At 55.5% G+C, this 139,722-nt stretch overlaps 4 protein-coding genes across 5 annotated transcripts; 2 read left to right on the plus strand and 2 right to left on the minus strand.

Moving 5' to 3' along the window:
* Positions 1-3,117: 3,117 nt before the first annotated feature.
* Positions 3,118-116,584, plus strand: RGS20 (regulator of G protein signaling 20). 2 transcript variants are annotated; one of them, XM_056109771.1, is made up of 6 exons: positions 3,118-3,258; positions 34,338-34,486; positions 42,002-42,088; positions 43,195-43,429; positions 47,483-47,679; positions 116,572-116,584. In XM_056109771.1, exons 1-5 carry the CDS (start codon positions 3,199-3,201, stop codon positions 47,669-47,671), a joined length of 720 nt encoding a protein of 239 aa, XP_055965746.1. In that variant the 5' UTR covers positions 3,118-3,198; the 3' UTR covers positions 47,672-47,679; positions 116,572-116,584. The 2 variants fall into 2 exon arrangements, with proteins under 2 accessions (XP_055965746.1, XP_055965755.1); XM_056109780.1 differs by lacking the exon at positions 42,002-42,088.
* Positions 54,618-80,543, minus strand: TCEA1 (transcription elongation factor A1). The gene is made up of 10 exons (XM_056109761.1): positions 80,415-80,543; positions 71,863-71,925; positions 70,628-70,733; positions 69,781-69,868; positions 65,334-65,479; positions 64,370-64,426; positions 63,400-63,554; positions 60,418-60,564; positions 59,291-59,362; positions 54,618-56,148 (listed from the first exon to the last, which is right to left on the minus strand). Exons 1-10 carry the CDS (start codon positions 80,475-80,477, stop codon positions 56,140-56,142), a joined length of 906 nt encoding a protein of 301 aa, XP_055965736.1. The 5' UTR covers positions 80,478-80,543; the 3' UTR covers positions 54,618-56,139.
* LYPLA1 (lysophospholipase 1) lies at positions 93,893-116,337 on the minus strand. The gene is made up of 9 exons (XM_056109792.1): positions 116,183-116,337; positions 115,971-116,002; positions 109,068-109,133; positions 105,824-105,871; positions 103,263-103,333; positions 101,474-101,547; positions 99,479-99,580; positions 97,638-97,814; positions 93,893-95,827 (listed from the first exon to the last, which is right to left on the minus strand). Exons 1-9 carry the CDS (start codon positions 116,249-116,251, stop codon positions 95,774-95,776), a joined length of 693 nt encoding a protein of 230 aa, XP_055965767.1. The 5' UTR covers positions 116,252-116,337; the 3' UTR covers positions 93,893-95,773.
* Positions 116,585-128,320: 11,736 nt separating the features above from the next.
* On the plus strand, positions 128,321-135,483 carry MRPL15 (mitochondrial ribosomal protein L15). The gene is made up of 5 exons (XM_056110159.1): positions 128,321-128,497; positions 130,034-130,188; positions 131,183-131,348; positions 133,949-134,072; positions 135,118-135,483. Exons 1-5 carry the CDS (start codon positions 128,390-128,392, stop codon positions 135,453-135,455), a joined length of 891 nt encoding a protein of 296 aa, XP_055966134.1. The 5' UTR covers positions 128,321-128,389; the 3' UTR covers positions 135,456-135,483.
* The last annotated feature ends 4,239 nt before the right edge of the window (positions 135,484-139,722 follow it).

Below are 139,722 nucleotides of genomic sequence, written 5' to 3' on the forward strand. Positions count from 1 at the left end.
ACCGAAAGAACAAAGAAAAAAAGTAAGTGGCATTGTCATCTCGTTCAGCCTCCACAGAAAGCAAGTCAGAGATTTCTCCAAAAAGACTAGAACTCCCACATGGCCCCACAAGACCACTCCCTGTCATATAACCCCTCCCTCAAAAAACACATGAATTCCAAAGGATCTGTGTACACCTATGATCGCTGGGACACTGAGTACAGCAGGCAAGATGCGGACAGCACCCAAATGTCCAGCGCCAGATGAATGGATCAAGAATTTGCAGTCTAGGGGCTGGAGAGGTAGCACAGCGGGTAGGGCGTTTGCCTTGCATCCGGCCGACCCAGGTTCGATTCCCAGCATCCCCTCTGGTCCCCCGAGCACCGCCAGGAGTAATTCCTGAGTGCAGAGCCAGGAGTAATCCCTGTGCATCGCGGGGTGTGACCCAAAAAGAAAAAAGAATTTGCAGTCTATACCCACAGCGGACAAGAGAATGAAATCCTGCCAGTTGCTGCCGCACGCATGGAGCCAGAGGGTCTGCCGCTGTGATGTGATTCGGATCACAGAGCGAAAGAATTCGAGGAAGAGGGAGGGTCCGTGGGCCCACCGGGGTCTCTGTGTGTAGAAGGACGTCTCTCAGTGGGGGTGTTGTTGGAACAACGTGTGCACAAAGGCAGCGCTAACCGTATCATCGAGTTCCTCGATAGAAACGGGAAAAAATAAGGAACTTTCCCCAGGCTGGTGCTCAATAATAATCATCGTTGCTGTTATGGTTTGACTTCCAAGTTAGCCACCAAACCGTCCTCAGAAGCAGGTGGAAGGCGGACAGGCCTGCAGTACTGAGAACTCCATAAAGAACATGTGAGCCTTGAGGGGTCTCAGCCCAGCTGCGGGCACCCACCCCACTGGCTCCCAGCCGTGCCAATCTACTTGGCCCGGGGTCTCCCTCCCACGCACTGCCTGAAGTGCGATGCCTCATGCCTGCCACCACCCAGCTCAGGCCTAGACTCCTGGCCCCAGAGGAACCAGGGGTCCACGTAGAGCTTCTGCGCCTCTGCATTTGGGGAGGTGGGGAAGGGCAGATGAATGAAGGGGGTGAGAGGAAGAAGAGAAGCACTAGACGCAGGAGTGAGTGAGGGAACGTAACACCCCGAGTCTAGAAAGCTTGGAGATGTGAACACAGACACCGCCCTCACATTGAAGGCACAGCTGCCTTCACGCCATGGTGCCAATGTAGTAAAAAGGGCTGGGACTCACGCTGGTGTTTCTACACAGCCCCTGGGTGCCGGAGAAGCTGCTGATGCAAGGGCCGCCCTATGAACGGGATTCACGCGGGCTTCTGTGCACACAGACGCCTGGCTCCCTCACACCCGAGAGTCCTGCTCTGGGGCCCGGGAGACGCTGAAGCAGCTAAGGTTCTTATCTTACCAGCGGTCCCTGGTTCCACCCCGAGCACTGCATATGGTTTCCTGAGTACCACCAGGAGTGACCCAAAGGCACGGAGCCAGGAGTGTTCCATGCACACCAAGTCAGGAGTGACCCAAGGGCACAGAACCAGGAGTGACGCATGGCACCGAGCCAGTCCATGGGCACCGAGTCAGGAGTGACCCATGGCACAAAGCCAGGTGTGATGCATGGCAGGAAGCCAGGAGTGAGTCCTGAACACTGTCAGGAGAGATCCCTGAGCACAACTAGGTGCCCCCTCCCACACACACACCCCCACATCAGAGCGCTGTGACGCGTGACACCGCGCACGTTTCTTGGTTCGCAGCCCAAGCCGAGAATAACGCCAGGGGGGTTTCTGTCTCTCCCTCCCGCACCCCTTGACCAGCCACGGCCTGCAGACTCGCCCGCGACCCCCACGCGGCTCGGCCTCCTCTCCGCCGCCCTCTCCGGCCTGGCGCGACTCGGCGCACGCCTTCTCCACGGATGCCCCGCCTCGAACCCGAACCCGGCCCCGCAGTGGCGCCCCGACGTCGCGCTCCGGCCGCCCGCCCCGCGGCCGCCCCGCCGCCTGCTGCTCCTGCTGGGGGCGACCCTGGCGCTCCCCGGACGACCCCCGGGGACACCCGTGGCCCGGGAAGACGACGACGACGACGACGACGACGCCGCGGGCGCACGCACCGTGAGTAGGGTGGACTCTGTCCCCTCGGGCGGGCCCCCTCCACTCGGCCCCTCGGAATCCCGGGGAGCCCTTGGGTGCGCCTCCGCGGGAAGGTCGGGGTCAGCTGGTCCGCGCCCCCCGGGGCCACGAACCCCGCCCCGGACCCTCCTAACTGCCTCCCCCGCACCCGCGCACATCCACGGCTGGGCCTCAGGGGGCGGGCTGGGCTGGGGGTCGTCGCGACAGTGCAGGAGATCGGGTGAGGGTGGGAGTCTTCGTGGCAGTCCAAGGAACCAGGGTGGGGTGGGGTCGTCGCTACAGCGCTTCTGGAGGCGTCTCTCGGCGCCGCGCCCCTGGAGAACGCGCCCCCTCCGCAGCTCGCACGACCCCGGCCGGTGGGCCTCGCGGGAGGAGACCACGTGCCGGCCTCCCGCGGGGGGTGGGCCCGCGGCTCCGGGCAGGGGGTCCCGCGTGGGGCGCGCTCGGCACTCGGGGACCCCCTGGGAGGCCGAGGACCCTCGGGGCGTGTGTGCGTGTGCGATCTTGTGCGCGCGTGTGTGGGCCCGTGTGTGCGTGTGCGCGCGCGTGTGTGCGGGTGTGCGCGTGTGTGCCGTGTGTGTGTCCGCGCATGTGCGCTCGCGTGCGTGTGTGGCGTGTGTGTGCGCGCGCGTGTGGCATGTGCAAGGGTGTGCGCGGGTGTGTGGCGCGTGTGTGCGTGTGCGCGCGTGTGCGCAGCGGGGCCAGGCCGAGCCCCCGCTCGGCGCGCACCCCGCACCCGCACCCGCAGCCGCACCCCGCGGGCGCGCACCCCGCGCACGTCCGCCCGCCCCTTCATTCACAAAGTCCCAGCACGCAGCCCCGCTCGCCGCCGCCCGCGCCGCGACCCCCCGCCCCGCGCGCGGACCCCGAGACCCCCGCAGACCCCGGGGCGCGCGGAGGCGAGGCCGCGGGCGGGCCGGGAGTGCGGGACGGGCGGAGGCCGGGGGCGGGGCGGGGCGGGGAGCAGGAGGAGGAGGAGGAGGGAGGAGGGAGGAGGGAGGAGGGAGGAGACGGGGCGCCGGCGGCCGAGTGGGGTTCACCCTGGGAACTGCGAGAGCCGGCGGCGCCCGGGACGCATGCGCACCGCCGGGGGAGCCCCGCGGGCCGGAGCTGCGCCCCCCGCGCCGCGCGCCACCGTGAGTACCCGCGCCCCTCGCGCCCCCCGCGCCCCCCGCGCCGCGCGCCACCCTGGGTGCCCCCGCGCCCCGCCCGCGCCCAGAGCGCCCCGCGCCCCCGGACCCGCACCTCCGCGCCCCGCGCAGCCCCCGCCGCGCGCCCCGTGGGTACCCCGCGCCCCCCTGCCGGCCCGCGGCGGTGCCGGCGGCCCCCGAGGCGTGGGAGCGGGCGGGGGGCGCAGCCCGCGTGCCGTCTGGGGGCGTCGGGCCCGCTGTCCCCCGCGGTGGGGGCGCCGGAGCCTGGAGGGTGGGGAGGGCGCGCGCGGGGGCGGCGGGGCCGGGGCGGGCTGCGGCGCGGGGGGCGTCGCGGAGAGCCGGCGGGGCGCAGGGGAGGTCGCGGCGGCCCCCCGGGGCTCGCCCTCCCCGACCGCGGCCGCCCCCGCCCCGGCCCGATCTCCCGTCCACTCCGCGCCCGGCACGGCCCCGGCCCACCCTCGGACTCTGCCCCGCTGGTCTCGGTCCTCCGCGGCGCGCCCTGAGGTCTGGGCGGGGGGTCCCACGGGCTGGGTGCGGAGTCTGGAGGGCTGGGTGGGGGCTCTCGCGGGTTGAGTGGGGGGTCCCAAGGGTTGGGTGTGCGGTCCTAAGGACTGGGTGGGGGTCCCGGACCGGAGCACCCCAGGCTTCCTTCCCGCACGTGGGCTGGAGCCCGTCCACGCTCGCCTTGCTCGCAGCCCCCAGCCCCGCCAGGAGTGACCCGCCCCCAGCGTGGCCCAGACTTAAAGCAACAAAAAAGACATCGGTCTTAAAACGCCTTTTTCTTTTCTTTTTTTGGCTGAAACCCATTTTTCTCCTGGACCTCAGTTTACCTGACCTTCTGTTCACTGTCTCTTCCGCATTGCTTTTTTTTTTTCTTTTTGGGGGCCTGCTCCTGGCTCTGCACTCAGTTTTATTCCAGCCGTGCTCGAGGGACCATGTAGGATGCTGGGAATCGAACCCGGGTTGGCCACATGCAAGGCAAACGCCCTACTGGCTGTGCTATGGCTCCAGCCCCTGTGTTGCTTTTTTTTGAAACACAAGAGACAATGTTCTTCTTACAATAATTTCATCATTTTGTACTATGTATCATTTTACAATAATTAACCTTCTTTCTCCCCCCCTCCCCCCAATCTAATTTTCGATTCAAATCCCACACGAGCTGGGAGACCTTAGGGAAGTTGCTTCACCTCTCCATGCCTTAATTCTCTCGTCTGTAAAATGGGCAGCATTAACCAGTGCATACCTCACAGGGTCGCTTCCAGCATTTATTCAGGTAACACAGGAGACCGGAAAACAAAGATACTCCTATTCACCAGCAGGCGAGAATGTGGCCCAGTACTCCACAGTATTGCTCCTCTGTGAGGTTTTGGGTTGGTTATGGGGCCCACCACCCGGGGACCACCCAGGAACCCCCACCCTCAGCGAGCATCTCGCCCTGAGGGATGTCCCCACACCCAACAGCTATGAGTCCAGGACACATACAGTTTTATTCTGACTTTTTGTTTTTTTATTTGGGGGCCCCTTCCCACAGTGCCCAGAGACTCTGCCAGCTTGACATTGGGGGTGCGCTGAGGTCTGGGGGTATGGCGGGTGCCCTGGATTCACTCCAGCCCTTGGAGGGTCCCTGAGTCCCGAAAGGTCGCCCCAAGACGTATCTAATAATCAGTGTCATGCGTCGCTGCCTCCTGTGGATTCTCACTACGGATAAGCCTCAAATCGCACTTTAACGATCATCCCTAACCTTCAAAATATTTCAGAGCGTGCGTATGCCTGGGAGAGGTGGTTATAGAGAAATTTCACTGTCTGCATGAAACTATTTCAGCGTCCATTTTAAGAGAATCCCACCTTGTGAGATAGGGATGCCCGCTTTCCTGAGATGGTTGGAAAATCCTAGCCAAAATACCCTCGTCACCAGGAATAGAGAAGAAGCGAGTCGGGGTCCTGGTGGCGCCGTCTTCCTTCCGGCCCCTCTCACTCAGCTCCGGGGTTGCGTGGGTTCTGACGGACTCTGCACCCCCTTTGCACATCATGCTGGTGCTTCCTCATCACGGATCCCGATGTTTGGACAGAGACCAGGGCATATTCTGCCAGGGAATGTAGATGTGTGTGACCAGGGAGGCTGATGGGCTTGGGACGGCCGTCGTACCCAGCCTCATCGTTTTTTTTTTTTTCTCTTTTCTTTTTGGGTCACACTCGGCGATGCTCAGGGGTTCCTCCTGGCTCTGCACTCAGGAATCACTCCTGGCAGTGCTCCGGGGAACAAATGGGATGCCGGGGATTGAACCTGGGTCCACCGGGTGCCAGGCAAATGCCCTACCCGCTGTGCTATCACTCCACCCACCCACGCACCCCCCAGCCTCATCTTGACCTGGCAGAAGGCATGAGCACATGACTCATCTAAAGGTGAGGGGAGGTTGAGACCCAGTGAAGGGACAGACCACGTTCAAAGTCAGGCCCTTCCCCGCCCAGAGGGGCCGCACATACTCCTGCCAGCGCACCCAGACTCTCCGAGACAGACACTGCCTCCCCATGGCATCCAAAAGACAGAAACCAGTAAAGCAGTCGTCCTCCCACACAGGGGCTTCGGAGATGGATGTGAACCAGGACCGGGAATGAGAGGAGGGCTCGAAACACTTGGTCATCAAAAGATACACACACACTGTCACACTGTCCTCCCGTTGTTCATCGATTTGCTCGAGCGGGCCCAGTAACGTCTCCATTGGAGACTTTGTTGTTACTGTGTTTGGCATATCGAATACGCCACGGGGAGCTTGCCAGGCTCTGCCGTGCGGGCGAGATACTCTCGGTAGCTTGCCGGGCTCTCCGAGAGGGGCGGAGGAATCGAACCCGGCTCGGCCGGACTGGCTGTGTGCAAGGCAAATGCCCTACTGATCAAAAAAATACACGGAAAGGAAATTTCTGAGTCCAAACTTATGTCTGGAGACAAGGAGAGGAGGGGAGAGTCGGAGGGAGGGGTGGGAAGAGAGGGGGCCTCGGATGACCAAAGTCCACTGCACGGGGGAGCTGGTGCGCAGAGCTGAGCTTCCCTGGGGTGGGCGCCCTGAGAAGCCCCTGGTCTCTGGTGGAGGCAGCGGGTGCCGGTGGTGGATGAATTTCCAGCCGGGAGGAGGGTCTGCCCGTGGGCCGCCCGCGTGGAGCTGGGCCTTTGCTCACCTGGAACTGTGCTTGTGGCCTGATGCAGGGTGGAGGGGAGGCCGCCGCCCCCGCTGCGAGAAGACCCCCCAGTGTTCAGCCAGCAAACTAGGGCGCCCGGGATGAACTTTTTTCACATTCCTAAAATCCCTTCCCTGCAGGCTGTTTGGTTTGGTTCAGTTTGGCGCAGAGGCCACAGCCCACAGTGCTCGGGGATGACTCCTGGCTCTGTGCTCAAGGGGGAGTCAGCCCTGGCGGTGCTTGGGGGACCCTCTGGGGTGTGCCTGACCCACCACCTGCCTCTCTGGGATGCAGCTTGGTTGGTGACTCTCACGCGGCTCTTCCCTGCGCCTTGTTTCTGCCCTGGTGGCTGAACAGAGCTTTCTAGACCCCCTGCGCCGGGGGTCCCCTGGCACAGAAAGTTGCGGCCGTCAGGTGAGAAGCTGCTCTGCAGAGACTTCCTCGGGGCCCGGCCCTGTGGGTCGCTCATGGGAAGAATCGTGTTTGCATGCGCTAGAAAGTTCTCTACCATGCTCAAGCCAGACTCACATCTCTGGGAACTGTGTTCTTACAAGAGCAGGGCACACTCCCAGCCGGGCGGGCAGCCCGAGTGTGCAAATCAGGTGTCCGGTCAGGTTCCCACATTCCCCCGAGAACCACAGGCTGGTGGGAACGGCTTCTCAGAGCACGGTGACTCATGCCGAGAGCCTCATTCAGAAGCACCCAGTGTCACCGAGGGCCGCTCGGGTGCACTGAGTCAGAGACGAGCCTGGAGTGCGGTAAGCGTGAGTCACCGAGCGCGTCCTGGGTGTTACCTGGAGCGGCGCTTGGCTGAGTCAGTTCCCAGCACAGCTGAATGGGCGCTCGCCGTGGCCGTTCATGAGAAGGCTGAACGTGCCTGACGAGGGCTGGAGCTAATCCCGCGTGATCGGGAGTTCGTGGAACAGATCGCTTCTGCTCTGATCTAGCTGATTATTTTCTAGCCAGATGAATGGGGGAATCTTTGGGTTTAAAACATGAGTAATAGGCTGTTGTTGCCCAGCAGGGAGGTTTAACTCAGACTTTCCCAGTGACGGAGCCGGAGAGATAGTACAACAGGAGCGGTGCTTGGCGGGCACACGGCTGACCCGAGTTCAGCCCCCCAGCCCACCCCACCAGAAGTGCTGCCTGAGCACAGGGCCCCCAGCCAGCCCCGAGCACAGCCGGGGAGGTCCAGGAAGGATGTCCAGTGTCTGTTCAGGCTGGTAGACCTTTCTGAGGAACGCAGACTTGATCCTCATGACGCATTCTTTGCCTTTTTTTTGGTTTGTTTTTGGATCACACCTGGCAATGCACAGGGTTCCTCCTGGCCCTGCATTCAGGAGTGACTCCTGGCGGTGCTCAGGGGACCCTATGGGATGCTGGGAATCGAACCTGGGTCGGCCACGTGCAAGGCCAACGCCCTCCCCGATGTATTGTCGCTCCAGCCCTCGTGACGCATTCCTTGGACCCCCCACTCTGAACTCTCTCCGAGGGCACGTCGGGTTAGGGTTTTAGACAGGCTCCCTGTGAGCGCTGGGGTTTGTATATTCTGTTCTTCCACGGGGCACTGCAGCCAGAGAAAGCTGTCACGGTCGCACTTTTCTCCCCAGCTAAAGTGAGGAGGATTTGTGCCAAAGAGCCAGCCTGGGCGTACGAGGCTGTCTCACGGCTCACGCCGCCCTTCCCGGGCTCTCTAGCGGCAATGCTTCTGCAGGGGCCAGTGGGAAGCGATGTTCCGCCCTTCTCCTCACCGGGCGAGTGACTTTCCCACTCAGGGAAGGATGAAGTTTAAAGGACCGTTTGTTTTCTCAATCTGTGTGCTGGTCTTATGGACAATGCTAAGAAGTTTTGTATCTTTGGGACCAAGATTAGACAATTTTTCCTCATTTTGTTTTGTTTGGGGGCTGCCCCCGGTGGTACTTAGTAGGGGTCACTCCTAGCTCTGTGCTCAGGGAGTATTCCTGGTGGGCTTGGGGAACCATATGGAATGCCAGGGATTGAACCCAGGTCGGCTGCATGCAAGGCAGATCCGTGGCCCCTAGACCGTTTTTCGTCATACACACTTAACTGATGGCCCCAGAAGCCAAATGTATGAATTCGACGATATATTTTTACTGTGCTTCTACAAACGGGCATTTTTGGGGGATAACTGATATAACAATGCAAATATCTCTTGCTCTTAAGGGATGGGCTGAAGCGATAGCACAGCGGGTAGGGCGTTTGCCTTGCACGAGGCTGACCCGGGTCGACCCGAGTTCGACTCCTCCGCCCCTCTCGGAGAGCCCAGCAAGCTACCGAGAATATCTCGCCCGCACAGCAGAGCCTGGCAAGCTCCCCGTGACGTATTCGATATGCCAGACACAGTAACAACAAAGTCTCCAATGGAGACGTTACTGGGCCCGCTCGAGCAAATCGATGAACAATGGGAGGACAGTGCTACAGACAGTGCTTAAGGGATATGTACGTCTTTTTTACTTAATAGAGACTATACATTAAGAGTTCAGTTCTTCCTGAATTAATTTAATTCTCAGGCTATCTGGACATCTTAGTACGTTAACGACTTTATTTTGTTTGTTTTTGGAAGGCCATGCCCAGCGGTGCTCAGGGCTTCCTCCTGGCTCTGTGCTCAGGGATCCCTCCTGGTGGGTCTCGGGGGACCCGGTGTGGAGCTGTCATTCGGACCCCTCGCCTCACGGCTTTGACGGTCACTGGTGGCCGTGGCCTGTGCGGTGTTCCTTCCTGAGGCCGCCCCACAGTCCACTCGTCTCTTCCACTGTGGACACACGTGAAGTAGTTTTCAGCGTGGGCTAATGGTGCGTGTGCCAATGGCAACATTCTTAGCATCTTCCTCGCTGACCATCTGCCCTTCTCCCGTGGACACCCAGGAGTGAGACTGTCTGTCGGCTAAGAGATCCAGCATACGTTAGCTTCATGAGATAGTGTCAGTTTTTCTTCTCATTTCCGTTTTGGGGTTGTTTTTTTTTCTTTTTGGCCACACCCAGCAGTGCTCGGGCCTTACTCCTGGCTCCGCACTCAGGAATTACTCCTGGCAGGACTTGGGGTGGAGGGGTGGAACATACGGGAGGCCGGGGATCAAACCCTGGTGGGCTGCATGGAGGAAAAACACCCTCCCTGCCGTACTATTGCTCCCGCCCCAGTATTACCAGTTTTCCAAACTGCTTTCACATTCCGAAGCATTTGCATTTCTACCAACTCTCCATATGTATACACTTGTGTGTATATGTATATATTTATACAGACACACATATACAAATATATATCACATTCCATCCTCATTGGGCTGGAGCGATAGCACAGCGGGTAGGGCGTTCGCCTTACACGCGGCCAACATGGCCGACCCAAGTTCGATTCCTCCGCCCCTCTCGGAGAGCCCGGCAAGCTACCGAGAGTATTCGATATGCCAGACACAGTAACAACAAAGTCTCCAATGGAGACGTTACTGGGCCCGCTCGAGCAAATCGACGATCAACGGGAGGGCCTTTACCTTTACCTTTACCTCCATCCTCATTAGTATTTAAAATGTTCCCCCTGCTTAATTTTAGTGATTTTAATCACTGTGTAGTTCATCATTTTGGCTTCAATTTTATTTCCTGAGGACTAATGATGTTGAGTAGGTTTGGGGGTTTTCTTGTGGGGGGTTGTCATCTTTTGGGGGGCTCTGGGGGAATTGGGCCCCAGCCGGTGGCGTCAGGGACCACAAGTGACCAAACCAGGGTTGGCAGCATCAAGGCAAACACCTTTCCCCCTGGCCCAGGGCTCCTGCCCCATTTATTTATTTATTTATTTTGCCATTCTTTATCTCCCATTGTAAATCCCCTCTCCAAGTCTTCAACGTGTTTTTCCATGTGTTTTGCGGTCTTTATCCTTCCTGGTGTTTAAGAGTTCTTTGTATATTCTGGACACAAAGTATTGTCACAAATGGTTGTGTGTGTGTGTGTGTGAGAGAGAGAGAGAGAGAGAGAGAGAGACTTTGATCTGCACCCCGCATCACGGGTAGCTTGCCAGGCTCTGCCATGCGGGCGTGATACCCGTGATACTCTTGGTAGCTTGCCGGGCTCTCCGAGAGGGGCAGAGGAATCGAACTCGGGTCGGCCCGGGTTAGCCTCGTGCAAGGCAAATGCCCTGTCCGCTGTGCTATTGTTCTAGCCCATTCCTCTTCACTCTGATTCCATTCCGTTGACTCCTGGCGTGTCTGTGGGGTCCTATTTCTCCGAAGGTAGCATGGTTTTCCCTGTGATTAAAATGTGTTCTCTTCCATTTTTGACTTGTCGAAGTTTGAGGGTAGCGTGCTTGGCTGTGGCTTTATCTTCCTCCGGGTTTAGGTTTTTCTGCCCCTGAATTGGCATGTTTCAATCAGCCTTTTTGAGAATCCACTCAGTGTTTCTTCAGACACTGCTTCCTGCCTGCCTACCCCCGTCTTCCTGCCGTGGGACTCACATCCACCTCCAGGCGTTTCCTCCTCCTCCTCCTCCGCTCCCCCATCCTATCCCAGCCTCCCTTCGGTCCTTTTCTGTTCTCCTCCTCTTCCTTTGGGCAGTGTCAAGAGGACGGACACTGGGATGGAGAATTGGTTGCAGATTTTGACTCGGTTTTCTGCTCTTGTGAGCCACGTGTCTTGAGTCGGTGTGAGCTGGGCTTTAGAGTAAGAGAATCGAATGGCACCTGCTGCCATTCTGCTTCTGCTGTTTATCCGTCGTCGTTCTGAGCCCCTGAACATGGACCAGTTTTGTTTCAAACACAGATTTGGAAAGAGTTCTGTTGATGTGAGCCTTCTGTTTCATACCTCTTTGCCCGTTTTACCCGGTTACTTCACACTGAGATTCAGTGACTGTTCGCGGGTAACCGTTATAGACAGGTAAACGCCAAAGAGTCGAGACTCGAATTCATCTCAGGGGCCGAGACAGAGATCTCCCAGGGCTCAGCCCGCAGAGCCCAGCCAGGCTGGAGCAGGTGAGGCGAGGCACGGGATCTGCCGGTACTCCAGAAGCGGCTGATCAGTTGCTGGAAAAAAGGACCCCAGAGACACTTGCCGTGGGCCCCCCAATGAGCCAACCTGTCTCACTGTGGCCCGCGCACAGCTGGGGAGGCAAGAGGCGTCTGCGTGGGGGGAGCCCTGGACCCCGCGTGCTGCGTGGTCTCCATTCACGTCCATTGGGGTTTCCCGGGAGGGGCTGGCCGCGTCCGGCCACCCTCTGAGCGAGTTCGCCCGTTGGCAGCAGAGCTCTGCGACGTCACCGCGGTCGTTCTCCACCTGAGACAGGAGACGTTCCACCACCACCACCACGTTCGCTCCTGCCAGCAAGAGAGGACTCACGCCCTGGCCGGGTGATGGACAAAGAGACTCAGAGCCAGGTTTAGCTTGGGACTCGGTAGCAGGGGGCCAGGGAAGGCCGTGAGAAGGGGCATGGCCTGGAGTCTGTGTTAAACAGGGACTAGTTTAGACTCGCAGGCTAGATGTCCCTGGGGGAGCTACTCACGTTAGTTTTTTTCCAAAGGGGAGGGGCCACACCCAGCGATGCCCAGGGCTTCCTCCTGGCTCTGCACTCAGGAATCACCCTTGGCGGTGCTCGGAGGACCGTATGGGATGCCGGGGATCGAACCAGAGTTGGCCGCATGCAAGGCAAGCACCTACCCGCTGTACTATGGCTTCAACCCCTCTCCCCTAGCCTTGGTGGTATGAAAGCTGTGTGTGTGTGTGTGTGTGTGTGTGTGTGTGCGTTCGTGTCTGCATTGTCTGTGTCTATTTGTGTATGTCTCTGTGTTTGTGTGTCTCTGTGTTTCTGTGTCTATGTGCCTGTGTCTCTGTGTATGTCTCTCTGTGTCTCTGTGTGTCTGTGTCTGTGTGTATGTCTCTGTGTCTATGTGTGTGTATGTCCCTGTGTGTCTGTGTCTGTGTTTCTGTGTCTCTGTGTATGTCTCTCTGTGTCTGTGTGTGTGTGTCTGTGTGTGTCTGTGTATGTGTCTGTGTGTATGTCTATGTGTGTGCCTATGTGTGTGTCTCTGTGTGTCTGTGTCTCTGTGTGTGTCTCTGTGTGTGTGTCTCTGTGTGTGTCTCTGTATATGTGTGTATGTCTCTGTGTCTGTGTCTATGTGCCAGTGTCTCTGCCTGTGTGTCTGGTCTGTGTGTATGTGTCTGTGTGTGTGTCTCTGTGTGTGTCTCTGTATGTCTGCGTCTGTGTGTGTCTCTGTGTATGTGTGTATGTATCTGTGTCTGTGTCTATGTGCCTGTGTCTCTGTATGTCTGGTCTGTGTGTGTATGTGTCTGTGTATGTTTCTCTGTGTGTGTCTCAGTGTGTCTGTGTCTCTGTGTGTCTCTGTTGGGACGGGGGCATCGTCAAGGCCCCGCCAGCAGGAGCCCATGTGACTGTTCTCACCTCCTGCTGTCCAGGAAGAGCCTGTGTGACGGGTTGGAGCATGAGTTACAGAGAAGCGCGCGGCTCGAGGCTCCCGACATCAGTCAGGCTCGCTGGGAGTGATGCAGTCCAGGCGGCACCTCTGAAAGTGGGTGGAGGTCGCAGCGTGGGCGGGCTTGGGGAAGACAGGCGGGAAGGAGGGGTGGGGACGGTGTTTCCCCCTAACACGGGAGCATCCCTGCAAGCTGGCAGGGAGGTGGCTTGGGACAGATGGTCCTGAACCAAGGCTGCTGCTTGTGGTTTCAGGGACTGCACCAAGGCGGGCCAGGCGGAGAGGAGAAAGAGGGGTTCGTCTCGCTGTGCTGCGGGAAAACCCCGGCTCGCCCGGGAGGCCTTGGCCCCGTGAGCGGGGGACTGCGGTGCTCTGGGCAGTGCCTCACACGGCCAGCTCACAGCCTTCCTCTGTGTTGATTCCGGAAGCCAGCGCATGTGGGTTCAGTCCCAGGTGTGTTCGACACACTTTTGCACAGTGTTGCCTAAGAATGGTTTGCCGGGGGCCCGGAAGGATAGTACCGCGGAGGGCGTCGGCATTGCACACGGCTAAGCCAAGTCAATCCGTGGCATCACGCCGGGTCCCCGAAGCACCGCCAGGAGCGATGCCTGAGCACCCCCCAAAACAAAACCCCAAACAGGATGACTTTCCACTTGCAGTTCACCGTGTAGACGCAGATGCGGAGGTGGGGGCCAGAGACGGTGCTTCTGTTTGAGGTCCGTGCTCACATGGGCGGGGACACTCATCTAGGAGAGAGCAGCAGCATGGCGGGTTCGGGTCCGAGAGAGGGGAGCCTGGCTGGTGGGGAACCGCTGAGCTGAGTGGGGAGGGCGTGCGGGGTGGGGGACTCGGCCCCTTTCCACGCTCATGCGCTCCCTGGGGCCGCCAGCATTCCCAGCTGTGCAGTGTGAGGTGTGGGGCCTTTATCCATCTCCCACAACTCACTTTACACGGGGTGGGGGTTTGGGGGGACATGGGAGGGCTGAGGAGACGCGTCCCTCACGCCACACCCAGACTCCGCAGAGTTCCCGTCCAGGGGCTGTGGCTGAGGGGGATGTGGTGCAAGCCTGGCCACGCGTGGGCTCGAGGCTTGGCTTTTGCAGAATTGAGCCGTGGCGGTGGAGACTGTACGACCCCAAAGGCTTCCGTGTGACTCCCTGGGGCTGCCTGGGAAGCACTGGGCCTGCTCAGCAGTGGCCACCGTGGAAGTCCGGATGATGAGGTGCCTCTTGGGGGAGGGTCTCTGTGAAAGCCCACGGGGAGGTCACGTGAAATCCAACTGACAACAGGTCGGCGTTTTAGAGCGATTGTGTGCTTGTCTCTTGGGAGGACAGTCTATCAGAAAGCTAGACCCAAAATCCAAGGAGAGACGGGCTCCCACGAGAAATACGAAGACCCACTGGAGGCTGCTTGGGGGCTGGAGTGATCGATAGCACAGTGGGGAGGGCGTTGGCCTTGCACGTGGCCGACCCGGGTTCGATTCCCAGCATCCCACGGGGTCCCCCGAGCACCGCCAGGAGTGATTCCTGAGTGCAGAGCCAGGAGGAACCGCTGTGCATCGCCGGGTGTGGCCCAAAAGGGAAAATAAGGAAGGCTGCTGCTTGTGGTTTCAGGGACTTCAGCTGAAACTCAACATTTCCATTTTAGCCGGGGAAATGCACCATTAAGAGACCCAGAAGTATCGAGGCGGGCCCAGGGGGAATTCAGGCTCGAGGCCTCCATCTGAAGAGCACAGATGCTGTGGGCTTTTAGGGATTCGAATTACTTACAGCTTCAAAGCGTTAAATAGGACGGGAGCTGGCCGTTTCTCATCACTCACAGCAGCGGCCTCATGGCAGGAGAAGAAAACCCTTAATTCATAGCAGACAGACGACCCAGTTCAGGGGACCATGTCCACTAAGGAGCTAAGAATCTTCTGCAGAGAAAAGTAGAATCCGTGAACAAAGAAATCGGAAAATTTTGCCCAGGTAGGCTTATGCAGAGAGGGCTAGTTGGTTACGGGGGAACATGTTCTTTTTGTACAATTCCCTTCTCCTTAATGCATTTGTTTGCAAGTGGACTGGCCCCTTCCAAACCCTCCTGCTCTGGGGACAGGGAAATCCTTCTGCTCTCAGATACTCCTGGGCTACAGGCCGGGGCCCTGCCTGTCCCCACCTCTGCTGTGTGAGGAGTGTCTGAGCCCCCATCAGGCTGTTCATTGGGGGGCAATGATAGGGAACTTCGTCACAAGCAGGGTTTTTGGTGGTTTGTTTCTTTTGTTTTGTTTTGGGGTCACACCTGGCAATGCTCAGGGTTGCTCCTGGCTCTGCGCTCAGAAATCACTCCTGGCGGTGCTCCTGGGACTCTACGAGATGCTGGGGACGGAAGCCGGGTGGGCTCTGTGCAAGACAAGTGCCCTACACACCTTACTATCACTTCAGACCCACAAATGGTCTTCATTAAATACATGTTTAAGCTGAATAATCCTTTGAAGAAGTGTTGTAACCTTATTTTAGAAATGTTAAAAATCTTAAAAAATAATCTTATGCACACTTAAAAATATCTATGCAGGGACTGGAGAGAATAGTTTGGTGATCCCTGCGTGCAGAGTCAGACTAAGCCCTGAGCACTGCGGGTGTAACCCCATAATAAACACACAAATACTCAATAGGGACCATTTTCGAGGATTACAATGAAAAGAGTTTAAACTATTCGTATAGATACAGATCAAAACATTGTCACCCAGATATGCCTGTTGGGATTTTTTTTCTTTTTGGATCACACCCAGCGATGCTCAGGGGTTACTCCTGGCTGTGAACTCAGGAGTTACTCCTGGTGGTGCTCAGGAGACCATCTAGGATGCTGGGATTCGAACCCGGGTCAGCCACGTGCAAGACAAATGCCCTACCCAATATATCATCTCTCCAGCCCATGTTGGGATTTTTATTCTTCCTTAGGCTCAAAAAATGTTGAATTAACAAGTGTATAAACGTGTGTGTGTGTGTGTGTGTGTGTGTGTGTGTGTGTGTGTGTACTCCTGCTTGTTGTTTTGATTTGATTGAATTTGGGTTGAGTTTGGGGGCCCACCCAGCGGTGCTTGGAGCTTAGTCCTGGAGGTCCCTGTCTGGGTTAAATCTTAGCATCAGGGGCCAGCGCTGGGCTAACCGTTCCGATCCAAGGCTGCATGTTTCTCTCCAGCCCTTCAGACAGCTTCCAAGGAGCTGAAGCAACAGTACAGTTGGGAAGTCACTTGTTTGCATGCGGCCAACCCAGATTCAATCCCCGGCATCCCACATGGTCCCCTCAGCCCACCAGGAGCGATCCCTGAGTGCAGAGCTGAGAGTCAGCCCTGAGCACTGCTAGGTGTGGCCCCAAAACTGAAAAAAGAGAAAAAGTACGTGTAACTTGTGTTGCTCCTTCCAAAGTGCTCAGCACAAGTGGATGCATGGAGTGGCGTGGGGACATCCTCAGAATCCAGCCCCACGCCCACGGCCGTGGTCACGGGGGACAGCATGGGCTTGACTTGAAAGGCGTCTGGAACGTAGATTTCACTGGCTTGACTGTGAGTGACAGTGAGAGGAGGTTTGGGGTCAGTTCCAGCTGTTTCAGGTGACTGCATAGGTCAGCAGATGGCTGCCCGCGTCCAGGGAAGCCAGCTCAGTCTGTCGTCTTTCACACCGTGCATGGGCGGGTGTTTCTGTGTTCTGGCCCGGGGCGTGCAATGACTGCCCAGAAACTCCCGTCAGCCTTGAGGAGACACTGAAGAAAGCTGGTTGAAATTCTCGGCACACCTTCGGGGCGGCTGGACACGCTGCTGAGTGATTTGAAGACCCCACAGCGGTGATTCTCACTCTGGGCCGGGGGCACCTGTGGAACCCTGGGCCCATCCACTTGGGCAGCACATGAGATGGGGCCAGGTTTGGGGAAGGAGTGAGGTCAGAGAAAGGATGGGACGTAATGCCCAAAAGGAGAGAGGGATGGAGGGATGGAGGGAAAGAGAGAGATTTGTGGAATATAAAGTAACATAATATGAGACTGACACCCAAGGACAGTAGAGACAAGGGCCAGGAGGATCGCTCCATGGTTGGCAGCCTGCCTCAGGAGCTGGGGGAGAAGGCAGCTGGGATGGAGAAGGGACCACGAAGTCAATGATGATCACGATCATGACCATCCTGTTATCCGTCGATTGCCTCGAGCAGGCCCCAGTAACGTCTCCTTCATCCTAGCCCTGAGATTATATTCAAGGCTCTTTAGGAGAATGAGACCCATCATTGTTACTGGTATTTGGCATATTGGGTACGCCAAGGGGAGTTTGCCAGACTCTGCCCTGTGGGCAGGCTACATTTGGTAACCTGCCAGGTTGTCCAAAGTAGGAATGAGATGATAAGATGTTGATAATAATAAGTCAATGATGACTGGAGGAATCGCTCAAGATGGGAGACATGTGCTGAAAGTAGATAAAGGACTGAACGTGATGGCCTCTCAGTATCTGTACTGCAAACCGTAATGCCCATGAGTAGACAGAGAGTATGGGGGAAATTGTCTGCCAGAGAGACGGGGGGAAGGGCGGAATGGGTGGAGAATGGGCACTGGTGGAGGGATGGGTGTTTGATCATTGTATGACTGAAACTCAAACATGAAAGCTTTGTAACTGCATCTCACGGTGATTCAATTAAAAAGAAAAAAAGAGAGAGAGAGAGAAGGAAAGTGCCTGCCATAGAGGCGGGCTTGGGGGTGGGATTGGCAGGAAGGAAACTGGGGACACTGGGGGTGGGGAATATGCACTGCTGAAGGGATGGGTCTGTGATTGAAACCTAATCATTAGTGACTTTGTAACTGTGTCTCCGGAGGTGATTCAACAACAACAACAAAAAAGAAACTGCTGGAGGAAGCAGGTGCTGAAGATTCTCAGGCGCCCCATCCCACGTGCTCACGGCCTGTCCGTCTCCTTAGAGACCCTCAAGGTCTCGGGGTACGGGGGCTGGGGCAAGCTCAGCCAGTCACGGGAAACACTTTCTCTAAATCTGTACTCGAAAGCACTCGGATGGCATTTAGGAAGAGTGAGTTAGAACATGCATGATTGATTAATTGCCTTAAGTCCCTACTTGCTCTTCCCAACATTTCCCAAAGGCCAATGTGGAATCTTGTTATGCATGCAGTTCTCCGCTTCAATAGAAGAGAAAGACTTTCCTATTAGCGTTTTTAAATTTTCAGAGGCTTAAGTTACAAATTTGGCAACAGCTTTGTAAACAAGAGTGAAGATTCCCATTCAGAGTCACTAATGCACAGATGGCGGCGTGCTGAAGTCATCAGTTTTCTGAAAGGTAAGCGCCCATCTGGAAGTAATTATCATTCTGAGGAATCTTTCACTAATATCAAGCTTTTCACTGACTTCCCCCTAGTAGAACGATGATCTATCTTTAAAAAAAAAATAATACCATGCGGGGTGGGGCTGGAGCGATAGCACAGCGGTAGGGTGTTTGCCTTGCACGCAGCCGACTTGGTCGACCCAGGTTCGATTCCTCTGCCCCCCTCAGAGAGCCTGGCAAGCTACCGAGAGTATCTCGCCTGCACGGCAAAGCCTGGCAAACTCCCCGTGGCGTATTCGATATGCCAGACACAGTAACAACAAGTCTCACAATGGAGACTTTACTGGGTCCGCTTGAGCAAATTGATGAACAGCGGGAGGACAGTGACAGTGACAGTGACCATGTGGGGTGAGGCTGGAGCAATAGCACAGTGGGTCGGGCATTTGCCTTCCATGGGGCCACCCCGGGTTCAATTCTCAGCATCCCATATGGTCCCCCGAGTACCACCAGGAGTGATTCCTGAGTGCAGAGCCAGGAGGAACCTGTGCATTGCCGGGTGTGACCCCCCACAAAAAATACCACGTGGGGAGGTACTTGGAACTGTGGTACATTGGGGAGGGTATTTACTGTGTCCAACCTGTTTTTAAACCCCAGCATCCTATAGGGTCCCCCCCAAACACTTCCAGGAGGGATCCCTGAGCACAGACCATGAGTAACCCCTGAGCATCCCTGGGTGTGGTCCCCAAACCAACCAAAGAGGGGCTGAAGAACTCGCATCGCAGGTGAGGTGCTGCCTCCACAGCTGACACAGTTAAGCCTGGCCACCATGTGGTTCCCCCAGCAGTGCCGGAAGTGTTCCCTGAGTGCAGAGCCAAGAGCACCCAAGGGTGTGCCCCAACCCTGCTCCCCCCACCATGAAAGCCAACAGCTTGTCACTTCTCTTCAACTTCAGACGGACTCGGGTCAGGACCCTAGGCGGCAGCCTGGCATGTCACTGTTGGCTGGGGGTCCAGCTTCTGGGGGCTGAGGGTCACAGGCGGGAGCCAGCACGGGCTGGGGGCCGCAGTCTGATGGAGGAGGCGCTGTTTGTGCCCGGAGGACGCCCTCGAGGAGCCGGGGCTGGCCCGCTGATGTTCTGAGGGGCCGAACATCCAGCGAGAGGGCCCCTCCCCACGCCCAGTCAGATTCCCATCTGATTCTGGCCATGCTGGGCACATGCTTGAGGGAGAGAGAGAACAGATGCTGGTCCCCACCCCAAGAGAACGCTCAGACCGGCTGGGGGTCCGTCAGCCTCAGCCCCAGGCCCGCAGAAGCACGCCCCCCTCCCTGTTCCGAGCTGGGTGCCCAGCACCCACATACTCAGCGCACACACCCTTCTCCTGCCCTCAGTGACGCTCAGCAGTCCCTCTGCCCAGTGGGTTTACCTGGTCACTGCTAGACCCGCGGGTGTCAGGTCCTGGCTGGAGGGAGTGTAGCCCAGCCCTGACCCCCTCAGCCCCGCAGATTGAAAAATCACTGTGTTTTTATTTATTTATTTATTTATTTATTTATTTGCTTTTTGGGTCACACCCAGTGATGCTCAGGGGTTCCTCCTGGCTCTGCACTCAGAAATTACTCCTGGCGGTGCTCGGGATGCTGGGAATCGAATCGGGGTTGGCCCCATGCAAGGCAAGTGCCCTGCCTGTCCTAACTACAATCATGGAAATTCCATTTTTAACAGTTGGAGGAAGCTCCCTAACCACTAGCACTCCAGTCCCACCAGTGCATTTTTAACCCGAAGTTTTCGGTGCTCCTCATGATACGTTTGTTGGGAACCACACCTGGCTGTGCTCTGGGCTTACTCCCAGCCCTGTGCTTAGGGATCACTCCTGGTGGTGCTCTTGGGCTCTAGTGTAGTGCCAGGGATCGAACCCGGGTCAGCCACATACAAGACACAGGCTGTCACCCCTCTATGATCTCTCCAGCCTGATTTTATATTCTTTTGGGTAGAAGTAAGACAACTGAATTGTGTGGAAATTCTTTTTTTTTTTCTGGGGTAGGGGCCCACACCCAGCGCTGCTCAGGGCTGACTCCTGGCTCTGCACTCAGGGATCAGTCCTGGCGGTGCTCAAGGACCCTCTGGGATGCCGGGGATCGAACCCAGGTTGACGCCATGCAAGGCAAGTGCCCTACCTGCCCTATCTACGATCATGGAAATTCCATTTTTAATGGTTGGAGGAAGCTCCCCACTGAAGGGCGACTTGCTTTTAGGCCGTGAACCAAATAGATTTTCCCCAGTGTCTCCAGCCGAGATAAACAGGGGCAGCTGCACTTACGCGGCCGTGCCCCGTGTCTCTCGTCATTTGGGAAAACTTCATTTCATCCCCAAGGGGCTGCTGTGCACACCTGTGAGAGTGGCCATAAACAGAACCCTGGCAGCCCCCTCCAGAGACGGGAGCAACCAGGACTCAGCCCACAGCGGCAGGGATGGGAAGGACACGCCCCTTGGGAAAAAAGCAGTTTCTTTTCTTTTTCTTTTCCTTTTTTTTTTTGTTGTTGTTCAGGGCATTCAGTGTTTTTATCGGGATGGTAAGGCTACAGTACCTTTTTATTTTATTTATTTATTTACTTATTTATTTATTGAATCACTGTGGGAAAAGTTACAAAGCTTTCAGGTTTAAGTCTCGGTCATGCAATCATCAAACACATTTCCCTTCACCAGTACTTATTTTTCACCACCAAGAACCCCAATAAACCCCCCCTCCCAATGCCTGTGAGGCAGATGAATTCTAGTTAACACTCTACCTACTTAGATTAGATTCATTGTTTTGACCAAAGATGCACCGTTATTATTTAGAGTTTACACCCCAAAATCAGACCTGCTGAAAAGGCATTATGAGATCATTTGTTTTCTACAGCTGGTCACAAGAATTAAATGGTGTCGCACGGCGGCTATTGTGGCCGCGCAATTTTGGATTTCTGGTATTTTACTTATTAAGCCTGGAAGTATTTCTGCTGAGAGTCAGATACTTATGAGATTGGTTTCTGTGCTCTGGAGCCATGGCCGTGCCGGAGAGCCACTCGTGGGGGGCAACTTGTGACCTCGGTAGGGCGGAAGGATGATCCCAGAACACCCCCCTTCCCATGAGATTTCAGTTGCCCCGTCACCACCGGCTCATACTTGGCTTTGCCAAAAGCTCCATGGCGGCTGCCATCTTGCTGTCCAGGGGGAAAAAGGTGGAAGGGAGCAACACCCTTTCCCTCCCGGGCAGGCATGGTGGCTTGGATTAAGGCATAGTCCACTCACTTTTCTGCCGCAAGCGGCCGGGATCTGCATTAAGTCCTTGTGCTTCTGGAGCCATGGCCGTGCCGGAGAGCCGCTTGTGGGGGGCAACCTGTGACCTCAGTAGGGCATGAAGCTACAGTACCTTTTTAATGGGTGGCCACTTTGAGGTGTGGATGTGACTAACGAGGCTTCCAGAAGTACAGGGAAGTGGGGCGAGGTAGCCCATCCTGACCCGAGAAAGCCTGGAGATTCAGTCACAAAACCCACATATCTGAATTTTCAGCAGATTATATCTCAGTGAGGTCCGTCCTGAGACGGTGGAGTCACGCTGAGGGTATAGCGGTGATTTTGGATTATGGGAGTAACTGGCTGCCGGGGGCTCTTTTGGGTGGACACGAGGCTCCCCTGACCCTCTGATTTATCCTGGTCTGTTCACCTTTGTGTGTGTCTGAGATTAACTGCGGGATTGGATCTCTTTCGTGATTTCTTTACGCGTCTCTGAAGCAAGGCCAATCAATGAGCTTGTGTAGCTGAGCCGGAGGTGGTTTGCCGGTGTGGCTCCCACATACGTAACGTTTGGCCGTTTCATTTCTTGGTAAACTTGGTCCTGAGTTGTTGGAGTCTGGCCAGAGGCACAGCGGCAATTTTGGGGTATCAGGAAGCCTGAAGGCACCATCTGGCTGCTGGTGCACTCGCTCTGTGGGTACCGCACCCCCAAAATAGCAGTTCCTTATCTAGCTCCTCAGCATGTGCTCGGGTGCTCGCTCGCGGGAAGTGAAGACAAGGCTCCACGAGCATCCCGTCACGGGCGGCTGCAGAAGCTTTGCTCAGTCACTCAGAAGAGAAGAACCCAGACGTCCATCGCAAGCACCTGCAGAGGCAGATGGTGCCCAACTCAGCGAGAAAGGAGGGCGCAGGGCTGGAGAGATCGGACAGCAGGTCAGGCAGTAGTTAGCTGCTGTGCTTACAGCTGGCCCCATGCAGGGGCCTCGTACCCCGCCAGGAGCCATCCCTGAGCACAGAGCCGGAGCAAGCCTGACCACCGCAGGGCACGGGAACAACAGCAAAGGCAACACAAGCCAGACCCCCAGAGGGAGGAAAGAACTGACGCGTGTTTCAGATGAAAGGACGCCAGGAACGTTATGCTGAGCAGAAGCAGCCTCAGACAATGCAGAGCTGCCCGGCTTTGCCCGAGGATGGCCAGGAGACGGCAGAACCGTGTTGGTGCAGCTGCACTCCTCAAGGAGTGCTCAGGAAGATTCCAGAATGCTTTCAGCAGTGCTCAAAAATGGGAAGACTGGACAGGCCCCATTTTTTTAATCACCAAGTTAAAAAAAAAAAAGGAGCTCTGACAAGCTCGTTGAAGAAATTTTAAAAATCAGCTTCGAGGGGCTGGAGCGATAGCACAGCGGGAAGAGCGTTTGCCTTGCATGCGGCCCGACCCGGGTTCGATTCCTAGCATCCCATCTGATCCCCTGAGCACCGCCAGGGGTAATTCCTGAGCGCAGAGCCAGGAATGACCCCTGTGCATTGCCGGGTGTGACCCAAAAAGCAATAAATAAATAAATAAAAATTTTAAAAAATCAGCTTCGAAAATATCTTGGATGGAAAGGATAGCTGGAGTAGAAATTAGAACTGAGCTGTTCGGAGAGAAATCCGATCGGGCTTGCTGTCAAAAGTCATCGGACATAATCACAGTCGCCACTGAACTGAGTGTTTAGGACTCAGGGCTTTGCGTAGCAAGTAGAGGCCCTGAAGTGAGAATGGGACCTCGTGTCTGAGGCTGGCAGACAAACAAAGCTGTCTTTCTTTGTTTTCTTTTTGGGTCACACCTGGCGATGCACTCAGGAGTCACTCCTGGCGGTGCTCAGGGGACCATATGGGATGCCGGGAGTCAAACCCGGGTCGGCCGTGTGCAAGGCAAACGCCCTCCCCGCTGTGCTATCTCTCCAGCCCCTAAAGCTGTCTTTTTATTTCAGGTTTTAATTTTGGGTGTGTGTGCGCCTGTGCACGAGTGTGTGTGCGTGTGTGTGTGTATGTGTATGCATGCATGTGCATGTGTATGCGTGCATGTGTGTGTGTTTGTGTGTTTGTGTGTGCGCCCACCCAGCCGTGTTCAAGAGACCTTGGCGGTGTGGCAACCAGTCAGGGTTAGTGCCCACACGGCCACCTGCCCGGCCAGGGCTGTGCCTCTGTGCTTTGGCCCAGGAAGGGGGTTTCCTTTTTCTTCCTTCTTGTTTGGGCCACACCTGGTGGTGCTCAGGGGTTGTGTGTAGGGCGAGTGACACCCCCCCCCCGCTGCTCCCCTCTCAGCCAAGGGGTCTGGCGGCTGCGCCCTGCTGACTGCAGCGCCAGGGGCTGACTGCCCCCTTTGCTCACGAGACAGTGCTCCAGCCCTTGAGCTCCGCCCTGCGGCACAGAGGGGTGTGTGTGTGTGTCTGTGTCTGTGTGTCTGTGTGTGTGTATGTGAGGGATGAGGCACTACAGCTCCCCTCGTAGGAGAGGATGGGACTCTCCCGGCGCCGACGGTGTTCTCTGCCCCTCCTCCCTGCAGTGCTCACGTCCCCCTGGCACCCAGACTCATGCTGACTCCTCCTGCTCATTTTCAGTTTTTTCAACTAAATGTTAGCCCCCCCCCCGACCTACGGTGCTGCCCCGAGAGGGTCCGGCCTGCGGCGTTCCCACACACACTCTCCCCAGCCCGTCCCCCCTCCCTGCCCTCCTCGCCGCCCCCCTGTAAGCTCAGTCCTTGGGCCAGTTCTCAGGTTTGTTGCTCTCTGTTGTGATTCTCTGTGTCTCTGTGCTCTCTGTTGTGATTGCCTGGCCTGTCCATCTCATTCTGGCTGAACCCCCCCCCCCCAGGCCTGTCCAGTTACTGGCAAACTGCCCGACTTCCTCTTTTCTTAAAGCAGAGTAGTGTCCACTCTGTGGGTCCTGTGGTGTTTCATTTTGTGGTTTTGTTTGCTTTTGTGTGGGTTTGGGGCCATACCCAGCTGTCTGTGCTTGAAGCTTACTGCTATCTCTGTGCCCAGAGATCTCTCCTGGCCAGGCTCAGGGGACCCTACGGGCTGGTGGGGACTGAGTCCGGGTCAGGTGTGTGCATGGCAAACACCTTCCCTGCTGTGCAATTTCTCCAGCCCCAGTTCTGCAGTTTCTTTATGTGACCGTCCGCGCTTGGCATTGGTCCTTTCCAGAGTTCGGCTGCAGTGAACTTTTAGGCTCTCCACCAGCTTCCTGACATGAAGTCGACAAGGTGTTGCCTCTTCTGCACCCTGCATTGATATCCCCCTTGCCTTTCTGGTTTGGGGATACACGGACATTGTTGTTCTCTTCACCTTGATCTTTTTTTTTTTTTTTTCGATTTTTCCTGTCAGTGCTTTAGCTTAAAACAATTAGTGGTCAAAGCCCAAGAGACGTCCGAGCCTGAAGACCAGGAAATTTGCCTTGAAACACTTGCATCTTGTCATGGGTCATTGCACTCACAGGAACTTTCTGAGTAGTTATTTCCACAGAGTGAAAAGTGGAGGCCTGGAGAGACTGCTCAGCAGGCCGGGGGGAGCACTTGGCACAAGGAAGGCCCAGGTTGGACCCCCAACTCCACATGGGACCCAAGCACAGAGGCCAGAGAGTAGCCCCTGGGCACCACTGTGACCCTAAAACAAGACCAAAAGAGTGGCAGGTGGATGGACCATAAGATACGGAAGCCAGGCTGGGAATGAGACGGGATCACTAAGTCAGTGATGGTGGGAGGGATCGCTCGGGATGGGAGATGTGTGCTGAAAGTAGAGAAAGGACCAAACGTGACTGGCCTCCCAGTATCTGTATTGCAAACTTAATGCCAAAAAGGAGAGAGAGAGTATGGGGGAAACTGTCTGCCATAGAGGCAGGGGGAGGGATGGGATTGGATCCTGGGGACACTGGTGGTGGGGATGGGTGTTCGATCACTGTATGACTGAAACTCAAACATGAAAGCTTTGTAACTATAACTCACAGTGATTTAATTAATATACATATATATATCAGTTAAGGGCTGGAGCGACAGCATAGCGGTAGGGCATTTGCCTTGCGCACAGCCAGCCCAGCTGAGCGGCGTTCGAATCCTCCACCCCTCTCAGAGAGCCTGGCAAGCTACTGAGAGTATCTCGCCCACACGGCAGAGCCTGGCAAGCTCCCCTTGACGTATTCCATATGCCAAACACAGTAACAACAAGTCTCAAAATGGAGACGTTACTGGGTCCGCTCGAGCAAATCGATGGACAACGGGAGGACAGTGCTATATCTCAGTTAACATATATATTATACGGGAGCCAGACTTGGAGGTGCTGAGGAGTGGCGCGGAGGGCGGGCGGGCCCTGGGCGAGCGCTTGCATGTGTGAGGACAGAGACAACGGGCTGCAGATCCGTTTGTCAGCGGGAACAGACTCAGAATCTGCCGAAGGAAGGGCCTGCAGCAGGCTCAGCGTGAAGCTCATTATTCCGGCACTAACATCCGCGCTGCTGTGAAGCGTGGCGTGTCGGTGTTTCAGACAACGCCAGAGCCAGGCGTGCAAACCGGAAACAGACTTTGAAGCTGGTAACGGAGAAGCCAGTGGTCAGAGTCACAGTGAGGCAAGAAAATGACACTTACGCTGGGTCTACGCAGGGTACCGAGATGCAGGAGCTCAGACTTGAGTGGAGTGCTGCAAGCCAGCGTCGAAACCAGGGAGGCAAGCGGGCCCGGGTGGGATCCCCGCATCCCCTGTGGTAAGTCCTGAGCGCAGAGTAAGCCCTTAGTGTTGCTGCGTGTGACCAAACCAAAAGTCACACTGTCACTGTCCTCCCGTTGTTCATCGATTTGCTCAAGCAGGCCCAGTAACATCTCCATTTTTGAGACTTGTTCTTACTGTGTTTGGCATACGAATACATCACGGGGAGCTTGCCAGGCTCTGCCGTGCGGGCGAGATACTCTCGGTAGCTTGCCGGGCTCTCTGAGAGGGGCGGAGGAATCGAACCTGGCTTGGCCGGGCTGGCTGCATGCAAGGCAAACGCCCTACCGCTGTGCTATCGCTCCAGCCCAAAAGCAAAATCTAGTACAAAAGCAAAATCAATAAAGCAGGTGACTATGCTGGGCTGAGGAGCCCCCTGAGGGACACTAGGCTTGGCGCCCGCAGGAACTATATTACCCAAAGCAGGGGCGGGGTCCGAGAGAGCACCAGGCAGAGGGGCCGGCCCCATGCAGCCCCCCAGCTAGAGTCCCACTCTTCCTGTCCCTGGGAGCAACCCCTCAAACCTCCCCACCAAAACAAACAAGCAAACCTGGGGGTGGAGCTCAAGTTTGTTGACGAAAAAGTCGAGACGTTACACGTGGGTTGGATTTGGGTTCGAGTCGCTTGGGTGGAAGTGCCCTTCCTATTCCCTTGTATGTGGCTTGAGTTCTGTGGGTCCTCAGAGCCCCCCCCAGGGAGACCGTCCTGTTCCTCAGAGTCCCTGGGGATGGCTTGAACCTTGGCCCTGGCTGCTGCTCGGTGCCCCTTGGCAGTGCCTGTGACTCTCTGGAATCTTCTGGAACAGGGGCACTCAGGCCTCGGGTATCAAACAGAGACATTTTCCCCTGCAGCACTGCATTTTTTCCCATTTTCCGGCACATCCTTCATTAATGACGATTTTCACAGTTTCTGAGGCTAAAGAGAAATGAACAGCTCCTACTGGAATCTAGGCGGCAAGTTTTGGGTTTATAAGGAGGCCCTGTTCTGAGCTAATGTTCCATGCCCCCCGGGGTTGTTTATCGCAGGCTGAAAGATTCTGGTCGAGATGAAGAGTCTCTCCCGACTTTGACTTGCACTTGGAGAGAATTTTCTAAATGCCATGTTCTCCTGGGAGTTGGGGGAAGCCGGGCGTGCGTGGGATTGATTGCCGCTCGGCGCGGAGCTGAGTGTTCAGTAAGCTGCCAACCTGTGTTATTCCCATTTCCCTGGCTGCTTCGGGAGGACCAGGAATTAGAGAATGAAGCAGCCGATCTGGCTGATGGGCAACCCCAAGCATCTCTCTGGGGCCCGTGGCACCCCTCCGCCTGTCCAATGCAACGCTCATGCTGAAGTTGAGAAAAACGCAGGCGTGGCTTCTTCCCACCCGTTTGATGCAAAGAGGCAGGAAGCTTGAAGCTTGGCAGCTTGCAAGAGGTCCCGGGTTCGATCTCCCACAGCACCTGGTCCCCTGAGCACTGTCAAGTGTGGTCCCAGACCAAGATTAATAAACAACAGTGCTCCTTTTTTTTCTTTTTGGGTCACACCCAGCGATGTTCAGGGGTTATTCCTGGCTCTGCACTCAGGAATTACTCCTGGAGGTGCTTGGGGGGACCTCCATATGGGATGCCAGGGATCGAACCCAGGTTGGCCACGTGCAAGGCAAACGCCCTCCCCGCTGTGCTATCACTCCGGCCCAACAGCAATGCTCTTAATAAACAGTTAATAGCCAGAAGCTAGTCTGGCTCATTACATCCTGCCTGAAAGAATTAGGTTAATGATCATTTGTGCTGATTGTGTATTTTTACAGTGTATCATTCGTTGGCACTTGTTGTGTGTGTTTTTAGGGTTAGCTGGAGCGATAGCACAGCGGGTAGGGCGTTCGCCTTATAAGCGGCCAACATGGCCGACCCGAGTTCGATTCCTCCGCCCCTCTCGGAGAGCCCGGCAAGCTACCGAGAGTATTCGATATGCCAGACACAGTAACAACAAAGTCTCCAATGGAGACGTTACTGGGCCCGCGCGAGCAAATCGACGATCAACGGGAGGGCCTTCACCTTTACCTTTACCCTTTACTATGTTAAAGTACTTATTCTCTTAACATTTAGTGACAGCCTGCAACTCCCATTCGTCAGTTCCTCCGTTAAACACGCATGCATTATTCAAAGCACCTTGTTCTGAGAATTGCAAGGTGACTCATCGGCTGTGTTTCAGTCAGTTTGAAATCTGAGGGAGAGCTTGTTGTTGTTGTTGTTTGGTCCAGGAAATGAGAAAGTCCATATTGAACTCGAGATGAGAAGAAATGATGAAAAGAGCCGAAATCAAGGGAGACATGGAAAGCTTAGTCAAGAAGGCATTTCCAGGCACCTTCCAGGCTTCTGAAAATAGTCGGGGGAAAAATCGTTCTCATGAAAATACGTGATAGATTGAAAACTCATACAGGGTAACCAAATCCATTATAACAGTCTAATAAGAGAATAGTTATCTCCCGACTCACAGAGATACTAAGTAAGGGAAGGATTACTTAACATCAAGAAATACATTTATGGGGGCTGGAGCAGTAGCACAGCGGGTAGGGTGTTTGCCTTGCATGTGGCCGACCCGGCTTCAATTCCCAGCATCCCATAGGGTCCCCTGAGCACCGCCAGGAGTGATTCCTGAGTGCAGAGCCAGTAGGAGCCCCTGTGCATTGCCAGGTATGACCCCAAAAACCAAAAATAAATACATTAAAAAAAAAAGAAAGAAATACATTTATGGGCCAGAACAATGGGACAGCAGGGAGGGCACATGCCTTGCACACAACTGACCCTGGCTCGATCCCCCACACCACGTATAATCCCCTGAGCCCCACCAGGGGTGATCCCTGCATGCAGAGCCAGGAGAGACCCCTGAGCACCGCCAGGCGTGGCCCAAAAAGCAAAAGAAAAAATTGGGGTGATGGGCCAAAGCAGTACAACGCCTGCCTTGCACACAGCTGATCAAGACCCCCACATGGTCCCCGAGTCCTGCCAGAGTCATCCCCGAGTGCAGGGCCCGGAGTGAGCCCTGAGCACTGCGGGTGTGGCCCCCAAAACAACCCAAAACGGTGGTGGCAGTTTCCGGGGGGCTACAGAACTCACGGAGCGTGGCACCTTGACCCATACTGTTTCGTGCATGTCTTGAGTCCTCAGCTGATTTTTAAAACACATGAGAAGGGGCCGGAGCCATAGCACAGCAGGGAGGGCGTTTGCCTTGCATGCAGCCAACCCGGGTTCGATTCCCAGCATCCCATGTGGTCCCCTGAGCACCGCCAGGGGTAATTCCTGAGTGCAGAGCCACGAGTAGCCCCTGTGCGTCACCAGGTGTGACCCAAAAAGCAAAAAAAAAAAAACACATGAGAATGAGAAGATTTTGGGGGACTTAGCTTAAATTTCTAAAGACTGCATGTGTGTGTGTATGTCTGCGTGTGTTTGCATGTGTGTGCGTTTGTGTGCATGTGATTGTGCACATGTGTGTGTACGTGCCTGTGTGTGCGTGTGTGTGCATGAGTGTGTGTCACTTCGATTGTGATACGTGGCAGGAGGGTCCCGCGTGTGCCTGGCCATGGTGTCCCTCCCGCAGTCGCTCATCAGGTGGTGCTGCCGGCCCCTCGCCCCGGTGCTGGCCAGTGGCTGGGCCCCTTCGTGGGGTGCTCGCTTGTGGTCCGGCCGTCATGCAGCTGGGGGCCCTGGGTCTCACACAGTGCTCACCGAGGGCCACACTCCCGGCTCGGTGCTCACACAGCTCTTCAGTTTTGTTGCTCACGGCAGGTTTCACACTTTTCGCATAGTGCCTGCACACAGCCGGCCGAGCCCTCGTGGCATTGGGGTCTGAGACCCCCACTTGCACCCATGTGGGTTGGGCCGGGCGTGGTCCCACAGCCTCGGGCTTGCAAGCCCCCGCCGGCCCTTGCCACTCTGTGCAGTCTCAGGCCTTATCGCCACATCGCTCAGTCCACGCATTGACAAAGAACCAGCTGCCCCGTGAAACGACAAGCTAACGAGGACTCGTTCCCACCAGGTCCGCATGGAAGGAGAGGGTTGCTTCACTGGGCTGCGTCCCCTCAGAAACCCCCTCAGCTCACTGTGTCTGCAGTGTACCGCTGTCCATGCTCAGGTACCGGCAAAGACGGGCCAGACACATGGCACAGCGGGGAGGGTCTGCCTGGGACACAGCTGACCTAGGGTGGATCCCCGGCATCACACGGGGTCCCCTGAGCACCGCCAGGAGTGACCCCTGAGCGCAGAGCCAGGAGCAAGCTCTGAGCACTGCCGGGTGTGCACCCCACCCCCAAAAAAGAAAACAAATAGTATTGATAGTTTTCTTCCTTTTTTTTTTTTTGGTTGTTGTTATTGTTACTAGTTTGGGGAGCCACACCTGGCAGTGCTCAAGGTTGGCTGAGCACTCCTGATTCTGTGCTCAGGGCTTACTCGTACCGGTACTGCAGGTCCAGTGGTGCCAGGAATTGATCCCAGCCTTCCAAAACACACACACACACACACACACACACACACACACACACAGCTTGCACTCAGACCACTGAGCCATCTCCTTGGCCCCCAGTGTTGCTATTTCCCAGTATTTTTTTATGTTTTGTTTGTTTGTTTTTACTTTTTTTTTTGAGTCACATGTGGTGATGCTCAGGTGTTTCTCCTGGCTCTGCACTCAGGAATCACTCCTCGAGGTGCTTGGGGGACCCTATGGGATGCTGGGGATTGAACTTGGGTCAGCCGCATGCAAGGCTAACACCCTTCCCACTGTACTGTCACTCCGGCCCCTCCAATATTTGTTGAACTTTTGCCTAATAAAATAAGACCTGGGGGAGAAAAGATGTTTGTACTGTACAAAACCACAGAATGCATAAAGACAGGTGTGGTTATTATAACCATCTGACTAGAAAGTCAACAGGAAGACTGCGGGGGGGGGGGGGGGCGGGGAGCAACAACAGGAAGCCGATAATATCCTTAATTGTCTTATACTCCAAACTAACGGTTCGGAAATCCTGCTGGGGAAGATGGTGTCATATTGACAACGGCAACAGAACAGGATGTAGAAGCTATCCGGGAATAGGGAGACTCATCCATTGGCCAGCTTCACAAATCCACAAGTAAATCTCGAAAGAGATGCATGCCAAGCTGCCGAAGTTCACAGGTTGAAAACCGAATTTAGCTGAAACCTCCAGGTGCCCTCGGGGGAGGGGAGGGAAAGCCGCCACACCTGATCTCTGCAGAGACGCCAGACTGATGATGGGAAATTGGAGGTGCCTTCGTCTTCACGCAGTGGGGGCTACAGAGATAGCACAGTGAGCAGGGCATTTGCCTTGCACGCAGCCGGCCCGGGTTCGATCCCTGGCATCCCATAGGGTCCCTCAGGAATTACTCACCAGGAGTCACCTGCACGGCAAAGCCTGGCAAGCTCCCCGTGACATATTCGATATGCCAATTACTCACCAGGAGTGATTTCTGGTGAGTGCCGAGTCAGGAGTAAGCCCCGAGCACCGCCGGGTGTGACCCCAGAAAACAAACAAAAAATAATAATAGTAAAATAAAATCCCAGCTTAGTATATTTGGACCTAGATAAACCGATCCCCAAATTTAATTTTGGGAGGGGAGGTGGAGGGGGAAAAGTCAGAGGAACCAAACCAGTTTTTCAACTCATCGGTAAGACTTGACTATCAACTAGGAAACATACATCAATCATAGTCACGAGAGAAATCCCAGCCGCGTGTAAGGCTCGTTCTAAGAGATCAGTGTCTTGTGGGAGTCGGGTCATAAGTGGGGACCTCGGTTCCAGGCTCCTGTGCGGGTTTCTTTAGGTGGCTCGGAGCTCTGGTGCGTTTACTCCGCCTGGCTTTGGCTGCAGACGCTTGACAGGACGGCATCAGACCTCGGCACGGAGGCCGCCCGTTCTCCGGGGCCTTCTTTATGACTGTGTGCTTCAGCCTTGTTTGTAGCCGTCGGGGGGAGGGCCGGTGCCTCGTTTCCAGGGACTGCAAGGCCTGGTCACTGCAGACACCAGAACAGGGCTGGATGGGGCAGTCGCCTTTGGGGGGGCTGGTGACCCCACGGAAGTTTCTGAGCGAGCAGTTGCACTCGCCCGTCTGGCTCGGCCTGGGGCCCGGGAAGTGGTCATCATCCCTCGCCCGCAGTTCCTCTCCGGCAGGCAGCCCTCGGCTGGCCGCACCCCTGCCACTGCCCCGGGACTGGCGTCCAGACACTGAAGGGATCAGATCTGTCCTTGTCCGCCACATCTGGGGGTGGTTCTCTAGGGATGAAGAGTCTGGGTTGGTCTGTTCCCGTCACTCAACCAAGTGCCTTGGGCCAGGGAATCTCCACTCATCAATTCAGTCCTATAACTTTAATTTTTTATTATTATTATTATCAGAGTGTGGGCTGGAGCAACAGCACAGCAGTAGGGCATTTGCCTTGCACACAGCGGCCCGGCCAAGCTGGGTTTGATTCCTCCGCCCCTCTCGGAGAGCCCGGCAAGCTACCGAGAGTATCTCGCCCACATGGCAAAGCCTGGCAAGCTACCCGTGATGTGTTCGATATGCCAAACACAGTAACAACAAGTCTCATGATGGAGACGTTACTGGGCCCGCGCGAGCAAATCGATGAACAACGGGAGGACCGTGCTACAGTGCTATTATCAGAGTGAAGGCAATATGATGTATGATGCAACAGCATCTGGTATGGGGCCAGAGAGGTGGAACAGCAGGTAGGGCACTGGCCTGGCACACAGCTAACCCACGTTCCATCCCGGATCCCTCCAGGGGCAATCCCTGTGCACAGAGCCAGGAGTAAGCCCAGAGCACTGCGAAGTGGGACACAGACACCAAATAGACAAAAGAAAAAGAGTTTCTGGTGATGGAGTCACCAGGATATGAAACATAGCCAGGATACGGAGACAACCCAGGCATCCAAGGACCGATGCATGGATTATGGAAATGTGGTACCTAGACGCAGTGGAATACTATGCAGCCACTAGGAGGGTGAAGCCATGCAAGTCACTGCAACTTAGACGGGACTAGAGGATCTCGGGTGGAGTGCAGTGAGCCGGAAGGAGACGCACAGGATGGTCTCTCTAGCTGTGGCATTTAGATAACAGGAGAAGGGAATCAAGGCGTGAGAGGGGGTCAACGCGACCCCCCTGGCCCCAGCAGCTAGGGAAGGAAAGGACAGAGAGGGACGGAGAGTCAGGGACAGAAGGAAGGTCACGGAGGCGGGGGAGGGTGGTGGAGGAGGATGGAACTCTGCACCCACTGAAGGCAGGAGAGCCCACCCACGAGGAACTTCTCACTGCACCTCTCTCGGGAGGCAGGGCGGGCGGGCGGGTGGTGGGGCCGGGGAGGGGGGTGACCCTGGTGTGGGACGTTGATGCAGGAACAGAGTCGGCCTGGAGCTCTTACCCTTGTGAATCACCGTGTCTTAATAGCTACTGGAAGTAAAGAAGTTTCTGGTATAGATGCGCAAAGATTTTGCTGGCAGAGTGCCGCCACCCCTGTCCGGGTCTCGTCTGGCCCGGCCTCCCTCCCCTCCCCCGCCCCGCTGACGTTCATGGTTTTGGTGCAGACCGTTGCCTCGCTTGGTGCCGTGCGCTCGAGGCCTGTCTGCTGCCAGGCGCAAGGAGTCTCTTGTGCTGTTTCCCCCAACCCGGCTCTCCGCAGTCAGGACTCCAGCACCCAGGGTCGATACCAGCTGATGGTCCAAGCCTTGATTTGCTTCTCCGGCACGCAAATGAGTGAGACCCTCCTGGGCTTGTCCTCCTGCCGTCGTCCTAGAATGACGCCGACATCGAATACCTGCTAACTGAATTTGAAGATTTTCTTTTTCTCTTTTTGGGTCACACCCAGCAGTGCTCAGGGGTCACTTCTGGCGGTTCTCGGGGGACGAGAAGGGATTCTGGGTAATAGAAATGACGAACCTGACGCTACTCCTAGTAAAGGCATGGCATGGAGATTTAATTTCCCAGCCTGGGTCTGCGCTGCCTGCAGAGAGCGAATGCCCTCCCGGCGGGCGGTGCCACGGCTCTGGGACAGAACGTGAAGACCCTCAAACAGAGTGTTTCCCGGCATCCGTCGTGGCACCTGGCAGGCGGCGGCCACTGCCTCTCCCCTCTTGGCGTCGCCTCTTGGCACTGATGTGGCAGTAACGACCCCCTGTCCTGTTGCAGCCGCCAGCGGGAGCCGAACTCGCCGAGCCCGGGAAGCGGCAGATGTCCACAGCGCCGGAGCCCGACCCCAGCCCCGGGCAGCAGGCAGTGGGCAGCCGGGGCTCCGACGCCTGCTGCTTCTGCTGGTGCTGCTGCTGCAGCTGCTCCTGGTAAGGGGGCCCTGGGCTCTGCCCCGCGCCGGGTTGGCACCCCCGCCACGCCCCCGTCTGAGTCCAGAGGTGGTTTGATGCTTCCTTGGGCCCCACGACACACACCAGCAGCGGCCAGAGACAAGGGGGAGGGAGGGACAAGAGAGGACAGCGGGCAGGGTGCTCGCCTTGCTGACCTGGCATCAGTCCCCAGCGCCCAGAGGGCCCCCGGGCCACCAGGAGTGATCCCTGAGCACAGAGGTAGGAGTAAGCCCTGGCGTCGCCGTCGCCAAGTCTAGGCCCACCCCGTCCCCCCCCCAAAAAAAAAGAATGAATGAATTTCGAGAATAGATAAAGAAAAGTGAACTCAGAAAATAATCACAGAGACAGGAGTGATAGCACAGCAAGTAGGGCATGGGCCTTGCACACAGCCAACCCGGGTTCGATCCCCAGCATCCCATAGGATCCCCGAGCACCACCAGGAGTAATTCCTGAGTGCAGAGTCAGGAGGAACCCCTGAGCATTGCCGGATATGACCCCAAAAAAAAGAAGAAAATAATCACAGAAATAGGTAAACAATATAATAGGTGAATATAATAATCTCATCGTAAAGGCATAATTCTAGAGATTCGATTTTCTGCTAAAAAATCCAAAGTGTTACTAATCTCGTGTAAATGACAGACGAATCAATGAACTGCTTACACTTTAGAAACAGATGATAAGAACATTTTTTTTTCAGATTTCTAAAATTTATTTTATTTAAAATGTATATTTTAATGATTCTGACAGATCAAAAATCATGTACATTGCATTGTCGATATAATAATAAAGTAAACATAAACAGAAATGGAATTGCACCGAACTGATAAAAGTTAAAAGCAAGGGAGAAATTGACTTATACTACCAATGTAAACAGACTTGTGAAAAATAGAAATACATATAAACCATCTATGTAAGTAGTTATATCTAAATTAAAATTTGCAGTTACCCTATAATACACCTGTAAACAAAAACACATCTGTGCATCAAAATGTACTCAATTTGAGATGCTAAATAGACTCTAAGTATAAAGTATAAGTATAAAATGAGGCCCCCATAACCATACCACCAGACTCCACACCAGGCTTTTTTCATTTGAGGTGCCCCAGAGGGGGGTGGGCAAGAGCCCTTCCCACCCCAAGCGACCCATCCCCAGCAGTCGACCTTCCCTAGCCAGCGCCGCTACACTCCAGGCCACATTCTGGATCACAAAGTGGCCTCACTACACATCATAAGATACTTCCTACCCTTTTTCATAATTACCACACCATGTTTGATGGGGTGATAAGAACATTTTTTAAAACAAAATTGGTGGCATTCATATATGGTCCAGAAGCGCGACACAGCTTTCACTTACCAGAAGACAACCAAAGGGTTCGAAAGGTTAGTCTGGGACAAAGGTGTTACCAGCAAAGAAGCAAATGGGACCGTTCCACAGTTAGCAGGAAATGAGGCGGCATCGGGGAGACCAGCTTCCCCAAAGTTTCCTGTAACTCCCTCAGTTGCTCATTTTAAAGTCTGAGCCCGGGGGCTGGAGTGATAGTAAGTGGGCAGGCCACTTCCCTTGAGTGAGACCGACTCGAGTTCCACCCCCAGCTCTCCAAATGGTCCCCAGGAATGATCCCTGCCTGAAGCACAGCCCCTAATTACGCCGGGTGTGTGTGGCCAAAAAACCAAAAAATTAATAAAAATTAAATTTGAGAACTGCAAAACTGATGATGAAAAACTGAATCCCAGGCAAGATAAGAAAACTGTTTCTTTTCTTGAACTCCAAATCCATAAAAATAGATTGACAGGCCAGAGATATAGTACAGTTGGGCAAGGCATTCACCTGGCACGTGGCCAGCCTGGTAGCCTGAGCACGACCTGGAGTGATCCCTGAGCACGGAGCGTAGAGTAAGCCCTGAGTTGAAAGATGGATGTGCCCCCCAAAAATAGCCCCAAAATGATTTGGATCTATAATTCCGCATTACATCATACATAACAAGTAATCCCTCTCCCACCCACCTGCCCCCCAAAAAAAGACAAAAGGAAAAAAAAAAGAACAATTCCAGATGGCGTAAAGGCCTACGTGTGAATAGAGAATACAAGATAAATTCTCTAGGTCTTGGCGTTGGAAAGAATCACTTTTAAAAAGAAAAGGCAAAACTCTTTAAAAAAGGAAAAGCTTTCATAAGTTTGAATACATTTGAATATAAAAATGTGTTTAACCAGAGAAATTAAAACACACATCCTCATGGAGGCTTCCTCATGAATATTCACGGCCGCTGGTTTCTGACAAGCCCAAACTGGAAATGAACATTGTGTTCATCAAGTGATAGATCAAGTGTGAAGGTTCCATGCAGTGGAGCGTTATTGGACCATGACACGGAAGAAGTATTGGGGCCAAGGCAGAGTCCAGCTTGCCTTGCATGCAGCTGACCCAGGTTCAATCCCCGGCAACCCATATGATCCGCAGAGTACTGCCAGGAGTAATTCCTGAGGGCAGAGCCAGGAGTGATTACTGAGCATCACTGGGTGTAGCCCAAAAGCCAAGAGAAAAAGAAAAGAAGGGTTGATACGACTGAGATGGACCGTGAAGGCTGCACACGTGGACACTGCCCCGCTGGCCTTGAATGTCGAGGTCAGCTAAATCCCGGCCAGCCATCAGGACAGACAGACCCGTAGCTGCCTCAGAGGTGGGAGAAAGGTGATGACTGCCAACGCATCCCACATTTCTCCCTGGAGTCATGAAGTGTCCTGAGCAGGCCCTGAGGACCCTAACTCAGACCCGGCCTCCGTGTACCCCCACCCCACAGGGGGAGCCCCGGGACCAGCACTGAGCCAGCGGCTCCTGGTGTCCTGCAGGCCTGCGCTCCCAGACGTGGACGGTCTGCGGAGACCCCCAGAAGAGTGACACCAAAGTAAGATAAGACCACGGTCCCCGTGACAGCACGGCGGCCGTCTGCTGCCAAACACCGGCTCTCCCCACGCCCTCGCTGGCGTGATGTGTGAATGAGACGCCAGTGACGCTCCTGAAGGTACCAGAAAGGACACGGAAAGACAAAGCGTCTCGGGGAAGGTGCCCGCACCGCTTCCAACAACGAGGTCAGGCCAGAAGAGACAAAGGGAGGGGAGTTGCCGGACCGTGACACCGAGTCTGGCCAGTTCCTCCGTCTCCCACGCCCGTGGGGAAGGACACGCCTCTCGCGGGATCCTGATGAACGAGAGACCTCAGGATGCTCTCGTCTCTGGAACCCACAGGAAACGCACACAGGCTACAGCATTTGATTTCCTTGATTTTCTTTTTTTTTCTCCACAAGCTTTTTTTTTTAAACTTTTTAATTGAATCACTGTGAGATAGACCCTTACAAAGCTGTTCATGAGTGGATTTCAGTCATCCCGTATTCCAACACCCATCCTTCCACCAGTGTATGTTTCCCAGTACCAGTTTGTTTGTTTTTTATATTTTTATTTTTATTAGTGAGACACCATGAGGTACAGATCCGTGATGCAGAGTAGAACAAAAACAGACCCCACTTTTCTTTCTTTTTCCTTGTTTCGTTTGAGCCCCACGCAGCTCTGCTCAGAGATTCCTCCTGGCCCTGCACCCAGGCACGGTTCCCTGCAGGTGCCCAGGGAACCTTCCAGACCAAAGCAGGTCCGCGAGCAAGGCAAGCCCCTCCCCATTGTCCCCTCACTGCGGCCCTGATAACAGTCTCCCCAAAAAGGCTGATGGCAGCGCCTTTTCTTAAATCCCTGTGTTACTCACCGTTCTGCCCCAGGGTCTCCTTGAAAATAAGCTCTTTCCTTTCTGGAGGATTGGAGAACTTCACATTAGCACTCAGAAATTTATCACACTGGATCTCACCAGGAGACCCAACTTCTTCCCAGACACGGGGAGCAGCTACTGTGACTATTGAAATTCTCTTGGTCTTAACAATAACCATAAACTGTATTTTTTTCAAAAAAGCACGGCATATGTTCTTTTTTAAGAACATGATTTCCTTAAGTATTTTCCTACTTAAAAAGAAGATACGGGGAAATAAATGTCAAAGCTGAGCACACAGGGCCCTTCTGAGTTCACAACACAATGCCCCATTTTCTTAAGAGTCTTGGTTGGCGGCATCCTTTCTTTTCTCTTGACTTCTCTCAGACCCCCTGTGTAGTAATGTTTTCTACTTGCAAAAAAGGAACCTGGAAAGTGAGACAGTCTTAATATCCCTGCAGCGAGAACACCATCCAGAGCCTCCAAAGTTTGTTTTTTTCTATTTAGTTGTGTTTTAAAGCTCCATTATTTACTGGCGCTTTTTAGCCCTGGCACAAAGAAGGCAGCAAGAGGGCCTGCATTTGTAATGGCCGGCATTCAAGGGGCACAGAGCTGCCCACGTGGGGAATCTCGCTGGAGATTCACAAAGCAAGTGTGCTGACACTAAGTTTGCTTATTTTATTTTATTTACTTATTTTTTTTTTTGCTTTTTGGGTCACACCCGGCAATGCACAGGGGTTCCTCCTGGCTCTGCGCTCAGGAATTACCCCTGGCGATGCTCGGGGGACCCTATGGGATAGTGGGAATCAAACCCGGGTCGGCCGCGTGCAAGGCAAACGCCCTACCCGCTGTGCTATGGCTCCAGCCCCTAGTTGGCTTATTTTAAATGCTGCAAACATTGCTAAGGAAGCACATAAAAAAAAAGAAGTAAACAACAGTAATAATAATAAAATGGCAAATGGAAGATGATGCAGACTCAGCGTCAACAATAAAAACCCACTTTGATGCCATGGTAACCTGCAAGGTTGGACAAGGTTGCAGGCTACCGAATGTAACCTGCCCACACGGCAGAGTCTGGCAAACTCCCCGTGGCGTACCCAATATGCCAAATACCAGTAACAATGATGGTTCTCATTCTCCTAACCCTGAAAGAGCCTTGAATATGGCACTCTTTAGAATCTCAGGGCTAGGGCAAAGGAGACGTTCCTGGGGCCTGCTCGAGGCAATCGACGAACAACAGGATGGTCGTGATCAAGACCATGATTGATCCCATGGGAAACAGAGGCAGCCGAGCTGGACAAGAGCAAGACAAGCAAGTCCACCATCTGCCATTTCACTCTGCACACGAAATATCCTGCTCATAAGTTCTTGCAAGGGAACTGCAACTTTCAATGAAAGCAAGTATGACAAAAATTATTTTCCCGTAGGTAAATCTTACCAGCTGTACCAAAGTGAAATTTTCCAACTTCACTTTGGTATAGCTGGTAAGATTTTAGGTCACCAAATTTTAAACAGATTTTAGGTCACCAAACTGTCACTAAACCTCCACTATGGAGTGACCACTGACAGCATCTTTCCCCCCTTATTCCAGCTCAGGGATGGAGGGAGGAGGGAGAGAGCATGAGAGGACAGCGGGGGGTCAAGCACTTGCCTTACATGCGGCCAAGCCCTGTCTGACCCCTGCCCCGCTACCCCCGGCACTGGGACAGTCCCCAAGCACCGCCAGGAGTGACCCCCATGCAGAGAGCCAGGAGTCAGCTCTGAGCACTGCGGGACAGTTCCACCCTTCCCTCCGGCCAAAAAAAAAAAAAAAAGGAAAAGGGAAAAACAAAACTTACATGCACAATCTATTTCGTCGCCCCAAAATATTTAACATTGAAAGTATTATCCTTCCGAATGTAAGAATGCTTACAATTGAAAAATAAGGACTAGGAGAGAGCCCTTGCACATGGCTGACCTGGGTTCGATCCCCGGCACCCCATATAGCCCACCAAACACCGCCAGGGGTAACCCCTGTGCATCACGAGGTGTGGCTTCGAATATAAATCAAATTAAATGAACTGGGTCAGAGAACTAGTACAGCAGTTAGGTGCACGCAGCCCTGGGCTAACCAGGAGTGAGATAGAACCAAGATGAGGCCTGGAGCACAGTCAGGATTTAAACGAAAAAGCAAATCAGTTGGGCTTTTTCTTTCTTTTTTTGCTTGTTTTGGTCACACCCAGCAAAGCTCAGGGGATACTCCTGGCTCTGCACTCAGGAATTGCTCCTGGCGGTGCTCGGGGGACCATATGGGATGCCAGGGATCGCACCCAGATTGGACGCATGCAAGGCAAACGCCCTACCTGCTGTGCTATCGCTCCAGCCCTGCAACTCAGTTTTTCAAGGACAAAGGATCTAACTAGATGCGCCTCCAAGGATGTACAAGTTACGAGTCCATGAAAAGATGCGTGACGTTAGCAAAATGCATGCCCAAGCCGCAGTGAGATGTCACTTCATACCTGCTTAAATGTTTAGGATTTTAAAGGAATAAAAAAACATGCTGACAAGGTTATGGAGAAACTGACCGTTGTGTCTGCAGATGTCACATGGCGTGGCTGCTTTGGAGAGCAGCTTTGGGTCTCCTCAAAACATTAAAATTTGAATGATTGGGGGCCAAAGTGATAGTACAGTGGGTAGAGCTTTTACCTCACACCGGCCGACCCAGATTTGATCCCCAGCACCCTGTATGGTCCCCTGAGCCTGCCAGGAGTGATTCTTGAGCACAGAGCCAGGAGTCAGCCCTGATCACCACCAGGTGTGGCTCAAAAAAAAACAAACCGCAAAAAGTTAAAATCATCAGTGCTCCCAGGTTAAATGAAAATAGGCAACTGCACAAAAGACATTGGGCCTCAGAGTCCACTACGCATAACAGGAACCTAAACGTTTGTCAACCGCATGAATGAAAAAAAGCTGTGATATATCCATGCAGTGGAATGTTACTCAGCCGTGTAAAGGAATCTAGTGCTGACGTGTGCTGTGACACTGCAAACCCCAAAGCCCTAGTGACAAGGGAAGGAGCCAGGCACGAAACACCAGGTTGGGTAGCTGGGAACTGCAGCTAGATTCGGGGCCGTCCAGAGCTGGGGGTGATGAATGGGGGCTGCCGACAGGGTTGGGACTTGGTTGGAAGAAATGAGGAAAACGTTCTGAAATTAAACCGCGGGGATTGCACAACCTTGTGGTGACGTGAAAGAAACCACGGGACCGGACCCCTAAAGGAAGGCAGGGCCAGGAGTGAGTCCACCCCCGCCTCCCCCCAAAAGCTGACATCATAAAAGTAATAATTTATTTCCAAATGCTTAAACTTGAAGATAGGGTACCTGGGTTAAGGGTTTGACCCCAGGCGCCCCTTGTTCCCCAAGCCCCACCAGCAGGGACCCTTGAGCACGGAGCCAGGAGTAAGACCGGAACACCCCCCAGAAGTGGCCCACCCAGAAAAGAAGGGTTCGAACTTGAGTTTCAAAAGTTAAAACGAGGGCTGGAGCAGTAGCACAGCGGGGAGGGCGCTTGCCTTGCACGCGGCCAACCCGGGTTCGATTCCCAGCATCCCATAGGGTCCCCCAAGCACTGCCAGGGGTAATTCCTGAGCACAGAGCCAGGAGTAACCCCTGTGTATTGCCGGGTGTGACCCAAAAAGGGAAAAAAAGTTAAAACGAAACCCCCAACTCACTGCAGCAGGGTCATGCGTGACCTGTGAACTGTTCCTGCAGCCTCACCGTGCGGAACCAGGCCGGGCAGCGCCCCAGGACGGCCTCACAGGAGCTCGGTGCTGAGGAACATCCGGCCTGCGAGGACAGGTGAGACCCCAGCCCTCAGCTCGGGGACAGAGAGAGACGCGCGTCAGTGGGACCAGGACCAAGCGCCCTTTCTGCCGTATCACCACTCTGACCCCAGACTTTAAAGAAACTAGACAGAGGGGCTGGAGCGATAGCATAGCGGGTAGAGCATTTGCCTTGCATGCGGGCCGACCCAGGTTTGAATCCCAGCATCCCATGTGGTCCCCTGAGCACCACCAGGAGCGATTCCTGAGTGCAGAGCCAGGAGTAACCCCTGAGCATCACCAGGTGTGACCCAAAAAGAAAAAAAAAAAACAAAGAAACTAGACAGGACAGATCGTGCAGGGATTAAGGTCTGAGTCTTGCAGTCTGATCCCTGGCACCCACTTGGTGCCCAGGCACCCACCTCTGTCCCAGCTCTGGTCTCTCCCTCTGTCTCTCTCCCTCTCTCTTCCCCTCTCATTCTCTCTCTCACGGTCTCTCTCCTGCTATCTCTGTGTCTCTCCCTCTCTTTCTCTGTCACTCTCTCCCTCTCACTTTCTCTCTGTCTCTCCCTCCCTCCCTCTCTATATCTTTCTCTTTCTGTCTCTGTCTCTCCCTCTCTCTCCCTCTCTGTTTCTGTCTCTTCCTCTCAGCCTCTGTCTCTCTCTCCCCGTCTCTCCCTCTGTCTGTCTCTCTCCCTCCGTCTCTCCCTCTCCCCCTCACTCTCGCTCTGTGCTCAGGGATGGCTCCCGGCAGGTTGGCTGGGCAGGTGCCTTCACCGCTGTCCGCCCCTCCCTTGGCTGGCAGGCTCTGCGACAGCTGCTGGCTGGGCTAGTGTTGGCCACTGGGGGTGGCTGGTTGCTCGAGTGAGCGCACCCGGCCCGGTGTGTATTTCTCAGACTCCGTGAGCACTGGGAGTCGGTGGCTCCATCCGAGTGGCAGAGGACCCCAGGGGTCACACCTTGTGTCCTCAGGGAGCTCACCCCCGCCGCCCACACGGGCCACCTGTTGCACACACGGCTCGCGCCCGCGTGTAGACAGACGGTGTCACCAGAGGCTCGGGGGCCGGGACACACTTTCCCCTGGGAAGACCCGAAGGTGGGGTCCCTGCGGGAGGGAACAGGCCGACCCGCCTCTCCCCGCAGCCCGAGCCCCACCCTGGAGGAGGTGCGCGCCTGGGGCCAGTCGTTCGAGCAGCTGATGCTCACGCCGGCCGGCCGCAATGCGTTCCGTGAGTTCCTGCGCACGGAGTTCAGCGAGGAGAACATGCTTTTCTGGATGGCCTGCGAGGAGCTGAAGCGGGAGGCCAACCGCAGCGCCATCGAGGAGAAGGCCCGCACCATCTACGAGGACTACATCTCCATCCTCTCTCCCAAAGAGGTGCGTGCGCGCGCGGAGATCGCCAACAAGTCGTGCGCTTTCCTTTCGGGGGGCGGGGGGAGTCCCCAAAACTTCCACCAGATTCCTTTTTTTTTTCCTTTTTGGGTCACACCTGGAGATGCTCGGGGGTTCCTCCTGACTCTGCACTCAGGAGTTACTCCTGGCGGTGCTCAGGGGACCCTATGGGATGCTGGGAATCGAACCCGGGTCGGCCGCGTGCAAGGCAAACGCCCTCCCCGCTGTGCTATCGCTCCAGCCCCTCCACCAGATTCTTTAGGAAATCGAGTTGTGCATTTTCCTGCTTCCACTGCTTTAGATTATTCTAGAAGTATTTCTTAGAAGAAAATCATCCTGGGGCTGGAGCGATAGCACAGCGGGGAGGGCGTTTGCCTTGCATGCAGCTGACCTGGGTTTGATCCCCAGCATCCCATATGGTCCCCTGAGCACCGCCAGGGGTAATTCCTGAGTGCAGAGCCAGGAGGAATCCCTGGGCATTGCTGGGTGTAGCCCAAAAAGGAACATAAAAGGAAAAGAAAATCATCCTCTTGTTCTGATCAAGTATTTGGGGGGAGGAAGAGGAGGAGGAGGAGGAGGAGGAGGAAGGAGGAGGAGGAGGAGGAGGAAGGAGGAGGAGGAGGAGGAGGAAGGAGGAGGAGGAGGAGGAGGAGGAAGGAGGAGGAGGAGGAGGAGGAGGAACGAGGAAGAGGAGGAGGAGGAGGAGGAGGAGGAAGGAGGAGGAGGAGGAGGAAGGAGGAGGAGGAGGAGGAGGAGGAAGGAGGAGGAGGAGAAGGAGGAAGGAGGAGGAAGGAGGAGGAGGAGGGAGGAGGAGGAGGAGGAAGGAGGAGGAGGAGGAGGAGGAAGGAGGAGGAGGAGGAGGAGGAGGAACGAGGAAGAGGAGGAGAAGGAGGAGGAGGAGGAGGAGGAAGGAGGAGGAGGAGGAGGAGGAGGAAGGAGGAGGAGGAGAAGGAGGAAGGAGGAGGAAGAAGGAGGAGGAGGAGGGAGGAGAAGGAAGGAGGAGGAGGAGGGAGGAGGAGGAGGAGGAAGGAGGAGGAGGAGGAGGAGGAAGGAGGAGGAGGAGGAGGAGGAGGAACGAGGAAGAGGAGGAGGAGGAGGAGGAGGAAGGAGGAGGAGGAGGAGGAGGAAGGAGGAGGAGGAGGAGGAGGAAGGAGGAGGAGGAGAAGGAGGAAGGAGGAGGAAGAAGGAGGAGGAGGAGGGAGGAGAAGGAAGGAGGAGGAGGAGGGAGGAGGAGGAGGAGGAAGGAGGAGGAGGAGGAGGAGGAAGGAGGAGGAGGAGGAGGAGGAGGAACAAGGAAGAGGAGGAGGAGGAGGAGGAGGAGGAAGGAGGAGGAGGAGGAGGAGGAGGAGGAGGAGGAAGGAGGAGGAGGAGAAGGAGGAAGGAGGAGGAGGAGGAGGAGGAGGAACGAGGAAGAGGAGGAGGAGGAGGAGGAGGAGGAAGGAGGAGGAGGAGGAGGAGGAAGGAGGAGGAGGAGGAGGAGGAGGAAGGAGGAGGAGGAGAAGGAGGAAGGAGGAGGAGGAGGAGGAGGAGGAACGAGGAAGAGGAGGAGGAGGAGGAGGAGGAGGTGGTTCTTTTGCTTTGGGGGCCTCATTAAAGGGTGCTCAGTTACTGGCTCTCTGCTCCAGGATGACTCCCGGCAGGGCTGGGGACGTCAGGCAGTGCTAGGCTGAAGCCAGCGCCCTCCGCCCGCCCGGGTCTGTGTCTTCTGTGACGCGCAGGTGGGTGACACTGACGGCAGAGGCGTCCAGGGGTGATTCGTTAAATTAGTATCGTGGATGTTCTTACAGGAGTGAAATCATGCAAGCCGCCCTCTCTGAGTTTTTGTTCCTACACATGTAAAAGTCAGGGTCTGGGTGGTCCCAAAACAAAGTGCCTGGTTTTTGTTTTGTCTTTGTCTTGTTTGAGGGCTGTGAAGGGCTGAAGGGCCGTGAGGGGCTGTGAGGGCTGTGAGGGGCTGTCGTATGCCTGAACTGGGGCCCGCGGGCTGCAGTCCACGCCATCCCCACAGCCTTCTGCCCCTCCTCTGTTCTCCTCGCCTGCCCCTTCTCTGGGGGGTGAGGCCTGGCCGGTGTGACGACAGGTGTCAGGGACATGGGGGCTTCTTTTTTCCACTGGTCACGCTGTGAGGCCTGGCCCTGGCCTGGAGCCTGGGCAGCGGGCGCTTGGGTGCCCCCAGACGGGATGGTGCCGTCACTGCCCTCCGCAGAGGGCAGTGCTCAGGCAGACGCTGGACACAGCGACAGGAAGTGGTGGCACTGTCTGTGGGGACCGAGGTCATTGCCCCTTCACCAGCTGGACAGCATACACGACCTGGGGCATGGGGGGTGGCACCTACCTAGCACACAGCCACCCCGGGCTCCATCCCCACATCCCACAGGGTATCCCACCTGGAGTCATCCCTGAGCACAGAGCCAGGAGCAAGCCCGGAGCACTGCCAGGTGTGACCCAAGTCACCATCCCAAACCCCGAGAAAAAATACAACTAAACTAAGAAGTGTGGCAGTCAGGGGCTCCCCTGACTGGCAGCACAGGGGGACACCGCAGAGGCAGAGCCCGGGCAGAGCTCGGCCTGGCGCGTGGCGTGTGGACAGCTCAGGAAGCCCTGGCCGTGCCCGCCACGTGGACACCAGCTCTCGGCCAGCTGTACTGCCCATTCGCAGCCAGGCTGGGTTCTGGCGTAGTTGCTGCACCCAGGTGCCCTGGTGCCCTGGGGGCCAGCAGGGCGGAACCAACCCAGACGCGGGCCTGCCCTCAGAGCCCACAGCCTGCGCTTTGCAAAGAATGAAGCCAGCCCCAGGGCAGGAGAGCCGAGTGGGCAGCATCCAGCTCCACACCTCAGGCAGGCTCGGTGCCAGGCCCAGTCACCAGACCTGGCGGCCTCGGAGGCCACAGACAAACCCGGTTGGTCCCCACAGCGGGGGGGGGGGTGGGGGGGGGGTATTTGCATTTTTTTTTTTTTTTTTTTGCTTTTTGGGCCACACCCGGCGATGCTCAGTGGGTCTGCACTCAGGAATTACCCCTTGGGCAGTGCTTGGGTATGCAGGGGATCGAACCCTGGTCAGCCGTGTGCAAGGCAAACACCCTCCTCGCTGTCCTATTGCTCCAGCCTCCTTATTTGTATTTTGTAATTTTTAAATTTGTTTTTATCTGGAACTGCTCAGGGTTGACTCCAGGCTCTGTGCTCAGTGCTCACTCCTCCTGGGGCTCAGATCTGTGGCCTGACCCCAAGTCAGCCACGTGCCAGGCAAGCGCCTCTGCATTCAGTTTTTCCATTCAAACCCTAGATGAATTTCTTCAATTTGGGATTTTTTTTTGTTTTTAGGCCACATCCAGCAGTGCTCGGGGCTGACTCCTGGCTCTGTGCTCAGGGCTCACTCCTGGTGGGGTTCAGGGGACCTTAAGTGTTGCTGGGGATCGAACCCGGGTCGGCAGTGCAAGACAAGCGTCCTCCCCACTGCCTTAGGCGCTGGCACTTTGGTTGGGGATTAAAAGCACACACAAGGGGCTGGAACAATAGCACAGTGGGGAGGGCGTTTGCCTTGCACGCGGCCCGACCCGGGTGCGATTCCCAGCATCCCATAGGGTCCCTTGAGCACCGCCAGGAGAAATTCCTGAGTGCAAAGGAGTAACCCCAGTGCATCGCCAGATGTGACCCAAAGAGCCAAAAAAAAAAAATTAAAAATTAAAAAAAATCAAAAAAATAAATAAAAAAACCCACATGGGGCCACAGAGCCAGCACAGCGGGTCGGACACTGGCCTTGCATGCGGCTGACCCGAGTTCGATCCCTGACATCCCAGAGGGTCCCGGGAGCCCCGCCAGACCTGATCCCTGAGTGCAGAGCCGGGGGTGACCCCAAACCAGAGTCAAATTGAAAACGCACATCGACTGGGGCTTGGGTTTCCAAAAAGCAGCCAGTGGCCAGGGCTGGCGAGCTCAGCAGTCCTGGCCGGCGGGCAGAAAGGCCAGCTCGGACCCCAGTACGGGGGACCGGGAGCCGCGGGCAGCAGGGGTGAGGCGGCGCCTGTCTGTCCCCTGCAGGTCAGCCTGGACTCGCGCGTCCGGGAGGTCATCAACAGGGACATGGAGGCGCCTTCCCAGCACGTCTTCGACGACGCCCAGCTGCAGATCTACACGCTGATGCACCGGGACTCGTACCCGCGCTTCATGAGCTCGGCGCTCTACCGGGACCTGCTCCAGTCTCTGGCGGACAAGGCCGTGGAGGCCTAGAGAGCACCGTGGGCGCGACTCGGCGGCGAGACGGTCAGAGACGCCAGGCCCGTGCCTCAGCGAGACGGGTCAGAGACGCCAGGTCCACGCCTCGCCGGGAGCCGCAGGGGGGGTCCCTCCCGGGGGTCCCGGCGCGTTTCTAGTGACAGATGCAAGGGGCTCGGGGGAGATACAGAGACCGAGGGGGCGGGGGCCGTGTGGCCGTCCCGGGGTGGTTTACAGAGCAGCGGTCCTCGAGGGCAGCGGCGTGTGGTCAGTTCCACACTTCCCGGGCCCCGTCCGGCTGCAGGAGCTCTGAGGGTTGCTCCGTTTCGGGTGACTTCAGCACCCGGTCGTGGTCCTCCTGGAAACAGGCAGGCACCTGGGCACTTTCGTTCTGGGCGTGTCCTGGGCCACTGCCCTTGTCTGCCGCGTGGCCTCCCCTTTCGAAACAGTCTTCCGTCCACTCCAGAGTCTGGGTGTGCAGACGCACGTGCGTGGGCACCTGCCCGTGGCCGCGGGAGCACGCCGGGCCCTTCCGTGCTCCGGTGGAATGTTTGGCAGAAGCGGGGGTACTTAGAAGTTCTTCTGTTGAGGGGCCGGAGGATCCGAAGGGTGGGCAGGATGTTTGCTCTGCCGGGGTCCAAGCCAGGTTCCATCCCCGGCACCCCGTGGGGTCTCCTAGGCTCCCCGCCCCCCACCCCCGCCCAGGAGTCAGCCTCCAGCAGCTCTGGGTTTAGCAAAAAGTCGAAAGTTCTCTTGTTGAACGCTTCCATTTTATTTTCCTAACCTACCTAAAGAATGAAATTCTGAGTCCACTTCATGTTTATACATATATATTTTTTAAAGCATGCAAAATAAGCGTATTTCCATTTTTCTTCTTGGAAAAACAAAATCATGGCATTTTCACGCTGGAGAAAAATAAGCACAAGGGTTTTATCTTTTTTTTTTTTTTAAGGAGGGTCACCTTTAACTATTTAGAAAATGCTGTGATGGAATCAAGGGAGGAACTGGTAGAAATCCATTTTAGCTCTCGGCCTAGAGTTTTTAGAGCCGCTGATTTTTGATCACAAGCAGAGAGGGGGGAGAAGATTTTGTGGCTGAGGGGTGAGAAGGTGCCCGAGGGGCCGAGTCCTGTCCCTGAGCCCTTGGAGGAGGGCAGCTGTGCCTGGGTGGTGCCGCCCACAGCAGCCCAGGCTGCAGGGGGACACGGCGGCTGGCAGGGGCCCGTCCTCTCTCCCTCACTCGGGTACAGGCGGCTGAGGACGCAGGAAACGTCCCAGCGGGGAACAAGGACGATGGCGGGACGTGCATGCGGGTAACAGCAGCCAGGACCCAGTGAGGACCCAGCTCCGAGCACCCGCAGGGACCCAGCCCCGAGCACCCGCAGGGCCGTGGCTTCTCCCTGCAGCAGGGTGGGTGGCTGGCATGACACAGGGCCAGACGGGGCCCGGGGGGAGGGAGGGAGCCCTTGAACCTGGCCGTGCGCTCCGTGGACGTGGCCCGCTCACCTGCCGCCTCCCTGGTCCGACGCCCAGGGCATGCTCAGCTCCCTGGCTCTGCAGGCAAGGCTGGCACCCCGCACCCAGGGCCGACGTGGCCTGTCTGGGCTCGTCTTCCTCTCTGAGCTTCCCTGTCGCTCCCCTGCGGGAGGGCACAGCGCCGAGGCCACAGCAACACACACAGCATCGTCGTGTGAGAACGCACACAAGGGCCAGGCCTCACACACACACACACACACACACACACACACGTAAACTACACTGAGCACCTACTCCATGCTGTTGCGACTGACAGCTCAGCGCCAAGGTCTGGGCGTCAGCTCGCCTTTTTCTGTGCTTCCTAAGTTTCCCCTTTGCCCGGTTCAACTATAATAAACTCACGACTGCCGAATGAGGGTCTGGTCTGAGCTTCCTCTGCTGCCCACTGGCAAGTCACCCTCGGGCCCACCCTGCCTTCCTCCACGACCCCCTCGCCCGCGTTTCTCCACCCCTCAGACACAATCACCAGATCCTCCTTTGGGATGCGCCTCTCCCCAAAGTGCTCACAGGCTACTCCTGGCAGTGCTCGGGGGCCAGACTCAGCCACCTGCATGCAGGCGCACACACGCTCCAACAATTGGCTGATCCCAAAGTCCTGCCTTCCCCTCCCCAACGCCCTCCTGCGTCCTCTCCAGCCTGCTACGCCCCCGCATCTGTGCCAGAGGGAACCGGCCACCTCCCCCGGCCCAGGGCAGCGTCACCCCACCGACAGCCAAGGTGTCCCCCGCACGGCCAGGAACGACCCCGGAGCACTGCCGGGTGTGACCCAAAGCCAGAAACGTGGCAAACCCGTCTCGCAAATGCTGCAGGGCCTCTTACCCACGTCCTGTCTGCACCGAGCCCTCCCGAGGCTCCCTGACAGCATCCCGTCCCCCAGTGCCAACTGCAGATACCCGGTTCTTGGGGGACAGGAAGCCCAGGGCCTCCACAGTGGGGGCACCAGCTGCCTAGCTGAGCCCGCATCCTGCTCAGACTCCAGGCCGTTCACGCGCGGAATTGGCACACGCACCGCTTCACACTCAGAAACTATTCCCGAGGGCCGGAGTGACATGCAGTCACAGGGAGGCACCTGCCCTGCTCACAGCGGCCCCTCACTGTCCCCCGAGCACCGCCAGGAGTGATTCCCGCGTGCAGAGCCATGAGTAACCCCTGAGCATCGCCGGGCGTGGCCCAAAAAAAACAAAACCTACTCATGAGACGTTGCTTTCTGCTACTTCCTAACCCCTCTCAAAATTACCATCCTCCACTCAGCAAATGCTTACCACTCCTACTTTCCGTATTGGTATTGTTTTTTTTTGGGGGGGGGGTCACACCCGGCGATGCTCAGGGGTCACTCCTAGCTCTGCACTCAGGAATTACTCCTGGCAGTGCTCGGGAGACCCTATGGGATGCTGGGAATCGAACCTGGGTCGGCCACGTGCCAGGCAAACGCCCTCCCCGCTGTGCTGTCGCTCCAGCCCCCTCCATATTGGAATTTCTGCCCTGGAAGGCAGATTTCCTTCACGCTGGGTGACATTCCTTTATTGTTCCAGAACTGCTTCTTGGTACAAGTTCCATCCTAGCTGCTACAAATCTCGTGTCTGTGCACCCCAGGCCGACAGCTCCGCGGCACTGAAAAGTCCATCCTAGCCACCATCTGCTATGAAATATTCACGTCAATAAATGTGGGTTTATTGGAGAGTTTATGGCTGAAACTGAACCCCTCGTAGCTGGAAAGGAACGGCATCTCAGGCCTCTTCCCCGCCCTCCCACCTACCAGCAGTCCCCGGCCACAGAACATGACAGACACAGTCGGTTCCAGGGCCATCCGAGAGGGCGGGATGTGCAAGAGAACTGGAAATGAGTCTGGGAAGTGGTGCTGAGGATAAAAATTCGGGTTTTTTTTTGCGGGGGGGAGACGGGAGCGTGCGGGATCAAGGCCATGCTCAGGGCTTACTCCTGGCACTCGGCAATCACCTCTGGCGGTGCTGGGGGACCATATGGTACGCCCAGGAAATTGTGTCACTGCCTTCCAGTGTTCCCATGATTTTTCCTTTTTCCTGCTGAAAATGTACTTTGTTTTCTTTATGTATTTATTTTTGCTTTTTGGGGTCACACCTGGCAATGCACAGGGGCTCCTCCTGACTCTGCACTCAGGAATTACTCCTGGTATTGTTCAGGGGAACCATATGGATGCTGGGAATCGAACCCGGGTCGGCCACGTGCAAGGCAAACGCCCTACCTGCTGTGCTATTGCTCCAGCCCCAAATGTACTTTGTTTTTATTTTTTTATGTATTTTTGCTTTTTGGGTTACGCCCGGTGGTGCACAGGAGTTACCCCTGGCTCTGCACTCAGGAATTATCCCTGGCGGTGCTCAGGGGAACCATATGGGGTGCTGGGAATCGAACCCGGGTCGGCCACGTGCAAGGCAAACGCCCTCCCCGCTGTGCTCTCGCCCTAGCCCATCATTGTTTTTAAAGGGGGCGGCAGGGGAGGAATACCTATTATAGATCACATTTCAGGGTAAAAAAATAACAACCAGGGCTGGAGTGATAGCACAGCGGGGAGGGCGTTTGCCTTGCACGTGGCCGACCCGGGTTCGATTCCCAGCGTCCCATATGGTTCCCCAAGCACGGCCAGGAGTAATTCCTGAGTGCATGAACTAGGAGTAACCCCTGTGCATCGCTGGGTGTGACCCAAAAAAAGCAAAAAAAAAAAAAAAAGACAACCCTTTTAATCTAAAGAAACTCAGTCATCCCGTAGTGAAGCTACTTGAGCTAATTATGTAGCATGTCACACATTAAATGTTGTCTATTTATAGCTGTCAGGACCATGAAAGAAAACAACATCACAGTGAGCTGTCGTTTCCTAGTCGCAGGGGCGAAACCCAGAGCCAGCCGGCTGCAGGCGTCCTCTGTGCTCTGGTGCCCACCCACCGGCTGGGTAACAAGCACAAGAGCACACACGTCAACGGGGGGAACCGTTCTAATGAATCAAAGTCTTGCAGCACTTCTCATCATCCAGACCCGGACGAGTTCTCCCCAGGGGCCCAGACAGCTGCTTTGCATGCAGCCTGGCATCTGCGAGCCTGGTCCCACACACGTCCCCTGGGCGCCGCCAGGTGTGGCCTCAAACCGTCCCTCCAAAAGACGTGCAAAAACAAATGGGACGAGAGAAAGAGAGAAAGAGCCGGTAGCCCTTTCCTGTTGTTCCTCCTCTAAAGATGGGTCCAGGGCCCAGAGGTGACAAGCCGCACACGTTCCAGGCATGAAATCCAGGTGCCATCTCGACCCTTCCAAAGCGCTGAGTCAGGAGTACCGAGAGCACAGGGGATGCCCCTCCCCACACCACAGAAATCGGTCGGATTCTGATAAAACATTTCCCAAGAGAGGTGTGTCCTGCTCCTGTAGGTCTTCAGCTGTGAAACACTCGCGACACCTCAGCTTCCATCCATCCATCCTGAAAGCTACAGCCCCGACAGACTCGGCCGGGAAACGGACTCGTGAGCACTGACAACGCGGCATTCTTCTAGGTGTCCAAAGACAGAGAGCAGTTGGGGCCGGAGCCATAGCACAGCAGGGAGGGTGTTTGCCTTGCACGCGGCCGACCCGGGTTCGATTCCCAGCATCTCATAGGGTCCCCCGAGCACCGCCAGGAGTAAGTCCTGAGTGCAGAGCCAGGAGGAACCCCCAAGCATCGCTGAGTGTGACCCAAAAAGAAAAAAAGTGAGAGACAGAGCAGTGATGGAGTTTTCCGTAAGTGTCCTGGCTGTGAGACAAGAGACAGTACGGTGGGCAGGTGCTTCTTACCTTACATGCAGCTGACCTGGATTCAATCCCCGGCCTCCCCTGTGGTCATCCTCCCCCACCCAGAATACCTCCGGGAGTTATTCCTGAGAGCAGAGTCAGGAGTCACCCAGAGCACAGCTGGTGTGACCCTAGAACTAGACCGTAAAGACCGTCTTTATTACCTGGCAGCTACCTACTGGCCCCTGCCATCGTGAGGGGTGTCGCCAGTGCTCTGCAATGTCGCCTCACTTCCTTTCCTTCGGCTTTCTTGACCACTCCCCAGGGTGAAGGCCTCAGCAGTAGCCCGCCCTCCCGTGAGGCAGCAGGACCTCGCTCACCTCGAGACGGCAGAGAGGGGCCCATCACACACATCTCCCAGCCGGACCCTCAACTCCGGAATGGCTGCGTTTCCAGACCTCAATCTCCCTGTGTTTGGAAGGGCGGGGTGGGGGGGTGCAAAGGAGAATTGATTGTTGATCAATAGTTTGTCACAACACCCAAGTTTTTCTTTGGAGAAGGAAAGTCAGACTCCCAACCGCATGTAACAGTCGCCATATAACTTGTTTGACTGGGACCCAATCATGGACAACTTTCTGTGAAAAAGAAGAAAATAACTGCACTGAAATTGACAAGAAAAATTCAAAGCCCAAGGCAGGGGAGACCGCAAAGGGCTGGACGCGGAGCCCGGCACACGCAGGAGACCGGGGTTCCACTCAGCACCCGGGTCCCTTTGCAATGGGCCAGGAGTGCCCCCAAAGACCACCTTGACCCCAAAACAGATCACACAAAATTCCCAAGATAGGTTTCTTCTTCGTCTGTCATGCTAATAGCCTCAACATCTATAAGACATACAAGTTTCAATATTTGGGCGTTTAATAATATTTTGGGCTGGAGCAATAGCACAGCGGTAGGGTATTCGCCTTACACGCAGCCAACGTAGCCAACCCGAATTCAATTCCTCTACCCTCTCAGAGAGCCCGGCAAGCTACCGAGAGTATCTCGCCCGCACGGAAGAGCCTGGCAAGCTCCCCGTGACGTATTCGAGATGCCAAACACAGTCACAAGTCTCACAATGTTACTGGGCTCGCTAGAGCAAATCAGTGAACGATGGGAGGACAGGGACAGTGACGATAATATTTCAAAGTTTTAAAAATGGGTTAGCAAGGCTCCTAGGCCATGCCCCTGGGCCCAGGCAGGGGCCACGTTCCTGCTGCTTCTATGTCAGTTTCTCCCAAGACTTGGCATGTACCGACCCCAGGCACGTCACGACCCTCGGTCACTGGTCCGGCGAAGGTACAGAAACAAAGGCTGCTCCACAGTGCTCCTCCCATGAGTTTAACTGTGAACCTGATAAGCTTCATTTGCTTAAAATTGTACTCAAAAAAAAAAGGGGGGGGGGGGCTGGAGCGATAGCACAGCGGGTAGGGCGTTTGCCTTGCACGCAGCCAACATGGCCGACACAGGTTCAATTCCCAGCACCCCATATGGTCCCCCAAGCACCGCCAGGAGCGATTCCTGAGTGTATGAGCCAGGAGTAACCCTTGAGCATCGCCGGGTATGACCCAAAAAGCAAAAAAAAAAACCTTAGTAATTCAGTGAGGGGGAACTTAACACACAAAGCAAACTTCAGTGTCTAAATAAAATGACAAAACGTGGCATGTTTAATAACAAGAAACTTTATTGAATTACAAATCTTAAAATGGATCACTTAATTTAAACATAGGGTAATTTTAACGTCATTCTTCAATTTGTTCTTTCAAAAATCCACTTCAATTTTGAAAATGAGGCAAACAAAGGCTAAGTGCATGAGCCGACAAAGCGGACGGAGTGGAACTGGCGGCCAGTTAGGGAGCTTTAGAAGCTGTCTTCGGTGTAACGTCGTCTGATTTGCGAACGTGGGCCAAGGGGGAGTCGGGGCAAGGACCGCGGACGCGGAGGCCTTCCTGCGCGTGCGCAGCAGAGCCAAGGTGCAACATGATCATGTGTGGGCTGGGTGACAGGGAACTTGTAAGACAGGCCAGGGCAACTGGGGCCTACGGGGCCAAGTGGAAACCAGCCCCCTCGCTCCGAACAGGACAAACGGTGCCTCTGCACGGCCAAACGCAGCCCCGATGTCAACCAGAGTGCGTTACAGGCCGTCTGTCTCTGCGTTCATTCAGCCATGAGAAAGTCAACCAGTAAGACTGTCGACAAAGATATTTTCTCCCTTAACCCCGCTCTCCCTAGGGAGTGGCGAGTTTTAATGATTTAACGAACTCGGCCAACCCGTCCTACACTTAATCTTCGGCCAGCCCAGATCTCCAAGCCAAAGACCAGCCGAGAACTGTTGGTTGACAAGGACTACGCTAGGGTAAATGCGAACACAAAATCTTCGCAGGAAGGGGAGGGAGGCAGCAGGAAATTCCCACTCTTGGCCCGCGCTGAGACTTAGGAAGTCTACCGAACTAGAAGCCGTTCTGCAAAGCCGAAGGACTGTTGGAAACAGGCAAATACAACCCAGCGGATGGCGACGAAAGTGAAATAAATCGATGAAAGAACAAGTAAACATGTACAAGGAATTACAAGTGATGATCAGTTACGAATGCAAAATAGCTAATTTACCCAGGCTTATGAACATAATAATTAAGATCAATTTCATATTCTAGTTCAAATAGTATGTACAATTTAGAGAAGCTGGTATTATCTGAATACACACTTGATAAAATTTTCATATGACCTTTTCTCCTCCTTCACTATTTGCAGTACATGCCAAAATTGGGGGGGAGGGGAGAAACGTAACTTCCATTTATCCGTTTCTGTATTAACTGAGAAAAATACCATTTTGACTACGTATGCTTCAGACAATAATATTGTTAAGGTACATTTTCCTTAGAGAAGGAAAGTAGGTGAGAAGAAACCGACAGTTTAACTGATAAAAGTTTAATATCAACTTACTTATATAAAAAAAAAAAGAGAAAGAATGTTTTGAAACAGATGCCATACAATTAAATGGTCTCTCTACTAATCTGACACTAGAGCGGCTTTTAAGGAAGGGATGCTGTCAGGAACAAAATCTAACCCAAAGGATGTACATTACTTAAAAAATCTGATTTGCAGGAAACTAGTTGCTCTGCTTAGCTTTAAAACTAATTATAAAATCCATTTTCTTAATGGTCCGGAAATTTCTCCAATTCTTCCAACTCAACAGAACTGTCAAAACAAAACAAAAAAAAATCAATTTTATTTTTTTGGCGAGACCTTTAATACAAACAAGTGGGTACAACCCAACCTCATTTAAAAACCAGCATCTAGCACACATCGTCACAAAGGAGCAGTTTAGCGAAAGATGCTGTCTCTTTCAGAGAGGAAGACACACCCCAGGACCTAGCTGATGGCTCTTAGAATCTGAGGGAGCATCTAAGAAACCGTTATCAAAAAATTGGGGGGGGGACCGGGGACAGGGCGGCAGACGCTAGGGGGTTAGGGGCCCAGCAGTGCTCAGGAGCGACCAGAGGTGGGGCCAGGGACGAACCCGGCTCTCACGGCAAGTGCGTTAATCCCTGCACGGTCACTTCAGAGGCGTGAAATGCTTTTCACGAAGCACCTCTCGTCTATCTCATCTATTTAAACATTTTTTGTGTGTATATGTGTGTGTGTGGGGGGGGGTTGGCAACCCCCACCACACTCACGGCGAGTCCTGGCGGGCTCGGGGGACCCTATGGGGTGCCGAGGATCGAACCCGGGTTGGCTGCATGCAAGGCAAACGCCCCCCCCCCCTTCTCGATATTTTCTACCTGAAAAATTTATCTCTAACTTGAACGTCCAGAGGAAGCCACCTCAGCAACAGTTTCTGATCAGAAATTCAATTTTTTAAAACCCAATCTGGAACATATGCCAGTCTACATTCAAAAACTGCTGCGAATGCCCATACCATTAGTAACCACAACGCCATACGAAACAAATTCAAGAATCATCTTCAAAAAGTCACCAGAGACTCTCCACAGAACCGAAAAAGGAAAGACAGGACAGGCGGGGCGGGAAGCGGGTAGGGGTGCACGGCTTTGCACATGGCCCGCCTGGGTCTCATCCCGGGACCCCTTTGGGCCTGAGGCCTCCCAGGAGGGATCCCCCAGCGCCACTGGCTGTGGCCCGAACACACACAAGCACAACAAAACCAAAAGGCCAGTGACCTCATACAGACCCGTGTCACAAACATCTGGCAACTGGCCCAAACAACTGGTCCAAATCACGATGACCCTTAATACCAGGGGCCTTCGGTTTACAATAAGCTCTGTAATTCATGGTGATTCAATTCTTTAAAAATAAAACTAAATGAAATTGGCCTCGACCCCTAGATGAGTGTCTGCAGGCAAGGTTCCTTGCCACGCTTGCGGGAGACACATCCTCCCCAACATCTTTAATTCGATTCTGATTTTCAGGGGAAATAAAGGACAACCTACGGGAGTGATTCGAAATAAGCATCAAGCTTAAAAATCTATTAAGAATCATTCTTTTAAAAAAAGAAGAAAAAAAGGAAAGGAGGGCTGGAGTGACAGCACAGCGGGTAGGGCGTTTGCCTTGCACACGGCTGACCTGAGTTCGATTCCCAGCATCCCATATGGTCCCCCGAGCACCGCCAGGAGTAACTCCTGAGTGCTAGAGCCAGGAGTAAGTCCTGAGCATCGCTGGGTGTGACCCAAAAAGAAAAAAAAAAAAGAAAATTCTGGGTCTGGAGAGAGCACAGCCCAGTGCTGGTCTTGCACACAGTGGCGCTGCTCTGACCCCGGCATCCCATACGGTCCCCGGCATCCTGGAGTACGGAGCAAGAATAAGCCCTGGGCAGCTGCCACCACCACCCTCTATCCCCCCCAACCCAGACCTTGTAAGATATTCATAAAACTAAACCAATGGCCTGGGTGGGACGGGCCCAGCAGGAGCACCAAGGCTCCTGTCCAAGGCCCTAGGCTGACCCCAGGGCTGGGCGCGGGCCCTGTGCAAACATCTCACGGGGTCCGAGAGGGAGCACAGGGGCTCAGGCGCTGGCCCTGCGTGCAGTCGGCCTCAGCTCAATCAATCCCAGCATTGGGTAACGATCACCCCCCAGATTAGCTCAAGAATCACGCTGGAGGGGCTGGAGAGATGGCACAGCAGGAAGGGCGTTTGCCTTGCACACAACCGACCCGGGTTCGATTCCCAGCATCCCATAGGGTCCCCTGAGCACCGCCAGGAGTAACTCCTGAGTGCAGAGCCAGGAGGAACCAATCTCTGTGCATCGCTAGTTGTGACCCAAAAACAAAAACCAAAAAAGAATCACGCTGGAACTCTAGAAGGTTCCTCTCTGAGGCAGGAGCCCTAGCGGCGCTCTCATTTCTGGGACTCTGAGACGGTCCTGACATGCCCTGGGGCCCTCTCCAGTGGCTCCTTCAGCCATGAGTCCCGAGCGTACTAGGACTTCACAATGTGTCTCTCTAGAAGCAAAATGTGGAAGACTATGCTTGGAACTGAAAAGCAAAGAATGACTCGATCGTACCCAAGAGCATGATTCATGCATCTGAACCGTCTATCGATTCTCACCCTTTAATATCCTATCACGGGTTGGAACAATAGCACAGCGAGTAGGGCGTTTGCCTTGCACACAGCCGACCTGGGTTCGATTCCCAGCATCCCATATGGTCCCCTGAGCACCACCAGGAGTGATTCCTGAGCACAGGAGCCAGGAGTAACCTCTGGGCAACGCCGGGTGTGACCCCAAAAAAAGCAAAAAAAAAAAAATCTTATCAGAGGATGAGTGGGAAAACCCATTTACAACTTAAAGGAATGTCCCTCTAAGATGCTCCTCGTCCTCCCCCTTAAATTAGTGGGCTGGCTTCTGCTGGCGTCCTTGCGGAATGTTTTTGTGTTTAAGATGAGCACACACAGGGAACCTGAGACCTGAATCAAGACGTCCTCCCATCCTTTCTTTGCGCTTAAGTCTTACCCACAGAGGAATTTTACATGTAAGGACAGAAATCTAATTGCTGTCAGTGTTTTATTTCAACGTTCATTATGAGTAAAACGTTTAAACGGAGGAAGAAACCAAGGTCAGGAGCTGATGGATGTCCCTGAACTAAGGAACAGCTGGTCCCCACCGCGGGGCCGGACACCCGTGGGTTTCTGGCTTTAGCTAAGAAGGTTCTTTTGTTTCAGTCAGCCCCGGGGGGTTCCAGAGCAAGGACCACTCCCGACTCCAGAGTACTGGGGACGGCGTGCAGGGACTGGCTGACGTCCGTGTGGGCGCCTGGGTGGGCCGAGCAAAGGGCCTGAGGTCCCGCGTTCTATCCAGTGAGGACCAAGCGCCCAGAGACACACATACCTTCCACCGGTTCCCACACTCATTACAGACGACAAACGTAGTCATCGGCTCATCAGCGCTCCGAGTTTGAACCTACGGCAAAAGCAAGCGGAAAACGTCAGACTCTTACTGGAGATTTGGCCTCAACAGAACACTGGACGTCAACAGGGCTCATTCAATCCCACACCTATGCCTAAGTCCCTCCTTGTTCACTGCTCATGTTTAATTTACCCCAGGTACGTGGGGAATCATGTCAAGTCACACATCAAATAATTCTGATAAACGGCCATCCCGATGCAAAACATGCAGATCACTAAGAAGCAGAGAAACGGTCCCTAAAACACGCCAAGTTTCAGGCCGGGAAGAGAGCACAGGCCCCGCACGCAGCGGCCCAGAGCCCCGAGGGCCACAAACGTGGGCGCTGAGGCCCCAGGTAAGCACAGTGTCGGGTCCCCCTCAGGACGGCAGGGGCCGGCCTCACCCCAAGACAACAGACATGGGTGCTTTCTTGTGAATCAGCAAAGCTGTAAAAATCAGAAATATTTCATTCCGATGAAACCACCAGCGCCTCCCTACGCAGGCAGCCGCAGAACCAGAGGCCCAAGGACCAAGGCGAGCCCAGACGCCCGTCCCAGGGCAGCCGGGACCGCTTCCGTCCCTGCTCTGCGCATGGGCCCCCAGCACCGTCCTGGGTGCAGGAGTGAGTCCTGAGCACAGCCAGCGTGGCTCGAAAACCCAAAACCAAACAAAAGACACACACATCCCTCATGGTCATCATCCACTATTCAAGTTACAAAACCAACAGCCAGAAGTTTTCTGGTTTGTGGTTCTGAAAGTTCCTGCTTTCGGCCCCGGAAGGCGGAGTCGGCCACGGGGTCTTACCCACTGCGTTCTCTCTCCAGCCCCTGTGGGCTGTTCATGAGGGGGGAAATGGCCATTTTGTTAAATCCGGCAAGATTTTATAAATTTACTGAATCAAATGGCTTTCGATTAAATTTTAACTGAGTCACGCTAGGAAGCGTAACAATACCAATCCATTTCGAAGGGACTGGAACGTGCTTGTGATGGGAGCACCCCCCCGGGAAGGCTCATCTCCGCCCTGGGAAGCCACCCTGGCTCCCGTGACAGCGTCAGAGGCCGGCGCCCACCTGGGTGTAGGTGCAGTTCTTCTTCTTGCACTTGCCGCAGGTGAACAGGTCCGTCTGCGTGCCCCCCGTCTTGGCCATCTGGTGCTCCCGGATGGCCTCTTTGGTCAGGTTCTTCCGCATCTCCTTGAGCTCGTCACTGGCCATTTCCTACGGGCGGCGACAAGCAGTTAAGGCACCGTCTGCTGTGCCGACTCCGCGCATCCCAGAATTAAAATCGACCGTTCAAGCTCTCACAGTGGAAAAAGCGAGTTCTTGTCCCCACCCACCACCAACCCCGCCTCCCTCCCTCCTTCTCTCTCTCTCCTCTCTCTCTCTCTCTGTTTTGCTGCTAACACCCTCCAACTCTTCTGCGTACGATGAAGGTGTGTGGACCAAGGCTTGTATGGGAACCATGCACTCCTGCAGCAACAGGCATCTGCAGTGTCACTGCTCTCCCCACCACTGGGCCCTCGCCCCAGCCCGACGAGGGACCACGGCCTCTGCAGGGGATGTCTGGGCCCGGTTCAGCCAACAGACACACAGGAGTCGCTACGGCCATCGAGGCCAGGAAGCACGGGGGTCACTCGTAACACGAACGGAGAGAGGAGTCCATGGAAGCCCACCCTGGCCCCTCACGGGCAGAACAATCTTCAGTCTTTAAAACACGACGGCACAGCACCAGGCCCCCCGGGACACAGGAGGCCCGAGATGGGGAACAGTGCACCAGCACGTGGAAGCAGACGGACCGAGGCTCTCACTCGCCAGGGCACCGACTCGCCCTTCTGGAAACTCATCACCTACGGGGAAGGAATCCTCTTTGCTCTTCAAACCAGCGGAGAAAAACCCAAGAGTCGAAGTCTATGAGGGGAAATGCTTCGTCCCAAAGAAAGACAGCGAATCAATTCGAAGATCACAGAATCTTCGAAACCGCTCTGTGGCTCCTGCCAACGGGAGAACCGATCCGGGCAAGCAAGGGTCACGAGCGGACGAGCACCCCGGACAGGGAGGCCCCCGGGAACCTGCCCCTCAAGGGGTCAGGCTGTCAACACCCAAACCCACCATAGTCTCGGAGCGCCGAGAGCACGGCAGCGGGACGCACGCTCCTCCTGACGGCAGGCAGGAGGGAAGAGCACCGCTCCGAGAGCAGCGGACCGGGGACGGGGCGGAGGGGAGGCACCGGCAAGCAGCCAAGTCTACCCCGGCACCCCCAGGCCCACCGCAAGCGACGCCCTAGCGCAGAGCCAAGAGTGGCCTGGACACTGCCCGGCACGGGACAGCCCCTCACTCCCTGCCAAACACAGTCGTCTGTGCTCGTATGTGCTCAAATCTGTAGGATTCAATTCCAAATCACAGAAAATCTACAGGACAGCTCGGTCACATCTTTAGGAAAGACACGTCACTCTGCGGGGTGTGGAACAAGTGCACCGGTCTGTCCAACAGGTCAACGTCATTAAGAAAACAAACGAAACAAAACAAAACAAAAACCAGGAGACCGGCTCTCGGCTTCAGTAGGATTCCACCCGCAGAGGAGGATGGCGGTCTCGGCTGGGGCCCGACCCCGAGCACGGCTCAGGGGGCCCCGCACAAAACCGAATCGGCAAGACAGAACTCTACATCATTTGTTCAGATACAGCTCTTGATACAAAGTAGACATCCAATCAGGAAAATACTAGGTATTTTGGATAATACAAAAAAAAATGTCACCTTCGCTGGCTGTGGTTAAAATATAAGAAATCGTATTAAAAAAAAAAATTTAGCTTAATTTTTCTTTTGCCTTTTGGGTCACACCCGGCGATGCTCAGGGGTTCCTCCTGACTCTGCACTCAGGAATTACTCCTGGTGATGCTTGGGGGACCAGATGGGATGCCGGGGACTGGACCCGGGTCGGCCGCATGCAAGACAGACACCCTACCTGCTGTGCTATCACTCCGGCCCAAGGAAACATACTTTAAAAAAAAGTCTCACAAAATGGTCAAATTCTAGGGAGAGTGTCTGGGACTGCTTAAAAACAACTGAGGAAAAGCAGAAAAAAGGGGATAAAGAGAAAAAGGTGACAAATTCTTGAAAACAACAAGTTTAAGTTCTCTACTTGTCCAAAATATTGAATTATTTTAATATGCCTTTAAAAAATCAAAAACAACACATTTTATTACAGAGAAAGCCAAATGTATTCTCTTTGGATGCTTAATAAAACAGCACGAATCTGGAAACACTGCAGCTACTCTCCGAAAATTCCTACCTACAAGGGGCCAGGGCAATGTACAGCAGGTAGAATGACCCCTGCATGCAGCTGACCCAGGTTCAATGCCTGGCACCCCGGGTGATCCCCAGAGGCCACCAGGAGTGATCTTTGAGCACGGAGCCAGGACTGAGCCCTGAGCACTGCTGGGTGTGGCACAAAACCAAACCACAGCAAAAACATTTGATCTCCAAACAGAGCCACGAGTTTTATTTTCTGCCTCATTCCCTTATAGGAATGAAAGGAACCACAGGACCCGTTCTGTAGAATTCAACCGTGAAAAGGAATTAAAGATTACAGAGTCTGCAACGAGGAGATTCGTCTCATCGGTCAGATTCATAATAATCCACAAGTGAAAAATCACTTAGAGGCTGCCACAGAGGGGTGTGTGTGTGTGTGTGTCTGCCACAGAGGCGGGTGAAAAATCGCTTAGATTTTTTTTTTAGGCAAAGTCAAGATCATGACTATTGTGAAGGGACACAGCACTGATTTCAAAAGCATAAAGCCTTCAGCATTGGTCCAGGCCACAGGGCTAGTATCATGATGAGACCCAAGTATAAAATTAAATTTAATATACAAAAATTTGTAAAAATAAAAAACTTTCAAAAATTAAATTTGTCCAGTCTACACACACACACACACACACACACACACACACGATAGTTACTAAGAACTTATTACAAGGAAATATTTAGCACTTTATTATTTGATCAGACTACACGATTAAATCGCATTACGCACATATTACATTCTTGTATACTCACCTCTGCTGTCATCCTAGCAAATAAGTCAGGAGGAATATTCCCACACAACACATTTTTCCTTAAATTCGGGTTCTTGGCATCCTTAAGGTTGGATATCCTACTTCGTACTCTATTCTTATACTTCATGTCTGTATTCCTTATTTCTTGATATATAGGTACTAGGTCATTAAGGAAAGAGGGTTAAATAAAAAGAAATCCTATTCTGCCAAAGTCAGAACTCCTGAAACTTCAAAGCGGTCCCCCCAAACTGCTTCCAGCTTGGAGCAAGTTAACGAGACACGTCTCTGGCCGACTCCTTGATCTCTGACCACCAGTGACAGTGCTTGTCCTGGGGGCCATCTCTCCACAAGGCTCCTTCCCACCGTACACAGGTTAACACGGTTTTAAAAGTCTGTTCCGGTTCCAAGTCCGTAAGCTACCTCTCCAGCGCGACTCAGAGAACACTCTAACCAGGGCTGGACTGTCGCTGGCTCTTACTCCCCCGAACCTGACCCTAACCCCAGCAGGAAGGTTTGGTGTCCCTCCGGGCTTCTGCAAAGGGGCTGTCCTGCAGGGGTGGGCCCGAGGGGCCCTCCCGACAGGCCATCTTCTGTCTCCACCAGGACAGTGCCGGTCACCCCAACACAGCCCGAGCCCCCCAGATCCTTCCCCAGGGTGTCAGCACAACACGCCCCCTCTCCAAGTGAGCCCTGGGGCCGTGGAAACGCAGCTGAACCCTCTCGGCACACGTAACCAGCGTGCTCTCCGCCCTGACACAGCTTGGAACACAATCTACGCCGCGTGTTTTACTTTTGAGGGACCAGGAAGTAAGTAATCAAGAATAAAACACACCAACACTCCTCCCCTTTCCCGTGAGAACACCAGATTCGAGACAGAAGCGCAAAAAAGGAGAAGACTGTGAATTCTAAAAAGAAAAACGATGAACTGACAGACTACTGAAAACAACGATCAACATATACACAAAGGATATCTTCCTCGATCTGAGATCCCAACTCCTCCTCGTCGGCTCCAATGGCGATGTAGTCATCTAAAAACAGGCGCAGAGAGTTATCAAGAGGACGGACGAACATACTTGAAATTTTCAACATGTAGAAAATAAATAAATAAGTAAATCGACATTCCTAGCTCCTCAATCCCATCTGCTTCGACAATGGATCTTCTGGGTTCTGCATCTCTGGGATCTGGTCACCTGACTAGATTTCCAGCTCCCATCAGCTCTCTCCTTGGGACTCCCCGACTGTCCACAGTGCTCCTGGAGGGATGACTCGTGAGCACTCAGGAGTGAGGGGGACGCTGACCTAGCAGGCAACTCACTTCCCAGCTCCGCAAATCCCGGTGGCTCCAGCAGAGAGCAGAGCCAAGTTAGAGAAAGGACTGTCTGATTTCTCTCTGGGGACTCGGGCTCCAATGCCACGGAACTATTCATTTCAGCTGCCAAGCACGTGGACAAAGACGTTCAGGAGACCACTATGCAAATATTCAAAAGGACAGAGAAATAAAAAGGAACCAGGAAGGACAAAGAAGAGCGCAGATAAAGTACAGTAAGAAAATCAAAGCAGACGGGGTAGATAAGGAAGGAAACCAGATCTCCCTCCCTTGGGCTTAGGGGAAAAAAGGCGAACTCTTCATTAGGTGATAAACTGTTACTGTGCGTGAAGCTTTGCCAGGGAAACAAGTGGCTCAGGACTCGTCCTACAGGGTAACTCTTCACTGCAACGTCAGGGCCCCGCGTAGGTCCAGCCGTATACCCCAGTGAGCACGATCCTCGGGGACTCTCTCCCAAGGAGCTGAGGGGCCGGTGCCCTGACCTGCTCTGTGTTCAGTCCCCCAGCAACAAGGCCCAGCTAAGCAGAGACGCCTCGGGCAGGGGACGCAGAAGGCCCGGCTGTGCGCGGAAACGGCAGCCGGCGACGGAACGGCCACGCTCAACTCACCGCCTGTCCGGAGGGCCGCGGCCAGCATCTCCCGACACTTCAACCGAACCGAGTCGGACGTGCTCGGCGCCCGCGGGAACGAGGAGACGTAAGTGTCCCGGGCGTTCGTCTCGTCCTTCCTGCTGCTGACGGTGCCACTGGAGCTACTAAAATACACACACACACACACACACACACACACACACACACACCAAAAAGAAATCAGGAAACACTCACTTGAAGTAACACTGCTATTACGCTCTAAAAGCAATTCTTCGGCCAAAATAAGCGATCTTTTAAAGTGATTCTTAAATGAGGGGGGGGGAAAAAGCACATGAACTTAGAAGTTTATAGAGTGATGGTACCGTGGGGAGGGCGCTTGCCTTGCCCGCGACTGACCCAGGTTCAATTCCCAGCACCCCGTATGGTCCCCTGAACCCAGAAGGAGAGATCCCTGAGCTCGGAACCAGGAGTCAGTCCCGAGCACCACTGGGTGTGGCACCAGCCCCGCCATCATCTCAAAAACATTCAGTAGAAACAAATCTCTCATTTTTTTTTTCCTTTTGGGGTCACTCCTGGCTCTGCACTCAGGAATTCTTCCTGGCGGTGCTCGGGGGACCCTCTGGGATGCTGGGAACCGAACCCGGGTTGGCCGCGTGCCAGGCAAATGCTCTCCCCGCTGTGCTATCGCTCCAGCCCCTCTCTCACGTTTTTGAAAATCAAAGCCGCATTTCCCTTGGGGGCCTAAGAGTGAGCACAGCAGGTGAGGTGCTTGCTTACACGTGGCTGACCAAGGTTGGCACCCCAGCACCCCACATGGTCCCCAACACCGGCAGAAGGAATTCCTGAGCACGGCGCCGGGAGTGACCCCTGCGTCTTCCGGATGTAACCCCAAAACCCAAACCGAAAACATACTCTAAAAAATTGCCCCCCGATTCGCCTTTTAAGCATTAAACAGCATTCGTGGAGAAAGCGCACAGCAGAGATCTACACAACAGGGAAGGGCCTCAACTGTGAAAAAAGGCAAAGAGATGACACCAAGAATATGACAGTTCTGAACAAAAAACGGAAGAGGAAATACTTGAAAAACCCTGACCAACTGAAAAAACAGCATGGCTTCTATTCAAGACACAACTTGCAAAATGAAAACCCTATGACTCATGAAAACACAGAGAGGCCTCAGTTACTCTGCAGAAAGGGACTCAGTCAGTCAGGAGTTGAGCGACTCTGCGGAACGGGAGTGACAGGGCCGCGAGCGGGGCGTCTGCCCTGCAGCTGGCCAGCCTGGGTTCAGCCCCCCAATTGGGCCCCTGAGCACACCAAAAAAAGAAGAAAAGGAAAAAAGAACAAACAGAAGTTAAACAATCTCACACCCGAGTCCATCATTTAACTGCTTCTGATGAACTTAAGAGTCTTGCCAAAGTACTTTTTTGATTGGTAACAATTCACTTCTACTCACTAAAGCTATCGGTCACAAACTTTCTCCAAGTCTATCATTCGCCCTCCGAAGATCTGAGCTGCCCCAGGCCGTGACACCTCCCGCGTGCTCCCCACAGCACGGGACACTGTCCACCCCACCCCGTCCAACCCACCGCGAGCAGAGTGGTCACGTGCACACCGCTCACCAGAGGTGTTTCCGACTGACACCGATGCCCGCCCAGCCCCCAGTCCCGGGGACACAGGACACAGGGCTCTGCCGCCGTGCCTTCTGGGGTGGGCGAGGCCTTCCCCGTGGCGTCAGCTCAGTGGCCGAGTTCAGCAGGGTTGGAGGTGAGTGACGACGGCGCTGGGGGGTAGCACCCCCTCCGTCAGTCACGATCTACCTGCCGACTGGGTGTGGGGACAGCACACCACACCGGCAGGGCTCAGGCTGCGTTCAGAGCTGGGCTAGAGGAACCGCACGCCCAGCGGGGGAGTCAAACCCGGGCCAGCCGCCTGCAAGACAAGAGCCTGACCCTGGCCAGGAGGAGCCGCCCAAGGAAAGAACAGGACGGACTCCTCTGTGCATTCTCAGGAAGCAGATATCAACCCCCAGGGAAAAGCGAACCAAGGTCACGGTGCCACGCTCCCACTCAAGGCGTCGTGCAGTCACGTGCTTTCTGTCTGGCTGATTCGCGCCTGGGCCCCGCGTGGCATTCTCGGGGGTTGCTCCCGGTGCTGTGCTCAGGGAGCACGATTGCTGGTGTGCCCAGGAGACCAATGTGCCACGGGCCGCCCTGGACGCGGGCACTGTGGAAGACGCGTCTCCCTCGGCCCCACGTCTGACATCCTGGGGCCTCCTGCCCGAGCTAACCCGCGCTGCCTTCTCCCCCACTGGCCCCAAGTGGAGGAGCCCTCAGCCGCTCCCCAAGCCACCGAGAGCCAAGGCGACACACTCAGAGATGCTCTTCTTCAGGGGCAACTGGGTGTGGGGACAACTGCTCCCACGGGCAGGCACGTTAACAGCTGCTTACTTACAGGTCCACGTCTCAAGCACAGCACGCCGTGCTCTGGGGGACAACGGCACTTTTGTGGAGAGGTTCTACCTCAAACCTCAACTACCGAAAGCCGACAAAAATATCTGACGCCCCGCACCCCTCCTGAAATTATCAATTTGTCTGTTTCCATAATTGGTATTTACAGCATTAAATAACTTGAAAGTAACAGAACGCAAGTACTTGCAAAAATCCACAAATTCTGCCCCTTCCAAAAATATCAGAAATATTGAAGACAGGGGCTGGAGCAATAGCGCAGCGGGGAGGGCGTCTGCCTTGCACGCGGCCGACCCGGGTTCGATTCCCAGCATCCCATAGGGTCCCCTGAGCACCGCCAGGGGTGGTTCCTGAGTGCAGAGCCAGGAGTAGCCCCTGAGCACCGCCGGGTGTGACCCAAAAAGCCAAAAGACCAAAAACCAAAAAAAAAAAAAAAAAAAAAAAAAAGGGCTGGAGAGATAGCACAGCGGGTAGGGCGTTTGCCTTGCACGCGGTCGACCCGGGTTCGATTCCCAGCATCCCATATGGTCCCCTGAGCACCGCCAGGGGTAACTCCTGAGTGCAGAGCCAGGAGGAATCCCTGAGCATCGACCCAAAAAGCAAAAAAAAAAAAAAAAAGGCCAAAAGAAAAAAAAATTAAAGACAATAATATACTGACAAATCATCGCAGGTGAACACAAACTAGGGCATGCAACTAAAGAAACTGTGTGACCCTATGGAGGTGCGCCAGCCAAACGCCTGCCTCGCCCCTGCCCGACCCAGCCCGCCAGGAGTGACCCCTGAGCAGAGTCAGGAATAGAATGTGGCAGGAGCATCACCCAGTGAGGCCCAAAACAAACCAGAAAAAAAAAAGTGTTAGATGAAACTTTGGAATATTTTTTTTTCCCTTTGAAATAAAGACATCATTGGAACATTCGGTAAGAAACTAATCAAGTCTAGAGATTAGAAAGAAAAAAAAAGTCCTGTACTCATGTTAATTTCTGGACATTAATGGCTGTGTGTTGTTGTTATATGTAAGAAAACATGCACTGATGTCTTTCATCGTAGATCTTTTTTTTTCTTTTCTTTTTGGGTCACACCTGGCGATGTACAGGGGGTTCCTCCTGGCTCTGCACTCAGGAGTTAACTCCTAGTGGTGCTCAGGGGACCCTATGGGATGCTGGGAATCGAACCTGGGTTGGCTGCACGCAAGGCAAACGCCCTCCCCGCTGTGCTATCGCTCCAGCCCCTCATCCGTAGATCTTTTATGCACCAGCAAATGACTGACATCTGGCTCAAAATAAACGTGCGTCTATTCACATACACATATATATCAGCATAATCTGGGAAAGGTAGTATGTTTAACTGGGACAAGTGGGAGTTCTCTGTACAAGTTTTAAATTTTTCTAACACTCCAGAATTATCTCAAAATTTTAAATGAAAAAAAAAAAGTTATTAACTGATATTGAACCTACCATAAATTTCATCTTGTATCATCAAATTTGGCTAGTACTAATATATAAAATAACAATGCATAATATAGTAGTAGTAATTATTAAAAAATAAGTATATCAGAAAATTTGTGAAAATAACCCTAATCACCCTGCAGTGTTTAAAAAAAAAAACTACTGGGCCCCACCAATACCTTGACAAGGTGCGTGGGAAACAGCCCAGCAGAAGGGACACGCTCTGCATGCAGCCAGATGCCAGCTCAATCCCCAGACAAGGTCTCCTAAACCCCCCTGGACAGACCCCTGAGCACAGAACCAGGAGTAAGACCTGAGCACTGCCAGGTGTGACCCGATCAACGAAACAAATCAATTAAACCTGTCAATTACAGGGTACACGATTTCTTATTCACATCGTGTCTTCCTGCAAGAAACTTCAGAGTGTATGAATCACGAATTGCTTGAGTGGAAAATAGACACAGAACTTAGATTTAGGATCTTAAGGCCACGAAGGAAGGAATGCTCAAATCACGATAGTCAACATAAATTAACACCCAAGAGCAAAAGCACCTTTCTTCCCTCGCTTCAGGGCTGTTCTGTGATGTAATTGCAGCTTCTTTTTTCTTTTCTTCGGTGTCTTTATCAGTCGATGGCCCATCTGAAAATGTATGAGATTCGTGAAAAAAACTGAAGCATATGATATAAATATAAATGTACGTAACAGGCTACAGACACGACAACAGAAAGTCAAATCCAGGGCCCAAGTGACAGCACAGCAGGCAGGGAGCTTGTCTCGCAGGCAGCTGGCCCGGCTCAATCAATCCCCGGCACGCTCATCCCCTAAGCCCTGCCAGGAGCGATTCCTAAGCGAAGAGCCAGAACTAAGGCCTGAACCCAGGTGTGGGCTACAAGCAAACGAACACATCCGAGAGAACTGGTGAATGAACGAGGGCAGGCCCGGGTGGGTACGAGGGGCTCCAAGACCACGGCAGGGGCCCAGGTGGGTACGAGGGCCCCGAGACCGCGGCAGGGGACTGCAGGCACCGGTGGAGAATGTGGTGTTGAAACATTCGCGTGTGTGAAACCCCACGATTTAGGATCGTGAATCAGGACGCTTCTGATTTGGGGAGGAATCCTAAAGTTTCCACAAGCAAATGATGTCCGTGCAGTTATTCTCCTAGCGCTGGTGAGCAGAGAGGCACTCTGACTCAAGTCTGGAGCGCCAAGGAGGTTCGGTCTGGCTAACTTCCAGAAGGCGACCACCCTCCGGGCGATCAGAGCGAGGCCTTTCCCTCTGACTACTACGAAGGCGCTGCTCACGGCTCGCCTATGAGCAAAAGGAGAAAAACGGGCAGCCTCCAAATACTTGAATAAGCCAGAACATCACAGACGCAAGCCGAAGAGAGGCCCGCCGTACCTAGTAGCTTCTTCCAGGACTTGATGAGGGACTTGGCTAGCGACGTCACCTCTTCGTCCGTGCTCTGCTTGCGGATGGCGTTCACCGACATCCCGATCCTTGTGGACTGCAATGCAACAACAAAACTCGGTGCAAACGATTTTCTTTAGACAGCTTATCAGTTTGTTTGCCCTTCCCAGACTCCCATCTCCATTTTAGAGTAGGGAAGAACCTTTATAGAAAGTCTTTTTTTTTTTTTTTTTGCTTTTTCGAGGGGGTCACACTCAGCAATGCTCAGAGATTACTCTTGGCTCTGCGCTCAGGAATCACTCCTGGCGGCGCTCAGGGGACCATATGGGATACTGGGAGTCAAACCCGGGTTGACCATGTGCAAGGCAAGCGGCCTCCCTGCTGTACTGTGGCTCCAGCGCCCCCCTTCGTAGAAATTCTTACGACGGTGTTCCGTCGTCTTAAGACAAAGATATCTTCAAATCAATACTTACCACTAAGAACTAATGTGCTGTCCCAAGAAGGTGTTTGGGGGCTGGCTCGGTTAACACAGCAGGGAGGGTGTTTGCTTTGGATGCAGTAAGCCCAGGTTCGGTTCCCAGCATCCCACAGGGTCCCCCGAGCACCACCAGGAGTAATTCCTGAGTGCAGAGCCAGGAGGAACCCCTGTGCTCCCCTCCTCCCCCCCCAAAAAAAATCTGTTTAACACAGAAGGCTTGATTTGTAATCCCTCAGATAAAAGGATTTAACGTCCCCAGAGCGAGATGCAATCTCATGCATCTTCTTTTAAAGAAATATTATGTGAACACTCTGGTAGCAACTTATTGGTGATAAGCTGCACAAAACAAATTATGGTGGGTATAGATGAGAAATCCAGGAAGAAAGGTGAGCAGTGAAGAATAAGACCGGTCAGATCGGGAAAAAACTGAAGTTACTGGCTTGACTCTAACCCGAGAGGAGGCAAAGGAGAAGCCACCTTTTCCGGGGAGATTTCTTCTCCCACCACCAACCCTGAAGGTTCAGCATTAACCTCGTCAAAGAAGGAAACACTGTTCCAGAATCTCACCTGGGAGGCTGCTGATTTATTTTATTATTTCAGGAGAAAGAAAAAACACCCTAGCAATGTTTCACATGGTAGGACAATATCAGCCCTCCACCCCCACCCCCCCAAAAAAAATCCACTGGTACTGAAGATGCTTCAGTATTTCTGACAATCACTCAAAGCTCATGGTATGAACTACACATACCTGTAATAACTCCAGGGTCATAGGAATATTCTTAAGCTCCTTCAACAAATCCAACGCTCCGGCCTATAAAATAAAATTTCACATTGAATTTCGCAAGTTATAAAGTCAAATCTAATCTATACTGTCCTGTTGACAGCTCACAGAGGCTGACTTATCTAGGTCAGAACAATGCTGGGTGACAGCAACAGTTGGAAACAATCGTTCTGGACAGGAACTTGGGTGTTGAGAGCAGACACAGGGACCCGCCTGATAACCTTTCAGTATCCATACGGCAAGGGGGCGGGGGGGGGGGCGTCGGGAGGGAGGATGAAGAAAAGAACCCACCACGGAGGCAGGCAGGGGCAGGAGGGAGCTGGGACCACTGGAGGTGGGGAACGTGCACCGGCGGAGGGGCGGGGGTCGGAACACTGTATGACCAAAACCCAATCACGAACAACTTTCTAACTGCGTCTATCACTGTGATTCGATCAAGAATTTGAAATAATAAAAATAGTACGAGGGGCTGGAGCCATAGCACAGCGGGTAGGGCATTTGCCTTGCACACAGACGACCCAGGTTCGATTCCCAGCATCCCATATGGTCCCCGAGCACTGCCAGGAGTAATTCCTGAGTGCATGAGCCAGGAGTAACTCCTGTGCCTCGCCAGATGTGACCCAAAAAAGAAAAAAAAAAAGTACGAAATAGAGAGAGGGAGAGAGGGAGAGAGAGGGAGAGAGTAACTGATGGTCATTGATGGCACAGCACTTCCTGAATCCCCGGGAGCCCAGAGCACCACTAGTGACGGCCCCCAAATAACGGTTCACACGAAGCTCACAGACCTACCCACTGCCGTTTTCCGTCTAGAAATCATGGAAAATAAGCTCGAAGAGGGACGGGAAAGGCGACAGCGCCGCCTGCAGTTTGCAGCGGGTATTTCGGCCACACTGTAAGGAGTTTTTCGTAGCACTGTAGCACGGTCCTCCCGTTGTTCGTCGAGTTGCTCGAGCGGGCCCAGTAACGTCTCCATTGGAGACTTTGTTGTTACTGTGTTTGGCATATCGAATACGTCACGGGGAGCTTGCCAGGCTCTGCTGTGGGGGCGAGATACTCTCGGTAGCTGGCCGGGCTCTCCCAGAGGGGCGGAGGAATCGAACCCGGGTCGGCCGGGCCGGCTGCGTGCAAGGCTGTGGCTCCAGACCAGAACCTGACTTCCATTCACTTCACGCACTACGTTGGGACACGTCATCACCACAACTGCCGCTAATAAAAAACACACCCTCCAGCCGCGGCTGCCTGAGCACCTGGTACTTTCGTCTTCGAAGGGAAAGTCCTGTCTCCCCTCTTGCACACAAATACCCAAGTCAGGCAAATACGTTCCACCCGGGGGCAAAGCAAATCGCCAAGGGTCTCTGAAGCGATTTCGCAGGCAGAACCCAGACTTCACTGCTTTTGGGGGCAGAGGGCGGCGTGCCCCCCCCCCCCGAGGTGAAACCAAAGACCCCCCACCACCACCACCAAGAGGCCCCTGGGCCCTGGAGCCTGACCAGCCCCGAGACTCGGCCACCAGCTGCCCCGAGAAGGCCAGCGCAGTCGCTGCCGCCCTCCTGCGTCGCCCAGGAGTGTCCTGCGTCTGTCCCTCCCGCGTCTGACCCCTGGCCGGCTCTGCGCCCTGCACGGCCGGACCGTGCGGCCGCTCTCCTCCCGAGGCTCTGCGAACATTCGGTGTGTCCGGGTGCGAGGGGCATTTCCAGAGCCCCGGGGAGCCGCTCACTGGGGAGCGTCAGGGGGCGAGTCCGACCCCCACCATGACCCCATGCGCTCGGCCTGGCCGTCTGCAGGCCGACCTGACTTGGCAGTTGCTCCACTGGGGAGCGAGCCCCCGGGCCCCTCCATGGCAGACGGGGCCAGGGAGGGAGGAGGAAGCGCGCACAGAGCGGGGGCAGGGGCTTGGTGGGACCTCAGGGCCCCCCCAAAGCAAAGCACAAGCCGAGAGCGGGCCCTGAGCACTGCAGCGGGAGCCTGGGGAAAACCACCCGTGAGTAAGAGGGAGCCCCCGACGACAGGGGTGTGCGGCCAGCCCGTCCCACCACGACGCGGAGACAGCGAGGTGGGGAGGGCGCCCGCCCCACGCATGGCCAGGCCATGGTCCATCCGGCACCCCGAGGGTCCCGCGGGCCCGCAGGAGTACTCGCTGAGCACCACCACATGCGACCCCCCCCCGCAAAAAAAAAAAGAACACGAGTAAGAGGCCGAGGGGCTCCTGACTAATGTGCAGCCCAGTGAGAGCAGCACACGCCAGGAAAAAGACCCAAGAGAAATTCCCAGAGCACGTCCAGCACGGAGGACCCACAGAAAGACAAGAACTCTGGGATCGCTGGATTCACGGTACACAGAAACCTTCCACGGAGGCGGGGGAAACGGGCCATTGGCGGAAGGGACCGTGCACGATGGACGGTGCTGGACCGCTGGATGGCTGAAACCCAGCCATGAACAGCTTTGTAACTGTGAAAAAAGTAAAATAAAACATTTATACACTTAAAAAAAAGAAGTTCCCACTGGGGACAGGAGGAAGCGGGTCTAGCCGGGAAGGGCATTTCTGGCACTTCCTCTGCCTCTACTCCTGACACCCCAGAATCCGGGAGCACCCCCCCAACTAAAGCTGGCACCAACGGTGACTTCAAACAAAACTTCAAAAATAAATCAAATCAAAGCGACATCAGGCTTGGCTAATAAGACCATGAAAACGCTTCCTCTGGTAACAGAAACATTTCGACTTAGCCAGGCACCTCTAAATACTTCAGTTGAAAGGAGGTTAGGAAACAGATTAGATTAACAAATTTTGCTTGTTCGGGGCCACCCCGATGCTGCTCGGGGGTCACTCGTGCGTGCAAAGCGCGAAAGGGGCCCCACGGGCGCCAGCACTGACCCGGGCCAGCCGCACACAGGCGCCTCCCGGCTGTTCCATCACTCCAGCCGTAATTAATAATGAACTTTCATGAGTCACAACTTGAAGGACTTCTTCCGATGCTAAAATCCTACAGGACAGAAGCAACAGTACCACAGTGGGGCACTCGCCGTGCACAGCCAACCCGTGCCTGACCCCTGCAGGCCTTGGGGTCCCCACGCCCCCCTGGACTGAGCCCCGACACCGCTGGGTGTGGCCCGCCCCCACATCAGCTCTGGGGGGGGGAATAATTCTATAAATTGATTTTATGTGGGAGTAACTGATACTGGTGAAATATAGCTGTTAGAGGAAAAAAAAACCATACTTTAAATGTACTGCCACTCAGTAATTTCGACAAGCCTGACAGTTTCAAAAACGTGAATGCAGTCTACACCGAAAGTCCTAAATCCAGAAGCCTCGGAAAGGCACAGAAGCAAACTCACCGAGACCTCGCCTCAACGCCATACAGCTCGGTCCACTGTCCGTGTGTTAAATGCCTGGGCTCTGAAAACTGCCCCCATCTCCTCGGGAGATGATGAAATACACGTGTACTGACTGCACTGTCACCGTCACTGTCCTCCCGTTGTTCATCGATGTGCTCGAGGGGCCCAGTAACGTCCATTGTGACACTTGTTACTGTGTCTGGCTGATCGAATATGTCCGGGGAGCTTGCCAGGCTTTGCCGTGCGGGCGAGATACTCTCGGTATAGCTTGCCGAACTCTCGGAGCGGGGTGGAGGAATCAAACCCAGGTCAGCCGCATGCAAGGCAAACGCCCTACCCGCTGTGCTGTCTTTGTAAAATATAAAGAATTTGGAATTCTAAAACACCAGACTCCAAAAGTTCTGACCTAGAGACTGTGGGCCTGAGTGCGATCTTGAGGACAATTTCCTCCTACCTAGGTCTTCATGGTCACTCTGGTCCATTCGGACCCGGGTCGGTAAGAAAGGGGACAGAGAACCACAGCTTCCGGAGGTTCCTTAGGGAACAAGGTCCCGGAGCAGAGAGAGAAGCCAGCAGGCAGAGCACGTGCTTGCAACCGGCCGGCCTGGGTGTGAACCTGGCGCACCACACAGGGCCCCAAGCCCCTCCGAGCACTGTGGCATACGGCCCCCAAACGGAAACTCAAACCTCCCCCCAAAATACTCTTAATAAAACAAGGTCAGGCCAGAGTGGTAGTGTAGCAGAGGGCGTTTGCCTCGCACGCGGCCGACCCGGGTTGATCCCCGGCATCCCATAGGGTCCCCCGAGCACCGCCAGGGGTAATTCCTGAGTGCAGAGCCAGGAGGAACCACTGTGCATTGCCACATGTGACCCAAAAATTTTTCAAGATAAAAATTGATAAATAAAAGAAGGTCCTGGGGGCTGAAGAGGGAGGACAACCGGTCGACATTTGCCTCGCGCGTACCCAGCGGGACCCCCTGCACCCCGATTCCTGAGCCCGGCCAGGAGCGATGCCGAAGAACAGAGCCAGACACCCGGGGCTGCCACGAACAGCCCAAAACAAAGCAAAAATAAACCCAGTTTTCCTCGAGCACCAGATGGCTAGGGTTTCTTCCCCCGAGCAGAAGAGCCAGACTGGCACTCGTTTCATCACACTCTTCCTCTGTGCTAAAAACTGATGCCAGAGAAAGACTGGGGAAAAGCAAAAGTTAAATGTCATGAACGGGACAAAATCAGGATCTTTTTCATTCACAGCTCCGTGTGTGCGCGAAGACAAATTCTATTTCCATCGGGGTGATTTCGGTCCGTCTCGTCTGAGGGGACATCTGTGCTGAGGTTGACTTCTCCGCCCTGGTGACAGGCTGGGGCTCCCCGGATGGTTTCCTGAGCCCCACCCGGAGTGATGGCTAAGCACCGGGCCAGGAGGAAGCCCCGGGCACCACCCACCCGGTGGCGCGGCCCCAAAACCAAACAGCAAAGAGAACCAATGATCCACGTGGAAACACGGCTTAGAAAAAGTAGGGGAGGGCCAGAGCAGTGGGACAGCCGGCAGGGCGCTCGCCTGGTACGCCGGCCCGGGTTCGATCCCCGGGATCCCACACGGTCCCCTGTGCCCCGCCAAGACTTACTCCTGAGCGCAGAGCCAGGAGTCCCCCCTGCGCACTGCCTAGCGTGCGCCCCCATCCCAAGCCTTCAGGGACTGGAGAGAGCACAGCGGGGAAAGCAGAGTCCTGCAGGCAGCCAGCCTCGGGTCCATCCCGCGCACGGCAAACGGGACGCCCCAGCACCCGCCCGGGGCCGGGAGTGGACCCCGAGCACTGCAGGGTGGGAACCAAAAATCAGGAAAGCGCCTCCATGAACCTCGCGACAGATAATGACTACGCGCCAAGAACCGGGTTCAACTTTACTTTTTCGTGGCCTCCTTCCCTTGTTTCAAAGCAGCCCGGCAGAAGCAGATAATCTCCTAATCCCCATTTTACAGACGAGGAAACTCCGAGTCTAGATAAATTTAGAAGCCTGCGCCAAGTCCCAGGGCGGCTAACTAGGAGAGGCGGGAGAGCCTGTCGGCTAGCCTCTCCCCCCTCTGCAAGCCCCCAGGCCCGCGTCTGCTTGGTGCTAAGGATAAAGCCACCGGCGAGACCGGGAGGCTGAACTCTGACTTCAGGGAATTTAAAACAAACAAGAATACTTGAATCTGGGATAGGAGCAATAGCACAGCAGGAAGGGCGTTTGCCTTGCATGCAGCAGACCCGGGTTTGATTCTTCTCAGCATCCCATATGGTCCCCTGAGCACCGCCAGGAGTAATTCCTGAGTGCAGAGCCAGGAGTGACCCCTGTGCATCGCCGGGTGGGACCCAAAAAGAAAAAAGAAAAAAAAACCCCACAAACTCAGTAGAGAAGGAACAGCCAGGCGCAGGGCCGAGGCCCTCAGCCTCTGCCCTCCAGCCTTCCCGGGGCGCCCTCCCCGGCGGGAAGCCACCCTCTCGCTCCGGCACCACCTGCCTGGAAGGCTCCGTGTGAGGGATTGCAGCAGCCGCCGAGGACAATGATGCAAGAGGAAGAAAGCGCCCACAGTTCACGCGCCCCGTCACAGCACGTTCACAGCACGGGCAGGAAAACAAACAACTCCCGGGCCGCTGCTGGCTCCCCCCGCTGAACCTGGGCGGAAAGGAGCGCTTTCCCCGAAGCATCCAAACCCGTGAGCCCCCGGAATGCTCAAGATCACAGTCGAGGCCCCCCCCCCCCCCCCAGAGCAGCCGGACAGTGGGCGGGTGGCTGCTTTGCATGCGGCTGACCCAGGTTCGAGTCCAGGCACCACCTCTTCTGAGCCTGCCAGGCATGACCCCTGAGAGCAGAGCCAGCAGGAAGCCCTGAGCACCGCTGGGGGTGCCCCCCCCTTAAAAAATATTATCCCATTAGCATACAACTCTCCACCTCCACTTAGCTCTGGATTCAAACCCACGCCCCCAGTTTCCTAACTATGAGACAGACCACCTCGACACAGCCACACGTACAAGCTCTGCCACCAAGCCGGGGACCCCTGTCCCAATCCATGCCACCCCACAGGGCACGAGAAGAGGGCAAAAAGAGCACTTCTTGGGAACAACGCTATCTGTCCTTTGCAGTCAAGGTCCTTCAGACAATAAAGAAACTTCCCAAGTTTCCACATTTATTTCCTGCCTGCCTGGGTGAGCCTCAGACACCAAGAGCGTGCAGCAAGGTGGCTGAATGGGGGGCGGGCACAGCAGGGCGCCACAGGGTCCCCCACCCACCAGGAGCGACCCTGAGAGCCTGAGCACTGCCAGTGGAGGCAACAGAACACGGCAAAACCAGAAGAGTCACAGCAGGTCTCAAAAGGCTGCGTGAGAGGCCAGAGACAGGAGCCGGGTCGGGAAGTCCTGGTCCGCCAAGGCGGTGTTCCCAGACAGCACCGGGCAGCACCCCAGGGCCAGGGACCTCAGTGCAGCTCAAACACCTCCAAGAAAACACTCACTCAGGGGGCTGGAGCGACAGCACAGCAGGGGAGGTGTTTGCCTTGCACGCGGTCGACCCGGGTTCAATTCCCAGCATCCCATCGGGTCCCCCGGGCACTGCCAGGAGTGATTCCTGAGCACTGAGCAGAGAGCCAGGAGGAACCCCTGTGCATCACCAGGTGTGACCCAAAAAGCAAAACATTTAAAAAAGAAAACGCTCAATCAGAACCGGCTTCACTGTCATCTATTAGGTACGGCGGAGACTGTCAACTCTGACTGATCACCACTGCTCTTCACCAAAAGCAGAAAGGAAAAAAAGCAAGAGATGTCATTTTGCGGGAGCCAGGGAGATGGTCTCACAGGCCGGGCGCAAACTCTGACAGCAGGGTCCCCGGGGGGTTCTCCAAGCCACAGCAGGTGAGGCCCCCAAAGCACAATCTAGAAAACTGGAATTCTGAAAGCAATGTTCCAAAGCAATGAAGAAGACCCCCAGACAGAAAAAGTGTGCAAACCCCACGGGGGGGGGGGGGGGGGGGGGGGGCAAGTGTCTAGTATTCCAAACAGAACTTTATTTTGCTTTTTGGGTTCCACCCTGCAAGGCTCAGGGGTCGCTCCCGGCGCTGAGCTCAGGAATCCCTCCTGGGATCTGCCCACAGTGGGAGAAGCATGCTGAGAGTAGACTCTAGACCCAACAGGATTGTCACCCGTTGCCTCTTTTGCAAACCACAGGACCCAAAAGGAGAGAGAGAACAAAAGGGAATGCCTTGCCACAGAGGTAGGGTGGGGGGGGGGGGTGGGGGTTGGGAGGGGTGCTGGGACCCGTGGTGGTGGGAAATGGGCACTGGTGGAGGGGTGGGTACTTGATCATTGTATAATCGAAACCCAAGCACAAAACTTTGTAAGTCTACAACTGTACCTCATGGTGTTTCACTAATAAAAAAATGCAAAAAAGAAAGGGGATCCCTCCTGGCGGTGCTGGGGCGGGGGGACCCGGGGCCGAACCCAGGTCGGCTGCAAGCCAGGCCAAGGCAGCCAGTCCCGAACTGGACCTCGCCCAGCGCGGGTCGCGGGGGTCGCGGGGGTCGCGGGCCCAGCGGAACCAGAGCCGCGGGGACCAGGGCGCGGGAGGGGCGGGCAGCGGGGACCGCGCGCTGCGGCCTAGGCGAGGCTCGGGGTGCTCGGGGCGAGGATGCTCGGGCTGGGGTGCTCGGCGGGGACAGCCGGTGGCCCCCGCCCGCCCCGGGCGCGACCCCCGGGGCCGTGTCCCCGCCTCCCCCGCCCCCACCCCAGCCCCGCCGGCCCCTTTCCCCGCAGCGTCTGTCCCGCGCGCCCGCCCGCCCGCCCGCGGGGAGCTGGGCCGGGGGCGGGCAGGGCTGCGGGGGGCGGCGGAGGGGCCGAGGGGCCGGCGACCCCCGAGCGGGACTGGGCTGAGCCCGAGCCACGCCCCCGCACGGCCCCGCACGGCCCCGCACCCCGCGCGCGCTCGGCCCCGCACCCCGCACTCCCCGTCCCGCACGCCCGGCCCGGCCCGAGAGTCCGGCCCGCACTGCCCACCACGCACGGCCCACCACGCACGGCCCGCGGGTCCGGTCCCGGGTCCGGTCCCGGCCCGGCCCGGCCCGACCCGGCCCGCAGACGCGCGTGCCGAGGCCCCGCGCGCGCCCGCGCCCCCGCCCCGCCCGCCGCGCCCCCCCGCGCGCCCCGCGCCCGCACCGCGTTCTTCTTCTGCACCATGCGGTCCATCTTGCGGGCGATGCGCACCACCTCGTCGTCCATGGCCGCCCTGGGCGCCGCGAGCCCCGGCCCGCGCCTACGCCGTCCCCGGAGCCCGGCCCGGCCGCGGCACAGCGACAGCAGCGGCGACAGCGGCGGCGGCGGCGGCGGCGGCGGCGCGACTCCGCCCCCGGCCCGGCGCGGCCAGCCGACCGCCGAGCCAATCGCCGACGGCGCGGGGCGGGACCCCCGCCCGCGGGAGCCAATCGCAGCGCCCGCAGGGCGGAACCCCCCCCGCCCCCGGGAGCCAATCGCAGCTCGCGCAGGGCGGAACCCCGCCCGGCGCGCGCGCCCCAGGCACGACCAGCGCATCGCAGAGCTCGCGGGGCGGAACCCTCCCCCGGGAGCCAATCGCAGGTCTCGCAGAGCCCGCCTCCCCGCCCCCGGCAGCCAATCGCAGGTCTCGCACGGCCAATCCGGCCCTGTGTGCGCGCGCGCGCGCGCGCGCATCCCCAGGGGCAACCAGCCAATCGCAGATCTCGCAGAGCGGAACCCCCCCTCCCCCGGCCTCCCACGGCGCGCGCGTCCCAGGAGCCAATCGCTGGTCTCGCAGGGCGGGCTCGGCCCGGCGCGCGCGTTCCAGGAACCAATCGCAAGGCTCCTCCGCCCGGCGCGCGCGTCCCAGGAACCAATCGCAGGGCTCGCAGGGCTTCCTCCCCCACCCTCCTCCCGCCGGGCGCGCGTCCCAGGCGCTACCAACAGATCGCAGAGCCCCGCGCGCCCCGCCCCGTGTGCCCTGGGGCGGGAGGCGGCGCTGGGCCCGCGGGGTGCACGACCTGGGACCTGGGTGGGTGCATCGGGCTGGGTGCATTGGGTCGCCCCGGGCGCTTCCTCGGTGTCCCTCCAGTGGGGTTGGTGTGCGCGTGTGGGCCGCGCCCCGCAGTGCTCAGGGCCTCCTCCTAGCTCCGGGCTCGGGGACCACCGGCCTAGCGATGCTCTGGGCCTGCGGTGCACGGCGGGACCACCTGCTGGGGTCCTTGGGTAGCCTCGGGGTCGTGCATCGCGCACGTGCATGCATGTTGCATCCCACTGTGCGGCTGCGTAGCACTTGCACGGACTGCGTTTCCTCCCATGTGCAGACCCACATACAGATTTTTATTGCTGATTTAGGGCACAGGTTTTCAGTGTTGCCACCTGTACGCACCACACACTTAATTCTTTCTCCAGGTCCAGCTGGAGGAGCTTGCTAGATGACCCTGGTCCTTGATTTTGAATACCTGACAATATGCCTTTGATGTTTTGTTATTATTATTATTATTATTTATTTTCACTGTCCACCGTTGTTTTCATTGATTTCCTTGAGCAGCAACGTCTGCATCCGTCCTAGCCCTGAGGTTTTAGCAAGTGCCACATTGGAGGCTCTTTCAGGGTTAGGGGAATGAGACCCATCGTTGTCGGCATATCGAATATGCCACGGGGAGCTTGCCAGACTTCACCATGGGGGCAGGATACGCTCAGTAGCCTGCCGGGTTCTCTGAGAGCGAGAACTAGACCATAAGAGGCCGGGCGCTTCCGGGAGTTTGGTTTTATAGTCTCTGGATCTTGGCCGTTGATGGGATGAAATTGACGTGTAATAAATTTAAAATGAATCGGTGTGTAATCCCATCAATTTATTTTTATTATTTTGCGAGAGGGGTTGGGGCCATACTCCGCGGTGACTTTGGAGGCCCTGGTTTCACAGTGCAGGTCTTGGTAGGGTGGCATGCATACCGCCTCTACCTGACTCGCTTTCGGGTCTGTTGCCTCAGGGGTCCGGTTCATCCCACCTCCCCACTCCACCCCTGTCAGTTCAGTCGTATAGGCCAGTTTGCAGGGTCTGTTGCATTTGGCCACTTATTAGTGCCCTACCACATGTTTTTTTTTTTTTTTTGGTTTAGTTGTTGTTTTGCTTTTTTGGTTAGATTATTCCCACAGTCACTGTACATACTGCAGATGCAGAGCAGAACTAAATAGATACTTGTTTTCAGCTGAAGTTAGTGGGGGAAACACATTTTTCCCCATTATTTCATGTAAAATGTTTTTCTTTATATTCTGGATGCTACATAATTATGGGCTGGAGCGATAGCACAGCAGGTAGGGTGTTTGCCTTGTACACAGCCAACCAGGGTTCGATTCCTCTGCCCCTCTCGGAGAGCCCAGCAAGCTACTGAGAGTATGTCACCCGCACGACAAAGCCTGGCAAGCTCCCCGTGGCGTATTCGATATGCCAAAAACAGTAACAACACGTCTCACAATTCATTGTGAGACGTTATTGGTGCCTGCTCAAGCAAATCGATGAACAACGGGAGGACTGTGCTTTTTTGGTCATACCTGGCATTGCACAGGGGTTCCTTCTGACTCTGCACTCAGGAATTGCACTCAGCAATTACTCCAGGCAGTGCTTGGGGGACCCTATGGGATGCTGGGAATCGAACCCGGGTCGGCCGCGTGCAAGGCAAACATCCTCCCCACTGTGCTATGGCTCCAGCCCCGCCACGTGTCTGTATACCCACATCTGAGAGAGGTCATTCTGCATCTGCTCCTTTCCCCTGACGACACTCAGAACGACACAGTCCCGAGCCTCCGTGCAGCAGCAAATCTCAGGATTTCGTTTTTTAATTCCAGCCTAGTGGTATTCCATTGTGTCTATGAGTGTAGTTTCTTTAGTGTTCCACCGTGTGTATGTGCCTGAGTTCTCTAGTACCCCCTGGTGTGTGTGTCCTGCAGTTTCTTTGCGAGACCATCTGTCCTTTGACACCGGGCCAACAGGCTAGACAGCTGCTGTGCTATTTCCCACCACCAGTGCTCCTCATAGCCTTGTCAGCGCTTGTGCCTTCCTGGTTTTTGTTTCAGCCATCGCAACGGGTGTGGAGCGATTTAAATGTCACTTCCCTCATGTCTCCTGGGACTGACCATTGTTGTTCACCTTTACGCTTTGTGTTTCTGGGGTAAACAGTTGTCTGATTCCTGTACCCAGTTTTCAAGAGGTGATCTTTTTGTTGTGTGTTTCAGGATTCCTGCACGCTACCAAGATAGATACTGGGGTCCTGTCAGATATGGGGCAGAGGGAGAGACGGGTGTCTGGGGCCTCACCCCGTGATGCTCAGGGGTCTCTCCTGGCTGTGCTGGGATGCCGGAGACCAAACCCAGGTGTGTTGCATGCCAGCAAGTGTCCTCCTGGTCACACAAACTCTCAAGCCACCACCCCCCGGGCTGTTTCTGGCCCTGTGCTCAGAGGTGGCCCCCGACAGGCCGCTGCCAGGGATCCGACCAGCCTGAGCTGCGGGGAAGGCCCAGAGCCTCAGCCCTGCACGCCCCCAGCTCCAGGTCTGATCTGCAAACATCCTTCCCATCCTTTTGGGGTGGGGGGGTCTTTTCACTCATGTGAGGGTGATCTTTGGCCCAAAGTGGGGAGACAGTGATCTTCGATGCAAAGTGGGAAGAACTCTGTGTCACCCACACCCGGTGTAGCTGCGTTCTTTTGTGGCTTGTGTTTTGATGTCTGTCTAAGGGACCACTGCCAAACGGGAGCTATTGACTTTTTTCAAACGTGAGGCATGCCAGTCACTAAGATGGAATGTCCAGGCTTGTCCCGCAAGCGCACGCTCTCCCTCGAACACGTATCTCACCCGTTCCTCTTTGCTTGTTTGCTCTCTGGAGAAGCCTCTGTTCTCCCTTGAACCAACACTCCACCCCCTCACCCCCCTCCTCTCGCACCTTCAGCAAGTTTCATTCCATAAAAACTATTGCTTCACCAAAAAAAATTTTTTTTTTAAATAAAAGTTGATTCATCAATTTTTATCTACCTTAGTTCGTTTCACAATACTTTGTGGTTTTCATTGTATAAGTCTTATTTTGCTTCTTTTTGTTTAGGGGGATGGAGACGTGGGATGGCAGAAGCAGGATTCAGGGGCCCTGCCCCACGTCCACGGTCCAGTGTAGAAATCCTTTACCTCTAAGGTTAAATCCATTCGTAGAATTTGTAGATTCTGTTGAAAATGGAGCTACTGTCATCTCCTCCTCCGCCTCCTCTTCATCTCCTTTTTCTTTGGCTTTTTGGGTCACACCTGGCAATGCTCAGGGGTTACTGCTGGCTCTGCACTCAGGAATCACCGCTGGTGGTGCTCGGGGGACCTATGAGGTGCCAGGGATTGAACCCAGGTCGGCCACGTGCAAGGCAAACGCCCTGCCCACTGCCCTATCCCTTCAGCCCCGAAAATGGAACTGTTTTCTCAATTTCCTTTTCCAATGGCTCATCACTAGTGTTTGCAAATGTATTTGTGGGTTGACCTCGTGTCCCATGAATTTGTGAGGTTATTCCATTGATGGTTTATTTGGGGGCGGGGCAGTTCTTTGGGATTTCCTAAAGTTTTTTTTTTTTTTTTTTTTTTTTGCTTTTCAGGTCACACCCGGCGATGCACAGGGGTTACTCCTGGCTCTTGCACTCAGGAATTACTCCTGGTGGTGCTCAGGGGACCCTATGGGATGCTGGGAATCGAACTCGGGTCGGCCGCATGCAAGGCAAACGCCCTACCCACTGTGCTATCTCTCCAGCCCCTCCTAAAGTATTTTATTCCTTTATTATTTTTTTTCAATTTGAATGCCTTCTCCCTTGTTCCTTTAATGACACCAGCTAGCACCTCAGTAGAACGTTGGCAGGAATCCTTCCAGGACTGTGAATCTTAGTTTCGTGTCTTTCATTACTGAGTTTGAGGTTGGCTGAAACTTGGGGGGCCTGGAGGGGGGTGTTTTCTTGGGGGGACGCCCCCTGCGGTGCTCACGGATCATCCCTGAATGACCTGACCTCCCCTCCCCACCTTCTTCTCCCCTAAATTTCCCCTCTCCTCCCTTTTTTCCCAGAAGGCCTCTCACCTCCCAGGCAAGTGCCCTTCCGTGAAGGTACATCTTCCTTCATTTTTTGAGTTTATTTTTTGTATTAAGGGGCCGCGGCTGACCAAACTGTTCACAGCCGCCTTTCAGGGCTGCCTGTCCCAACCCCACCCCCACCCCCAGTGTGACCCTCCCTCCACCAGTGTCCCCAGGCTCCCTCCCACCCCCTTGACAGGTACATTATTATTCGTTAATTTGTTATTGGGGGGGGGGGGGTTGGGGCCATCGCCTCCCCGTCCCCCAAACACACACACACACACACACACACACACACACACACACACACACACACACACTCAGCACTGCTGAAAAACAATCACCAAAAGCCAAAACAGCTTTTGTTTCGTCTTTCTTCTCCCACAAGCCCCTGACCATGCAGACAGGACAGTGGTGCCTTCAGCTGGGGTGCGGTGGGGAAACAGGGTCCTGGGGAGAAACGCAGGGCCTCAGGCCAGCTGGCAGTTCTCCACTTAGTTCTCCTATTGTAAGATTTATCCCAGCCTATAGATTTCTTAGTTTTGTTTTTTTTTTTTTTTTGCTTTTTGGGGCTGGAGCCATAGCACAGCAGGTAAGGCATTTGCCTTGCATGTGGCCACCTGGGTTCGATTCCTCCGCCCCTCTCGGAGAGTCCAACAAGGTACCAAGAGTATCTCGCCCGCACAGCAAAGCCTGGCAAGCTCCCTGTGACGTATTCAACAAGGCTCCAAGGACCGTATGTGGTACTGGGGATCACACCCAGGTCAGCCACATGCACAGTGCCAAACACAGTAACAACAAGTCTCACAATTTGTTGTGAGACGTTACTGGTGCCTGCTCGAGCAAATCGATGAACAACGGGAGGACAGTGCTACAGTGGTTTTTGGGTTGTACCCGGCGATGCGCAGGGGTTACTCCTGGCTCGTGCACTCAGGAATCAATCCTGGCGGTGCTCAGGAGGCCATATGGAATGCTGCGACTCGAACCCAGGTCCGCTGTGTGCAAGGCAAATGCCCTACCTGCTATGCTCCAGCCCCCCCCCCCCCTTAGACTTTTTTTTGCGTTGTTTTTGGGCCACCCCTGTATTGCTCTGGGTTTATCCTGGCCCTGTGCTCTGGGATCACTTTTTGTGAGGCTCCAGGGACCGTATGTGGTATTGGGGATCACACCCAGGTCAGCCACATGCACAGTGAGCACCTCCTCCTCACACCGTCTCTGCAGCCCGGGGCATGTGTTTTATCTTGTCTGTTTATTTGGGTTGGGGGTCAGATTCGATTTGGGTTGCTGGTTCAATTCCCAGCATCCCATATGGTCACTGAGCACCGCCAGGAGTGATTCCTGAGTCCAGCGGTACTCAGGACTTACTCCTGGCTCGGGGGTCACTCTTGGTGGGGCTCAGGGATCAGATGGATGATCAATTCCCACTGGGGTCGACCACAGGCAAGGAACGCACCCTCCCCACTGTACTAGCACTCTGGACCCTTTTTCTCCATTTTTGAAATAAAACTGAGGAACCAGAGCAGTAGTACAACGGGGAGGGCACTTGCCTCGCACGTGGCAGACCCAGGTTCGATCCCTGGCATCTCAAACGGTCCCCAGAGCACCGCCAGGAGTGACCCCTAAGGGCAGAGACAGGAGGAACCCTGAGCACCAACAGGTGTGGCCCAAAACGCAGAGAAAAAAAAAGATATAAAATTGTTCATTGATCTTTTCTTTCAGCTGCTCAGAAACACTCCGCTGCTCACCACCGTTCGTGGTATTTGACGGGGAATCAACTGTTACTCTTCTTGCGGGCCCTGCCATAGTACAGCAGGTAGGGCGTTTGCCTTAAGAAGACCTGGGTTCGATTCCCAGCATCCCATATGGTCCCTGAGCACCGCCAGGAGTGATTCCTGAGTGCATGAACCAGGAGGAACTCCTGAGCATCGCCGGGTGGGACCCAAAAGCCAAAAGGGAAAAAGAATAAGCAGAGAGTATGCAGAGAAGGTTCTCGCCAGCCGGGACTTGAACCCCCACCTCTCTGCACAGGCCCCCCGACCTTCGCCAGGAGTGAGCCCTGAGCACAGAGGCGGGGACGCCCCGATCACTGCCGGGTGTGCCCCCTCCCCCAAAGGAATAGGTAATACTAGTTTCTTTTTTTTTCCCCTCTCCCTATTTATAAACGGGCTAGACATCCTGGCTGCTTTGCACGTGATTCTTGGTTGTTGATTTTGTACATCTGTGACTTTCCTTCATTTGAGTCACATGTGGTCGTTGATTCCACTTTGATGTCAGATGGGCCGGGCTGCTGGCGGGTTTCTCGAATATCTGGAGACTGGAAGCAAGAAAATGTGCCAGTCCTTGGGTCTGCCCCTGGCATTTAAGTGGGCAATTTACTGCCCTCCTCCGCTTTTGCATCTTGCTCATCCAGCGGAGAAAGAGCTTCGAGCCTTCTCAGGCTGTCCGCATCCTGCCCTGTCCGTACCCCAGACTCGGAGAATTCCCGCACACGTGAAGACTCCCAGAAGCTTCTGCGCTCCAGGGGGCTCACTCCCCACTCTTTCTTCCCTGGCTTTTCTAGCTGGACCTACTATTTGCCTCATCTTAAATCCGTTGCCCTCGGATCTCGAGCGATAGCACAGCGGGGAGGGCGTTTGCCTTGCACGCGGCCGACCCGGGTTCGATTCCCAGCATCCCATAGGGTCCCCCGAGCACCGCCAGGAGTAATTCCTGAGTGCAGAGCCAGGAGTAACGCCTGTGCAAAGCCGGGTGTGACCCAAAAAGAAAAAAAAATCCGTTGCCCTCGGTAGAGGCTGAATAGTTTCTCTTGAAGTATTTTTGAGCCACTTTCTCTTGTGGCGACTTCCCCGGTGAGATTCCCGATAGAGGCCAAACAAAGGCGTGCTCTGTGTCCAGTGCTTCCAGGAATCGGAGAGAATCACAGTTCTTCGAATACAGGACCTGCTCTCCTTCCCCCGTACCGAAGACCCACCCCCGGGGAAATCTGCACTGCCACTTACAGGACCACCAAGTCCAGGGAGGAGAATTAAAAATTTAAAGTTTAAAAGGTATAAAACCGGGGGCTGAAGCGATAGCACTGCGGGGAGGGCGTTTGCCTGGCACGCGGCCGACCCGGGTTCGATTCCCAGCATCCCAGAGGGTCCCCGGAGCACCACCAGGAGTAATTCCTGAGTGTGTGAGCCAGGAACAACTTCTGTGCATCGCCGGGTGTGACCTCCCCCCAAAAAAATAAATAAATAAAAATGAAAGGTATAAACCTGGGGCTGGAGCAATAGCACAGCAGGTAGGGCATTTGCCTTGCATGCAGACGACCCAGGTTCAATTCCCAGCATCCCACAGGGTCCCCCGAGCACTGCCAGGAGTGATTCCTGAGTGCATGAGCCAGGAGTAACTCCTGTGCATCGCCAGGTGTGACCCCCCCAAAAAAGGTATAAACCTCTGGGGCCAGAGCATTCATGCAGCGGGTAGGGCATTTGCTTGCTGCTGACCGGGGTTCGATCCCCAGCACCTCATACTGTCTCCAAGCCCTACCAGGAGTACCCTTTGCATTCAAGTGGTCGGGCACTTGCCTTGCATGCACCAACCCGGGTTCGAGCCGCAGCATCCCATATGGTCCCCAAGCCTGTCAGGAGTGGTTCCTGCATGCAGAGCCAGGAGTGTGGCATAACCCCTGAGCATTGCTGGGTGTACCCTCCCCCAAAAAACCCCCGAGCCCCACCCCAAAAAACATGATTCACCCAAATTTAAAGTATCGAGTTCAATGGTTTTCAGTAAGTCATAGTGTATTTCTGTATCTCATCATCACAATCTTATTTTAGAATACTTTATTTTAAAATATATACTGGGGGGGGGGCTGGAGCGATAGCACAGCGGGGAGGGCGTTTGCCTTGCACGTGGCCGACCCAGGTTCGATTCCCACCATCCCATAGGGTCCCTGCACACCACCAGGAATAAAATAATTCCTGAGTGCAGAGCTAGGAGTAACCCCTGTGCATTGCCGGGTATGACCCAAAAAGGAAGGGAAAAAAATTAAATTGAAATATATACTAGGTGGGGGCTGGAGCAATAGCACAGGGGGTAGGGCATTTGCCTTGCACGCGGCTGACCCAGGTTTGATTCCCAGCTTCCCATATGGTCCCCTGAGCACTGCCAGGGGTAATTCCTGAGTGCAGAGCCAGGAGGAACCCTTGAGCATCGCTGGATGTGACCCAAAAAGCAATATATATGTGTGTGTGTGTATATATATATATATATATATATATATATATAATATCAAGTAACTTTTTAGTATCTGAACTGCAAACCACAGCGCACAAAATGGGGGAAAGAGAGAGAGAGAGAGAGAGAGAGAGAGAGAGAGAGAGAGAGAGAGAGAGACCCTAGAAGCAGGCAGGGGTGGGGGTGATGGGAGGGAACCTGGGGACCCCGGTGCTGGGAAATGTGCCCTGGTGGAGGGACGGGTGTTGGGACACCGTGGGACTGAAACCCAACCATGAACAGCTCGGCAAAGGTCTACCCCACAGTGTTTCAATAAGAAAGTCTCAAAGAAAAATTTTAAAGAATACTTGATTGCTGAACGTCGTGCTATTGTCTGCCGAGACCACATTTTTACTTATTCACCCATCAGTAATGAACATGTAGGTTATTTTCATATGTTTGCTGTGATGAAAATTCTGCTATTAAAATTCTTGAACACATTTTTGTGTGGGCCTGTGTTCATCGCCTTAAACTTTGTTTTCCCTCACGCCAAAGCAGAAAAACCAGTTTTCCACTTGGTAGCGTTTGCTTCTTGTATTTGCCTGTTCCTTGACTTCCAATATTTCATGACTAGACAGAGTTCTCTTTAATGAAAACACAGCTTGAAATGTTTATTTCCTAACCTGGTGGCCTCTGTCATTTCACTAAAAAGTTTAGGTCACTCGGGGCCGGAGCGGTAGTGCAGTGGGGAGGGAATTGACCCTGCACGTGGCCTCAACCCTGGGACCCCAGAGGGTCCCCGCCAGGAGGGATTCCTGAGTGCAGAGCCAGGAGTAACCCCTGAGCACTGCTGGGTGTGGCCCACAAACAAAGAAAAAAAGAGTTTAGCTCATTCACTCTGCGCTAAACTCCTGCCCCGGCGCCTCACTGTCCTCACCAGAGCCCCTCGGACGGGGGCAGTTGAGTTTCCCTCCCTCCTCGCCACCGTCCCCCACCCCCGAGCAGAGCCCCAGCAGCTGAAGACCTCCAGAACCAGCCACAGCCATGCTGAGGCCACTCTCCACACGTCCGGACAAGCCTCATGCATGAAGGGTCCTGGAGCTGAGATCTCCAAGCCTGCTCAGATTGGGACTGGGTCTTCTCCACCCAGACCCGCCATCTTCCAGTAGGTAGGCATCACACCCACCACCTGCCGCAGGCGCCAGGTTGGTCCCATCAACGACCAAGAGGCAGGGACTATAAAACCCAGCTCCCAGAAGCGCGCGGCCACATTTGCGGCCGTGTGACATCTTACTATCTCATTCCTACTTTGGACAAACTGGCAGGCCACTGAATGTAACCTGCCCACGCAGCTGGCAAACTCCCCATGGCGTACCCAATATGCCAAATACCAGTAATAATGATGGGTCTCGTTCTCCTAGCCCTGAAAGAGCCTTGAATGTGGCACTTTTTAAAAAATCTCAGGGTTAGGACGAAGGAGACGTTACTGGTGCCTGCTCGAGGCAATTGATGAACAACAGGATGATCGTGATCGCGAGCTCATTCACAGTTATGATTGCTATTATTTGGGGAAATCTGTGCCTACCGCCTTAGGAATTAGTTTGTATTGTTTTACACACTCTTACATACATGCTCTTACATACTAGGCTGGAGCGATAGCACAGCGGTAGGGCGTTTGCCTTGCACGCAGCCACCATGGCCGACTCGAGTTTGATTCCTCCACCCCTCTCGGAGAGCCTGGCAAGCTACCAAGCGTACCCGTGACGTACTCGATATGCCAAACACAGTAACAAGTCTCATGATGGAGACGTTACTGGGCCTGCTCGGGCAAATTGATGAACAACGGGAGGACCGTGACCGTGACCTACATACTTTGCAAAATTATTTCACACTGATCTCCCTTTTGGTCATTTTAATTAAGCTTTATTTCATTCCCATATCCACCAGTTTTGTTTTCCTTTTGCGTTCCCCTCATTCGATCTCTAGGGGCCAGATAAGACCACGTTCATGCACTTACCCCTCAAATCCATGTTGTCTAACCCTGTCTCAGCCAAAGTACAGGGATCCGCACCTTCGCGTTCCAAGTCAGAATAGTCCCAGTTCAGTCTCAGCTGAGGATTTCCAGCGTGAGGAGAAAGTTCATGTCGCAGAAACAGCCCGAGTTTGTCAACTCAGCCAATCTGGGCACATTTCCGTTAAAATTTATTTCTGGGGGCTGGAGCGATAGCACAGCAGGTAAGGCGTTTGCCTTGCGCGCGGCCAACCCGGGTTCCATTCCCAGCATCCCATATGGTCCCCTGAGCACCGCCAGAAGTAATTCCTGAGTGCAGAGCTAGGAGGAACCCCTGTGAACTGCCGGGTATGACCCCCCCAAAAATTTATTTCTGCCTGTTTGTCGCAGGGCTGCTTAGACATCTCGCGATAAATGCCCGCTCGTTTGGCAATTGAACATATTATATTGGCTCCGCTGTCTCTGCAGCGAGAGTGTTCATCTAGGAGGGAGGCAGAGACAGACACGGGGGTTTGGGTATGGAGCCAGCCCACGGGTGCTCAGGGATCACTCCTGCGGGGATCAGGGTACAGGCTGCTGGGGACCAAGCCAGGTGGGCCTCATGGAGGCAAGCGCTTGACCCCCTGTATGCTCTCTGGTCCTTGTCTGTGGTCGGGAGAGTATGAGAACCAACCGCTATCTTCTCCATCGTACAGATAGATCACCGTTTTCTTCAGGAACATTCTAGACTGCAAGGGAATCACCGAGAATAAAGGGCTGTTCTGTCCACGCCTCTCCCAGTGTCCCCACGGGCAGGTAGCCCAGTGCACAGACGTTAAGACCCGAGCTGGCACCCGCTACCTGCACACAGCCCCTGACTCTGTGAGCCGAGCCCTGCCGGTGCCCCCAGACAGGGATAGTCCTTTGGCCCAGACCCCCCAGGTGGCCTGTCTCGGAACCTGCACTCCGCACCCCCCGCCCCCTGCGGGCCCAACCACTGGCTTACACTTAGATTGTCATTTTGCAAAAACAAAAGAAAGAAGGAAAAGTTCCTTAAGAGCATGTGGTGTGCAGCGACCTAATGTCCTGGAGATGCAGCCCTGAGAACGAAGTGGGCCAGTACAGCGTTGTCGATGCCTGCCTGGCCCGCAGCCGATCCGGGTTCCAGCCCTGCCTCCCTCACCAGGAGCGACTCCTGCGTGCATGGCCAGGAAGAAGCCTGGGCACAGTCGGGTGTAAACCAAAAACTGTAACCAAAAAAAAAAAAAAAAAAAAAAAAAAACCACCAAAAACTCATGTAGGAATTTCTTTTTTCTTTTCTTTTTTTTTTTTGCTTTTTGGGTCACACCAGGGGATGCACAGGGGTTCCTCCTGGCTCTGCACTCAGGAATTACCCTGGCAGTGCTCAGGGGACCATATGGGATGCTGGGAATCGAACCCGGGTCGGCCGTGTGCAAGGCAAATGCCCTACCCGCTGTGCTATTATTCCAGCCCCTCATGGAGGAATTTTGCTTGTTTCCTTCTAGGACACACGGGGAGGCACTCCAGGGTCACAACCAGCTCAGTGCTCGGGGGTCACTCCCAGATCAGTGCTCGGGGGTCCCTCCCAGATCAGTGCTCGGGGGTCCCTCCCAGATCAGTGCTTGGGGGTCCCTCCCAGCAAAGTGTTTGGGAGGTCATTTCTAGCTCAGTACTGGGGGGAGTCACTCCCAGCTCGGTGCTTGGGGGTCACTCAGATGATGCTCAGGGGATCAGGTGTGGCGAAGGTTTGGACCTGGGCGTCCTGCAAGCAAACTGCAGGCTCAGCTCTCTAAGCCATCTCCTCATCCCTGGGAATTTCACTTTTTAAAAAACTGGGCGAGGGGATCACTCCCGGCTGGGCTCAAGGGACCATAAGCAGTACCGGGGACAGAACCAGGGTTGGCCACATGCAAGGCAAGTGCCGTAGCCGCTGTGCTGTCACTCCAGCCCCAAGTGAAACAGTTGCCGTTTTCCTCCCGGCCGGTTCCGTCCCAGGGACACAGTGCCATCGCCCAAACGAGCCTCAGTGGCGTCCAGTCTGGGCTCCCTGTGGCTCAGGACAGCTGCTGCCCTGGAGAGCAAGGCCAAGGCCCACCTGCTCAGACGTACCACCCCCGCGCGCCCCAAGTGTCACCCAGAAGCCGGACCGAGCCTCGGCGCCAGCCTCCAGCTGGGCACAATGCAGGTGCCAGCACTGAGCCAGACGCCCTGGCACCTCGTGGGCACGTGTGAGCGTCTCCAGGCAGTAAAGGGACAGCAGAGGGGCCCAGAGACCCCCAGGAACCGCCCTTCTTCAAGCACGTTCCTCCTTCCCGCTGTCCGGCTACCACCGCAAGGCAAGTGTTCAACATAACATTCAAGCAGCCACAGAAAAATCAGAACTAAACTTTATTTCACATTGATAGAAACCATGAAAAAACATTTTTCTACACGCTAGCACATTTCAACGGAATATTTTCTTGCCATAAATTAGATATTGCTGATTGGTTGAACGGAAACCAGTTTCTGATCTTCTAGGGAAAGCGAAAGGACTCAGTGGAGAATGATTGTTCAGAGACCGAAAATCCAGACATAAAACATATGGCTTAATTATCAGAATCCCACGCACGCCACCACTCAGTGATCCCCATGATTACTTCGCGCCCGTTTAGAAAGATGCATCCCGAACATGGTTTAAGCCGGGTGGAATACAGCAGAGAAGCTAGCAGTTCAGAGATACCGACCTTCCATTCCTGCCGACGTGTTTAACAGCCCGGCAACTAAGTCAGACATGCTGAGTTTGATGGAATTACCCATGAGTTTGACTGTAAACGATTTTACCAGTGATTGGACATCTTCAACTCTTTAAAACAGTAAGTACTGCTCTATTTGTTTGCACAAAAGAATTATTGAGTCACAGCGGAAGTGAACATTTCAAGGGCCGGTGAGGGCTCTCCAAGGGCCGAGCACGGGCTTTGTGTGCAGAGGCCTGGGTTCGATCCCCGGCACTCACAGGCCCCAGGCGAGCACTGGGGCAGAAGCAGTCCCCTAGCAGATCCCTGCCAGGGAAGACCCCTGGAGAAAAAAAAACACCCCGAACATTTCAAATCAGCCCATTATCAGATAAAAGTCAAGCAGGGTTTTCTAACAGTGTTCATTGTCTACAGCAGTTGATTCCAAACTTACGTACAGAGTGCATTTGCTAAGACTGGCTCTGGTACAAAGAGAGCGCATCTTAGAAATTGCAGTTTTTAAGAACTAAGAGAGTCCAGAGCAGAGTTGATCGTGACCTAATTACTCCTTCAGCTGACAAAAACAAAAACAAACAAAAAATACAACCGCAGGTATTCCTTGTTACCTGGAACGAAAAACTCTCCCTCTCAAACTTGCTCTAGGGAATAACTCTGAACTTAAGGAAGAAGCAGTACAGGAAGTCTCAAGTAGCGAAGAGGTTTGACGCCTGGTTCCTTTGACTCTAGGCAGATCTTAAACACCATCAGGTCTGGTAAATCCAAGTCACAACATGTACTGACCGACAGCGGGCGTCGACGGCAAGGAGGCAATATTTGGTCTGTTACAACTGGTAAAAAACAAAGGAATACTGTTCCGGAGAACAACACCACCAGGTGAGATAGAAGTGACCTTGGGGGCGGGGGGGACACCCAGAAGGCCCCCCAAACATGACTGCAAGAGAGCACGGTTCCCGCTGACTGCCACGAGGGGTCACGGAATGCCACCGCACCCTTATCATGTCACAATCACCAAGTACACGGGGAGACACGTAGAAAAATAGAGATATTGCAGAGTGACCGAGGGAGGGATCTGGGGCGAGACCCGGAGAGTGAGTCGCAGCGAGAGGAAACGGTCCCTATCGCAACTGCTCGCTCGGACCCCGGCAAGTTCTCACTCAGCTCAGCGCTGACAAACCACCTACTACGACATCTGGATTGCAGGCGCTTTATTACTGGGCCGAGTTACAGCTGGGGAAGGGGAGCGAGCAGCTCCGGTTCTTCGAAATACTAGCAGGTATTTCTGGGCTCCGGCCTACACCTGTCCGTGGAGGGGCCCTACCTGTGCTTGGAGAGAAACTCAAGAGGTCACGCATTTCCCACGGGAGGTATCATTTAGGCTACGTCATTCGTATTGTGTATCTGCCCAACGTTTTAACACTGCAGAGAGGACGAGTCTCGGGGTGGGGTGGGGAGTGAGGGCCGGGTCCGGTTGGCGTCGATGCTGGTGCACTTCCACACAAGGCCTCTTCGTGAAGTCAGTCCACAGGAGGTAGGAGCTTATCGATGAACTGCTTGACGTCCATCATTTCCTGTTGGGAGTCAACAATTCCACAGAGTCAAGACGTCACCGCCGGAAACTCAGGTCCCCACCCGGGTCCCCGTGACGGAAATCTCCAGGCCTTCTCCGATTCGGGATGGGCTACCTCCCCCCCCCCCCCCCCCACCACCACCACCTCCCTGTACTTGCAGAAGCCCTGGCCATCACTCCCACACCCCAAAGCCACCGCCCAGTTAAAAACTGAACTCCCTCTGGACCACCCAGTTTAAATTTCTGGATTTCAGGGAGTGACACTTCCAAACTCCACAACATCCCGGGAGGAGCGCACCACGCCAGATGGGATAGCACGGAGAAGCCAACCAAACTCCACCAGCAAAAACCAAGAACACAGAAAGCTTAACCGGTAACAACGGCTTAGTAACCCTCAGACCGGGGCTTGATGTCTCTCCATGGTGCGACACAATCATTCTCACCCCTTTTCTTCCAAGGAAATAATTTCTTGATCATTCCACTAGTGATCAAGCTACCGAATGTAACCTGCCCACACGGCAGAGTCTGGCAAACTCCCCATGGCGTACCCAACATGCCGAATACCAATAACAATGATGGGTCTCATTCTCCTAAAGAGCCTTGAATATGGCACTTTCTTAAAAATCTCAGGGCTGGGATGAAGGAGACGTTACTGGGGCCTGCTCGAGGCAATCGACAAATAACAGGATGGTCGTGATCGTGATCCATTAGTGATTTATTGATAACAAGCAATGTAAAATAAGTTATGGTGGGCCTGCCACGGGGGCAGGCTTGAGCGGTGGCTGGGAAAATGGACAGTATGTAAAATATCCCATGCTTTTCATAGACTTGAAGTATGACACGGTGAAGGCTCTGTGCCTTTCATAATGACGTAATTAGGGATTTGAACACAAGCAAGTGCTGAAGATTAGCTTGGAAACACACAGAAATGAATGCATTATATGTTTGTTATAGAAAAGCCTTCTGGGTCGACTCCGATGTTCTGTTCTAATATTCCACACACCTGAGCGACCCACATCCCATTCCTTCATCATTCGACCCCAGCGTCCCCACACTCTGGCCCCGCGAAGGCCCACCTGTGGCGTGGGTTGGTTTATTTTTTTAATTTGTTTTGGAGTCACACCTGGCGGTGCTCAGGGCCCCCTCCTGGGGGGCGGGGACTGAACCGGGGTCAGCGGTGAGCGAGACAAACACGTGGCCAGCCCTACTGGCCGCACTATCCCTTGGGCCCTACCCAGGTGCCTGGTCTGCCCCCTCCCAGGCTGCCAGAGAACAGGACAGTCCAGCAGCCGGACGCCCGCGGACTCTGAGCAGCCCGCCCCCAGCCACTCTCTCCCCGCCCCGTTTCTGGGCCGTCCTTCAAGACAGATCAACCGTGTTCTCACGGCACCCCAGAACCCCAGGGCGTCGGTCTCTCTGTATAAGCCCGAGAGTCACCTTCTCTGCCAGGCCCCAAAGTGATGGAACCAGGCTCAGAAGCAGAAAGTCAGGTGACCCCGGGCCACGCCCCACTGTGTTGCCAAGGGTACTGGATTCCAGGTCTTTCCACCTCTGGACCTCCCCCAGCCTCCTCCATCATCCAAAGACCACAATAAGGGCAGGAGCAAGAGGACAGAGGATGGGGTGCTTGCCCTGCATGCGGCCGATCCGGGTTCGATCCCCAGCATCCCCTATGGCCCATCCCCTAAGCCACGCCAGGAGCAACACCCGAGGGCAGAGCCAGGAGGAGGCTTTGCCGGTGTGGCCCCAAAACCGAAACAAAAGAAAAGTCCTAAGCAACCCTCCTCCAGAAGCAGTTTCCAAACAGGTACCTGGTGACAAGAACTATGCATCATGCCTTCATACGCTTTGAAGGTCACGTTGTCTGGATTTACCAACGTCTTCAGCTTCTCCACGGTCAGAGTGCCGAACATCAGGGGGACTAAGGGGTCGCTATCTCCGTGGCACTGGAGAATCGAAATATCTCGATTAACACCGCTGATGGGGCCCTGCAAAAGAGCAGAGGAGAGACCAGTCGGACTTAGTCAGGAGCGTCACACCTCACACCAGGCATTACAGCGTGAGACACGCACACGGAAGAGGCTACCAGTCCCAACAAGGGGCTCCATTTGGCCATACAAACAGAGCCCTCCCACCCCTCCACTTCCCACGCCGCTACTTAAACTTCAGTTGTGGGGCCGGAGCGATAGCACAGCGGGGAGGGCGTTTGCCTTGCATGCGGTCGACCCGGGTTCGATTCCCAGCATCCCATAGAGTTCCCCGAGCACTGCCAGGAGTAATTCCTGAGTGCAGAGCCAGGAGTAACCCTTGTGCATCACCGGTGTAACCCAAAAAGCAAAAAAATAAAAAATAAAAACTAAACTCCGCGCTGTTCCGCAGTGAATCAATCAGCCCCTTCAGGCGGACTGTCTCTTAAGTTTCACGGTGCCTTAGCTGGTACAAACCTTGTTCCTCCTCAGCTCTCACAGGACTTAAATCAGATTCTGAACAAGCAGAATTCACAAGCAGAATTCTGCAAGACGCCAGACTGACAAGATTTAAAGCTGGAGGTTGGGGCTTAGAGCACTAGCACAGTGCTGGCCCTGCATGCGGCCGACCAAGGTTAAATCCCCGGCACCTGGGGCTGGAGCCATAGCACAGCGGGGAGGGCGTTTGCCTTGCACGCAGCCGACCCGGGTTCGATTCCCAGCATCCCACAGGGTCCCCAGAGCACCGCCAGGAGTCATTCCTGAGTGGATGAACCAGGAGGAACTCCTGTGCATCACCAGGTGTGACCCAAAAAGCAAAAAATAAATAAATAAATCTATCTCCGGCATCCCATATGGTCCCCTGAGCACCATCAAGAGTGATTCCTGAGTGCATGAGCCAGGAAGAACCCCCGAGCATCACCAGGTGTGACCCAAAAAAGAAAAATAAATAAAAAAAATTTTTAAGAAAGATGGAGGTGAACACAGACCCACATCTGCGTCCCCCACGTTCGTCACCTAAGGCGAGTCCTCTGTCCCCACTGTCCTCCAAGGAAGGTTTCTGGGAAACGTGACCCAGGAGCAGGACACACAAGGAAACCAAGTGTCGCCAAGAGACGCTGGCGGCCGCCTGGAATGGCTCAGTCCCTGATGCACGTGTGTCACTGCAGAGGAAGCAGCGTCCCGGGCCTAATGCCCAGCAAAGGGCACCGACACCACACCGCCATCTGTTCTCAGTCGGTCATTATCTCCCGACCCCCGCTGGCTCCGGCTGGAGGCTGTGAGCCGTGAGCCCAGAGACTCAGGCAGCTCAAGGCACGAGGGGGCGAGCTCCGGCCGGCCCCTCCCCGCTGCAGGGTGCTGGGACCAAGGGCCACAGTTGCAGGCACCTGGACAGGCCACGAGCAGCCAGGCAGTGAGCCCCTGGGACAAGAGATTCAGCTCTGAGTGCGCCAGGCAGCCCGGGCTGTACACGCCTCTGAAGTGTCCCCGCCCCAGGAGCACATGGCCGAGTGACCACTGAGCCGAGCGCGGGACACACAGGGATGGAGGGAGCCGAGCTGGGCTGGAGCCCCAGGACCCCACAGGGTCCCCCGAGCACCCCCCAGGAGGGATTCCCGAGTGCGGAGCCCGGAGTGGCCCCCAAAGCAAAGCGTCAGGACGCACTCCCTCGGCGCGGCCCGTACCTCTGGGAAGGACGCCCGCATCGGGAGCCAGCAGCTCAGGGCCGTCACCCCCGCCAGCTTCTGGTGCGTGGTCAGCGCCGTGTAGAGGGACAGCGCCCCGCCCTGCAGAGACAAGCGGGACCGGTCAGTCTGGAGAAGGACCCCCGCCCTGCCGGGAGGAGAGCAGGGCCCCAGCCAGTGAAGACGGGTCCGTGGGTAGGGCGGCGCTCCGGAGGGAGACCGCCCTAGTCGGGACTGCGCCCATCTGCCCGCTCAAGGCTTGGGAATAACAGCGAAGGCAGCTGAAACTGCAGAGGGGAGAGGAGGAAGGAGGGAGGGAGGGAGGGAGGGAGGGAGGGGGAGGGAGAGAGAGAGAGAGAGAGAGAGAGAAAAGGAGGAAGGAAGGAAGGAAGGAAGGAAGGAAGGAAAAGGAAAGGAAGAAAGGAGAGGGAGGGAGGGAAGGAGGGAGAAAGGGAGAGTAGGGAGAAAAGAAAGAGAAAGCAAGATGGAAGGAAGGAAGGAAGGAAGGAAGGAAGGAAGGAAGGAAAAGGAAAGGAAGAAAGAAGGAAGGAGAGGGAGGGAGGGAAGGAGGGAGAGAGGGAGGGTAGGGAGAAAAGAAAGCAAGCAAGATGGAAGGAAGGAAGGAAGGAAGGAAGAAAGAAAGAGGGAAGGAGGGAGGGGAGGGAGGGAGGGAGGAAGGAAGGAAGGAAGGAAGGAAGGAAGGAAAAGGAAAGGAAGAAAGAAGGAAGGAGAGGGAGGGAGGGAAGGAGGGAGAGAGGGAGGGTAGGGAGAAAAGAAAGAAAGAAAGAAAGCAAGATGGAAGGAAGGAAGGAAGGAGAGAAAGGAAAGAACAGAAAGAAAGAAAGGGAGAAAGAAAAAGAAAGGGAAAGAGAAAGAAAGAGAAAGAAAGAAAGAAAGAAAGAAAGAAAGAAAGAAAGAGAAAGTGGGATGGAGAGAGAAAGAAGAGGAAGGAAGGGAGAAACAGAAAGAAAGAAAGAAAGAAAGAAAGAAAGAAGAAAGAGAAGAAAAGGAAGGAGCGAAGGGAGGAGGGAAGGGAGGACAGGAGACAAAGCAGAAGCCGGAGACAGCGACCAGGAGAGGCCCCGGCGGCCATCAGCACAGACCGCCCTCCACCCCCCGCCCCGCCACCCGCAGGGCTCTCTGGCCACCGGGGAAGGACAAGATGTCACTCTTTCACTGGGGATTTGCCAATCAGAATGACGGTTGTTCTGCCACCTGGTGTGGCCAAGAAGGTCAGAGGTCATGGCGGGAAGCAGAGGCCGAGGGCGACTCTGGGCACAGCTGCCCTCGCCCTGCGCTCCCAGGCTGGCCCTGCCCGGCCAGAAGAACCCAGAACCCTCCGGAAATGCAGTCAAGAGGGCCGGAGCCACGGGACATGCCCGGGCGTTCAACAAAAAATAAATGAAGAGGGGCTGGAGCGATAGCACAGTGGGTAGAGCATTTGCCTTTCACTCGGCTGACCCGGGTTCGATTCCCAGCATCCCATAGGGTCCCCTGAGCACCGCCAGGAGTAATTCCTGAGTGCAGAGCCAGGAGGAACCCCTGAGCATCACCAGGTGTGACCCAAAAAGCAAAAATCATAATAGTAATAATAATAATAATAATAAATAAAAATAGAAAAATAAATGAATGGAGATTAAGCATCCCCAGAAGCACCTGAGGCTACGGCCCCTCCCCGCCCCCATCTCAGCACCCCTGCAGTGACCTGGGGTGGTCTGTGAAGGGAATTCACCCTCCGTCCCACGTCCCATCCATCTACGTGACAGGCCGGTTCTCAAGACACAGGCTCCACGGTGAAGGCGACGGGTCACCAGAGAGCAGAAAGGGGCAGGGCCAGGGAGCAGAGTCCGGTCACCGTCTGCTCACGTCACCCCCGTTTGAAAGGGAAGAGCACGGGAAGGGTTCCTAGTGGCTTCTACCACGCAAGCCCACCCACAGGGAACCCCGGGCACGTCGGCATGGGTCTGCGGACGGTCCGGACGAGCCTGACCTCACCTGAGAAAATCCTCCCAGGACGATCCTGTTGGAAGGGATGCCGTTCTTCACCTCCTGGTCGATCAGCGCCTTCACTGAAACGGCAAGGGTCACGGCGCTGAGCCCCGCGGACACGCAGGCCAGGCTCGCAGCGCAGAGGGGACAGAAAGTAGGCGGAGAGGGGAACGCGAGGAGGACCGGAAAGGCCCCGTTAAAACGTGACGGGGGAAGCATCTTCCGCGTGGCACTCAGATTTTGCAGGTGCCGCCGAAACTACGCCAGGGTTGCTGGTTACATGATGTTGAAGCTACTTCTGTCACCAACGGGCCAATATCCCTTCCCCGTGCTCGATCCTTTCCCCGCACACTGGCTCTCTCTTCAGGGAGCCAGGAGCACCGTCACCCCGAGAAGGTACCGAGCGGAACTCCTCAGAGGCACGTCTGGTGGCTGAGTCCACACTCTGATGCGGCAGGAGCTGTTGGAACTCGCCAACCAGCACCCGCGCCCACGAGCCCGGAGACAGTCCCTGAGCGCTGCCAGGGTGGCCCCAAACCAACCCACACCACATCTAGGAAGTGACGTCTTCACGGTTAGAGCCGAGATTCTAACTCAGTAAGCGCCGAGCACAGGGCGGGCGGGCACTGACGAGCTGGGCTGCCGGCTGTGGGCCCATCGCTGGCGCCGCCCGGGGACAGCACTGAGCAGGTGTCCCGCCCTGAGTCGAGACCCCCAGACCACCAGCTGCATCGCTCTCAGGTTAAAACTGCTGAGGAATAGCGGGGTGGGTAAGGCACACAGCTTGCTCGCAGCCCACAGGGTCCGAGCTCCCACGCCCACCAGGACTGATCCCTGAGCACCGAGACACGAGTCAGCCCTGAGCACTGCCGGTGTGGCCCGTCAAAATAAGCATACGTCCAACTTGAAGTCTCCTTTCTAATCAGAACACGAAAGCCAGCTTTTCCCGCAACAGTACAAAACCTTAAACATTCAGATGAAGAATCATCTTCTTGGGGGCTGGAGCGCGAGTCCAGCGACAGTCCAGGTATTGCAGTGGCCGACCCGGGATCCATCCCTGGCCCCCCACTGGCCTCCTGAGCACCCCCAGGAGGGACCCCTGAGGGCAGGGCCAGGAGTCAGCCCCGAGCACTGCCAGGTGTGGCCCCGAAGAAAGAAAGCAATTCTTTCATTTGGGAATATCTGTCCGACCAATCGACATCCAAAAACAATGGACTCCTGGCAGGAACACGGCTGGGTGGCACATGCCTGCCGGCGTGACCTCGAGTTCAATCCCTGCACGGCCCGCACCCCGAGGGAGCACCCTTCTACCACCTCGGCACACGGTTGCTTAGCACCCAGAGCAGTTCACTGGGACGGCTTCCGCCCAAGCCCGGTGCCAGGCTGCACGACACCCTGGAGAGTGTCACAGCCCACACTGTCCTCAAGGCGCCACCAGCCCCGCTCAGCCCTTCCTCCGTCCTGATCTCAAGCGCTCACAGCTCGGACAACCCTGCGTCCCTCTCCAGGGCCTGGACGAGACCATGGGCTGGCCTGACCGCCCGCCCCTTCCTGCCCACAGCCCAGCTGAGCCCTGCGGGCACCGTGACCACCAAGAGGACAGGAGGATGGAGAGAGAGAGACCGCGCCCCCACCTCCCCGCCCACAGGACTCTGCAACGGTCCTTTCTGCATTGCCCCCGGTGTTGCAGCCCGACCTGGCGGTGCTCAGGGGTGACTCCGTGGGCCCCTGGCTCTGGCCCCGCCACCCACCCCAGTACCACGCGGGAGCCCGGAGCCGCCCAACACACACTTACCACTCTCCGCTGCCTGCTTGATCCCATGCTCGTCCTCTTGTGAATCGGGTGAGAGTCCAATGATGTCAAACCTGGAAGACGATACACACAAATCTTACACAAATCCTTAGCTTGAAGAACAAATTGCCCTTCCCCTCAGGGGGAAACACACACACACACACACACACACACACACACACACACACACACACGGTTGGGATCATCCCAAAATTAGTCTCGTTTACTTATTTGTTTTTTGCTGATTTTTTTGCTTTCTGGGTCGCACCCGGCGATGCTCAGGGGTCACACTCAGGAATCACCCCTGGCGGTGCTTGGGGGATGCTACGGGGTGCCGGGGATCACACCGGATGGGCGGCGTGTCAGGCCAACGCCCTCCCCGCTGTGCTAGGTCAGCCCCAGGCTCGCCTCGTTCAGACACTGGCGACTGCAAACGTGCACAAGCAGATGTGACTGTCCTGCTGGGCTGAGGAGCGGCCTGGAAAGGCAGAGCTGTGGGCATGCCACGTGCTGACCGCAGACCACCCTGTGGCCACACGCAGGACACCCGGGCCTCACTCCTCGAACCCCGACTCCTAACAAGGGCGCGGGTGCCAGGCCCGGGGTCAGAGCGGGTGTCGGTGACATTCTCTGTGACGGACACGACCAGGCGACTCAAAGGTGCCGGCTGGACCCGTCCCCACAATAAGCCACTCTCCGGGGCCTCCCTGAGCTCTGGTCTCCAGGGCTGAAGGAGCTGAACAGGAGTCTACAGTGCTCGGAAACGCCTGGGCCAGACAACGGGGGAAGTGTGTGACTCCGACATCCTCGAGTTCCTTTCTCTCTAGCTCGTCAGGGATTCCAACGGCATCTGCAGTGCCCAGACTTTGGGGCAGAAACACACCAACCACCTCACGCCGAGAGGAGTAGGGACCCACACGGGGGTGGGGGGACCCGCACATCGACGCCATCCGTACAAAGTTCAGAGGCTCGTTTTCCTTCACTGTGTCTCAGGCTCATGCACGGGACGTCCGGCACGCGCTCAACACCTTCCCCAACGCCACGCACGGCAGGTGCTCACACCGGAGCCCCCGGGGACCCCTTTTGGGCCTGGCTGCTGCCCACTGCTCTGGGGGCATCCCTCAGGGTCTCCAACAGCACCAGATGGAACCAGGGGCTGCGTGTGGAAACTGCCCGCCCGGCGAGGTGAGGAGCCCAGAGGAGAAGGCGTGCGTGGGCTCCTGAAGGCGGCCAGAGGGGGTCAAGGTAGCAACGAGGCCAGAGAAGTGGCGGCCCAATGTCGGAGCAGCAAAATCTTGATCTGTCTTTAACCTCCTCCCCTTCACCTAAATGTTCTGCTCGATGCAACTGGAGACCTCGACCCTCTTCTGCTTTCCCCTGACACAGACGCTATGGGTAGGAGCCAAGCACACGACCCCCCCCCCCCAACCTTCCCCTTCGCCGTTCACCCGAGTCCCCCTGTGCCCTTCTCTCCAGCTCCTGTGTCCTCCCACCCCGTCCTCTCGGGGACCCTGTGGGCACACCGCACGGGGGACCCCCCCATTCAGACAGGCCCCATGCTGGCGTTCTCAGGTTCTCCGCTGCTCTCTTCCTGGTGCTCCTTTTCTCGGCCGGGTGTGGGTAACCACCTGGGCTCTGGGGAACCTTTAACTTTTTTTCCCCCTTTTGTTATAAAAACACTAAACCAGAGAACCAAAAAAAAAAAAAAAATCCCACCTTCCCACCAAATGCTACTAAGGAGCACGTCTTTTGCTCCATACCTTTTCCGCTTTTCTTTCTCTTGTCAAGCTTTGAAACAACAAATGAGGTTTGGTTTTGGTTTTGGTTTTTTAAATAAAGCTTTTAAAGTGTGTGGGGGGAGGGGGGAGGGGAAGAAGTGACAGGCTCGAGCCAGGAGTAGGCCCCAAGCCCTGCCAGCTGCGACCCCAGACTAACGCACAGGGTCAGTCTAACACAGTGTGGGGACGGGGCCCGCACTCAGGGAGGGGAAAGAGCCCCACAGGCACCCTGCACACAGCGACGTCTCCGGGGACCAAGCAAGGCCAGTGCCTGGAGGAGAAAATGCCACTGGAGCGACAGCACAGCGGGGAGGGCGTCTGCCTTGCACGTGGCTGACCCGGGTTCGATTCCCAGCATCCCATAGGGTCCCCGAGCACCACCAGGAGTAATTCCTGAGTTCAGAGCCAGGAGTAACCCCTGAGCATCGCCGGGTGTGACTCAAAAAATAAAAAACAAAAAAAAAGAAAATGCCCCCCTCCCCCTCCCAGCAGCCAGCACCATTCTAAAGAAGAGACAGGACGGCGAGGAGGGCGCCTGCCTTGCACGGGGCTGCCTGGGTTCAAGTCCCAGCCCACCAGGAGAGACCCTGAGCGCAGAGCCAGGAGTCAGCCTACACACGGCCGGGTGCGGCCCAACCCCTCACGCTGCCTGCAAAAAAGGGGCAGATTTAAACTTCATTAGATAGCTCTGCGGGAAAAACAGATGACTACAAACTGTTGTATACAAAAGCCCTTATTAGCAAGACAATATAAACAAAGTTCTTCGTAGGATGAATTCGTACTTACCAAGAAGGCATCGCCATGTTCATATTCAAGGTCACCGGCATAACGGGCCTACGCAGGAGAGAAAAGAACAGTGAAATAACAGAACGCCATAAGGACACCTGCCTGCCTGACTATTCGGGGGCCAGAGAAACTCTCAGACTATGGAGTAACACACGCGTGCTTTCACTGCGTGAAACTCTTTTTTTTTTTAACTGAATCACCGTGAGATAGTTACAAAGACTTCATGACTGAGTGTCCATCATACAATGATCGAACAGCCGTCCCTGCCCCCGTGCCCATCCCCCACCACCAAAGTCCCCAGTATCCCCCCTTTCCCACCCTCCCCCTGCCTCCAGGGCAGACAATCTCCCCCGTACGCTCTCTCTACTCTTGGGCATTCTGGTTTGCAATACAGACACTGAAAGGCCGTCACGTTTGGTCCCATATCTGCTTTCAGCACACATCCCCCATCCCGAGCGATCCCTCCAACCATCATTTTCTTAGTGATCCCGTCTCCATCTCAGCTGCCTTCTCCCCTGCCTTTGCCCGAGGCAGGCGCCTGCAAACCCTGGAGACAGACCAGCAGCGAGAAGGGTGAAGCTGCCTCCTCTCAAACCAGCCGTGGGGGGTCGGAAAGCCAGCAAGGAAGACCGCAGGGAGGGAGTAAAACATGGTGAGCACCCCCCTTGGGGCTCTTCCCTGGGTGGCCGGGTGACGCACCTTTCTCCTTCGGGTGCTTAGCTAGTTTACGAGAGAGAACTCCACAGGAAGGAAGAAAAATACAAGATCTGTCAAAGGGTCCAGTCGGCTCAATTCAAGTAAGTGAATGCAGGAAACCGTCCCCTAACAAAAGAACCCCAAGGCTGGCTATTCCTCTGGGCGAAAAAAGAAAAGAAAAGAAAAGAAAAAGCCATTTAGGTCTTCGACTGTAACGGGCTGCACCAGGGAGCCGAGAAGAGCCGAGGAACAGATGCAGCAGGCAGAGGAGGAGAGCACTGCTCTGCGAGCAAGAGACGGGAGTGGAAGGAGTCAGGAAGGAGTCAGGAAGGGGTCAGGAAGGGGTCAGGGCTCTGGGCTGTAAAGACGCAGCTTCGGTCCCCACCACCCGTTGGTGTGCTGTGCTAACTGTCCACCTGATGGGACTCCGGGCGAGGGCCATACGGGTCTGCGTCCAGCCAGAGACTCCCTGCGGGTTCCCCAGGCCGCTGCCGGCTTGCACGGTCCAAGCGCATCTGTCTGTCTGTCTGTCTGTCTCCCGAGTCAGTCTGTCTGTCTGTCTGTCTGTCTGTCTGTCTGTGTTTCTCTGTGGCCGGCAGGGCTGCAGGGCCAGGGTTCCCACCGTGGGAAGAGGCATTTCCGGGACCCTCTGAGATGACTTTGGTCTAAGAGGAAGGAAAACTCTGCAGCAAAGTGCGTGCACGGCAGCCTGACCCTGAAGCCCGACCACTTCCTGCAGCCCTCGGGGTGAGTTCCGGCTGCCCTGGGCGGGGAAACGGCCACTAACACCGCGGAGCAGACCTGGATTTCACGGCTGGATGAAGAGAAGGAAGCTCCTCCTCTCACCCCAGCATGGCTTGAGGCCCACCCTCCTCTGTCTGACTGTGCAGTCCTCAGTCCGCTGTGAGCCGGGACCCTGCTGGGGGACACAGCGCTGACCCACCCCTGCACTGACCCTACCCAAACCCCACCATCGCACCCACTTCCTGAGCACTGTCCAGGCTACTGTGTCGGGCTGACAGCCACACATGCTCAGACCCCGAAGCCCGATTTGACCAGGGTCCAGTCTGCATCTGTGACCCACAGACAGCCTCTCGGCAGTAAACCTGGGCATATGGTCAACTGCCGGGCTTCTCACACACTGACGGGGGAGTGCCCTCCAGGAATCCCCTGGGGCTCTCCTGAGGGAATTTAACGGATATTTTATTATTATTATTATTATTATCATCGCTTTTTGCTTTTTGGGTCACACCCGGTGATGCTCAAGGGTCACTCCTGGCTCTGCACTCAGGAATCTCTCCTGGCGGTGCTCAGGGGACCATATAGGATGCTGGGAATCGAACCCAGTTCGGCCACCTGAACCCTACCTGCTGTACTATGCTCCATCCCCCCACCCCCCTTAACATATTTGAACAGGGGGCTGGAGCAACAGCACAGCGGGTAGGGCGCTTGCCTTGCACGCAGCCAACCCAGGCTCAATTCCCAGCATTCCATATCATCCCCCGAGCACTGCCAGGAGTGATTCCAGAGTGCAGAGCCAGGAGTAACCCCCGAGCATCTCCGGGTGACACCCAAAGAGTTAAAAAAAAAATTGAACAAGTATTTGCACACCTCACAGACTTTTCCTAGCACTGAGTTCAATATTGAAAGAGGAGGCCTCAGTTTACCCTTGCTGGGAGCAGTGCTGCTTTGGCCTGGCCCAGCCTACTTTTCTGCCTCCCTGCAAATTCCTGGGCTTTTTCTGATAAACAGGGAGTTAACAATTTTCCAAGATATTCTTCTGTCCCAGAACGAAGAGTCACAAGACTAAGATAAAGGAGGAGACTCAAGGCAGGTGACCAGAAAGAGCAACCGGCCGCCCCCACCCCCACCCCGGGTTCCCTCGTTCTCTGTGATACTTGCTGAGCGACGCAGAAGGACCTTTGAAAGGCCGACACAGAACTCTGCCTTCAGACTTAGCCCTACACTGAGTCCCGCCCCTCAGGGAGCAACTTTTCTCTTCTGCTTTCCAATAAACTTTTCTGTTCTCCAACTCTGAGTCTGGGCATCTTTGTTATTCAATATTTTCACTCTTGAGAACACTGGAGTCGCAAATGGACAGAGTCGCACCTGCAGCAACACCCACAGGACCATTACCCTAACTTCTAGAGCAAAGACGGAAAGGACATCCAACGTGACCAAGAGGCCATTTTAGACTGGAAGACTTAACTCATCTTTATTCTTTTTTTTTAATCAAATTCAATGTATTAATAAATAATTTATGCATCAGTAACAGCACAAATAAGAATGGATTAATAATACATATTAAAGAAACGAACATAAAATTTTCACTTAGTGAAAATTATTAAACTTATTTAAAGATCAAAGAGAATCAACTTTTTTTTGCTTTAAATTTAAAATTAAGTTTAAAATTAGCAAACTAATCTTTATTCTTAAATCCACTATTAAAATAATGATTGTATCCAAATGCTTTTCTGAAAGAAAAAAATGAAACCGTCCCAATTGTTCCGATTCTGAATCACAAACCTGAGAACCTGAAGATACTTACGCATGTGGGCAGATATATTTGATGTGGGGACTTCGGATGCCAGCAAAGGCTTCTGCCCATCCATGCCTGAGAGAGAGAGTGACTGAACGTTAGAAGCATGGCACTCGTTTCCGTGAGAAACACACCGAGAACTTGAAATATCTGTGACTACGAATGCAAACACGGGAGGGAGCACCACGCTAAGGTGCTGGCCTGGCATGCGGCTGACCCTGACCCTGGCCCTACACCTGGTCCTCCAGCAGGGCCAGGAGTGATCCCTGAGCACAGAGCCGGGAGTTAGCCCTGAGCATCAGTGGGTGTCGCCCCCAAACAAACTCAAAACCTGGGAGGGACTTAAAAGGCTAAACATGGGGCTAGAGCAATAGCACAGCGGGGAGGGCGTTTGCCTTGCACGTGGCCGACCCGGGTTTGATTCCCAGCATCCCATATGGTCCCCTGAGCACCGCCAGGAGTAACTCCTGAGTGCAGAGCCAGGAGTAAGCCCTGTGCATCGCCGGGTGTGACCCACAAGGAAAAAAAAAACCCAACAAACATTTAGTCCGTAAGAGCTAGCAGTTTTGCCACCAACAGGAGAAGACTTATACCCGAGGTTCTGGGCTGAAGGGAGGGAGGTTCTGGGCCGGGTTCGATTCTCGGCATCCCATAGGGTCCCCTGAGCACCGCCAGGAGTGATTCCTGAGTGCAGAGCCAGGAGGAACCCTGAGGATTGCTGGGTGTGACCCAAAAACCAAAAAGCGATGATAATAATGATAATTAAATATCCCTACGTGTCCACCAAGGGGTAAATAGCAGGCAGAGGTCAGCGCCAAGGCCTGCGACCCGCGGTGAGCAGACCGCAGCTCAGTTGTGCGCCGCAGACGGAGCCGGACACCGCTGAGATCCAACCCAGCACCTCCTCAGCACACAGGGGCCCCCAGAAACCCGCCGCCAGCGCCTCCGGGGGAGACCAGCCCTGATGCTCTCGTGTGCGTCCCAAAACCAGCACAGAAGAGCACACATCCCAGGGGGTGAGGGCTCGGGGCGGGTGGGTGGGTGTCACTGATCCAGGGGTGGACGTGGCTGGCGGCCTTGTGAGCCAAGACCGCTGAGCTGTCTATCTCAAGCAGAGGAACCGTGAGGCCCAGGAATCTTATCTCCAATTGCCACTACACCAGAAGGAAAGCAGTTCCAGTCAGAGCGGCCGAGCGTCTGGGGGAGGCACCGACGGAGAGAGGGAGAGACGTGATCTTCCGGCGAGGGCATGGGACACAGGCCAGCCAACGGCTGCCCAGAGACCTGAGAACCCCCGGGAGGCCTGAGCAAGAAGGAGAGTGGACAGGTAGGCCTGGGGGGGCGGGGGGGCGGCACTGGCGGGCAGGCAGGCAGGCGGCAGAGCTGAATGGCTTCAGGGGACTCAATTTCCCCCACCTGGGAGCTCATTTTGCCCAAGAAAATTTTCCGTGGCCCCAGGATATGAACCATGTGCAGACAAATCAAACTTTTACTGAACACAGGACTTATAAAGAAATCTATCTTAAATGAGCAGCCCAATTCGGTTCTACAGATGCCTAAGTGCGGGCTGATGTCCAGTGGAAGAGGCGAGGTCAGGCGACAGGGGCGCGTCCCGGGAGGGGGATGGGGGAGCCTACTTGTTTGTGCAAGACACACAAACTGGTCTGAGGTCCACACCCGGCGTGCTCGGGGGGTCGCTCCTGGCTCTGTGCTCAGGGATCACTCCTGGTACGGCTTGGGGGACCATGTGGGATGCCAGAGACCACACAGGTCGGCCCACAGACAAGGCAAGAGCCCACCCACTGTACTATTGCTCCATCAGCAAACAGTCACAATTTAAAATCTGCTCAAACACAACCTGGCAAATACGACGTCAAGAAAAGCTCACCCCGTGGGCTGAAGCAATAGGACAGCGGGTCGGGTGCTTGCCTCCCATGTGGCCCACCGGGGTTTGACCCCTGGCACCAGGTACGGCTTCCCATCCCCACCCCAGGCACACCAGGAGGAATTCCTGAGAGCGGAGCCAGGAGCAATCTCTGAGTACTGCTGGGTGTGGCCCCCCCAAAACCAACCAAACAAAAAGTAAACGGCCTTGAAAACTTTCTCTTTAACTACGTTCAGTAAAAGCAGGAACTGAACAACAGGGGCTGGAGAGATAGTACAGCGGGTAGGGCATTTGCCTTGCACAAGGCCGACCCGGGTTCGATTCCCAGCATCCCATATGGTCCCCTGAGCACCACCAGGAGTAACTCCAGAGTGCAGAGCCAGGAGTAAGCCCTGTGCATCGCCGGGTGTGACCCAAAAAGCAAAAAAAAAAAAAAGAAAAAAAAGCAGGAACAATACTGCAGGGTGGTCCGAGCCCGCTTTGCGAATCTCACCCTTGTGCCTGACGCGTCTCCCCACTGAGCAACCAGCCCCACTCAGGAGCCACCCAGAGCACCCCGGCGGCCTTCAGAACAGAAACCCACCCTCCGCCCCGCGAGGCCAACACAGCCGCCTTGGGAAAGCGCTTTCCCCGGGCAGGCTGCCAACACTCGGGTTCACGTCCAATGCTGCAGTTTCAGTTTCTATTTAAGTGCGGGATTTTTTTTTTTTTTTACTAGATTCTCTATTTCAGGGTTTGTGCTAATAACATCAGGGAGAAGGAAGCTCTAAACATCAAGGCATCCGTTCAGCTAATTACAGCTTTGGGAATACACATTAACGAAAATTAGCGCTTACGAAACCCAATTTCCGAGCTTATTAGCGTCTGAAACAGAATAGGTTCAATTACGCCTCAAAGCCTGACCACACGTAATAAACCCCTGACCTGACACGCCGGCTGCCGTGAGCGCCAGAAGCTCGGGTCACTTCACAGAGGGCGCCACGGACAGACAAGGCGGTGGCGGCGAGTACTTCAAGGGGGAGTCTCCAGCCCACGCCGGCTGGTTCATCCGGGGCAACCCCGAGGGGCACGGGTGAGGCCGCTGCCCGCCCCAACAGCCCCAAACCTCCAGAACTCACCCGGCGCCGTGGGGGGGGGCTACCCCCAAAGCCTCCCCTCGGTTTCTGCGAGGCCCTTCCAATTATTCAGCTCAGTCACAGAGGTGGGGCCACGGCATGTCACATCCGAATGATCAGAATCCTACTGGCTATTTCTGCCCAAACCAGACCCTAAGAGGCAGCTGTGGGTCCGAATGACACATCTCCACTTATGCTGTGTCCTGAAATGTGCTGTCCTTTTTACTCTTTTATTTATTTTTTGGGGGGGAGGGGGGTGAGCCACACCTGGCAAGCTGAGGGGACAGTATAGTACAATGGGCAGGACACTGCCTGGCATGCAGCTGACCTGGGTTAGATCCCCGGCACTCCAGAGGGTCCCCTGAACCCCACCAAGTGATCCCCGAGCACAGAGCTGGGGGAAAGCCCTGAGCACCGCCCATGTGAGGGCTGGTGCCAAGGCACCGGGGCAGGGCCCTGGCCTTGCACACGGCTGATCTGGGTTCACTTCCTGGTATGCCCTATGGTCCCCTGGGCACTGCCAAGAGTGACTGCTGAGCGAACGCAGACCCTGGAGCAAGCCCTGAGCACCACCAGGTGTGACCCCAAAACCCAGCCTCCCTGCACTCTTCACCCCCCTCCCCCCAAAAAAAGCACTGCAACTTGCGTGGCCCCCAAACAAAAACAGAAACAAGAACTGGAGAGTGGGGGGCAGAGAGACACTACAGCAGGGAGGGCGTTTGCCTTGCATGCGGCTGACCCAAGTTCAATCCCGGTATCCCATACAGTCCCCCCAGCCAGGAGTAATTCTGAGTGCAGAGCCAGGAGTAACCCCTGAGCATTGCTGGATGTGACCCAAAAAGCAAAACAAAACAAAACAAAAAAACTAGAGGGTGGGCTGGGGGGGAAATATACATCCCCCCCCATCAGCCAGCACCCCCGCATGCGGGATCTAAGAATGACAGAGACCGTAGGAGCCAGCCTGTGCCCAGCATGCCCAGATCCCGAGAACTGGGCGCGGCCGAGCTGCCCCTCCCAATAGCCACAGACACAGTCCCCTGGGTGTCCTGGGACGTGTGCAAAACTGCCAGCTGCCCTTTCTCTTCCGCGTGCACCCTGAGGCCCCGCAGGGATTCCGACGGACACGGTCTAGCCTGGGCATCCCGGGGCCGGGAGGCATCCTCTCAGTTAGGGCACCTGACTGCGGAAAGTCACTGCCACGACACGCGGCCAAGCACCCGGGGTCGGGGGCTGCAGGCAACTGGGCAGCGCCTGGCGGCTGAGCTGTCTCCCAGCACGAGAACCTGCCCTGTTTGGGCCACACCCTCTGTGTTCAGCACCCACGGGTCACTTGCCCTGCACCCAGGGATCACTCCCGGTACTTCTTCCGGGTACTTCTTCCTCGCCCTGAACCCAGGGATCACTCCCGGGGGTGCTCAGGGCTGACTCCTGGCCCTGCACTCAAGGGCTGCTCCTGGCACGGTTTGGGGGACCGTCTGGGGTACCAGGCATCGAATCCGGGTGAGCTGCGTGTGAGGCAAGCGCCCTCCCAACGCTACTATCCCTCTGACTCCCTGCAGGAAAACTTTTTCTTCTCTTTATTCCATTTTTGCTTCAGAGACTACACCTGGCAATGCCCAGGGGTTATTCCTGGCTCTGCACTCAGGGACCAATCCCGGCACTGCTTGGAGGACCGAACCCAGGTCAGCCGTCTGCGATACAAGCGCCCTGCCTCAGTGCCACCACCCCAGCCGGAACACGGCCCGCTTCCCCACACAGAGGTCTGTTTCATTGGGCTATGCTAGCACGCACCAGGGATGAATGGACCGAGAGCCTGGGAGGAACTTGGCACTTTTTGTTTTTGCCCGACTGGGAGAGCTAGACCAAGGCCTCCATGGTCCATTGAGACCACAACAGAGCTAGGTGCAGGGGCTAGGGCCAACGTACAGGGGGGCCAGGCGCTGGCCTTGCCCGTGGCCAAGCCCTGTTTGATTCCCAGCACCCCATATGGTCCCCCGAGCCTGCCAGGATAATCCACGGAGAACCAGCTCCAGGCGGGGCCCCAAACAAGAACAAAAACCACACTCAGAAAAGCTCAGGTGTAGGAAGCTTCTCGGTGTACTCCGGTATGGCTTGGTCCCACAGACTGAAAATTAAAACTGAGAAGAGAGAGAATGAGAGAGATAAATAGAGACTTAATATATCAGGTCTATTAAGACCCGCTATTCGGGTCTCTCAAAGAGGAATCGAAAGAGCTATGCTTGGAGTGTCACGCTTCACTCAAATGAGAGGAAGAATCCGGAGTTCCCATCTCCATCAAGGCTCAAGAATCAGGGATGCTGTCTCATTTGCCAGGGCATCAAAAATCAAAATGGGCTGGACACGTAATGAGGTTTACAGACAACCGCTGGACTAGAGCCATTACTGACTGGATTCCACGGGACGTCAAAAGATCGCGTGGACGCCCACCTACAAGATGGTCAGACTTCTTCGTCAAGACCCTGAATGATCTGCATGTTTGAGGCTCTGCCTGTTCCTAGAACCAGCAGATGCCATTGGGCTATGCTAGCACGCAACAGGGATGAATGGAGACGCTACTGGCACCCGCTTGAGTAAATCGATGAATAACGGGGTATCAAGTGATCAAGTGGTCAATATATCAAGAGCATCCATGACACCCTGACATAACAAACTGAAAGTTCCAGGGCCAGAGAGAGTACGGCATTTAAAAAAAAAAAATTCTGAATTACTTTCAGGAGCCAAATGGAGCAAGGGCTGGGTCCTGAGCTCTGCAGGCAGGAAACCCAGTTCCATCCTGGTCTCTGGAGCATGGCCCAGAGACCCCTGAGCACAGGGCCAGGAGGAGGCCCCAGGGGAAGAAAGCACAAAATCGAGCAAAAGCTTCCCTGTGGGAAAAAAAAAATTTAACTTCTGAGTCCCCCCCCCCCAATTCTGAAATCTCATAAGTGTTCATATTTTACCTAACTTACATAGAAATGATCAGATTTGAAATCACGGCTTTCACATTTGAAAACAAGACTTTACAATTTGGGGGTGGGTGGGTTTCACACCCTGCAACGTGGGCTCAATGACCACGTGGGACCACCAGGGTCCGCCCAGTGCCAGGCACGTGCCCTACCCGCTGTCCCATCTCTCCAGCCTCTCGCAATCGTTTTTAAAAGCCCCAAATCAGCACAGAACTGGCTCCCTGAGCCTTTCAGGAAATCTCTGAGCCGATCCGACAGCACCAGCTACTTGTTTGCGACCCGCCCTGAAGTGTGCCTTGCTTTGGTTTGGGGGCCACACCCAGAGGCGCGCAGGGCTTTCCTCGGCGGGGTGAGGGAGTTCGGACCCCCGGCCGGCTGCGCGCGCGCGGGGGGGACAAAGTGGGGAAGTTCCCACCGCGCCCGCAATTTCCACTCCGCGGGGAAGCTCAGCTGCGGGGTCTCCACGGACACTCCACTCGCTCGCGCGTGTCCAATCCCCGCAGCAGCGCACGGACTGGGCGGCTTTTATAGGGTCCCGACACGGGGGTGGGGTGAGGGGCTAAGGAGGAGGGATAAGGGGCCGGGGGCGCCAGGCCGCCGGGGAGGGCGTCTGCCCGGCACTGGCCGGCCCGGGTTCGATCCCCGCCACCCCGGAAGGTCCCGGGAGCATCATCTCCGGGAGCGATTCCCGCGCGCAGAGCCAGGAGTGACCCCTGGGCATCGCCGGGTGGGACCCCCCGCCCCCAAAGAGCCCAAACCACGAAGAAATCCTGAAAACGGAGCGATAAGCCCGAGACACGGAGAGCGAAGTTTCCGGGCGTGCGGTCGCCCGCGGTTTTCCAGGGAAACATTGTATCTCCCGGCCCGGCCGCGCGCGTCCCTGTAGCAAGCCCCGCGCCCCGGGCGAGCGCGCCCCCGCCCCGCGCGGTCCCGGCCGGGCACCTACCCGGTGTCTCCGAGTCCGTGCAGGAAAATCACCTGCAAGAGAAGCGGGAAAGGCCCGTGAGCACCGCGCCTCGGAGCCCCGCGCCCGCCCGCCCGCAGTCGCGGCCCAGGCCTCCGGGGCGGCCCGGGCGCGGGGCCTCGCGCCGCCCGCCGCGGGCACGGGCGTGGGGGGGACAGGCCGGCCCGCCCCGCCCCGGCCCGGGGCCCACTCACCGCGGCCGTGGCCTTCCGGGCGGCCGGCACGATGGCGGGCAGCGGCGCCGACATGTTATTGCCGCACATACACCGGCCGGCGTGACGCGCCCAACGCTCCCGACCCGGCGCCCGCCCGGCCAAGGGCACCGCCGCCCGCCCCGCCCCGCCCCGCGCGCCCCGCCCCGCCCCGCGCGCCCGCCCGCCCGCGCGCCCCCGGCCCGCCCCGCGCGCCCCCGGCCCGGCACGTGCGCGCCCTGGTCCGACCCGCGCGCCCCCGGCCCGACCCGCGCGCCCGGTCCCCCCCGCGCGCCCCCCTCGGCGCGTCACCGGGGCGCGCTCTGCGCCGCCCGGCCTGCCCCGGGTACCCGCGCACCGGCGCGCGCTCCGGCCGGCCGGGCCCCAGGGAGGGGCGCGCTTGGGCCGGGATGGGCCCGGGAAGCGCTCGGACCCCGGGGAGGGACTCGCTCGGGTCGGCCGGGGACACGGAGGGAAGCGCTCGGACTCCCGGGAGAGGAGCGCTCGGGCCGGCGGGGCCCCGGGGAGGGATGAGCTCGGACCCCGGGGAGAGGAGCGCTCGGGCCGGCCGGGCCCCGGGGAGGGATGCGCTCGGACCCCGGGGAGAGGAGCGCTCGGGCCGGCCGGGCCCCCGGGAGGGATGCGCTCGGACCCCGGGGAGAGGAGCGCTCGGGCCGGCCGGGCCCGGGGAGGGATGCGCTCGGGCCGGCCGGGGACGCGGAGGGAAGGGCTCAGACCCCGGGGACGGATGCGCTTGGACCCCGGGGAGAGAAGATCTCGTGCCGGCCGGGCCCCCGGGAGGGATGCGCTCGAACCCCAGGGAGAGGAGCACTCGGGCCGGCCGGGCCCCGGGGAGGGATGCGCTCGGACCCCGGGGAGAGGAGCGCTGGGGCCAGCCAGGCCCCAAGGAGGGGAGCGCTCAGGCCGGCCGGGCCCCGGGGAGGGATGCGCTCGGACCCCGGGGAGAGAAGATCTCGGGCCGGCCGGGCCCCGGGGAGGGATGCGCTCGGACCCCGGGGAGAGGAGCGCTCGGGCCGGCCGGGCCCCGGGGAGGGATGTGCTCGGACCCCGGGGAGAGGAGCGCTCGGGCCGGCCGGGCCCGGGGAGGGATGCGCTCGGGCCGGCCGGGGACGCGGAGGGAAGGGCTCAGACCCCGGGGACGGATGCGCTTGGACCCCGGGGAGAGAAGATCTCGGGCCGGCCGGGCCCCCGGGAGGGATGCGCTCGAACCCCAGGGAGAGGAGCGCTCGGGCCGGCCGGGCCCCGGGGAGGGATGTGCTCGGACCCCGGGGAGAGGAGCGCTCGGGCCAGCCAGGCCCCAAGGAGGGGAGCGCTCAGGCCGGCCGGGCCCCGGGGAGGGATGCGCTCGGACCCCGGGGAGAGGAGCGCTGGGGCCGGCCGGGCCCGGGGAGGGAAGCGCTCCAGCCGGGGCGTCGGTGCAGCGCGGTCCACGCCGGGCGCCCTCTCCTTCTTCCTCTCTGCCTGGGGGTCGGGCAGCCCGGGGCCTCTCTCTGCCTGGCCCGCTCCTACCCCGCCGAGGCTGCAGCGAGTCCACCGGCCCCGCCAGCCCCGGGAATCGCCAGGCCCGGTCGCAGAGCCTCCCGGGACGGTGGAAACCAGACACCGGCGGCGCCCGGCCGCGCCCCGAGCGCTGACTCCGCGCGGGGGTCTCCGGTGGCGGCGCGGCATCGACCCGTTTGTTCCAGGCGGCCGCTGACGGCCGCGCTGATGCCCTGACTCAGAGGCGTCCCCATCGATTGACAGCAGTAGTCCTGGGTGGAGACCACCAACTCCGCTAGTGCCGGGCTGCCAAATTCGTGATTGGGACGGTGGCAAAACTCACAACACCAACAGGTTCTGGGGTCTGGGTCGGGACTGTCCCTCCGCGTGTAAGTGCCAGAAGGAGGGAATGAATTCCATCACCCAGCCTGCCTTCCCGGTCCAAATGCTGCGGTTCCCGCGAAGGCCATCCAGGTCCTGCAGCCTCAAAGCCACCTCAGTGGGACCACAGGACCACTAATTGGATCATGAGGCTACCTCTGAGCTGCGGGCGGTGCTCAGGGAACCTGTGTCCTGCCGGAGATGGAGCCGGCAGGTGCCTTACCAGGCCCTGGTCTCATCTCCAGGTGAGGACGGAAGAAGCCAAGACAGTAACAAACAAGGCAGACGCATCCTTTCCGGCTCATCACAACAGAATCCAATAGGTTGTTTAAACATTATGGGGGATTTCCAAAAGAAAGTTATCGAACAGGCAAAAATGGTTTTTTAGATGGTTTTTTAGCTCTAAATGGTTTTTTAGATGGATTTTTAGCTCTAAGAGATGCTTAGATCATCTGGAAGGAAAAGTATCTCTCAGTAGAAGTTTAAAAGTCAAGGCTGAGTCCTTCCGGGTGTTCATTTCTCCTCTGGCTCTTTGTACAGTTTGGGTTTTGTTTGGGGCCACACCAGGCGAGGCTGGAGTTCATTCCTGGCTCTGCACACGGGGATCACTCCTGGTGGGGTGCCGATGGTGTGTGGATTGTACCAGGGTGAGCTGCACGCAAAGCAAGTGCTTTTTTTTTTTTGCTTTTGCTTTTTGGGTCACACCTAGCAATGCTCAGGGGTTACTCCTGGCTCATGCACTCAGGAATCACCCCTGGCGGTGCTCAGGGGACCATATGGGATGCTGGGAATCGAACCCGGGTCGGCCATGTTGGCTGCGTGCAAGGCAAACGCCCTACCCACTGTGCTATTGCTCCAGCCCCAAAGCAAGTGCTTTGTCTGCTGAACTTTCTCTACTGCGCTGTACGAGCAGTTTGCCTCTCTGGATATCAGAAGACCAAATTATAGTTTATGCCAATATGTTTTGGGGTGTGATCCCAAAACAGAATACAAAAATTAGTGTGAATGATAGAAGATGGGCAGGAACGATAGCACAGCAGTAGGGCGTTTGCCTTGCAAGCGGCCGGCCCGGTTGAGCCGGATTCGATTCCTCCGCCCCTCTCGAAGAGCCCGGCAAGCTACCGAGAGTATCTCGCCCGCACGGCAGAGCCTGGCAAGCTCCCCGTGTCGCATTCGATATGCCAAACACAGAAACAAGTCTCACAACGGAGACGTTACTGGGCCCGCTCGAGCAAATCGATGAACAATGGGAGGGCAGTGCAGTGCAGTGCAGATAGAAGATATCTTTATTTGTCTATTTTTTTTTCTGAGTCTGGCCAGGAGATAGATAACTGGCCTTATTTGGGGATGAGACACACTTGTGTTATACGTAAGGGCCTACGCTCATTCACGGATGCCTGCGGCTTTTGCCATCCAGTTCATGGTAAGCCAGTGCAGGTCCGGTACATAAAAACAGATGACGGTGTGCCCGAGAAGTTTGGCACTCTTTTGTTGACAAAAGCCAAGCAAACACGCCTGAATTGGAACACACGGCAACACCCACAGAGAACCTGACCCGGAGAAGCAAATTCAACGCACACCCAAGGGAATTCCATATCAGATCTCGCCCTGAACTCAATTTCATTCCTTAGTCATTTGCGGGAAGAGACGAATGTGATGCTGCCTCTGCCTTTTAAGCATCTGGGGTTCGAGAAAGCGCCTTGGAGGGGCCTAGGCAAAAGGACAGAGGGAGGGCGTTTGCCTTGCAGGGGACCGACCCAAGTTCGACCCTGGCGAGATCCCATGTGGTCTCTTGAGCAATGCGCGCAGTAATTTCTGAATGCAGAACCTGGAGTGACCCCTGAGCATCACTTGGTGTGACTCAAAAACAAACAAAAAGGGAAAGAGAGGAAGTGCCTCTGGTACCCAGGTGGGAAGTTGTTTGCCTTTGGAAGCGGTCGACAAGCTGAGACTGCTGAAGACGCTGTAGAGGGGTCTCGGGCCACACCGTCCCACGGTCGGGACATCAGCCAGGCTGAGAAATCACAGTGGGAACGCTTGTCTCGGGGCCGAAGTGACAGCACAGCGGGGAGGGCGTTTGCCTTCCATGCGGCTGACCTGGGTTCGATCCCAGCATCCCTGAGCTGGGAGTCCTGAGCACTGCCAGAAGTAATTCCTGAGTGCAGAGTCAGGAGCATCACTGAGCATCACTGGGTATGACCCAAAAAATAAAATATGAAAGCATTGTCTTAAAGGGGTATGGTGTTTTGATGACACTTGCTCAGGCCTTAATAATTGGGGACGGAGGGGAAGAGAAAGGGAAGGTTTTGTGAGAGATTAAGGTGACCTAGGACTTAAGTGTCCATGAGATTGAAATACCAAAGCCTTACGTTTCTACAATTGGCTTTTTTTTCTTTTTGCTTTTTGGGTCATACTCGATGATGCTCAGGGGTTACTCCTGGATCTGCACTCAGGAGTTACTCCTGGCGGTGCTCAGGGGACCATATGGGATGGTGTGCTGGGAATCGAACCCAGGTTGGCTGTGTGCAAGGCAAAAGCCCTACCCGCTGTGCTATCACTCTAGCCCTTACAGTTGGCTTCTAATTGTATTATTTTATGGAAAAAAATATGGATGGGTGGGGGGTGCTGGGAGATGACTCAAAGGTCTGGAGTGCATTTGTGGGTGTGGGTGTGTGGGTGTCGCATGTAGAAATCCTCGTTCAGTCCACGTTAAACACCACGTGGTCCCCAAAACACCACCAGCAGCAATGTTGGAGCACAGAGCCAGGAGTAGCCCCATGAACATGACCAGGTGTGATCCAACAGGAGATGCAGCTCCATGGGTGCAGTGCATGCTTTGTGTGAGGTCTGGGTTGTAACACGCAACACGCACGCACACACAAACACACATTCCCTACCTCTGCCACAAGATGAAAAACAAACACGAGACATCAGGAAAAGGGCAAAGCTATAACCAAGAATGGAAAGGACATGGCTCATTTCACTTTGGAGTCCCTCGGACCCCAACTTGGAGGTGCCATTTGCCAACGACGATGCTTTATTTTCTCCTCTCCTACTGCCTCAAGTTTACTTCATATTGTGTAGAAAGGGCCATAAGACAGCACAGAGGTGACAGCCTATCCCAGTTCGATCTCCAGCACCGCATACGGTCCCCCGAGCACCATCAGGGGTGATCCCTGAGCACAGGGCCAGGAGTAAGTACAGAGCTGGGTGTGGCCCCCCAAAAAACAAAATTATATAGAAATATACAGTATTACTATAAGGGCTGGAGCGATAGCACAGCGGTAGGGCGTTTGCCTTGCACGCAGCCAACATGGCTGACCCGAGTTCGATTCCTCCGCCCCTCTCGGAGAGCCTGGCAAGCTACCGAGAGTATTCGATATGCCAGACACAGTAACAACAAGGTCTCCAATGGAGACGCTACTGGGCCCGCTCGAGCAAATCAATGAACAACAACAACAAGGTTATCTATTACTCAGGATTATCAATGCCACCTACTCTCAATTGAAACCCAGTTTTGTTTTGTTTGGGGGCCACACCTGGCTGTGCTCAGGGCTTACTCCTGACTTTGTGCTCAAAGGTCGCTGCTGACAGAACTCTGGGGACCATATGGTGTGCTCAGGATTGAACCCGAGTTGGTCACATGCAAGGCAAAAGCCCTACCTGCTGTACGATTTCTCCCACCCCCAAATCCCAATCATTTCGACTTGAATAAAAATTATTTTTGGAAATCTCGTAAGGCTCTTTATAAGGGTCCCAAACTTATAAAGAGCCAGTGGTTCACTGCCAGTGGGACCTCTGGGGCTCTGTTAGTGTCCAGGACTGAGAACATGTTCTCAATATTACATGTTCTTAACATGTTCCAGGCCATGTCAAGCGTTTGCTCTACCACCAGGGTTCTCTCCCGGACGTTCCATCTTACAAACTAATCCCGAACAAACCAAACCTGCAAGAGTCAACATTCCTGTGTGAAGGTGAGTTTTAGCGCTAGCAGACTGAGTTGAAAACAATAAAGGTTCTGGGGGTGGAAAAGCTCTTTGCCCAGGAGACCCCTCCCATAATCTGTCAGGCCCCCACCTTCTCTTCCCTTCCTTTTCCTTCCTTTAAATCCAATCTTTCTGAATAATAATAATAATGCAGCAGAAAAGTGAATGGACTATGCGTTAATCCACGCCACCATGCCTGTCCGGAGGGGAAAGGGTGTTGGTCCCTTCCGCCTTCTTCCCTCTGGAAAGAAAGATGGCAGCCGCTTGGGAGCTTTGTGGGAAGCCAGGTATGAGCTGGTCGTGATGGGGCGACTGAAACCTCATGGGAAGGGGGGCGTTCCCGACTCGTCCTTCACGCCCTACTGAGGTCATCAGTTGCCCCCCACGAGCGGCTTTCCGGCACGGCCATGGCTCCAGAGCACAGAAACCAATCTCTTAATTATCTGACTCTCAGCAGAAATACTTCCAGGCTTAATAAGTAAAATACCAGAAATCCAAAATTGCGCGGCCACAATAGCCGCCGTGCGACACCATTTAATTCTTGTGACCAGCTGTAGAAAACAAAAGATCTCATAATGCCTTTTCAGCATGTCTGATTTGGGGGTGTAAACTCTAAATAATAACGGTGCATCTTTGGTCAAATCAATGAATCTAATCAAAGTAGACTAGAATTCTAGTGTTAACTAGAATTCATCGGCCTCACGGGTATTGGGAGAGTTGGGAGGGGGGTTTATTGGGGTTCTTGGTGGTGAAAAATAAATACTGGTGAAGGGAAATGTGTTTGATGATTGCATGACCGAGACTTAAACCTGAAAGCTTTGTAACTTTTCCCACAGTGATTCAAAAAAAAAAAAAAAAGAGGTTCTAGCCTTTCCCCTAAATAATCCCTGCGCCCACGCAGCTGCAGAAGCAGCCAGTGTTCCCAGTGTTGGCCTGAGCGTTTAGGGGCCGCGTGCAGGCCAAGGTCTATCCGGGACCTTGTCCTCTCGGTGGAGGGCAGCTCTCAGAGCACAGGTGCAGCCAAAAGCCCTCTCCTCTCTCCTGGCGCCTGGCTATTACCTCATCCCTACTGTCCCTGTCCCCGTTAGGACCTAAATCCCTCCCTCTGTGGCTCCGTCAGGGCCAGCCTAATCACCGTGCCTCCCCCGTGCGTATGTTAGGACATCGATTTTACTCTCCCTTGCTGACTCCTCTCATCCCATTCTGCTTACCCAGTCCACAAAGAACCGAGAGGCACAGAGAATTTTCCCCTGTGTCCTGACATCAGCAATATTTAGGGGAAGAAAAATGAATAGGGCCAGAGATAGTCCAGGAAGCCGTTCTTGCCTGGCATGCAGGCATCACCTGTGACCCAGGGGTGACCCTGAGCACGAAGGGGTTGCCTTCTGCCGCCAGTCGTACCCCCACCCCTCAAAAAGAAAGAAGTGGAATCATTGGAGGTGTCGACCTTAACACATGTAACAGGGAAGAGGATCAGAATGTGATAACTCATTTTTCAAAGGACGCTTTCAGGACTTAGGGCTGCAGAAAGAGGTCTTGGAGCATTCTTTTTTTTTTTTTAATTTTTATTAGTGAGCCACAATGAGGCACAGTTGTAGACTTACAAATTTTTGTGCTTGGGTTTCAATTATACAATGATTGAGTACCCATCCCTCCATCAGTGCCCATTCTCCACCACTACGGATCCCAGTATCCCTCCCACCCCCCATCCCCCCATTCCCCCCATGCCTCTGTGGCAGGGCATTCCCTTTTGTTCTCTCTCTCCTTTTGGGTGTTGTGGTTTGCAAAAGAGGCATTGAGTGGCAGTCATATTCTGTCTGTAGTCTACTTTCAGCATGCATCTCCCATCCTGGGAGGATCCTCCCAACACCCTTTATTTGGTGCTTGGAGCGTTCTTTAAGGCCAGAGAGTTCTAAGAAATGAGGATCACCAGGGCCAGTGCGATAGTACAGCGGGGAGGACGTTTGTCTTGCATGCAGACAATCTGGGTTCGATCCCCGGCATCCCAATGGTCTCCCAAGCACCGCCAAGACTAAACCCTGAGTGCAGAGCCAGGAGTAACCCCAGAGCGTCATCGGGTGTGGCCCAAACCCGTACCCCATCCAAAAAGAAAAAGAAATGAGGATCCCCATAAATCTCCTTCCCTTGAGGCGTTTTGTGTGTCGGGTGGCAGGTTGGGAGGTCTGGGGGCTGGATGTGTGCTCAGTGGTGAGACCTGGCAGAGCTCAGGGAGCCAACTGTGGTGCCATGGGATTCTGTTTATGGCCGGTGGGACGAAAACAAGGTCTTACCTCCTATACTTCTCCAGCCCCTAAAAAGTAGGTTTTTCTTTTTCAACACTGACGTCTAGGTGATATACGGTACCCTTCATGGCAGGGTTTCATGCATGCAGAGTTCTGCCCCAAACTCTCTACCTTGCCCTGCTCTGCTGAGCCCAGTTTTGTAACCCAGTTCTCAGCGTCTGTTGCCTTTGGGCTTTTGTTATTCTCTTACTCAACCTCAACCCCACCTACGAGACGTCATTCTCTAACTCTCCTCCTGGCTGACTTCACTTAGCATGACACTCTCTGGGTCCATCCACAGAGCAGCAAATGGCATGATTTCATCTTTTATTATAACCGAAAAGCATTTCTTTATATATCAGTTTCTTTACCCAGCCATTTGCTATTGGGCACTTGGATCATTCCCAGATCTTAGCCATTGGGAACGGAGCTCCAGTCAGCATAAAAGAACACAAATATCCTCTCAAAACAACATTTTTGTGTCCTTAGGACAGAGGCCAAGATACGGAATTGCTGGCTCCACGGAAGCGTCATCATCAGCTTTTTGAGAAGTGTCCCAGAGGGGTGGAAGCAGTGGGCATTCCGACCCGAGGGGAAACAGCTCCCTTTCCACCCCACCAACACTCCCTCCCACACCGCTTGTTTCTGCTCTCATCCCAAGACAAGAAATCGTCACAGTGTGTGGTGCCAATAACCAGGCTGAGTGCAGAGCCAGGAATAACCACCGAGCCCCGCTGGTGTGACTCCGAAACAAAACAAAAACCAGTATGGCAAACCACAGTACTACCCCTCCATTAACAAATTTGTTGTTGCTGTTTTGTAATTTGTGGCTACCCTCCAGAGTTTCATTTCTCATCTGTTATTGTGGTTCACTAAGAGTGACCAGATGGGGCAACTCCCGAGCAAGACAGTAAAGTCTAATAAAGACATTTTATTTGATTTTATTTTTTTTTAAAGTACAATTTTTTTTAATTTAACAGTAAGTATCTGATGTTCAAATTGACAGATCAACAGATGTGGTCTTTTCTTAATCTGTTTCACAAATTTCTTTGGTTTTCTATTCATAATCTGCCTAATATGCCACTGAAATTTATAAATCCAGATTTATAAAATACAAATCTCCATTATATTATACATTTTTATACTGAAGTAAACAGATATGCTAAAGCAATAACTTATGTGTTATCCTCTGCTCTAAATTAAAGCATTCCTGTACATTTATTTTGCTTGTATATATGTATCACCTAATAAAGACATTTTAAAAGAGGAAGAAGGGTATACAGTCTCCCATACTAAAAGAAAAACTTCAGTGCAAAAATAAAGCTTGTTTAGTTATTGCAATGCTGGGGCGGGGGGGGGGTCAAACTCAGAGTTACGCACCTGCAAAGTGAGTGCTCTACCACGGAGCCACATGGCCAACCTGCTGATTATTTGTTGGTTTGGAGCCCACACCCAGCTGAGCTCAGGGCCTACTCCTGGCTCTGTGCTCAGGGATCACTCCTGGTGGGGCTGGGAACCATCTAGGGTGCCAGGATGGAACCTGGGTTTGCCACGTACAAGCAAAGCACCTCAACTCCTACGTTCTCTCCAAGCTGATACTCCTAAAATAACATGATGTGTTAGGGAGTCTGAGGAGAGGACAGAGGACGTGAGAACTGGACTGGGCTCTTCAGCGAGCCACATATTCATATTTGTATTACGAAATACATTGATTAAGAGGAAGTAGTGTAAATGTGAACCCTGGCCTTCCACCTCCGGGAACTTGGCCAAGTCACGGGCATTCCCACCTTGCGCAACCTCCTGTTGGCGAAATGTACTGCGCGGGCTCTGATGTGCCCTGCCAGCTCTTTCGAGCTGTGCTGGTGAGCTCCTCTGCACTGAGTCCTGGGTACGAGTTCCTCCGTATTGCACGCGCCCTGAGTACTGTATGAGCTGTGGACTGCGTGAGTGCCTGTGGATTCTCATCACCGTCATCCCATTATTCATCGATTTACTAGAGCAGGGGCCAGTAACGGCTCCATTGGTCCCAGCCCTGAGATTTTAGCAGCCTGTCGTTACTCGTCCTTCCCAACGCCGCCGTATTGGAGGCTCTTTCAGGGTCAGGGGAATGAGACCGGTTATTGTTACTGCTTTTGGCATATTGAATACGCCCCAGGGAGCTTGCCAGGCTTTGCCATGCAGGTGGGATGCTCTTGGCAGCTTGCTCTCCAAGAGCATGCATTATATATATATTCTATACATATAAAAATATTCGTCGATTGCCTCGAGCAGGCCTCAGTAACGTCTCTTTCATCCTAGCCCTGAGATTATATTCAAGGCTCTTTAGGAGAATGAGACCCATCATTGTTACTGGTATTTGGCATATTTGGTACGCCACGGGGAGTTTGCCAGACTCTGCCCTGTGGGCAGGCTACATTCGATAGCCTGCAAGTTTGTCCAAAGTAGGAATGAGATAATAAGATGTCATAAAAAAGATGTCCTGATAAGATGTGCGGCCGTGAATGTGGCCGCGCGGTTCCGGGATCTGGATTTTATAGTCTCTGAGTCTTGGCCGCTGATGGGATTACACGGCGCCAGGGGGCCAGGTGGTGGGTGTGACCCCCCGCCTACTGGAATTTGGAGGATCTGGGTGGAGGATGCTCGACTCCAATCCGAGTAGGCTTGGAGATCTCGGCCCCGGAACCCGCTTGCCTTGGTTCCTCTGCCAGTACCTTCATGTGTGCGGAGAGTGGTCTCAGCATGGTGGTGGCTGGTCCTGGAGGTCTTCGGCTGCCGTAGCCCTGGTCAGGGCGGGGAGGAAAGCTCAACCCGCTCCCCTCCAAGGGACTCCGGGAAGGAACACCCAGTCGCGGGGGCAGAGACTGCACTGTTCTCGTCCGGGATCTGGCTTTTATAGTCTCTGAGTCTTGGCCGCTGATGGGATTACAAGGCGCCAGGGGGCCAGGTGGTGGGTGTGACCCCCGCCTGCTGGAATTTGGAGGATCTGGGTGGAGGATGCTCGACTCCAATCCGAGTAGGCTTGGAGATCTCGGCCCCGGAACCCGCGTGGCTTTGTCCCTCTGCCAGTACCTTCATGTGTGCAGAGAGTGGTCTCAGCATGGTGGTGGCTGGTCCTGGAGGTCTTCGGCTGCCGGAGCCCTGGTCGGGGCGGGGAGGAAAGCTCAACCCGCTCCCCTCCAAGGGGCTCCGGGAAGGAACACCCAGGCGCGGGGGCAGAAGACTGCACTGTTCTCGTCCGGGATCTGGATTTTATAAAAATATGTTTTTATGTATATTAATATTATGTACATTATATATTTTATATATATCCAAGGGCTAAGAGGCATGCATATATATATTTTATATATAATATAATATATATAATATATAATATATATTTTATATTTTATATATATATCCAAGAGGCATGCATATATATATTTGATTACTATGGATTAGGGTTAGGGTTACTATCCTATTGCTTCTATTACTATTATTATTTGGGGGGCTGCTCAGGGGTTGCTCTCAGCTCTGCACCGGAATCATCCCGGGGCTGCTGGGGACCCTCCCGGATGCTCCTGGCCCCGGCTGGGGGCGCTGCCTGCACAGCAAGCACAGGCCGGGCCCAGGAGCCGCAACTCAGGGCAGCCCACGACGCTCCAGGGGGAGGAGGGGGCGGACCACGTGCGTCCGGACTCTGCAGAGCGGAGATTGACGCGCAGCGGCGCACGACGGGGACGGGGCCTCGGCCGTAAAGCGCGCCCCAGCTCCCGAGGGCGGGTGCGGCGGCACGACGGGGGCGGGGCTTCGGCCGTAAAGTAGCGCCCAGCTCGCGAGGGCGGCCGAGATGAGCGGGCGCGGTGGCACGACAGGGGGCGGGGCCCCGGCCGTAAAGTAGCACCCGGCCCACGAGTCGGCCTAGGCGGGCGGGCGCGGAGGCACGACAGGGGCGGGGCGTCGGCCGTCAAGCAGCGCCCAGACCCCGAGGGCTGCCCGGGCACGGCGGCACGACAGGGGCGGGGCGTCGGCCGTCAAGCGCGCCCGGGTCACGTGGGCGCCCTTGCCGGGCACCCGGGCGCAGCATGGCCGGGTACCTGCGCGGCCGCGGCCCCGGGGCCCTGGACCTGCTCCGGGCGCTGCCCCGCGTCAGCCTCGCCAACCTCCAGCCGAACCCAGGCTCCCGGAAGCCGGTAACTGGCCGCGCAGGGCGCGCCCCTCTGCAGGGGGCTGTGGGTGCGGGGTCCCGAGGCGCCCGGCGTTGCAGGCGCTTCCTTGCAACCCGGCCAGGGCAGAGTGCGACCTAGCTAGAGGAGAGAATGCAACGTAGCTAGAGCAGAATGCAAACTACCTAGAGCAGAATGCAACCCGGCTAGAGGAGAGAATGCAACGTAGCTAGAGCAGAATGCAAACTGCCTGGAGTAGAATGCAATTCGGCTAGAGCAGAATGCGACCCAGCTAGAGGAGAAGGTGACCCAGCTAGAGGGGAGAATGCAACGTAGCTAGAGGAGACTGCAACCTAGCTAGAGCAGAATGCAAACTAGCTAGAGGAGAATGCAACCGGGCTAGAAGAGAGAATGCAACCTAGCTAGAGGAGAATGTGACCCAGCCAGAGGAGAGAATGCAACGTAGCTAGAGGAGACTGCAACCTAGCTAGAGCAGAATGCAAACTACCTAGAGGAGAATGCAACCGGGCTAGAAGAGACAATGCAACCTAGCTAGAGGAGAATGTGACCCAGCTAGAGGAGAATGCTGCCTAGCTAGAGCAGAATACCACCCGGCTAGAGCAGAGTGTGCTCACTAGGGCGGGGTTGCACCAGGTGACACTCAAGTTTGCATTTAAAAGGAAGAGCTTTTGTGAGGCAGAACCTCATCTGCTGAGTGACAGGCTGCACTTAAGCAAAACCCGCAGTCGGCCGAGTTTCTGTTCCCCCCCCAGAGAATTTCCTGACACTGTCCTTGGCCCAAGCTGGAAATCCCCTAGGTGCCCGAAACCAGCCCTGTGATGTGGAGGGTATCTCTGGGCACGGCACGTGGGCACGACCCGTTAGTCCACAGACTTGTGACTGCTTCGTTGCCATTCTTGGGAAATCCAACACGTGTGTTTATGTAACGACATGTGATACAATGTCCCCTGAACTAGAGTCAGGGTCCTTCCTGGTCAAGACTGGATGAGGCTCGGACCCTAGCCCGAACTAGCAATGAAGGCTCCTTTGCTTTTGCATTCTCACTTTCGGGAGTGGTCTCTGTAACCGGAAACCCACAGCTGGGTACAATGCTCCCCCCACCCCCCTTTTATAAAGGAAAGAGTTGCTCTGCCTTTTGGGTGACTGTTGCAGACCCTGCATCCAGCTGCGAGCTGTTGCCGTGCTGTGATTGTGGGAGGCACCAGGAAGCACACGGAGAAAAATCTTGAGTTGTCCTTTGAGTAAAGGCCACCAGGGTCACTGTGACAGGGTCCGAGTAAAATTCCTTGACTGTCGGGCAGGCGTTTTCTCCGGTACTTAGGCGTGTAGGTCCAGGGTTTCTTCATATCCAGGCTTGCACGGAATCGACATCCTCGACTCTTGCAGTGCAGCATGCGGCCAACTCAGGCCCGGATGCAGTTTAAGAGTTAGGGCAGGTTGAGCCAGGGTCTCCTGCGACAGGCTCCTGGGAGGAGGGGTGCGTCCCGGAGGCAACCCAAAAGGCCAAGGGGAACTTGGAAAAGCAGCTTTGGGTTCTTCCAGGCCCGGCGCCCCCGCGGCCGGAGGCGAGGCCGCAAGTGTGGGCGCGGCCATAAGGGGGAGCGGCAGAGGGGCACCCGGCCCCGGCTGGGCTTCGAGGGAGGACAGACGCCCTTCTACATCCGGATCCCCAAGTACGGGTTCAATGAAGGCCACAGGTAAGGGCATTTCTTTTACTTGGGGGCCACTCCTGGGGGGAGGGAGTGGGGGTACTTCTGGCTCTGTGCTCGGGGGTCCCTTGAGGGGACCTTACATGGTGCCAGGGTTCTATCCCGGGTGCGCTGCACGCCAGGCAAGTACCTTTTTTTCTTGGTTTCTTTTTTTGCTTTTTGGGTCACACCCAGCGATGCTCAGGGCTTCCTCCTGGCTCTGCACTCAGGAATTACTCCTGGCAGTGCTCGGGGGACCATATGGGATGCTGGGAATCGAACCCGGGTCGGATGTGTGCCAGGCAAACACCTTATCTGATGTACTATCTCTCTGGCCTCCCGGCAAGCACCTTAACCCCCACTATCCCCAGCTTTTCAATTCACTGCGGAGCAAACTTGTGAGCCCGTTTTGGTCAAGAAACCTTGCCTGCCTGCAGGCCAGTCGGATGGAAGATGCCCTGTCTGCCCGCCTGTAGCAAAGAAATCAGCTCCCTTACAGTTAACTGAGAGGTGGCGAGTCCCCGTCAGATTGTGGGGTACCGTTTCCACGTGTTGATCCGTTGACTTACGTGAAATGTGTGTTTCGAGAGGCAGGTTCTTGTTTTTCTTTTTGGGTCACACCCGGCGATGCTCAGGGCTTCCTCCTGGCTCTGCACTCAGGAATTACTCCTGGCGGTGCTCGGGGGACCCTATGGGATGCTGGGACTCGAACCCAGGGAAGGCTGTGCTGTCGCTCCAGCCCTGAGGCAGGGTCTTTGATATTTTTTTGCCATGGGGGCTACACTGTGTAGTGTGTCGGAGCCGGGGATGGAGGGGGCGTGATGCTGCGGATCAGACCGGGGTCGCCGTGCCTGTGGGGGGTCTCCCAGGGCCCCAGGCCCCATCCCCAGCTGCCCAGGCCAGCTTTCCTTGCTTCCCGGAGCGCTGTGTTTTGTGCCCTCTCGCCCATCTGGAGTCACCGGCCGGAGGAGACGCGAGTTGAGCCGTGCCCTCTCTCCTGTAGCTTCCGGCGCCAGTACCAGCCCCTGAGTCTGAGCAGGCTGCAGTACCTCATCGACCTGGGCCGGGTCGACCCCTCTCAGCCCATCGACCTGACCCAGCTGGTGAACGGCAGAGGCGTCACCATCCAGCCCTTCAAGAGGGACTATGGCGTGCAGCTGGTCGAGGAGGTGAGCGTGGCTGTGGGTGTGTGTGTGTGTGTGTGTGGGTGTGTCTTTGGGTCACACCCAGCAGTGTTCAGGGGTCATTGCTGGTGGGACAGGTGGCGGGGACCAAACCAGGGCGGGCTGCGTGTGAGGCAGTAGCCGTGACTCCCTCCGCCCCTAGTTGACTCGGTGCCTGCGGCCTGCTGGCCCGGGGCCGTGGGTCCCCACCCTCCCTGGGGGACGTGGCTGCCTGGGAACCGGGAGGGCGCCTGGTGTCCAGGGCACGGGCCCTTCCTGGCCCCCAGGGTTGTGTGCCCTCTCACGGGTGTAGCATGTCCTCCCCGTGTGGCCGGGTGGGGCAGTGGACAGTGCTGAGACTGGCTCTCCCGGGCCCTCAGGCTCAGAGGCCTCAGGGTCAGGCTCTCCCTGCCTTGGTGGCTGGTGTGCACCTCTGGGGGCTTAGCATGGTGGGGCCGTTGTGGGCTCCACTGGCCTGCATGGGCCGTTCCTGGCGGGGGTGGGGGACAGTGAGGCCCCTGCCAGCTCTGCCGGCCCCTCCCTCTCTCCTGGGGCCTGCCCAGGTCCAGGAACATCTGTGTGTTCATTTCTTATTTATTTATTTATTTATTTTTGCTTTTGGGGTCACACCTGGTGATGCTCAGGGGCTACTAGAGGCTCATGCACTCAGGAATTACTCCTGGCCGTGCTCGGGGGACCATAGGGGATGCTGGGAATTGAACCTGGGTCGGCTGCTTGAAAGGCAAATGCCCTCCCCGCTGTGCTATTGCTCCAGCCCCTCATTTCTTATTTTTGTTTTTGTTTTTTTGTTTCGGGGGGGCTGTACCTGGAGGTGCTCAGGGGTTACTCTTGTCTCTGCACTCAGGAATGACTCCTGGTGGTGCTTGGGGGGACCATATAGGATACTGGAAATCGAACCCGGGTCGGCCGTGTGCAAGGCGAACGCCCTCCCCATTATGCTGTCGCTCTGGCCCCTTGTGCGTGTTCTGTCGGTCCCTGGTGATGGTCTAGACTCGAAGTACCTGGGCCCTCGTGCCGCCGGCCCTTGTCTGGGCCACCCAGGGTGCTTTGGCGCCGTGCAGAGCGGAGGCTGGGCTCCGAGTGGGCCAGCAGTTGGCGTTGCTCTCCAGGCCCCTGTGACTCAGTATGGATGGACGGGAGAATGAATCTCACCCTGCTTGAGCTGCAGAAAAGTGGGTTTCTATTTAGTTAAATTCCCCCCACACCTCCCCCCCCTCTTTGGTTCTGGCTCACACCCAGCAGTGCTCAGATTCCAGGCTTGGTGCTCGGGTCATCCCTAGCATGGCTCAGGGGGCCATCTGGGATGCTGGGAATCAAACCCGGATCACCCGTGTATAAGGCAAGCACCCTACCCGCTGGACTACCACTCGGTACCCAAGAGGTTTTCTCTTTAGAAGAATTGGATGTTTGCTAGGAATTTCATAAGCCAGTGTGAGCTTGTGCGTTGTGAAGTTTGTGCTCCTTGCATGTCAGGAGTATCCCCGTGTAAGTAATTCAGCAGCCACTAGGGGGAAGCATGTGTTTACCGAAAAGCTTTTTCTTGTGTCTTTGGGCCACGCCCAGCGATGCTGGGGGTTCCTCCTGGCTCTGTACTCAGGAATCACTGCTGTGGGCTTGGGAGACCATCTGGGATTCCGGGCATCGCACACGGGCCGGCCGTGTTCCCCGCTGTACTATCACCCGGTCCCAGAGGCTCAAGTGTTTTTCCTGAGGTCACTTGCCTTGCACACAGCCCACCCGGGCCGAGTCCCCGGTATCCTGTACGGTCCCTGAGCCCACGAGGGTTGACCGTGGAGTGCAGAGGCAGAAGTAACCCCAGGGCACCAACATTGTAGACGAAAACCATGTCTTGGAATTGATTTTCAAAAGTTAAAAATTTGTAGTTAACAGAATTGACGGGGAGCTAGTTTGTATCAACTGCATGAAAGTAGGAACTCCTTTTTATTTTGGGGCCAGAAGCGGGGGTGCTCGGGGCTCCCTCCTGGTCAGGCTTAGGGGTGAGCTCGGGTCAGTCCCGTGCAAGGCAGGCACCGACCCACTGTTCCGTCTCTTCAGCCCCACGACACCTCTTGATCCTTGCGGAGACAGTGAGCATCTGTTTTTTTGGTTTTGTTTCGTTTTTTTGTTTCGCTTTTTGGGTCACACCCAGTGATGCTCAGGGGTTCCTCCTGGCTCTGCACTCAGGAATCACCCCTGGCGGTGCTCAGGGCACCCTATGGGATGCTGGGAATCGAACCCGTTGTGCTATTGCTCCAGCCCCAGTGAGTGTCTGTTTTGAAGTGAGAGTCGAATCGAGTGTCCCTTGGCCACAGTGAGCCCAAACAGAACCGTAATTCGGTTCTGTTCAGTTCTGTGTGTTTCGTTGTGGCCTCACTGCTGTGCTGGCACCAGGACTCTCCCTGCGAAGTGGGCAGGAGGGAAACATCCTTCCGGCCTCCCGGGAAGGGACACTGGGCGCCTCTGGGGACGGCCAGTGGAAGGACGGGCTGTCCGGGATCCTCTGGCCGGGACACGGGCAGGGCGGGGCAGGGCAGCGGCTGTCCTGGCGAGTGGACACTCACAGCCCCGGCCGTGTGCTCCTCCAGGGCGCGGACACCTTCAAGGCCAAGGTCAACATTGAGGTGCAGTTGGCGTCGGAGCTCGCCATTGCTGCGGTCGAGAAGAACGGGGGCGTCATCACCACGGCCTTCTATGACCCCCGGAGTCTGGGTGAGCTGCGCCCGCGCCCACGTCGGGCCTCTGGGTGCTTGGTGTGCAGGGGGGCACAAGGGGAGCTCCACCAGCCGGGGCTGGGTGCTTCGTTTGACTTCTACGCGAAGGGTCACCCCTGGCGGCTCCGGGAACCTTGTGGGGTGCCGGGGTCCTGCCCAGGTCAGTGGCGGGCGAGGTGGCCGCCCCCCTGCTGTCCTCTCGTGCCTTCCTTTTTGCTTGTGTTTGGGTCACGCCTGGCCCTGCTCGGGGCTGACTCCCGGTGGGCCTCGGGGACCTCCTGGGGTACCAGGGCTCGAACCCAGTTCAGATTGCGCTAGGCCAGCCCCTGTCCACTGTGCGGGCCCACCTGGCCCCTGAAAAAAACAGTATTTATTTATTTATTTTAGAGAGCATTACAAAATTGTTCCTGATTGCGTTTCAGTCCTACTGGGTTCCAACACCCGTCCCTCCACCAGGGTCCCCAGGGTCCCTCCCATCACCTCCCCCCACCCCCTGCCTGCCTCTATGGCAGGTGCTTTTTTTCTCTCTCTTTCTCTCTCTCTCTCCCCTGCTCCCCCCTTCCCCCATGCATCTCCCTTCACCTCCTTTTCACCCCTCAGCCCTTGTCCAGACTGATGATTTCCAACTAACGTGCCGTAACGGACCCTCCTCTAGCTGAACTGCCCTCCTCCCCCCACACCATCGACTCGCCACTGACCAGTGCTCCTGGCCCATTTTCCCTGGCCTTGGATATTAGTTTCATGCTGGGCCCTCAGCCCTCGGTGCTCGGGGGAGGGGGTGCCGCGTGCTGGGAGGTGCTGGGAACGCAGTGCTTCCCCGGGGGGCGGGGGCACCCAGGACTCGCCCCCACGGTGCCTGGACGCCACCGGATGCTGGGCCGCTGGGTGCTGGGCCACCGACCCAGAACCGAGGGAAACGGTACTGGCCCCCAAAGAGAGCTGGGACTGGGTGCTGGTCTCGGCCACGTTCAAGTATCACTCGCCACGACAGTCGTGACGCCAGCATGGCATCTCCTCGTGCCAACCGCTTCCTGCCGTTGCAGAGATCCTGTGCAAGCCGGTGCCCTTCTTCCTGCGCGGACAGCCCATCCCCAAGCGCCTGCTGCCCCCCGAGGCCCTGGTCCCCTACTACACGGACGCCAGGCACCGCGGCTACCTGGCCGACCCCGCGGGCTTCCCCGAGGCCAGGCTGGAGCTGGCCAGGAAGTACGGCTACGTCCTCCCCGACATCACCAGGGACGAGCTCTTCAAGATGCTCAGCACGCGCAAGGACCCCAGGCAGATCTTCTTCGGCCTGGCCCCCGGCTGGGTGGTGAACATGGCCGAGAAGAAGATCCTGAAGCCCACGGACGAGGATCTCCTCAAGTACTACAGCTCGTGAGCCCCCCCACCGGGGGGCCGGGCGGGGGGTGGGGGGGAGCCAGGAGGGAGCGTCTCCTCCCCCCGTTTCTCTCCGGGGCTGGCGATGGCTGTGTTTCCCTCTGATTTCTTTCTTATTTTCATGTTTCTAAAAGCAACGTTGCAATATAGGAAGCAGGCGAGGGGCTGCCCAGGGGAACTGAATCTGGGGGTGGGTGGGTGAGGAGGTATTTTCTACAGCAGAGATAACACACACCGGGGTCGGGCGACCCGGGTTCTGCCCTCGCACCCACCTGTCGCCCCCTAAGCCCCTCTGGGAGGGACCCCCCAAGTGCAGAGCCAGGAGGAAACCCTGACCATCGCCGGGTGTGGCTCAGAAATGAAGCAGAGTCGTAGATGCCCGTTTGCTGCCAGAGGAAGAGAAAACATTCTGGAATGTTTCCAGGCAGTTTTTAAAATCCAGGTCTCAGCACTGCCGCGAATTAGAAGGAACGGGGTTGATGTGTCGGCCTGGCCCCAGGTTGGCAGAGTGGCCAGAGCACTGGGCCCGGAGCCGGTGCCCCGAGGCGACCCCTCCGGCCAGAGTCGGTGGGATGAGAGTGTCCCACGCTGTCGAAGGCCTGTCTTCTCCCAGTTCTGTAACGAGCCAGCCGTTAACCGTTACCTTCTGGAAGAGAGCAAGCGTGCTGAGTCTGACGGGTGCAGGTCAGGGATAAATGAGGAGTTTTGTCTTTCATCTGAATTGATCTCGAAAGAAACTGTGCTTTGCTGCTGTGTGACGGGCACAGCCTTGCGGGGCTGAGGCTGGGCGCCGTGTTCGGCTTCCTGAGCTTCCCTGAGATGTCGCGTCTAAGCCGCACGCACACACCAGGCGGACGTTTGTGCGGTGGGACCGGGGCTTCCTCGTGCGGTGCTGTCACCGTGGAAATAAAATGATTCCCGCCTGTTCCTTGGGTGTTCCTTGTGCCTCTTCTTTCTCTCGCGTTCCTGATGTGCTCCAGCTAGCTTCCCAGGACGTCCATTTTCTTAAAATGAAAGAAAAATGGGGGCTGGGGAGATAGCGCGAAAGGACGGAGTGCTGGTTTGCGTATGGAAGGTTCCAGTTCAATCCCGGTCACTGCATTGTCCCGTGAGCACTGAATTGGGAGTAGTCCCAGAGCACCGTTGGATGTGGCCCCAAAGGAGAAAAGTCTCTTACTTTTTATTTTTGTTTTTGGGCCACACCCAGGGATGCTCAGACTTCTGGTCCCATGCTCGGAGGGGACCAAGTGGGATGCAGGGAATCAAACCCGGGTCTGCTAAGTGCAAGGCAAGAGCCCTATACCTGCTGCACTACCGCTCTGGCCCCCAAGCCAAAAAAATCTTTTAAAATGTTGGGGCTGGAGCAATAGCACAGCGGGGAGGGCGTTTGCCTTGCACGCGGCCGACCCGGGTTCGATTCCCAGCATCCCATATGGTCCCCTGAGACCGCCAGGAGTAACTCCTGAGTGCAGAGCCAGTGTGCATTGCCGGGTGGGATCCAAAAAGCAAAATAAAAAAATCTTTAAAATGTTGCAGTGTGTTAACTTTTTTTTTAGCTTTTTTTTTTGCATTTTGGGTCGCAGCTGGATTACTCCTGGCTCTGCACTCGGGAATCACTCCTGGCGGTGCTTGGGGGTTCGGGGGATGCTGGGGAGAGAACCCCGGTTGGCCGCGTGCGAGGCAAACGCCCTCCCTGCTGTGCTGTCGCTCCAGGTCTGTTGTGAACCATTTCACCTGCAGGTAAATAAATTCTTCATGTACTGCCAGCTCGATACTCAACTTGAAATACATACGCTGAGTGTTTCCGCTTTTGTCAGAATCACTGTTGCCCGACTCAGTGTTAAACCATTTCTGAGAACCAAGAACCTGTAATAAACACCGCGAGCGCCATCTTAGGTGAGAGTTACCTGTGAGTTTTACGAGACAGGCGCCCAGCATGCTTTTACTTCCCAGAGAGCCCAAGTGGCACTCAGGATCACGGTCACGATCATCCTGTTGTTCGTCGATTGCCTCGAGCAGGCACCAGTAACGTCTCCTTCCTGGCCCTGAGATTTTATTTTTATTTGTTTATTTTTTGGTTTTTGGGTCTCACCCAGCGATGCTCAGGGGTTATTGTTGGCTCTGCACTCAGGAATTACTCCTGGCAGTGCTCAGGGGACCATATGGGATGCTGGGAATTGAACTCAGGTCAGCCATGTGCAAGGCAAACTCCTTCCCCACTGTGCCATTGCTCCAGTCCCCCTGAGATTTTAAAAAGTGCCACATTCAAGGCTCTTTCAGGGTTAGGAGAATGAGACCCCTCATTGTCACTGGTATTTGGCATATTGAGTACAACACAGGAAATTTGCCAGACTCTGCTGTTTGGACAGGATACTTTCGGTAGCCTATCAGGTTCTCCAAAGTAAAAGTGAGGTAATAAGATGTCTTGTGTGTGTGTGTGTGTGTGTGTGTGTGTGTGTGTGTGTGCGCGCGCGCGCGCTTTTGTGGCCCCACACTTCTGGGAGCTGGGTTTTATAGTCTCTGGGTCTTGGCCGTTGATGGGAACATTGGACATTACGATAAGTTCAACCTTTTTCTTCGGGGCTGGAGCGATAGCATGGTGGCAAGGCATTTGCCTTGCATGCGGCTGGTTCAGGTTCGATCCCCGGCATCCCATATGGTCCCCTGAGCACCACCGGGGTGATTTCCTGAGTGCAGAGCCAAGAGGAACCCCTGTGCATCGCTGGGTGTGACCCCAGAAGCCAATTTTTTTTTTTTCATTTTTCTGATGAGAGAGAATAGAGCGGGCAGGGCGCTCGCCTTGTCTCTGCTCTGGTTTCAGTTCCCAGCACCCCGTGTGATTTTCCAGGCTGCCAGGAGTGACTCCAGAGCACTGAGCCAAGAGTAGACCCTGAGCACAGCGGGGTGTGTCCCCCCCACCCCAACAAATTCATTTTTCCTTCGGGGCCACCCCTGGGCACATGGGGCTTCCCCATGCAGAGCCCAGGACACCTCGCTGGGGGTACTCAGGCCCGAGTGGTTCGAACCTGGGCCTGTCACTTCCTTCTCCTTGGTCCCCGCCCCCCCCCCTTTTTTTTGTTATTTGGGTCAGACCCAACAATGCTTGGGGTACTCCTGGCTTTGCACTCAGGAGTTACTCCTGGCGGTGCTCAGGGGACCATATGGGATGCTGGGAATTGAACCCGGATCGGCCGCGTGCAAGGCAAATGTCCTACCCGCTGTGCTATCGCTCCAGCCCCCTTGGCCCTTTTTTTCAAATTAAAGTTTTCTGTGTGCTTTGCTTGCCGGGCTCTGCCCAGTGCATACTCCTGGCTCTGTTTAGGGTCACTCCTGGTGGGGTTCGGGACAGTAAGGTGTGCTGGGAATCAAGCCAGTCCCAGATATGTCTTTGCGCTCTCTCCAGCCCCGTAAGAAGAGAGAGAGAGAGTGTGTGTGTGTGTGTGTGTCTGTGTACCTCATCCGGTGGTGCTCAGGGGTTCCTCCTGGCTCTGCACTCAGGAATTACCCCAGCAGTGCTCAGGGGATCATATGGGATGCTGGGAATCGAACCTGGGTTGGTCGCATGCAAGGCAAGCACCCTCCCTGCTGTGCTATTGCTCCAGCCCCGCGGAGGTCATTCTTGGTAGGACTAGGACAAGGACCGTATGGGCTGCCAGAGATGAACCCTGGGGGGGGGGGGCTCTTGAACGCAAGCGCCCTGTCTGCTCTGCTATTGCTCTGGCAAAGAAAGAAAAATCAAGATTGATTTTGGTGGGTTGGAGAGAGTACAGAGGGCAGGGTGCTGGCCTTGCACACCGCTGACCTGGGTTCAGTGTTTGGCGTCCCATACGGTCCCCTGAACCCTGCCAGGAGTGCTTCCTGAGTGCAGAGCCAGGAGTAAGCCCTGAGCACCACTGGGTGAGCGCCCCCCAATACACCACCCCCGCAAGTTTCGTCTTGGCTCCATTGGCAGGAAGCTCAAGACTTGTCGATGACTTGAGTAGGGTGACTTCCGGCACCCCTGAAGTGCTGAGGTCAGGATCGATCGCCCTGTCCCAGGCCTGTGGCTTCTTTCTCTTCAGCTCTCGCCCTCTTCAATGAAGACCCTCATCTTCAAAGCCGTCAGCGGGGCCGGCTTTGTGTGAGGGGCCAAGAAGTGCCACACTCGGACCCCACCAGCCAGGGCCTGCATGCGGTTTTCTTCTGCATGGTTGGTTTTGGAATAAAAAGTTCAAAGGAGAGATAGCACAGCAGGTAGGGCGTTTGCCTCGCACGTGGCCGACCCGGGT

The sequence above is a fragment of the Sorex fumeus genome, unplaced genomic scaffold (genome assembly GCF_029834395.1).
Source record: "Sorex fumeus unplaced genomic scaffold, SorFum_2.1 ptg000002l, whole genome shotgun sequence".
Classification (NCBI taxonomy): Eukaryota; Metazoa; Chordata; class Mammalia; order Eulipotyphla; family Soricidae; genus Sorex; species Sorex fumeus.

Excerpts from the sequence above, each read along its gene's own strand:
- RGS20 (XM_056109771.1), top strand. The coding sequence starts at position 3,199 with ATGCGCACCGCCGGGGGAGCCCCGCGGGCCGGAGCTGCGCCCCCCGCG. Across the intron at positions 42,089-43,194 it reads CATCCGGCCTGCGAGGACAG|CCCGAGCCCCACCCTGGAGG; the intron begins GTGAGACCCCAG and ends CTCTCCCCGCAG. Across the intron at positions 43,430-47,482 it reads CCATCCTCTCTCCCAAAGAG|GTCAGCCTGGACTCGCGCGT; the intron begins GTGCGTGCGCGC and ends TGTCCCCTGCAG.
- LYPLA1 (XM_056109792.1), bottom strand. The coding sequence starts at position 116,251 with ATGTGCGGCAATAACATGTCGGCGCCGCTGCCCGCCATCGTGCCGGCC. Across the intron at positions 101,548-103,262 it reads CAAGCAGGCAGCGGAGAGTG|TGAAGGCGCTGATCGACCAG; the intron begins GTAAGTGTGTGT and ends TTGCCGTTTCAG. Across the intron at positions 95,828-97,637 it reads TGCATAGTTCTTGTCACCAG|GAAATGATGGACGTCAAGCA; the intron begins GTACCTGTTTGG and ends GACTCCCAACAG.
- MRPL15 (XM_056110159.1), top strand. The coding sequence starts at position 128,390 with ATGGCCGGGTACCTGCGCGGCCGCGGCCCCGGGGCCCTGGACCTGCTC. Across the intron at positions 130,189-131,182 it reads GGGTTCAATGAAGGCCACAG|CTTCCGGCGCCAGTACCAGC; the intron begins GTAAGGGCATTT and ends TCTCTCCTGTAG. Across the intron at positions 134,073-135,117 it reads CTATGACCCCCGGAGTCTGG|AGATCCTGTGCAAGCCGGTG; the intron begins GTGAGCTGCGCC and ends CTGCCGTTGCAG.
- TCEA1 (XM_056109761.1), bottom strand. The coding sequence starts at position 80,477 with ATGGACGACGAGGTGGTGCGCATCGCCCGCAAGATGGACCGCATGGTG. Across the intron at positions 69,869-70,627 it reads GTCCTGGAAGAAGCTACTAG|ATGGGCCATCGACTGATAAA; the intron begins GTACGGCGGGCC and ends ATACATTTTCAG. Across the intron at positions 64,427-65,333 it reads CGCGGCCCTCCGGACAGGCG|ATGACTACATCGCCATTGGA; the intron begins GTGAGTTGAGCG and ends GCCTGTTTTTAG.